We start from the raw sequence: 139,862 nt of genomic DNA, 5'->3' as shown, positions 1-139,862 counted from the left end.
GAAGGGAGCGGTACAACGCCCTCTTTGGAAGGATGCTACGTCATCAATCCTGGTACCCTCCACTGCGAAGAGGCTGTGTCCTTTCCGGAAGGAGTAATGCAAGGCTCAGAGGAGCTAGGTGACTGAGAAAGTCACACAGCTAGGGGTAACAGTCGAGTCCCCAGGTCGAGGCCCTTCAGAGCCTTGAAGGGTGCTGTCTGTCAGTGAGGCGGTGGCTCCTGAGGGGCCCTTAGCTGGAGCGCCTGTGTCCTTGCCCTTGGGACTCTGCCCTCTGGCTGGTGGTAACAGCGCACTGCTGGGCTTTCGGACAGGATGCCGGCACGCAGCAGGTGCATCCAGCTCTCTGTGAGCCCACTGTGTCTCGGTGGGCGAGCCTCCCTACCTCCCTGTAAAGCAGGCACCAGAACACCTGTCACTCACCCAGCGCAGTGAGGGGGCAGCCCAAAGCCTCGGCGCCTGAAGCCCACGGTCTCTCCGTGGATTCCACAGCTCCTGTCCCCTACCACCACCGGGGTCTGTGTCACTTCCAGCGGCTGGCAGCTCCCAGGGAGAAGACCCTCTCTTCCTGTTCAGGGCTAATTCCGCTTAGGGTGGGGCTATCCCAGAGAGCACGACTCCAGCTGGAGTAACATGGCCTGGAAGGTTATGGACCACTCAGGTTGAGCCACGCTGAGGGTCTGCCGGCAGCGGATGTTAGCTGGGCTTGGGTTTCTGTCTCCTGCCATCAGTACAGGCCCACCTGCTGACGGACTGGCCCACCAAAATCCACGACAAAAGCCATGAAACACTACAGTTCTGGACCAATCAACCGTCCTAGCTTTCTTCAAGCTGGGCAGCCCTAAAGTAGGGGAGGAGAACTCTACAGATATAGACGTGCCCCCCGTCCTGCCCTCAGAAGAGACTGGAGTTGTTGGCTCTGCTCCCCCTGCTTTACAGAGGGTCTCATTCTCTGCATGTGTGTGCTGCGTGTGTGCTGCATGTGTACGCTACGTGTGTCTGCGTGTGTGCTGCATTGCTGTGCGTGTGCTGCATTACTGCGTTATTGATGTGTGCGCTGCATGTGCGCTGCATGTGCGCTGCATGTGCGCTGCATGTGCGCTGCGGGTGTGCTGCGGGTGTGCTGCGGGTGTGCTGCATGTGTGCTGCATGGTGTCTGCATGGGTGTCTGCATGTGTCTGCTGCGGGTGTGCTGCATGTGTGTGCTGCATGGTGTCTGCATGTGTATGTCTGCATGTGTGTGCTGCATGTGTGTGCATGTCTCCTTGCCCCCCAACAGCCTTTCTTCCTCTGCTAAGTCTGTCTGCGGAGCATGAAATTTCTCTGGCTACTTGTCACACTTCATATTTTTTCCTGCCTTTTAATCTGGTTTTTTTTTTTTTTTTTTTTTGGTTTTTTGAGACAGGGTTTCCCTGTGGCTTTGGAGGCTGTCCTGGAACTCGCTCGGTAGACCAGGCTGGTCTCGAACTCACAGTGATCCGCCTGCCTCTGCCTCCCGAGTGCTGGGATTAAAGGCGTGCGCCACCAACGCCCGGCGCCTTTTAATCTGTTAACTGGCAGAGAAAATGAACCCAATCGAGACCCCTAGAATGAATCTTTTGGGGGGATCTCATCTCGGATTTCTTCTGAAGACCACATCATTTATAACCCAGCCCAGCCTGGCTCACACCCGGCAATGGCCAGAAGCGATCTTTGACCAAGATGTTCCGTGGCTCTTTTGTGAGGAGGACAGGGGGGTTAAACAGGGTCTTATGGTATAACCTGGGCTCTCCTGGAACTCACTCTGTAGACCAGGCTGGCCTGGAATTCAGAGATCCACCTGCCTCTGCCTCCTGACTGGGATTAAAGGCGTGGGCCAGTGTTGGCTTGTTACACAGATACCATATGTCACCTTAAAATTGTTTTCAAGAAAAAAGTAAAAACAAACAAGATCTTGTAAATTACCTGGCCCAGTTAAGATCACAGACCGCAAGTCATTTTAAACAAAACCAGGGACTAAGGTCACCAGGGGGAGTGAGTTCCTGTCTTTGCTTGGCACCAAGACACAAACTTTGTTTTGGTTGATTCTTCAAAGACAAGTCCCAGGTAGCCCAGGCTGGCCTCAAAGTCTCAGTAGCCAAGGAGACCCCCAAACTCTGGTCCTCCGGCCTCCACCTGCTGAGTACTAAACTTCAGACGCACACCACCGCCGACAAGGGGGACCTTAACGGGGTGCCAGAGTTCCCCCTCTGGAAACCCTAAAAATTCTGGACTCTGTTCTCTGTGGCCAAGCCAGAGGAAGAGAAAACCAGGTCACAGCGTTCAATTCACTTAGAAACTGAGGCGGTTTAGATGGCAAATGTCCCCCAGAGGCTCAGCTCTTTGAACACAAGTGGTCCGCATTTGGTGGAGCTGTCTGGGGAAGGGGCGTAGCCAGGCTGGAGGGAGCGTGCCCCAGGACAGGCTTTGCGGATGTTCCAGGCAAGCGCACTATCAACTTTCCAGAGGTGTGTGAGAGGCTGTGTCACACCCTGTGACCTCACGACCCTCACCACCGGGGCAAAGGCAGGGCATAGGTCCCTCTCTGCAGCCTCTCAGGAGTCCCTTCAGCCCCGCTACGGAGGCAGCTGTGGGTCACAGTGGGGCTGGGCTCAGACAGCCTGGTCTGGGTCCTAATCCCTTCCTGCTGGCCGGGGACAGACAATGACCTGTGTGCGCTGGGTCACTTAGACAACCTTTGCCCGTCTGCTATCCCTGCTACTGGAGCAAGCGCCAGGAGACGCACGCCTCTGCCGAGCAAAGCTGCAGGCGACAACTCTGGGGTCCCTGCTCGGCACACCGATCTGTGCAGTGCTCCCCGAGGCTGCTCCTGGAGGTCTGAAAAGCCCACCAGAAGGAAATAATCTTCTGACTGAGCAAACGAATTTTATAGATGGAGAAGCCACCACAAGGAGTACAGTTGCCCACGGTCACCAGGCTGACAGAACTTTTCTGGCTGAAGGGACAACTCCAGTGGGCAGGCTTCCTCCTCAATCCCTGAGGTCGAGTCCCAGGGGTTTGGGGACGTGTTTCAGTTTCCAGATCCGTGCCACGAAGGTTATAGGATCTGTCGAACAGAGGATTCCGGGAGCGGGGCCTCACAGAGCTGTCCATTGTCAGAATTCTCCAACGTTACGGAGGATGGTCGTGTGCGTAGTGACCTTAAAGCTAGGGACTGAAATGAACGAGAAAATACCAGAAGCAGGGCTGGAGATGGTTCAGCAGTTAAGAGCACTCAGCTTCTCTGGCAGAAGATGGGATTCAGTTCCCAGCATCCGCTTGGCGGCTCACAACCATCTGTAACTTCCAGTTCTGGGTGATCTAAAGTCTGCCGTCCACCTCTGAGAAGGCAGGCATACCAGACGCAAACATTCATGAGGATGAAATATCCACACACACAAAATGCATAAATATTGCTTCCTAAGATGACATTGTAAATAAATACCAGGTACACAGTAGGTGTTTTGTTAGTGGTCTGATCGACGGAGAGCAAGCTGTGTGGCCTTAGACTTGAGAATTTGCCTCTAAGAGGAACTTGGGGAACTAGGCAATCTTTGTCTTCTGAAAGTGAACTCAATTTCAGAAAGCAGCTAAATTCATGTGGAACTGAGTCTGGTGACTAAGACCAGGGATCCAGTTGAGAAATGTTCCTTTGAGTTCAAAACAATGTGCAATTATAGAGCCCAGGCCTGCTTGTCCTGCAGCCTACAGTCTAGGAGGCAGGCAGATCAAAGCGCCTGGTACTCATCTGTGTACAGACCTGTTTCTCCCCCCTGTGCTGGACTCTCAAAACCCTAAAGTCACCTCTGACCCAGACATGAGTCCCCTTCCCATGCCTCAGGCCACCACCCCTCAGGTGTCACGCTGGGGTTGCCCCTGGGAATTAAAGGGTTGCTGTCAAAGGGAGGGAATTTGAATGCATGTGTGCGTGCATGTGTGCATGCATGTGTGCATGTGCGTGCGTGCGTGTGCGTGCGTGCATGTGTGTGCGTGTGTGTGTGTGTGCGTGCGTGCGTGTGCATGCTCGCACGTGTGGAGGCCAGGAAGACAGCTTGCTGGAGTTGTCACTGCTCACGCCATGTGGATTCTGGAGATGGAGCAAAAGTCTTCAAGCTCAGCAGCAAGCGTTTTTACCCACTTTTTGTTTTGTTTTGTTATTTATTTATTAGGCTTTTTGAGGGGCTGGAGAGACGGCTCAGCAGTTAAGAATACTGGCTGCTCTTGCAGAGGACCTAGGTTCAATTACCAGCACCTACATGGTAACTCAGATCATCTGTAACTCCAGCCCCTAGGGATCTGACACCCTCTTCTGGCCTCTGTGGGCTCTAACATACATTCAGGTAAACATATACATAATAAATAAATACAAAAAAAAGCTTTAAAAATCTGAAACATAAAAACAAAAAACAAAAAAATCTGAAACATTAAAACATTTTTTTCTTTTGTAAAATTGTGTATGTAGCAGGGCATTGGTGGCGCACGCCTTTAATCCCAGCACTCGGGAGGCAGAGGCAGATGGATCTCTGTGAGTTCGACGCCAGCCTGGTCTACAGAGTGAGTTCCAGGACAATCTCAAAGCTACACAGAGAAACCCTGTCTCAGAAAACCCACCACCAAAAAAAAAAAGAAAAAGAAAAAGAAAAAAGAAAATTGTGTGTGTGTGTGTGTGTGTCTTTATGCGCGAGCGTGCGTGTGAACATGAATACAGGTGCCAAAGATGCCAGCGATACCAGATCCCCTGGAGCTGGGTTACAGGTGCTTGTGAGCTGCCCGCAAGGGTGCTGGGAATGGAACTCAGGCCTCCACAGCAGCACCAAGTCCTCTTGGGCACTGAGCCTTGTCTCCAGCTGCCTCATTTGGAGGCGGGGTTTTCTAAGCAGCCCTGGCTGATTTGCAACACCCAGCCAGGCCTTTGCTTCCTGAGTGCTGGAATTAGAAGTGTGAACCACCATACCAGGCTTTTTGTCTTATTTTTTAAGATGGGAGGAGTGGTCTCAAATTTGTGATCCTCCTAGCTCAGCCTTCCAAGTATTGAAATTACAGGCATATGCTCCCAAGCCCAGCAATTACTTATCATTTAAAATTTCCAAAATTGTCTGTTAAACCCCGGGCGGTGGGGCACGCCTTTAACCCCAGCACTCGGGAGGCAGAGGCAGAGGCAGGTGGGTCTCTTTGAGGCGGAGGCCAGCCTGGTCTACAGAGCAAGTTCCAGGCCAAGCTCCAAGGTTATACAGAGAGATCCTGTTTCGAAAAACAAAACAAAACAAACAAAAAGCTGTCAAAATAACTCAGACAGGGCTCTTGCTAATACCCACAGAGTAACTGATTGTCCCTCAGACCTCTGTACACACCAACCATGGCATGTGCACCACTCACGCACGCGATAAATAAACGCAGAATTTTAAAAATAAGCATATCTCAGGCTGAGTATAGTGTCACATGCTGGAAATCCCAGCACTCAGGAGACTGGAGAATCTTGGCTTCCGGGTCAGCCTGCACAGGGAGACCCAGGCTACACAGGGAGACCCTGGAGAGCCCGGTCTAGCCTTTTCTTCTCCCGCACCTGCCTCCACTGACAGGTTACACAGGGGAGTGCCTGCCTTGGGTGGAGGGTGGCACCCTGTCCTTCAGGCTGCAGGGCTGAGGAGGGCTGGGGATCCAGACCTCCCCTGGGTGGCTAAGTCCGCAGGCTGCAGTGTCCTCAGAGGTGGGGAGAAGCTGAGCTGAGATTAGCGAGGGAGGAGGACGGGCTGTGAGCTGCCAGGCGCAGGACAGGAGGGGCTGGTGGCCAGTGACGGGGACAGGCACACAGGAGTACCATGCCGCTCCAGGAGGAGACGCTGCGGGAAGTGTGGGCCTCAGACAGGTGGGAGCCCCCGCATCCCCGGTCCCATCTGAAGCCAGGCCTCAGTGGCTGGGTCACAGTGGTGTGTGTGTGTGCGGGGGGGGGGGTAAAAACGCCAGAAGGGGACAGCCTGGTTCCTTTGTACCCCCCAGTGGCCATGAAGAGGACTGGCTGAGCCCGGAGCCCCAGCTGCGCCCCAAGCAGGTGAGTCACCAGGTTTGGGGGCTGGAAAAAGACACGAAGGTGCCTTTCGGTGCGCACAGGAAGGGGGCTGTAGGGGACCTGTCCTCTAGGCCACCATCTGCAATTCTTTACCAGGAGAGCCTAGGACAAGAAAGGGCGTTTAAGACGTGGGGTACTCAGGAGGAGTTGGGGGCTTTGGATCTTGGAAGTGACTGTCATGCGTGAACGGGTCAGTCACACTGAGAAGGGGCTGCCCCACTCCTTGGGATAATCCGAGGCTATTTCTGGCGGCTCCAAGGGATTAGAGGGGGATGGGAGCCCAGAGTCCCCTTCTCTCCTCGTGACCCCTGTTCCATAGCGACCCACCCAGGGACAGAAGTTGAGGAAGAAGAAGTCTGAGACCCCCGAGTCTCCTGGATCCAAGCCCCGAAGAGCTGGAGGTGAGTCCTAGGGGTGTGCGGGATGGTGTGGGACGGGGAGGCTGAAGTGGGGACCCCCGCCCCGGGGGCCAGGACCCTGCTCAGCCTGACATCTGGCCCAGCTGGGCGCAAGAAGCTCGAGGAGCCACCGGCAGACCCCACCGAGGAGCACGCTGCGCCCACAGTCTACGCCAAGTTCCTTCGGGACCCCGAAGCCAAGAAGCGGGATCCCCGGGAAACCTTCCTGGTTGCCCGCGCCCCAGATATGCGAGGCGGTGAGTTGAGGCAGAGGGATCAGAGGGATCCTGTGAGCCGCCCGGGGAAGCAGGCATCACCGCCTGGGCACGCAGCCCAGCGTTGGGTTTCCCTGCTCTTTCCCTGTTACACATATGGGGAAACTGAGGCATCAGAGGTCCAAGCTTTTGCCTTGAGCTACAGCTAGTAGCTGGAATACCCCAGATGGGGACAGCGGTGGGAAAGAAGGTCAGGGGGGAGGTGACAGGGAGCCAGCTCACTGCACAAAGGTGCTTGAAGCCGGCAGCTCGCTGCAGGGACTGGACCTCTGGAGCCTGTGTTACGAGAGTATTCTTTCCATAGAGGAAGATTCTGAGGATTCGGATGATGAGGAGGAGGAGGAGGAGGGCCAGGAGGGAAAAGAAGAGAAAAGCTCTCTGCCCCCCAGGAAAGCACCCAAGGAGAGAGAGAAGAAAGCCAAGGCCCTAGCCCCGCGGGGTAGGTGCAGGGAGCACCCAGGAACCCATGGGCAGGCAGAAAGAGTCCCGGGGGGGGCAGGTGAGTCCCCAAAGTTCCCCAGCACCTCGTGCAAAGGCTGTGCCTCCCCTAAGGTTCCTAAGAAGATCAGAAGGTGCCCCGGCAGCAGAATTCTGTTTTCTTTGTGGGCTTTTTGCCTCCATGTGGGTTAACAATCTGTTTTTTCTGGTTTTCGAGACAGGGTTTCTCTGTGCAGTCCAGGCTGTCCTGGAACTCGCTCTGTAGCCAAGGCTGGTCTCGAACTCAGAGATCTGTCCGTCTGCCTCTGCCTTCCTGGTGCTGGGATTAAAGGTGTAAGCCACTAACACCACCCAGCTAGTGTTGTAATTTTTATTAAGTGGATGAAAATAAAAAGAAATCTGTGGCTAAAGACACAGGCTCCGGGTCCAGAGTGTCTGGTCAGGAACGTGTGGGAGGCTGAGACCTGGGCTCTGTGGAGAGGCAGAGGCAGAGGCTGGGGCTGGGGAGGGTCCCTGAAGGAGAGGCTGGAGAAGAGATGACCCAGCATCCGGTCCCCCACTCGCTCACTCCTAAGCTGGCCCCTAGCGATGGTTCTTACACTCAGAAGAAAATAACACCAGACCCACAGGCCACAGCGTCCCCTGCCCGACTTTCAGCACCCAGGGACTGGAGGACTGGATGAGGGGGCTTAGAAGGGGTTTCCTTCCGTCTCAGTCCCCCCCGAACCTCCTACTCCCAGGGGACCTCGGAAGCCCTGAAGCCCCCCGGAAACCGCTCCACCCCAAGAAGAAGGAGGCAGGGGAGGGGACCAAGCTGAAGAGGGCGAAGAAGAAAGGTAAGGAAAGGAGCCAGGAGGGACTGACAGAGGACAGGAGGCGCGGGCGTGTTGAGGCGGTGACCCCTTCCTGCATCCTCCCTGCAGGGGCTGGGGAGACCGACCAGGACCCCTCCAGGAGCCCAGCAGCCCTGAGGAAGAAAGTCCCAGCAGCCATGTTCCTGGTTGGGGAAGGCGGCCCGGCCGAGAAGGGTGGGAAGATGAAAGGTGGGTGGCGGGAGGGCATCGGGACCTGGGACAGTGTGTATGCGGCGTGAGGGAGAGCGCTGACCGTGGGGGGGCATCTTGACACTCCTGCTCCGACAGCCCAGCCGTGTGGCCCCAAGCAGGTGGCCTTTCTGAGGCCAGAGCCTTCGTATGGCTGTGGAGAGGATTAAAGGGGAACATGGTACTGGGAACACCTGGCCAGCCAGGGTGAGGGGTCTACAGCTTCCCCTGCTCCGTTCTCAGCGCCTCCCAAAGGCTCGGAGGACAAGAAGAAGGAGGACGAGGAGGAGGAGGGGGCAGAGGAGGGATCGGCAGCGACGAGGAACAGCAACCAGAAGGGCAAGGCGAAAGGCAAAGGCAGAAAGGTGTGGGGGGGGGCCCTGAGGGGGAGGGCTGGGCTCCCCATTCCTGTCTGGGCATGAGGCCCGGGGACACTGGGCGCCTGGGGACGGTAGGGGCATGGCTCAGGCCACCCACGGGCCTCCCTCCGCAGCACAACTATCAGACCGTCCCCAGTGGGGAGACACCTGTTAAAACAGGGGAGGGCACAGGGCAGTTTTGGGAGATGGAGTGGGGGGGGGGATGGGAATGGAATGTGATAAGGTCTTGCGAGGTAGCCCAGGCTAGCCTGGAACTCCAGATCTTTCTATCCCCAGTGGAACTGGGATTACAGGTGTGAGTCTTTGTCTGGCTTCTGGGAGGCAGATCTTACACACCTGTGGGGACACTGAGCAGCTGGGAGTTGGCCAGCGGGACCAGTTGTTAAATGTTTCCATTCTGCTGCTCTGAGTTCACCCCTCGGGACCTCTGTCCTCCCAGCCAGCAAACAGCCCTAGTGCCGCCCCCCCCCCCCCCTGCACACGACCCCAGCACATGGGAGGCGGAGGCAGCAGGATCAGGTGTTCCGAGCTGACCTCAGCTACACGATGAGGATGAGGTCAGCCTGGCCTACATGAGACCCTGTCTCCAAAACTAAAACTGGGCTGGAGAGATGGCTCAGCAGTTGAGAGCATTGGGTGCTCTCGCAGAGGGACCAGGTTTGATCCCCAGGACCCACATGGCGCCTCAACTCTAACCCCAGCTGCAGGGGATCTAATGTCCTCTTCTGACCTCTGAAGGCACACACCAGGTACACAGACACACACGTAGGCAAAGCTCGTATGAAGAAGAAATAAATGGTTAAATAAAATAACCAACCACTCCCTGGCTGCCAACAGCTCCAGAGTCTTCCCTGAAGCTTGGAGTCTGTTCTGATTTGACCGTCAAGACTTTGAATGACAACGTGTTGTACACACTGGTTCCAAGACAAGCAGCCCTGGTTGAGAGTGTTAAAACTCCTCTAAAGCTGGACAGTGGGGGTGGTGGCGAATACCTTTAATCCCAGCACTGGGGAGGCAGAGGCAGGCGGATCTCTGTGAGTTCGAGGCCAGTCTCGTCTGCAGAACGAGTTCCAGGACAGGTTCCAAAGCTACACAAAGAAATCTAGTCTCGAAAGTCAACAAACAAAACAACAGTCACAACAAAAACCCACTCTGTACAAGAGTCAGCCCTGGTCCAAGCTTCGTGGGTTTAATAGTTTGTGTAGGAGAGTCAGGTCTTCAGCGATGGGTTTGCATTAACCAAGATCACAAAAACCCACTCTGTACAAGAGCCAGCCCTGGTCCAAGCTTCGTGGGTTTAATAGTTTGTGTAGGAGAGTCAGGTCTTCAGCGATGGGTTTGCATTAACCAAGATCACCACTGACTCTGATGTCCAGGGTATTTTATCCCAGGTGGAAACTGCCCTCCACACTGCAGGCCTTTGAAATTCACAGGTGTAGAAATGTTTAAGTAAGTGTCAACTTTTCTCACCTCGCATTCCCGACATAGTCTCGTGTTTCCCAAGTTTCTTCTGGAGCAGGCTGGCGTACAGTCAAGATGGTCATTTGCCCCTTGGCCGAGGGCCCCAGGCTGTGCTTCTACCACACACAGGGTAGGGCTGCCTCCAGCAGAAGGCTCCTGGGTGCTGCCTGTGAAACCTCAGGTGCTGAAGCCCCCAGCCTGATAGGTCAGTCGCTCCCCTGAGGGACTGGAATCCCAGCTCCCCTCACAGAGCAGCAGGAGAAAGGGCACTGGGTCTCACCCTGCCTCCTCCTGTAACCAAAGTGTTACGAGGAAATTCTCCAAGAGCGAAGTAAGCTGACAGGTTCATGAGTCAGCTGTGTCTTGCTGTGTAACAAATGGTCTCCAAGTTTTAGTGTCTTCAGATAAGAAGCCAGCTTCCAGCCTCGTTGCTAAGGGTCATAAATCTAGGGACAGCTTCGCAGAACCATGTGGGCTCAGGGTGTCACACGGGACTGGCCAGGAATGGGCAGTTCATTTCTGAAGTGGTTCAGTCATGGTTGTCGGTTGGAGGCCTCTCTTCCTCCCCACATAGACTCTCCTGTAGCATTGGCTTGACCCCAGTTTCTAAGGGACAGCTACCCAGTGTGTTCATGAGGATGCAGAGTCACTATTTGGAGACCTAGGCATGGGGTTGCACAACTCTACTCCAAGTACTGGGAGGCTAAGGAGGATTGCAGTCGGGCCAGCCTGGGCTACAGAGTGAGTCTTGGCCTTAGAGTGAAACCCTGTATCGAATAAACAAAATAGGGGCTGAAGAGATGGTTCAGCAGTTTAAAGAATTTCCTGCTCTCACACAGGACCCGGGTTCAATTCCCAGTACCCACATGATGGCTTACAACAATTTATAGCTCCAGTTCCAGGGGATCCTGCACCTTCTTCTGGCCTCTAAAGATACCAGGCACAAAAGTGTAGTGCAGAGACAGACAATGCAGACAACACACTCACACATGGTACAAACAAAACACCACCACCACCACCACAGGCCAGTTGTGGTAGGTAGCTCATAGTTATCCCAGTTGTGGGAGGTAGCTCATAGTTATCCCAGCACTTGGGAGGTGGGGGCAGGAGGATCAGGAGTTCGAGCTCAGACTCCACAACACAGTGAGTTCAAGGCCATCCTGGGATATATGAGACCCTATCTTAAAAAATGAAAATGGAGCTGGAGCCGGGCGTTGGTGGTGCACGCCTTTAATCCCAGCACTCGGGAGGCAGAGACAGGTGGATCACTGTGAATTCGAGGTCAGCCTGGTCTACAGAGCAAGTTCCAGGACAGCCTCCAAAACAATGCAGAGAAACCCTGTCTCAAAAAAACAAAAAACAAAACAAAAGAAAAAGAAAGAAAAGAAAAAAGAAAAAAATGGAGCTGGAGAGATGACTTAGAAGCAAAGAGCCCTGGCTGTTCTTCCAGAGGACCAGGGTTCGATTCCCAGCACCCACATGGTGGATCACAACTTCTGCCAACTCCAGTTCCAAGTGATCTGACACTGTCACACAGACGTGCATGCAGGCAAAACACCAATGCACACAAAATAAAAAGCAAGAGAGACAGTTGTATTCAGCTACCAGACCCTTAGTGGTGGAGCCTGAACTCAAGCAGCGACTGTCTGGGCTCAAGCTGAATAGTTACAATAAATCACAGAATTCCAGAACCTTCTATCACGTGGTTGGGCTGCTGGGGCTGTGGAGGATGGAGGTGCCTCTGCACCCAGGTCCGGATGCTAAACTTATCTCTTTTCTCCTTCCAGAAGGTGGTGAGTGGTGGCTTGTCCTGCCTGAGGTGTGGAAGGGGACCTGTGGAGTGGGTTGCCCTGGGTGACCACCATCTGCCTACACAGAAGGAGGAGAGGGCCCCGTCTCCCCCTGTGGAAGTGGGTGAACCCCGAGAGTTTGTGCTACAGCCAGCGCCCCAGGGCAAGGCCGTGCGCTGCCGGCTGACTCGGGACAAGAAGGGCATGGACCGCGGCATGTACCCATCGTACTTCCTGCACCTGGACGCGGAGAAGAAGGTCCTGAGGAGGGGCTGGGGGTGTCTAGGGCTGGGGGTGTCTAGGCCTGGGGTGTCTAGGGCTGGGGGTGTCTAGGCCTGGGGTGTCTAGGGCTGGGGGCCAGCATCTAGGTCTAGGGCTGGGGGTGTCTAGGGTTGGGGGCAATGTCTAGGACCTCCCAGGTCCCCAGCTCTGTCGGCCTCACCCTGTCACCTCTCTGTCCCCTTCTCCGAAGGTGTTCCTCTTGGCCGGCAGGAAACGCAAGCGCAGCAAGACAGCCAACTACCTCATCTCCAGAGACCCCACCAACTTGTCCAGGGGAGGGGAGGATTTCGTTGGAAAGCTGAGGTGCGGCTGCCACTGCGTCACTGGCTGTCACCGCTGTCCCACTGTGGCTGGCAGGGTGCCACCACGTGAGGTGCTCCAGGGACGCCCCTCAGCCAAGGGTGTCTCACACTCTGACACACATGGGTCTCTGGGCACCTACCTGATCTAGATGGATTTGTGGGCATAGCAACATCTCCCGCAAGGGCTAGGGACCATGCAGGCCTGACCAAAGATCTCACAGAGGTGGACTCTAGCTCCATGAGGGCAGGGTCAGCCAGGCCTCTGACCCTTGTCACTGAGTGCCACCTGCTCCAGCGTCGTCTTCTCTAAGGAGGTATACTACTGGTGTGGGATACACGCCTGTAATCCCAGATCACGGTCAGTAGAGAAAGAAGTATCAAGAGTTCAAGGTCATCCTTAGCTGTTTAAGGAATTTGGAGTCAGTCCCTGGGCTATATTAACTCCTTTCCCCACCCCCCAAAAAGGAGGAGGGAGAGAGAGAGGAGAGAGGAGAGAGAGAGAGAGAAAGAGAGAGAGAGGGGGGGGTTATAGCTGAATTGGTAGAATATTTGCTTAATCAGATTTGGTCCTAGTCCCACATAAACCAGGTGTCTCGGAACACGTCTGTGAAACCAGCACCAGGAGGCAGAGGCAGGAGGATCACAGTTAGTTTGAGGCCGGCCTGGTCCACTTCACGAGACTGTTACTCAGCGAACGAACAAGCGACAGGAGACTCAGTGTGACAGGCAGGCTTCCCGTACGGCGGTGGCGCGGCTACCACCAGTCAGAAAGGGCTTGTTCGTTTTATTAGTGCATTTAAGTAAAGGGAGTCTGCCTGTGCCTCAGGCAGACTTCTAAGGACATTCCAAATATAAACCAGATATCTCATCCTCTTATCAACCAAACCAGAGGAGGGATTCTAGCTGTGTCCTGAGGGCCAGCGAGATGTCTCAGGGGGTAGGGGTCCCTGCCTGAGCTCAATCCCCGGGGACCCGTGCGATAGAAGGAGAGGGCTGACTCCTGAACATTGTCCCCTGGCCTCCGCTGTGTGCACAGTCACGGTGTATACAAGGCCACAGGGTGCACATTCAGTAAGTCAGCTGACACAAAAATCAACTCAAGTGGGACAGCTGAGACTTTGCTACTTCCTAGGGCCACACAGATGGAGCCAAAACTTGACGGACTTTTTTATTTAATTTTAGTTTTAGCTTTTTTTTTTTTTTTGAGACAGGGTTTCTCTGTGTGTAACAGTCCTGGCAGTCCTGGAACCCAACCCAACTGTAGGCCAGGCTGGCCTCCAACTCACAGAGATCCACCTGCCTCTGCCTCCCGAATGCTGGGATTAAAGGTGTGCGCCACCATGGCCCGGCTTGAAGGATTTGTTTTATTCTTTTTTAATTTTGTTAGTCTGAGTGTGGTGTTTGCAGGCACTCCCATGTGGTGTGTTTGTGTGGAGGTCGGAGGGCAACTCTGTGGGGGTGGGGTCAGCTCTCTATCTTTCCAGGGATCAAACTAGGTTTCCTCGGCCTTGTGCTAGCTACAGAGTAGCACTGAGCCATCTGGCCAGCCTTAACCAGATTTTTTTTTTTTTGAGGCAGGGTCTCACGTAGCCAGGCTAGTTTAGACCTCACTGTGTGGTGGCAGATGGGTGTCCTTGGATTCCCAGCCTTCGGCCTCCCAAAACGCAGCAGTCACACACCTGGCTCTGTTTTTCTTGCTGCTGGGGATTGAACCAAGGCCTCAGGCATGCGAAGCAGTGCTCCTCCACTGAGCCCCACAGCCTGACTGTTTCACAATAACAGTGATGGCAATAATCTTAAAAAACTCTCCCTTCAAGGGAAAGCCTGGATCAGGGCACATGGCCGGCCTACTCCCAAGGCAAACGCTGCCCCTTGCTCTTGAACTGGGGGGTTTGGGGGAGGGATTCAGAGTGAGAGGTGATGGGTACCCTCTCGCCTTGGCCCAATCCTTCTCCCGCCCTCAGGTCCAATCTCCTGGGCAACCGCTTCACAGTCTTTGACAACGGGCAGAACCCACAGCGCGGCGGCGGAGGCGTGGACCTGGGGAGCCTGCGCCAGGAACTGGCAGCTGTGGTCTATGTGAGAAGCCGCTGCCCCCCCCCCCCATGCCGGGCTCTCCTCAGGTAGGATGCGGCCTGACGTCCGTCTCTTGCTTTCAGGAAACCAATGTCTTGGGGTTCCGAGGACCCCGTCGCATGACTGTCATCATCCCTGGAATGAACTCAGACAACGAGAGGGTCCCTATCCGGCCCCGAAATGTGAGCCTCTACCTTCTTAGCCCCTGTCCCCGAGGGCCTTGCTCTGTACTGACCCACTCGGGCTGATCAGGGCCAGGAACTCAGCTTGCACAAGTGGGGCCTCTTGTCACAGCTTCCTTCTGGCCGCTTGTAGAACGAACTCAGGTTCTCTGTTGCTGAATTCATGCCAAGCATGGTGGCACACTCCTGTGGTCCCAGAACTTGGCAGGTGAAGGCAGGTGGATCAGTGATTGAGGGTCATCTCTAGCTACACATGGAGGGTTCTAGGCCAGCCTGAGCTACTTGAAATGCCGTCTCACAGAAATAAACAGCGCTGGAGAGACGACTCAGCAGTTAGGAGCACATACTACCCTTTCAGAGGACTGGAGTTTGGGTTTTTTTGGGGGGGTGGGGGGTTGTTGTTTCTGAGGCAGGATCTCACTGTGTAGATCTGCCTGTCTCTGCCTCCAGAGCACTGGGTGAAAGGTGTCAGTCACCGTGAAGCAATGCGATCCCCATGAAGCTGTGATTCCCATGAAGAAGATAGACAGCAGACAGGGATTGTGACAAATGAGGAAAGGGGGGAGGCGGCAAGGGCTACGGGAAGCCATGAGGATCAGAGGGGGGCAGCCGAGGCACACGCCCGTCACACAGGCTGCAGTGACACAGGGTAAGCTGTCCCCTCGGTGACTAGGGTGAGCCGTCTTCTGCAGCTGGCATCTAGGTTTAGGAGAAGGACAGCCTGTGCAAAGGGCCTGGGGTAGCGGACCGGCTGTGGGTCAGTAAGGTGACCCTCATGTATAAACGGCTTGTGGTCAGGGGTGATTCTGAGGGGCAGAGGGTGCCTGTTCAACTGGCTTCCGTTCTGAGAGAACTGGGAAGCCACAGCAGGGTTCTATGCCAAGGCATGACACCTTAACGAGGCAAAGTTGGTGTGTGTGCAGTGTGGAATAAGAGGAAACACTATCCTCAGCTCTGTCACTCTTGCAGGCTGGATGAGCCCAGGATTTCAGAGACCGATGACTGGCATGTCCCATGCTTCTGGGTGACTGATGTCACTTATTTACAATGAAAAGTAATACCACTGTCACCCGCCTGTTCATTCTCCCAAGCTGGGAGGTCCGGCTGGCCAGGAAGCTGGGCCTTGCTTCTTCTGAGTCCAGTCAGTAAGAGCCAAGGTCCAAATGTGACCCAGAAGTGGGCTTAGGGTGGGCTACCTGTCAGGCACCCATCCCCAGTGCCACAAAGACCAGGCATTGAGGTTCATGCCTATAATCCCGGCACTCAGGAGGCAGGATATCCTTAGCTACACAGGGAGCTGAGGCCAGCCTGGCTGTATGGAACCCTGACAGCACACACGCACTCACACACACGTGCACACACACATACACATGCACACACGCGTGTACACACACATGCATACACACACGCATGCACACGATGATGACGATAAAGGATGGCTTGAAGATATCTCTGTCAATAGAGCACCTGCTGTACAAGCATGAGAGCCGAGTGCAGAGCATTGATCACCCAGCCCAGCTCGGCCAATGAACTCCGGGTTCAGTGGGACACGAGAACATGAAGAGTGGCGCCCAACTCCTCCTGGGCACCAGCTGTGCCTTTCCACTCCCTGCCAGAGCACCACCCCCAGCAAGGCTCGCCAGAACGCCCCCTCCCCTCCAACAAGACACACTGTTCTCCCTGCCTCTGCTCATATCCAGTGTGGACATGGCAGCCCAGGCTGAACAGCTGCTGCGCGAGCTTCCTGCCCCCCCCCCCCCCCGAGCAAGCCTAGCCACCTCTAACCATCCTCTCTGTTACCACCCCTTGGGTACCCCAGTCCAGCGACGGGCTGCTGGTGCGCTGGCAGAACAAGACTCTGGAGAGCCTCATCGAACTACACAACAAACCACCCATCTGGAACGAAGACAGTGGCTCCTACACCCTCAACTTCCAGGGCCGGGTCACCCAGGCCTCGGTCAAGAACTTTCAGATTGTGCACGCTGACGACCGTGAGTATTTGAGGTGCCCCCTCTCCCTCTCCCTCTTGACTCTGGGCTGGGAGGAGGCTCAGATAGTCCCAGCAGAAGTCTTGGGGTTCACTAGTACAATTTATTGACCAGGACCCTTGGGTAGATGCAGGAACATTCCCAATGGTGTCATGATGAGGGGGAGGGGTTAGCAGCTGGAAGCCGGAAAACACCCAGAATCTAAGCCCTTTCTTTACGTGGAGTGGGTGGCGGGGCCCAATGCCACACAGAGGAGACGAGAGAGTTAAAACTTACTGTTTTCAAGATAATTGTCTTAAGACAACGTCTCACTATATAGCCCTGGCTGCCCTAAAACTATCTATGAGGACCAGGCTGGCCTCAAACTCACAGACATCCCCCTGCTTCTGCTTCTCCAGTGTTGGGATTAGAGGCGTGTGCCACCACCTGCTAAAATAGAGGAGTGTCTTCTTTGGTGGTGGAGGGATGGTTTTTTGAGACAGGGTTTCTCTGTTGACATGTCCTGGAAATCTTTATAGACCAACTGGCCTGGAACTTTCAGAGATCTGCCTGCCTCTGTCTCCTGACTGCTGGTCGTGTGCCACCATCTCGCAGCTAAAGATTTACTATGTTTATGTGTGTGCCCCTGCATAAATGATGTGCACCTTGTGTGTGGGGGTGGCCACAGAGACCGGAGGGTGTCAGATCCCCTGGAACTAGAACCCCAGGCCGTTGTACGGGTGCTGGGTCCCCTGCAAGAGCCATGAGTGCTCTTAACTGCTGAGCCATCTCTCCAGGCCACCAGTCTTCTCACAGACTGCCCCTGGGGACTTAGGGAAAGGAGGTCTCCAGAGCACAAATGTCCCTGTTGCAAGCTTGGGCAAGAGTACTACACAAAGGCCCCCAGGACTAGAGGGTTTGGCCAGGACCATGCAATCCCCCACCCCCATTCTGTCCTAGAGCTGCTCCCACTGCTTGCCAGGCCAGTTACTGTGGGAGCCTGACCAGGGTGGAGGGGTTTGTATGGTGATTTTTTTTTGGGGGGGGGTTTTGAAACAGGGTTTCTCTGTGGCTTTGGAGGCTGTCCTGGAACTAACTCTTGTAGACCACAATGGTCCCGAACTCACAGAGATCTGCCTGCCTCTGCCTCCAGAGTGCTGGGACTAAAGGCGTGTGGAGGGGTTTGTCTGAAAGCAGTTTCCTATACGGAAGCATGCTGGGAGAGGGGTACTGAGGTCCAGGCTGAGAAGCCTGTTCGGTGGTCCTGCCTGTTATCCGGGGTGACCAGCCTGGTCCTCACACACACATTCAGGGCAGCCAGGGCATTTGGGAGGGAGATAGCAGGAGGATTAGGAGTTCAAGGCCAGCCTTGGCTACACAAAGAGAGAGAAGGGAGAGAGGGAGGGAAGGGAGGGGAAGAGATAGTTGATTGAGCGTGATTGGAACAGGTAGCTCTCAGGTTAGGAGAGGCCCGAGTCTCCTGGTTACAGAAGGACCTGAACCCGCGTCAGATGTGGGCCTTATGGACTGGGGGTCGGACAGAGGAATGAGGCCAAAAGACAACAGAAAGAGGAGAGGGAGGGGTTCTGGTTTGTCAGGGTCCCGTGCTGCTAGATTGCAGGTTTGCTGTAGCCCTGGGCAGCAGCTGATAAGGTTGGGCTCCTGACCTGCGGACTTGGTATGACAGACCCTATACAGGCGGGGCTCTGTTGAGCGACACAGAAAAGGGAAGGTGGCCCGAGGCTGCTTGGGGGCTGTGACTCCAAATCAAGGAGAAAGACTCCCCCCTGCCGCTCCGTCTTAAGGGGTTGCCTGCCGAGATGGGCCCTGAGGTCACCCCACTGTCTGTTCACAGCCGACTATATAGTGCTGCAGTTCGGCCGAGTGGCTGAGGACGCCTTTACTCTGGACTACCGGTACCCGCTGTGCGCCCTGCAAGCCTTCGCCATCGCCCTCTCCAGCTTCGACGGGAAGCTGGCCTGCGAGTGACCCCCACAACCCCTCAGCGCTGGGAAAGCACTCAGCTGGAGGTGGCAGGGTCCCTCCCGCAAGACCTCACAGAAGGGCTCACCCACCCCTCTGCCTCTCCGGGACCCCGCGCACCCCCCAGCCTGGCAGCGGCCAGGCGGAGCAGCTCTGGCGGGCTGGGATGGAGATACTGCTCATCTGGTCGCACAGCAATGCCTGCCTCGCTCGCCCCCCCTCCCTAGTCCTTCCTGCCCCGGAGTCCGAGTCAGACACTCGAGGCCCCCCTGGGCTCTCGCTGGGGCGGGGGGGGCACGGAGAAACAGGTCAGGGACCCACACCCCCAATAAAGTCAGTTCCCGAACTGAACGCTGCTGCAATTCCTGGATGCGTGCTCTGAGCTCCCTTGTCCCCGTCTCCTGACGTCGCGGGTCCCATCGAACCTCGGCGGGAGCTCAGGGTCCCGCAGCAGGGCGGAGAGGGAGGGGCCCCAGAGGTCCAGGAAGAGGGAGAAAGGGAGAAATACGAGAAACAGGCCACTCGGGGAGAACCAGACAAACCGGGTCCCGGCAGGGCGGAGCCGGGTCTGGGGCCCGGGAGTGTGGGGGGCGGGCTCTCAGTGGGAGGGGCGCGGCGGAGGCCTCGGCTGCGGCGGTCCCGAGTGGAAGGGTGGGGAGTCCCGGGACCCGGTGCGTGCTCCGTCCCGGGACGCGGCTCCCCGGGACCCCCGACACCTCCGGGAGGCCGGCCCAGGGGGCAGAGCTCCACTCTTGGCTCCGCCCCAGGTCTGAACCCCAAGCTTCAGCGGGGTCCCCGAAGGAGGTAGCGTAGGGGAGGTGGCGACTCTGAGATGGCGAGCGGGAACTGGGGTGCGCGGGAGGGTGAATCCGCACCGATGGGCCTTCTGGGGGCTGGGTGGTCGGAGAGAGCGCCGGCCGGGGCCCGCCCTAGACCACGCCCCCAACGATCACCGCCCACAGACGGACACGCCCACACCTAGCCCCTCCCACAGGCCCCGCCCCTCCAGCCCGCAGCCCCCACCCCCCCGCCCGGCTCCTCAACACAAACTTTCCGTCCCGCTCTCTCCCTCCTCCGCGCCCAGCACCTCCCGCTCCGGCCCGGCTCATTCCGTGCATTCCGGCCATCCCCCTGCCCACGACCCCCCTTCTCGGCCCCCCTCGCTACTCCCTCGGGCCCGGCGGAGCGGCCCGGCGGAGCGCCCCCCGGAGCTCGGAGCAGGTAAGCCCAGGGGACGCAACTCGGAGGCCCGGCGCGCAGAGGTGACTGCCCGGGTGGCTTCTGGATGGCGGGGACCCGGGACACTCTGGGGGCTCTGAGCCATTGTCCAGCCTGCGCCCGAGCCCAGGACCTGGGTGCCGGGAAGTTTGGAGGGAAGGGGGGAGACGCTCTCCGGGAAGCCCCGCCCACCCCACCACCTCCCCCCCGCGACCCGGAGGCTGGGAAGCCCGAGTGTCCCGGGTGCCCGGGCCTGGCCCCGCCGTGCGCCGGGGTGTGAGCCCGGGGCGGCGGGCTTGGAGGGCCTGCCGCCGGGACTCGTATCCGGGGCGCCCTTTGGACTCCGCGAGCCGGCGGGCCCCGGCTCCACGCAGGCCTTGGCCAGGGCGCGTCGGTGCGAGCGCTGCTCGCCGCTGCGCTGGGACCCGGCCGGGCGTCGGGAAGCCACACTGCGAGCCCGGAGCGTGCGTGTGCGCACCCAAGGGGACGCCTGTCCCCCTCCAGTTCTGGGGCCCGCGTCGGGGCCGAGGGCTTCAGAGTCCCAGGTCCGAGCTCCAGGAGCCGCGCTCGGGACGCGGCTTGGTTTGGGGCCTTCTCCGCACTTCTCCGGAGAACTTGTTAAGGCGATTGCGGGCGCCCGGTCTTCCCTTCCCACTCGGGTCCTCTCCATTGTCCGTCACGTCTTTATTCCTTCTTGGGAAGGGAGGCCGGAGCGCCGGTGTGGATCTGTTTTCTAGCCCAACAGGCCCCGGGGCAGTGTCACTGAAGCCCCTGCTCTACCCCCACCCCCAATAGGGGCCCAGATTGAGGGCTTAGATTCTTAAAGAGCCAGGGGGAACCAGGCCCCGGCCCGGGCTTCTCAGGGCCTGTGTCCCGAGCTCTCCAGGTAGGGGCAGAACCAAGTCAGGCCTGAACTTGTAGCCCAGCCGGGTGGATGGGGGTGGGGGCTGGACACAGCTCTGAGGGGCTGGTGTCCATGGTGGCTCCGTGTATTTGCGCCTCCGTGGCCTGGTTCTGGGCACACACGGTTCCGCCTCAGTGCTGGGGTCTGGGACACTCCCTGGCTGGGGGCTGCTGTTGCCTGGGGCCCGGAGGGAAAGCAGGTTTAGGGAGACTGGCTGTGTGCCCTTCCCAGACCCCCCGGACCTCCCTCGGAGACTCCCTTCTCCACACTTCTGATCACTCATTAGAGCAACTGAGGACGGCTGGTCTTCTCGACCCACTCGGGTCTTCCCTATTGTCCGTCACGCTTTTTATTCTTTCATGGAAAGGATTGGGCTCTGCTCACGGTGTGGCCAGAGATTAGACGAGATGACTGGATACCCCCTCCTCAGGGAGGGGCTGGAAGCCAGGCCTTCCCCACCCCCAGGGAGGGAACTGTAATTAATGCTAATTAGCACTTTGGGGCTGGGGATGGTGGAACAGAATGGTCAGTGGTTGGCAGGAGGCAGGCACACACACACACACACACACACTCACACACTCACACTCACACACAAACTCACACACACACACTCACACACACACTCACACACACTCACACACACACACATACACACACATACACACACATACACACACACTCACACATACACACACGCACACTCACACACACACTCACACACACACACTCACACACACACACACGTAGGTGAGTGTCTATCCAGAGCCCTCCTGCACCCAGCATCCCTGAATTCTTACACCCTAACCTGTTAAGCTGTCAGGAGGAGAGACAGGTCTGCTCCCCTGTTGGGCCAGCTGTATTGATGGCTTCTCAGGTGCCTAATCCCCGAGCCACGACGGCCTTCAGTCTCCTCTCATCCTGGAAGCTGAACCTGGGGAGGGGTCTGGAGAGGTGGGTGGGTATCCCCAGATGGTGCAAACAAGGGGGGGGGGTAAAATCTTGGGGGGAACGTATAGTTAAAACATGGATGAGGTAGCCTAAACAGGGGTAAAAGGACAGGGAGGCTCTGTGGAGTTGGGGGTGCTTGCCCTTGTAAGCGGGGTCCAGAGACCCCGCTTAGCTCCAGCCTCAGACCCAAAACCTTTCAGGGCCCCCTAGGGCTCCATGTAGGGGCTTGCTGGAACAGAAGCCACAGTCCTGTCCTTAGTGGTGCTGAGGGTTGGAGGGTGGACTCCTGCTTGAGAAACCAGGAGCTGTGGGGGCCTGACTGCCATGGTATTCTGAGACTCCCAGGAGGTCCCAGCCTGTCCCCCGTGGGTCAGGGGAGCTGTCAGCAGCCCTGGGACCCCAGCCTGAGCCTGTCTGTTTAGAGCTGGAATCACCAGGTTGCTGCGGTCCCTGTCTGTGAGCACTGCTGCCGGAGCAGACGAGCAGGAGCTACCTGTCTGCAGACCCTGAATCCAGACCCAGGTCTCCCGAAGCCTCAGCCCTTGGGGTTTCCTCGAATGCTGATTGTTTCCTGGACTCCCTGCCAGGCCTGAAAGGACAGGAAGTGATTGAGGGAAATGAGAGCACAGCTGTGTGTGACTGGATTTGAGAGGAGAGGGGTCATCTGTGTGGGGACACTGTGCAGTAGGTACGTGTGGGAAAGGGCCCGGGTACAGAGAGACAGTGTCTGTGGCGACGTGCGGGGTGAGCTGGCGTGTGATGCTCTCCATCCCTGTGGTCAGGAGCGAAACTGAGAGCTTGGGCTGGCGAGATGGCTCTGAGGGAAAAAGACAGCTTGTAGTCAAGCTTTCTGGCTGCCCTGAGTTCAGTGTCCAGGGCCCACACAGTGGGAAGAGAGCCCATGAGAATCTGGTGTGTAGGTTGGTTGGGGAGTGGGGATCTGTGTGTGTGTGTGTGTGTGTGTGTGTGTGTGTGTGTGTGTGTGTGTGTGTGTGAGCCCATGAGAATCTGGTGTGTAAGTTGGTTGGGGAGTGGGGATCTCTATGTGTGTGTGTATGAGTGCGTGCATTCGTGTGTGTGCGTGTGTGTGCGTGCGCGTGTGTATCAGAGAAGCTGCCCTGGCGACTCTCTGTGGTTGGGCATCACACTGGGATAATCATGAAGAAAACCGTGTGTCTGTGGTGAAGCTGAGGGACAGAGATGCTATGACTCTATGTGAGGGGCATTCCATGGGACCTGTCATGCCATGGTGTGGCCACTTCTGTTGCCAGTAGTTGCGAAATGATGCGTGAGGTGGCTTAGGGTTTGTCTGTGTGACTGTTTATTTACGGCACCATACGTGAGCACAGTGTCCACTGCCACCGATGTTTGAGGGCGCAGTGTGTGATGAGGAGCTGAGCACAATATTTTCACCCTGTATGTGTGTGTGTGTCAGAGAGAGAGAGGGAGCGAGAGAGACAGGGAGGGAGGGAGAGAGAGAGAGAGAGGGAGGGCGAGAGAGGGGGGGAGAGACAGACAGACAGACAGACAGACAGACAGAGACACGGCCAGAGTGCGCGGCTCCCTGTGTGAGAAACTGGGGTGTGACTCTGACTGACACCGTGGGTGGTCACTGTCTCAGCTTGTGTGGGTGACATCCTCGGGGCTATGCCACACAGGGTGTGGGGGCCTGTGACCCCAATGCATGTGGCACCCATCTGGAAGACCTTGAAAAAGATACTGCGAAGCTGGGTGTGGTGGTGCACGCTTTCTGAGGCAGAGGCAAGCAGATCTCGGTGAGTTCGAGGACGTCCTGGCCTACGGAGTGAGTTATAGGACAGCCAGGGCTGCATAGAAAGACTCTGCCTCAAGGAAAAAGAAAAATACTGTGAAGGAGAAGGCGCGTATGCCTAGTGGGGTCCAGCACTGGTGAGGCTGAGGTGTGGGTGTAGGGCTAGCCAGGGCTCCACAGAGAGACGGAGGCTCCAATAGAGGGACGTGAAAAGGCCTAACGTGGTGATGTCATGATATGTGTGTATTTATTTGTGCTCACCCTTGCAATCCCCAGCACTTGGGAGGTTGAGGTGTGAGGATGGTGAGTTCAGGGGCCAGCCAGAGCTATAATAAGACCCTGTATCAAAACCCAATAAGGAAAAACCAAAAGCTAAGATGGTAAGTTTGCATTCTAACACACAAAACCCCAATTTGAATTTTCCCTCACACTGGGGGTGCCACAGGCTTGAGGGTGACCTAAGTCACAGGAGGGAAGACCTGCTTTCAAAAAAGGCGCGGTGGGGTAAGTGAGATGGCTCGGTGGGGAGAGGTGCTTGCTGCCAAGCCTTAATGGCCTGAGGTTGATCTCGGGGCAGATGTGGTGGAAGGACTCTGACCTCCACACGTGCACTGTGGCGGAAGACGCTCACACACAGCGCGCGCACGCACACACACACACGATAAATAACGCTATGAATATGTGTGAATCTGAATATATATTTGAAACACAGGAGCTGCTGCCCCCTGTGCTGGAGGAAGGGCGAGGTGGAACCCTCTGTGCTCACAGAGGACGCTGAGACTTCAGATGACATCGCCGACGGCTGGCAGCCCGGTGGGCGGGGCCGGGGTGGATCGCCACATGTTAACTGAGCTTGGTGGGACCCCAGGTCCCCCAGGTTGTCCCTTCCTCGGCCTGACCCCCCCCCCACTGGATCTCTCAGGTTCCCTATACAAAGAGGCCCTGGAGAGCGGCAGGGAGCGGTTGGGAGGCATTCTGGGACCCGTCAGCTCTGTCTGCTGGAGGCTTGGGGCGTTGAGGAGGGGGCCGTTCCTGGCTGGGCTCCTAGGGGTGGCGGAGAGGGGCGGGACGGTGCTTCTCAAATTGGAAGCACACTAGTTGCGCGGGAGAGGGGAGGCACCGCCTCCTTCAGGGGCCTGTAAATTACTCCCTCCTGTGGAGAAGGGGAGCGGGTCCTCCCTCCCCAGCCTGGCAGGGTGTGGCTACTTGGCCGTACCCTCCTGGGTCCTTAGACTGGAGGTGGGGGAGGTATAGAGCATCCCTGCCCCCCTCCCCCGGCCCATTCTGGTCCCATCCAGAGCTCGGCCACTGGTAGGGTGGGAGCCTCTCTGGCAGCTGGAGAACAGCTGGCTGCTGTGGGGGTGGGGTGGAGGGAGGGAAGGCTAGGGGGTGGGGAGGCCCAGCAGGCCCTTCCCAGCTTCGCCTCCTCGCCAGCCCAGTCTGGGGTGGCGCGCAGGGGACCCTCGCTTTGCCCGCCTTGGGTTGTGTCTCCTGTAAGTGAGCACCTGGGGGAAGGGGCCTCTGCAGGGCAGGTGGCAGCCAGCCCGGGTCTGCGCCCCTGGGAAACGGCGCAGGGCCACCTGACCGCGTGCCTTGGCCCCGCCGTGCCCGAACCAGGGCCGCAGCGCTCGCGGAGCCGGCGCCCCAGGCTCGGCCCTACCCCTGCGGAGGGAGCCGCGGGGCCTTTGCAGCCGCCCAACTCTGGCCTCCATTCAGAGCTGTCTGGCCAGTTCTGCCCGTAGATCTGGCCCCAGGGCTGGGAGTGGGCAGCCAGGGCCCCTTATCAGCTTGGGCCTCCTGGCCCCTTCCTCGTCACCGGCCCGAGGCACCTTCTGACCCCCAGGCCGAGGGTCTGGGCGAGGGGGGGAGGAGGCAGGTGTGACTGTTCTGCAGGCTAAGGGTGAGGTGCCGAAGCCTCGGGAAGGCTGAAGCCAGCCGGAGAAGTCCGGCTTCAGGGAGAGGGTCTGGGGGAGGGGCCGAGCCAGGCCCCGCTCCGCCCTCCTCCCTCCTCCCCGGGCTCCAGGCCCCTGACTTCCTCCTGCGGTGCTCCTGCGGGTCCCACCTCCTTCCTCTTCACCTGGGTGCCGCGGACCCATCCCTGGGTCTTCTCCCTCCTCCCCTGATGAGAGTCCGCCAGCCTGGCTGCCCGGGGAGCGGGGTGCCCGGCACGAGCTGGTCTCCGCGCTCCCTCTCCACGCTTCTCTCCCGCCTGCGCCTGCTGGGGGATGCTTCTGGGACCCTCCTGCCCTTTCCATCCATCTGGGCGCGTCTCACCCTCCATTTCCTGCCCCTCTGTTCCTCCCCGAGCGCAGCCTGCAGAGGGAGGCTGTGTCTAGGGGGCTGCCCTGCTCCCACCCGCCTGCCCTTGAGGCTCGGCCTCCTGGCTCCCAGCGTTTGGGGGTGAGCACCGGTGCTCCAGACACTGTCTTCTTCATCCATCATAGCGACCCGGGAGGGCCGCAGTGGTCAGCCTGGTAGCCTCCCGTGCCTCCTGAGGGGTGTCTTCTGTGATGGCGGCAGAGGAGACCCCTGCCCGCAGCATCTGCCCATGCTGGGCGGTGGAGGGCCTTTTGCTCCAGTTGTTTCTGCGGGAGGCTGTTTTTTGGGTGCCACCTATGCCACTCGTGGGTACTGTGCCCTCCAGGGGTGTGTCCTTAGAACCGCGTCAGTCCTGCAGGTGCCCGGGAGTACCTTGACACCCCTACTCCTTGACACCCCATCACCCCCGGTGCCCTTCCCCCCTCCCCAGCTGCCGTGATCCCCGCCAGGGGCTGCCCCGCCCCCCTGTCGGTCCCAGCTCTCCGGCAGCTCTGTTCGCCATATTTGGCCACATGCTCCCGCGGGGGCGGGGCAGGACTGACATCACCCAGGAGGGGGGCATGGCCTGGATGAGGGGGAGACAGCCAGAGACTTGGGGGAGGCCAGCAAGTTTCTTCACAAGTCGGGCTGCCAGGTCCCCGGAGCACTGGGCCTGGCTGTTCCATCGGAGGCTGAGGGCCCAGGGGTCTTATCTCAGGAAGGGACCTGTGACCCTTCAGCTGATCTGACAGCTCCATGGCAATGCCAGACCCGTACCTGGGGAGGCTAAGACCACCAGCTGCCCCTCCCCCAGCTAGCTCGGCACCTCGCCCCATGCCTACTGTAAACGGAATGGAAGGGTTGCAGACCTAGACCGGTCCTGGGGCCAGGGACAGGCTGCCCACTGTCACGTGCGGGGGTGTGAGGCCCTTGAAGTTGTTTTTTCTTTTTTGGGGGGGTTGGTTTTTCCGAGACAGGGTTTCTTTGTAGTGTTTTGGAGCCTGTCCTGGAAATCACTCTGTAGACCAGGCTGGTCTCGAACTCACAGAGATCCACCTGCCTCTGCCTCCCGAGGGCTGGGATTAAGGGCGTGCGCCACCCCTGCCCGGCTGGCCCTTGAAGTTGTTATGGCCACTTGAACTTAGGGGGCTCAGTGGCCTGAACCTTGCTTTCTCCCCAGGTGGTGGGCTTCCCTGCCTTTTTCCTGTCCTCATGGTCAGGGAGTGGGCAGCCAGGGTCTCTCTTCTCCCATGTACCCTCCCCCATCCCCGCCACTAACCAGTAACTGTTCAAAACCCTGTTCTGTGACTGACTTGCTGTGTGTCCTTGGGGAAGTTGTTTAACGTCCCTGTTCCTTGGTTTTTCTCATGTAATTAAGTAGGACTAATAATAGTACCCCAGGGGCTGGAGAGACGGCTCAGCGGTTGAGAGGGCTGGCTGCTTTTCAGAAGGACCCAGGTTCAAGTCCCAGCACCCACGTGGTAGCTCAAAACTGTAACTCCAGCAAGATCCAGGATCCTTGTTCTGACACTCAGGCAGGCAAAAAACCAATGCGCATGAAGAGAAATAAATAATTTTAAAAAGTAGTACCCCAAAGGGTTACTGTAAAGATTGGATGAGTCATTGCTTAAAATTCCCAAACCACACCTGGCATACAGCAGGTGCCACTGTTAGAAATATTAAGTCTAACCCTGAGGTCTAGAGCTGTGTGCAGTTACATAGATATTTCTGTTATCCTGCCACCTGGGAGGCTGAGGGTGGCCAGCTTGGGCAATCTAGTGAGACCTGCCTCAAACACAGATGAGTAAAATGAGCTCCAAGACAGTGCCGTGTGTGTGTGTGTGTGTGTGTGTGTGTGTGTGTGTGTGTGTGTCTGTCTGTCTGTCTGTCTGTCTGTCTGTCTGTCTGTCTGTCTGTCTGTCCAGTCAGTGCAGCGCCTCCTGGGTGCTGGCATTCAAGGCGTGCACCACCACACCGACAGACAGTCTGCATTTTTGCTTACCCACAGCAAAGTGTACCGAGGGTCAGATTCTGGTGTTCTGGGGTGGTGTTCCTGCGGACAGGAAGTGTGGTGAAGCACAGGTGCCCATCTGACAGGCCTGCCTGTGGTGATGAGGTGTGGAGCAGGGAGTGGATGGAGTAGGCTGGACAGGCTGGCCCCTGCTGCTCCGTGCTGGCCACTCTTAGGGCAGCTGCTGGCCTGTGCTAAGCTCCTCCGTGGAGTTCTCTTCAGTGACCTGTGGGGAAGGTGAGAACAGTCTTCTCTCACACACAGCAGGGGCTTCAGCAGGCCTGCACTGGTGTTGGGAGGAGTTGGCAGTGAAGGCCTTGGCCAGACCTCTCACCTGCCTGTCTGCCCCAAGAGGGCCGTAGACACAGCAGTGCTTGCTGGACACGCAGCTTCAGAGCTCCCCTGGCCGTCATGTGCCTGGGAAGCCTCAGCTGTCTTGCTCCTCCCTGCCTGCCTATGTAGAGACTGAACAGACATGCATGTGTGCCAGAGGCTCTCACAGAGTCCAGGCTGGCCTCTGTTGCTGAGTGTAGAGGCTCTCACAGAGTCCAGGCTGGCCTCTGTTGCTGAGTGTGTCTGCCCTAGCCTTGCAGTGTTGGTTACTGGCTTATGCCACCATGCCCAGGTTTTTGTGTTTTGAGTCAGGGTCTGTGTAGTCCAGACTGACCTTTGAGATTTCTGGTTTGCCTGCCTTAGCCTCCTGCATGCTGGGATTACAGGCAAACACTATGCCTGGCTCAAACCAGCAATCCTCCTGCCTCGGCCTCCCAAGTGCGAGTGATTACAGGTGTGCAGCACCTGATGATATATGTACTGTTGTAGGTGGTGACAGGGAGACCGCAGTCCTCCTACCTTTATTAGTTATTCTGTGTGTGTGTGTGTGTGCGCGCGCGCGAGCGTGTGTGAACGAGCCGTGCCTGCAGAGGTCAGAGGACACTGTTCGGGAGTCCATCTATCCTGCCACCATGCAGGTCCCAGGAACCAAGCTCAGGTCATCAGACTTGACAGATTCTCTTGGGAGCATTTGAAGAAGGACAGGAAGAGCCGAGGTATCGCGCAGCCCAGGCTGACCCTGGCCCCAGAACTCCTGTGTCGTGGAGGAGGCTGGACTCCTGATCCTCCTGCCTCAGCCTTTGCAAATGCTGGGATTACACCACCATACCCAGCTACTATTGCTTTTTCAGGGTTTGCGGCCTGGCATTTTTCACCCTCATAACTCAAGGGGCGACAGGCAGTTGTTAGCACGGGTGCTGGGGATGGGTCCATCTCCTCCAGGGACCATTTTGACTTTTTATAGGACCCATGTTCAGAGAGCTAAAGTAACTAGTCCAAGGTCACACCAGCTCTGAACAGGCTAAACTGCCGCCGTCATCCAGCCTGGAGCACCTGCCCCTGGCGTGGGGAGCACCGGAGTTGTGGCCGCTGGGATGGGAAAACCCTGCCCTGACCCCTCCTCGTCTCCTTGTCCAGGCTCAAGCCGTCAGGGGGCTCAGGCCCAGAGCCCAGAGCAACCAGCACAATAGCGTCCAACAGCTGGACCGCCAACAGCAGCCCCGGGGAGGCCCGGGAGGATGGGTCCGAAGGCCTGGACAAGGGGCTGGACAACGATGCCGAGGGAGTGTGGAGCCCGGACATCGAGCAGAGCTTCCAGGAGGCCCTGGCCATCTACCCGCCCTGCGGCCGACGCAAGATCATCTTGTCGGATGAGGGCAAGATGTACGGTGAGTGCGTGGGGCGGGCAGAGGTGGGCGTGGCCCCGCCCGCTGGCCCCGCCCCCTGCTCTCTGTCCCCTGCCAGACCGGTTGGTTGGGGGAGCCCTGGCCGCCTGCCCGGCGGGCGAGTCCGGGCGGGCTCGAGCTGCGTGTGTCTGGGGCCTCCTCCAGCTGTACCTCGCAAACAGGCCGGCCGCAGCCCACACGCGCCCCGCCTCTCCCCGGCCCTGCCGGCTGGAGGTTTCGGGGTGACTCAGGGGCCCAGGAAAACTGGGTCAGCCCAGTGAGCCTCTGAGAGCCGATGGCCTAGTGAGGCAGCACCAGACTCCCCTGACTCCCAGCACCCAGGACTGAGGGGACACCATAGGGAGAAGTAGAGAGAGGGCCTCACCCTCTGCCCAGGACGGTCCTTAATGCCTGAACCCCACTCTCGGGACAGGAGGGTGTTCTGGGGTGCCTCCACCGGGCGGGGCTGCCTGCCCACACTGCACCCTCACCAATGGCAGGCAGGGCAGCCCCACGGGGTATTTTTAGACAAGGGGTTGGCGGGCGGGCGGGGAGGAGCAGTGGGGCCTGTTCTGTCATCAAGGAGGAATTTGGGGAATGTGGCAGTTCTGGGGAGGACAGGAGGTTGGGGGGCTGAGTGCACACCCTGGAAGCTGACAGGCACACCCTATGGTATGTAGAGACAGCCCCCACCTTGCATAGGCTGCTCCCCAAGAGGGTCCCTGATGCTGAACAGAGCCCCTACCCCAGGACCAAGTCCACCGGGTAACACCGTGTGGGTCATTGGCGTAAGGACCCCGGGACGCACCTTGACCCAAGCTACTAGATAAGAGACATCCTAGAGGTCCTTCACCAGAGGAGGGACACAGCTTGTGCAGGGTCCCCATGGCAGGGTGAAGCCACACAGACCCGCTCACAGACCCACCCACACCCCAGCCTCTGAACCCTGCTGAGCGTCACGGGTGATGGCCGTGCTGTCTGGGAAGCCTGTCCAGGTCCTCCGTTTGCTGTGGGCATTCCCCTCCCCGGGTCCTGGAGACAGTGTGCAGGGGGTCCCAGAGCGAAGAGTGGCGAGGGTGGGGTGCCCAGCCTGCGGTTGGACCCTTCTTCTGCTCAGTTCTCATTGAAGACTGTCTCTCTCTCTGACAAGGTCGAAATGAGCTGATTGCCCGCTACATCAAGCTGAGGACAGGAAAGACCAGGACGAGAAAACAGGTAAAGAGCTGGCCCTGGCGCCCTGCCGCTCCACCCATGGGTGTCTTGGGCTTAGGACCACGGATTAGCCCCAGGGTCTGCTCACCAGTCAGGAAGATGACCGTGTAGGCTTACTGGGGTAGGCCTGGAGGAGAGACACCAGGTCTGTCTGCCTTTGAAGGATGTGGGCGTTACCCAGGGAAGGGACCCTGCCATAGCTGGGGTTGAGCACACCAGACATGATAGCAACTAAACCCACCTGCGTCAGCGCACGCCATTGAGGCTGACTGAGGCCATACAGATGGATCTGGGTACCTAGGAGCGAGGCCAGCTCAGAGCCCGCTCTGTTGCCGTGATGAGGACCATGACCAAAAGCAACTTGAGAAGGGAGGCCCGCTTCTCCACACGCTTCCCAATGACAGCCCATCACCGAGGGAAGGCAGGGCAGGACCTGGAAGAGTGCTGCCCGCTGCTTTCTTAAAACTACCCAGAGCCGGGCGGTAGTGGTGCACGCCTTTAATCCCAGCACTCGGGAGGCAGAGGCAGGTGGATCTCTGTGAGTTCGAGGCCAGGCTGGACTGACAGCCTCCAAAACAATAGAGAAACCCTGTCTCGTAAAAAAAAAAAAAACTACCCAGGACGGCTTCCCAGGGATGGCGCTGTCCAAAGTGGGCGATGTCCAGAGTGGTCTGGGCCCTCCCACGCCAACCAACAAAGTGTGCCACAGGCTTGTCCGCAAGCCAGTCTTGTGGGGGCACCTTCTCAACTGAGGTTCCCTCTCTCTTCCCAAATGGCTAGCTTGTGTCAAGATGGCATAAAGCTAAAACTGGGGAGGGGAGTCACTGAGCTGGGAGGAGGTGGGGTCAGGATTGGCCCCTGACCCAACAGAGTGAACCAGGACTGGGGAGAGGAGGGGGGAAGGGAGCCCTGTTGGGGCATTCAAGAGCGAGGGTTGTGGCCCCATAGCTGCCAGGGCAGTGGATCTGTGAGGCCGGCCAGGAGGTGGAGGCAGAGACAGCATCCACATGGTAGGGATGGGGGGGTGGCCACAGCTGGGGGTGACCAGGCAGAGGGGAGTGAGTTGGATCTGGGGTACCTAGGAGCGAGGTCAACTCAACCCCCAGCCCTTCCCAGGGGTCGGGATTTAAACTGTGTACCCACTTACGCAGAGAGCTGGGTGTGCCCTAACCCCATCCTGGGAAGAGGCTGGAAGCCCTAGGTCCCTTGCCTGTCAATCATTTCCGGGCCCCCAGTCCAGCTGGGGTGGCCACGCTGGTCCCTGACCTCAGGCTCCTGCTCTTGGAGGGCTGATAAGAGCACGCCCTCCACTATGGAGCGGTGCATGCCCGCAATCTCAGTCTGAGGCTCAGCCCCCACCCCCAGACAACAGACTCTGAGGTTAAGCCCTCAGTTCCCACAGGCTGTCCTGCCTGGGTTAAGTTTGCTTCCCAGCCCTGGCTCCTTGGCAATTGATCTGATTGGCACATGGACACCTATAGCCATTGAGTGCATCTGCTGCCATTATGTCCGCTGTGGTAGGCCACACCCATGTTCTCGGGAACCTCTGGTCAGTCCTGGGAAGGGGCTGAGGGGTCTGAAAGTTCAGACTCTGAGGTAAACCCAACCGGGCCCCACGTTCAAAGGTATGTGCCACCATGCCCGGCACAAGGCCTCCATGGTAACCAGAAAGCTCAATGCCAAGTTGGGCGTAAGCTCCCTGTGGCTTCCAGCTGTCAGAGCTGGCTCTGCCTGGGGAGGTGGTCCCCACTTACGGGTCTGAAGGAATCCTGTGAGAATAGCATGCTGGCGAAGCCAAAAGTGCCTCGAGAGCCACACAGCCCTGCATCCATCCGGCTATGATCCAGTCATCTGTAAATCAGAGTTGCCACAGAGACCTATGAAGTTGCTGGGCCTCTTACTGGGCTTCAAGTTTGGAGTGAAAACTTAAAAAAAAAAAAAAGGCAACTGTGGCTTCAATGCACATCTAATGCTAGGAGGAGCCAAGGAGCCATGGCTAGCCGATTTGGGGGCTCCCGTGAGGTCAGGTGCAGCCCTCACCTGCCTCAGCGAGGGGCATGTCATGGACTGGCGTTCCGTTCTGTCAACAGCCTGCACCATGGTGCATAGTGGCATAGTGGTCCTTGAGGCCAATATAGACTCTTGACTCAAGGCCAAGAAGAAGCTCTCCCATTGGACCCTGGTCCCCAGGAGATGAGGCCTGGGGTGCTTGTGCCTCCTCACCATCTGTGTTTTCCTTTGTGTTGGGGCGCACCCCCCTAGGTGTCCAGCCACATACAGGTTCTAGCTCGGAAGAAGGTTCGGGAATACCAGGTTGGCATCAAGGTATGTCGGGTGCCTAGCAGGGCCTCCGGCCTTTGCCGGGCCTCTTCTGCACACCGCAGGCCTCTCTGCCTTGGCCGACTGCAGCGCACGGTGCCTCTCTGGCCTCCGCTCTCTCTTGCCCCCTTCTCTTCTGTCCTTCCCTCTCTCTCTCTCCCACAGGTCTCTAGTCACTTGCAGGTTCTAGCCAGGAGGAAGTCTCAGGAGATTCAGTCCAGGCTGAAGGTACGGCCCCTGCCGCTTGGCCTAGCTCTGCCTAGAACAGGGCTGGGGAACCGAGAGGATTTGAGACACACCAGTGACAGCAGGAAAACCCAAAACCCTGGAGGGGTCTGGGCTGGTGACGCTGTAACCCCAGCGTCAGGCAGAAGCAGGCAGATCTGAGTTCCAGGACAGCCAGGGCTACACAGTGAGAAAGACTTGTCTCAACAAAACCAAAACCAGGCTGACAGCGTTCCGGGGCCACAGCTCCTGGTGACCAACAGCAGGTGGCCAGTGTCTGAGAGCTACTCCAGCCTGCCTCTCCTCTGTCCCCCTTGCTCTTTCCTCCTGACTGCTGCTTGCTAATGGCTTGGGGACTTGAGGGAGGATATGAGGGCGTGGGCTGGCAGCTCAGTAGAGATGGGATAAGAGAGTCCCTGACTGAGCTTCGGTCTGCGCTTCCGGATCTGCCCTGTTTTCCCTGCCTCTGAGTCTCCCGAGCCTAAGGCTGAGTTCTAGCAGGGACAGACAGACCCGTGATCCTAACTTTTCTTCATCCTCACCTTGCCAGGGCACCCCCGGCGGGCAAGCACTCCCTCTTGTGGTGGGGAGGGCACCCAGCTGCCTCTTGGCTTCCTTGGGAGCTGACAGCCAGGGCACGGGGTGGGGGTGGGTTGCAGCAATCCATGTTCCTTCCCCCTCAGAGCCCTCAGTATCTAACCCTCTGTCCCTTTCTCCTTCACAGGCCATGAACTTGGTAAGTGGCCCAGCGCCCCTGAGGAGGGGCTGGAGAGACCGGGGTGACAGAGCATCGGGGTGGCATAGTGAGTGGCAGAGTGCCCACCAGGCACGCTCAGCGTTGAAACCAAACCAAAGCCTAAAATGTGAATTGTAACGTGAGTTTGGTTTCAGAGAGCTCACAGATGATTTGAGTATCCGGGAGGAGCATGCAGGGTCTCCGCAGATGCTGTGTGTGTGACAGATCTGGGCACTCTGCATTTCAGTTCGTGAGGGAGGGCCCAGAACTGGTTCCCTCAGGGATTGCAAGGGACCGCCGCACTGGGGTATAGAATGAAGTGGTATTTCATTCTGTGGGCTGTGCCCAGAAAGGACACAGACACCAGGATACCGGGGCTCAGAGGGTAGACTGTGCTGAATCCATCGCAGAGCTGGCCTAGAATTCCTGCCTGAAGGGCGTGGTCCAGACCTCATGTGAACACTGTCCCCCAGGACCAGGTCTCCAAGGACAAAGCACTCCAAAGCATGGCCTCCATGTCGTCTGCACAGATCGTCTCCGCGAGCGTCCTGCAGAACAAGTTCAGCCCGCCCTCCCCTTTACCCCAGGCTGTCTTCTCCACCTCCTCAAGGGTATGGGGGGGCCGGGCTGGGGGCTGATCTGGGGTGTGGCTAGGGTTCCCGGACACTGAGGCCCTGGTTTTGTCCACAGTTCTGGAGTGGTCCCCCTCTGCTGGGACAACAGCCTGGGCCGTCTCAGGAGTGAGTATTGCCTGTGTCTCCTGTGTGTCTTTCCCCTCTTCCTGAGCCGAATCTCACCGTCACCGTCCTTGTATTTGTCTCTTACCTGGGGAACCTAAGTTCATCCCCGGTTACTGCCAGGCAGTGGACAAAGCCCGGGGCTCTCAGTTCTGAGAATACACTGACAGCCACAGTGAACAGCTCTTTAAGGACGGAAGGGGGGGCATGTAACGCCAGCTGTGGGATGCAGCTGGATGCCATCATGGAGGAAGCAGAGAGGTGGGCTAGCCTGCGAGCATCTGCTGAGGGGACGCAGGGGAGGGACTGGGCAGGTGAAAGTTGCCTCTAACCCACCATATTCCTGTCCACAGCATCAAGCCCTTTGCCCAGCCTGCCTACCCCATCCAGCCTCCCCTGCCACCAACGCTCAACAGTAAGTGTCCCGCCAGGCCATGTGGCACCTGGTGCCTCTGGCATCTGCCCTTATGTTAGGGACCCGTGTGCATTTGTGCTGGGGTGGGTGGCAGCCATAAGGGTTTGGTTAAGTTTCTCACCCCTGTAAAGAAAGACACCAAAATCTTAACAGCATCCCACCCTCGGTGGTGGCATTTTCGTTTTCTGTGAAAACACACATTAATAGTGGTACACGGAAACACCCTGTGACTTAGGACCACCCCTTTGGTACAATGTGGGCTGTGCATGGCACATCACCACCCCCTGGAGTAAAGCCCGACCCTGCTGTCCACTGAGCTATGTCACTTTGGTTTTTGTTTTTTTGGTTTTTTTTTCGAGACAGGGTTTCTCTGTGTAGCTTTGGAGGCTGTCCTGGAACTCGCTCTATAGACCAGGCTGGTCTCGAACTCACTGAGATCCACCTGCCTCTGCCTCCCGATGCTGGGATTAAGAGCTGTCTCTTACCGGTTCAGGTTATGAGTCCCTGGCCCCGCTGCCCCCTGCTGCCGCCTCCTCTGCCTCTGCGCCTGCGTGGCAGGACCGCACCATCGCCTCCTCCCGGCTCCGCCTCCTGGAGTACTCTGCCTTCATGGAGGTGCAGCGGGACCCCGACACGGTACTGTGGGGAGGGTGGGGAAACTAGCCTGTGACGGAGCACCACATCGGGGTCCTTGGGCCTGCAGGTCAACCCCTGCAGGCTGACCCTGGCTCTGCCCTCCCCACAGTACAGCAAACACCTGTTTGTACACATCGGCCAGACAAACCCCGCCTTCTCAGACCCACCCCTGGAGGCCGTGGACGTGCGGCAGATCTACGACAAGTTCCCCGAGAAGAAGGGGGGGCTGAAGGAACTCTACGAGAAGGGGCCCCCAAACGCCTTCTTCCTTGTCAAGTTCTGGGTGAGGCTTCTCCCAACCCGAGATGGGCAGCTCGCCCAGCTCCCTGCCTCTGCTCTCCTCTGTGACCAGCGGGCCCCTGGGCGGGACCTGCAGACCCCGGGTAGGTGGGACTGGAGGCAGGTGACCTGTGACCTCTGCAGCACTTGGTGCCCCCTCCCCCAGGCTGACCTCAACAGCACAGTTCAAGAGGGCCCTGGAGCCTTCTACGGGGTCAGCTCACAGTACAGCTCGGCCGACAGCATGACCATCAGCGTGTCCACCAAGGTGTGCTCCTTCGGCAAGCAGGTGGTAGAGAAAGTGGAGGTGAGCCGGGGCCTGGGGGCGGGGCGGGGGCGGGGCCTGGGGGCGGGGACACGCAGTGACGCTCCTGCCCCACCCCGCAGACCGAGTACGCGCGCCTGGAGAACGGGCGCTTCGTGTACCGCATCCACCGCTCACCCATGTGCGAGTACATGATCAACTTCATCCACAAGCTCAAGCACCTCCCCGAGAAGTACATGATGAACAGCGTGCTGGAGAACTTCACCATCCTGCAGGTGCGCGGCTGTCCCGGGGCCAGGCTCACCCGCCACCAGGCTAGCTTGGAGAGGCGCGCATGGGCGCAGCCGCTGCTCTGCTGAGTCCTGTTCGCTCTCTTCCTCCCTGCCCCCCACCCCCGTAGGTGGTCACAAGTCGGGACTCGCAGGAGACCCTGCTCGTCATTGCGTTTGTCTTCGAAGTCTCTGCCAGCGAGCACGGGGCGCAGCACCATGTCTACAAGCTTGTCAAAGACTAGCACACCTTTGACGTGTCCACAAGGGTGCAAGGCGGACTTTCTACACACCTGCCTGCCCGGTCTCCCCGGGTGTGGGTTGGGGCGCTCGCCCACCCATGGGTTTCAAGGCTGGGACCCAGGCTGCCTCCCCTGGCCCCAGCACACACGCTCCCTGCCACTGTTCTGCGCTTCCGGAGAGAAATGGGTTCCATGGTGGATGTGGCCTTCCTCGGCATTGGCCCACAGATGACCGGCTCCACCTGGCCTCAAGTGACATCAGAGCTGGGGGGTGGGGGGCACCTGCAGGCATGGCCTCTGGCCCCTAAGGGAATGTGATGAGCAGGTGAGGGTAGGATGGATGCCAGAGACAGGCAGCTTGCCAGGCTGCCTTGGTACAAGGTGTCAAACTGGGATCTGGGCTAAGGGTCCACACTGCTGGGTACCAGCCTGCTCCCAGGCCTCCTGCACTGCAAGCCTGGGCTCCCGCATCAGACAGTGCCAAGACAGCCCACAGCGGCGGGCGGAGCTAGAGCCTAGGGTCAGCTACCTCCCTAGGACAGGGCAGGCTCCAGGAGAGGGCTGGAGGCAGACATGGTGCTGCCCTGTCCTCCACAGCATATCAGCTAGCAGGCACCCCTCCAATGTCCTCAAGACGGAGGACAGGGAGGCTCCCTGCTCTGCTGTAGCCACATCAAGGCCCCTGAGTGTCAACTGTCCTGTCCCCAGGTCAACCTGGTATTTATGAGTGTCAAATGAAGTACTGTGCCCTCCTCATGCCGCCCGAGCTTTCCTGAAGGTCTTCACCATTCACATACTGCTCAGGCCACCTCCAAACAAACCCCACCTAGGTTTTATAACATGTATTATATGTATTTTTGTGTATTTTTAAATCCAGCTGTGATGGGCTATATCATAAATGGCTCAAGAAGGCAGGGGCCTCTCAAGGCCTGACTTCTGCTAAAGAAAAAAAAATTAAAGGCTGTTTCTGGGTCAGGACACAGTTGTGTGTCAAGTGCAACCTCCCACCCTGGCACTGGGACGCCACTGGTCAGCCACCACCTCATGCACACCCGCACACCCTGTACCTGGTGCCCAGTAGCAGCTGGCACTCACCTTAGTGCCTTCTGGGCAGTCGCTGCTTAGTCAAGCCAGCAGGATTCAGAGGCCCTGGGACTTGTGAGCAGATGCCCAGGCTGGACCATGCATGGAAGGTCCTGGAGATGCCCAGGCTTGAGCAGGCACACTAGTAACATCTGAGCCTCCCTCATGGGTGAGGCAGAATGAGGCCACTACACCCCCCTGCAGTTTGTTAGTCTTATAGGTAGGGCACCAGCCCTGTTACACCAGTGCAATGGACCCTGACTTCACTGGCCACACAGGCAAGCCTGTTTCAGACCACTCTGGTGCACCCTTGAGGCTCACAGGTGAGGGTAGTATACTCCCCCCTCAGCTATGGGGCTGGGTTTGATCCTCAAGAGGGGCCAGCCCAGAATCAACCTGAAGGCTGTTTGCCCAGAGGCTCCAATAGGCAGAATAGTGTTCATTATCTTTGGTCCTGGCCCTAAGCACCTTTAAGCTTGGCTTTGCCTGTCACTATCATAGACCCTATCATAAGATCTGAAAACCATAGCAGGGTGTTGGTGGCACACACCTTTAATCCCAGCACTCAGGAGGCAGAGGCAGGCAGATCTGAGTTGGAAGCTAGCCTGGTCTACATAGTGAGATCCAGGACAGCCTCCACAATACAGAGAAACCCTGTCTTGAAAAACAACAAAAAAACCCCACACCTCACCTGTAACCAAACTCAATTAGCTTTGAGTTGTCCTTCCTGGGTCAGAAGCAAGGCAAGGCCACCCCGCTGATTGGCGCAAGCAAGCCCTACCCACTGAATCTGACTGCTCACACAACCTCCCGACTGCTCACACCCCCAACCTCCCGACTGCTCACACCCCCAGCCTCACAGCTCTAAAGTCAGCTCACACCAAGCAGGCAGACGAGGGCTGGTAGCACTGAGGTTTATTGGGGCATCCTAGTACAGACGCTGGGGCTTGCCCATGGTGCTCTTGATGTACAGAGCTCGGACATTCTGCCAGTTCTTCTTCAGCAAGGACACCAGGAAGTTGACAGCCAGGTGGATGTTGTAAACCAGCTCATCGTCCGTCATCTTCACATGACCCACAGCCACGGCCAGACACAGCACCTGCAGGGAGGCCGGGCTGGTCAACGTCCTCCCCAGTGACCAGGCCCACTCAGTGCTGATGGTCCCTGAGCTCAGCGCTGAGACCCCTCCCCCCAGCCGCAGCGCAGACCCACCTTCTTCATCTGGAACTTGATAGTAGATTTCACCTCGTCGACTTTGGCCACCATGTTCTCATTGTGTGTCAGCAGGGAAGGGAACTTGCCAGCCTTGTTTAGGCCTGGGCCCAGGATACGTGGGATCTGCTTGATCAGGGACTCGGAAGCCAAAAAGGCATCGTACTTCTTGGCTGTAAGGATAAGTCACAGGCCGCTCACATCCAGGCCAGAAAAAGCAGGAGCAACTCTTTAAAGACCCGAAGCAGGACTGCCAGTGTGTAGCCTGGGGAACTCAGCGAGGCCTGCGAATACCTCAGTAGTAGACCCGAGCCCAGGCACTTCAAGGCGCGTGCGTGCGTGCGGGCGTGTGCATGTGTTACCCCCGAGTGTGTAAGCACTAACAAGGGGAGGGTGTTTCCGTCTGTAAACGCAGCTCTAACTACAGCGTGATGGCACCCGGGGAGAGGGGATCTGACAGGACCCCGGGCACCCACTCACTAGCCTCACTCACGCGCTAATTGCCTGACAGCGCTGCAGACCCAACGCCGGAGAGCACGAGGCCGCCTCCCGCGGAGGGCTAAACCACCAGACCCAGGTCGTTAGCATCAACACGGAGGCCCAACAGCTGCGTAGGGGCCGCCTGACACCCCTGGGAAGGGCCTCCCCGGGCCAGCCGCACCCACCCAGCTTCTTGACCAGCTTCTTGTTCTTGTTCAACTTCTTGAGTGCCTCGATGTCCATGTGGGGGATGTCCACGGCCTTGGCTTCGTCGCAGTGCTGCTGGTCCCCCAGGACGCACACCGAGAACTTGGGCCGAGGAGTGGACTTCAGCCTGCGTTTGGGGGAGGGGGCGCGGCGGGTCACGGCCAAGTCCCCCAGGGCCCCAGGAGGCGGCTGCGACGCCAGCAGGCCCCGCCCGACCGTGTCTTACCCGGAGGTGTCGACACTAGCCTGGCTTCTCAGGCTAGCCGGCGGGCTCGGCCGAGGCCTCCCCACGCCTCCCCTCTTGTTTTAAGACCCAGGGTGGGGGTCCGTCCAGCCAGCCTGCCCGGAGCAGGACGCCTGAACTACCCTGGCGCGTCAGTGTCCTCGCGCTCGCCTCGGGAGTCGGCCGGGGCGGCACGGGTGGGAGGGACAACACGGGGACACTGAGGGGCTGGGTGGGGTCAGAGCGGTGCCAACCTGACGGTGCCCGAGAAACGTTTGTCCTTCTGGGGGTCATAGTTCTTCAGGCTGATCTGCAACTCCACCGTCTCCAGAAACCTAAAGCGACAGGGGCGACGTCAGCCGGGATGCTCGCCCGCCCCCTGCCCGGATGCTACCGGGGTGCTCGCCTGACTCCTGCCCACGGTGCTCGCCCACCCGCCTGCCCAGGGCGCTACCGGGGTGCTCGCCCGACCCCCCGCCCAGGGTGCTGCCGGGGATGCTCGCCCGCCCCCCCCCCACCCCCGCCCAGCGTGCTCGCCCGGGGCGGCCCGCGCTTACTTGCGGCGCTTGCGCTGGTTGCCGTGCAGGACTTCCCGCACCGCCTCGTACAGGGTGTCGCGGGACACTTTGCTGCTGCAGGGGAGAAACGAGGGCGCTCAGGGCCCGCCATGACGGATCCCGCGCCCCGCGCCGGCGGGCCAGGCCCACAGGGACGGGTTGCTCGCGCCGAGGCCAGCCGCGGGGAGAGCCTCCGAGCCGGGCGTCAGGGGGCCCCGCGGGACAGCCGGGTGCGCGGATGGCCGCGGATCGCGCCCCGAGAGCTACCTACCTCATGGCTGCGGAGGTCGCGGGAACCGGAAAAGAGAAGTGTGCGCTCTGCGCTTGCGCTCAAATAAGCGCTCCTGTTCTCGCGGGAACTGCTCGTTCCGCGGCCCGGCCCGCGCTGAGCCTGGCGGGAGCCGCGCTGCTGTTCGCGGCCGCTGGGGGCGCTACACCGCGAGCAGAGCGCGCCCGGCACCGGCAGCGTCGGGACCGTGCTGGTTCTCGGCTGCTATCCGACTCCTAGCTCAGGGCTTGGGGCCGACTTCTGCCGACCCCGTGTCGTCGGCCTAACCCGTGTCTTCCGCGGTCGCCGGAAGAACCGTCTTCCTTCAGCGCCGGAGCTGGCGATGAGCCCCGGAGAGCCACTGGGCAGCTGCCCCCGCCAGCCCGTGCTTGTGCAAGAGTCCAGCCACCACTTGTGGGCAGAGGCACCGGAATAGCTCGAGGAAATGAGCCCTGTTGAGATCCGCAGAACTGAGAAGGTCTTGTGACTAGATTAGGATCAGATGTGGTTCATTTAAGCGCAAGCCTCCACCTGGGAGAGGGCGCCCACCGGTCTGCCGCGGCCAGCTGCGTAAACCGCGCCTGGTTCAGCCCCTAGGCAGTTTGGACTTCGGACAAATGCCCCCGTCTTTTCTCAATTAGTTGGCATTTCAGACAAAGCCGTCCTTCTTGCCTGACCCCGGCCTTTGCAAGCTGAAAGAGAGGAGTGGCGTCAAGGGTCCGTGCAGGGAGCCTCCACATCTGGGGTGACTCACCGGGATCTTGAGGAGTGAGACAAGCTCCCTTAAGGGCCACCCCTCTCTGGCCAGCACCCCCCGTTGTCAGGGGCAGGTGTATGATCGGCTCATCTTGCCCCAGAACTTTCCCAGCACGCATCAGGCACAGTAAGGAAAGTTCGCATAGGGCCAGAGTGGACTTCAGCGACAGGTCTGAGCTTCCGGGGCTGACCAAGTGCGGAGGCCACCAACGTGGTGCCCTGTGTTATCTACAGCCTTCCTCCCCTGGCTCCTCTACACCAGCTTGTTCTCAGACCCAGGCTTCACCCCTACACTGACTTCCCACCTCCCTGAAACAGGGACTCAGGTCTTCGGAGGAAGCTGCGGTCTGAGACCAACTCAGAAAGTTGCTCCCCGCCAACCGCAGGGCTAGGATGGGAGGGTGCTGCCACAAACTATTCCTAATTCAGGAACATCCGTGTGCTAAATTTCTTTTTCAGACAGGATTTCTCTGTGTAGCCCTGGCTGTCCTGGAACTCGCTATTTACAGCCGACTGGCCTCAAACTCAGAGATCGCCTGCCTTGACCTCCTCAGTGCCGGGGTTAAAGGCGTAGGACCACCAGACCCTGTGGGAACACAGGTGTCAGACAGGCCTGGAGCACTCTGCATTCTCTGCCCACGGTAGCCCAGGCTACCTTCAAATCCCTCAGCTCCCAGCTCGAATGTTAGCTCTGGCTGAAGGTGTAGCTCGGTGACAGAACATTATTAGCCTAGCAGGTTTCCATGCCAGCATTAAAGCAGAACTTGCCAGCCCCAAGCCCTCCCTCAGCAGAAAGTAGTCACCCAGGCCGCCGCCGCTGCTGCAGGCCTTGATACTCAGGAGGCCTGCTGTGGGGGAGGGTAACGGGTGCCCTGACTGACCCTAACTAACTTCCTGGTAACAGACTCCCTCTGGTCCTTTCTCAGTGAGCAGGGGTGGGTGTGGGTGCGGGAATGAAGGGGGCTCCTGAGCTAATGGGGAAGCAGGCGCATCGTCTAAGAATGCAGATGCCTGTTCAGCCGTTTCTTCGTATCTGACAGGTGCACGTTTGTGTACGTCTGTGCTGTGCATGCATAAGTACTCTGGGATGCAAACAGGCCACTGCACAAGGGAGGTCAGAGGTCAACCTCGGATGACAGTCCTTGCCTTCCTTGTTGGCTCAGGCTAGGCTGGCCCCCGCTTTGGGGGGTTGATCCTCCTGCACCCACCTCCCATGACAGACACCCAGCTTCACATGGGTTCTGGGGACTCAAAATCCTAACACATTCAGCCAACGATTTACCATCCAGCGTCTCCCAGCCACACCCACTGACATTTCCTGTGGCACTTAGGCCAGTTTTACCCTGTGTGGCTCAGTTTTACCCTGAGCTCCCGATCCTCCCCAGTGCTGAGATTACAGGGGTGAGCCACCAAGACACCAAGACTGGATGAACTTTTTTCTTTTTATTAAAAACTATTGCAAAATCATTCAGTTCAGAAACCAAAAAAAAGGAGGTTCACAACCCCTGAGCACAAGTCACCCCGAGTACACCGGAACCCCGGCTCTCCCGGTAGACTGCCCATGGACCACTGGTCCTCAAGGTGCCTTTACTGTGATCAGGAATGGCAGCCAGAGTGGCCTAGGACCTCCTCTCTGAGGTCAAGATGGCCTCTGAACAGCCAGGAGTATTGGGCAAGAGGCAGCTGACTCCTGAGCTGGCTGTACTCAGTGTGTTCCCAGGCAAGGGGTCAGGGAGTCACGTCTTTGTGGGTGGTCAGTGGGCCAGACGTCTCAGCGCTGCCTGCAGGGACTTCTTCAGGAAGGTGGCGTTGGGCTCCAGGGCTACAGCCAGGTCCAGGCTCTGCTGCTCTGTGATCTGGAGAGGGAGTCAGGCTAGGACTGCAGCAGCCGGTCTCCCGTCTCCTTGCCACCCCACAGGCCCTGCCGAGGACGGAGAATGGAGGCCAAGGGCGGGCTCCTGAGCGACAGGACCTTACTACTTCTTGAGATGAGGCGAGCCCCAGGGAGACCTGGATTGTAGCAGCTGTAGAGCTCAGAGCAGACCCTGGTGCAGGTCTGTTCAGCTGTATCTCACGGAGCCCTCCTGACCCTCCCAGGCTTCAGATGAGAGACAGGTTCAGGGACACTCCCCCAAGGCCACCACACCCCTCTGACGATGCTTTCTCTGTCTTCTCTTGGGGTTCAGGCTCCTCATCTCCACTCTCCAACCCCCATACCTCAGCAGACAGAGGCAAAGTCCCTCCCTAGCTGAAGGTCCCTGCAGGCTCCTTACTCCTCTGGAGGGAGGCCCTTCCTCTGTGATCTAGAGAAGTCTCTGAAGGAGACCCCCAAACGCACAGCACACACAGACTGAGATCCCCACTTTCTGGGATCACGGGATCAACAGATGCGCCTGTGTGATAGCCGACCGTGGCTGTCACCAGGTACTGATGGGTGAAGAGGGAGCCTGTGGGGGTTTCTGTAGTTAGCTAGATGACACAGAAGGGTCAGCCTACGTGGGCAGTGCTACCCCTGGCCAGGTGGCCCTAGACCGTATATAAAAGCAGGCTGAGCCCAGCATAGGGGCCCAGGAGGCAGAGGTAGGAGGGTCTCTGTGAGTTTGACGCCAGCCTGGTCAACATAGGGGGTTCAGGCTAGCTAGAAGTACAAAGCACAGGAAGCAGGAAGTCCTGTGTTCCATCCCTAACACTACATAGACCAGGCCTTAGTAGTGTCCCCTATGATCCTAGCACTCGGAGCACAGCAAATCCTGAGCTTATCTTAAAAACAAATCACAAGCTGGGCGTTGGTGGCAGGCGGATCTCTATGAGTTCAAGGCCAGCCTGGTCTACAGAGCAGAGTTCCAGGACAGACTCCAAAGCCACAGGGAAACCCTGTCTCAAACCGGGGAAAAAAAAAAAGCAAAACCAACAAAAAGGAGCTAACAGTGTGTGAGAGCTGATGCGTAGCACAGGCTAGCAAGTTCACAGCCTCAGCTACCACAGGCTCTCACACATAGCCTAGGCTGGCCTCCAACTCCGAGACCCACCTGCGTCTGCCTCCTTAGTGCTGGGATTAGAACAGGCGTACAGCGCCGCTGCCGCCGGCTGTCTCCCTCAGTGGCAGCCCGAGCAATGAGCTACTTGCAGATCCCTGGGTAGGGCAGTCTTGGCTCACGGCAGTGTCCCTTCCAGGAACATCCTCCTACCATTCCAGCCACCATTGCTTTTTAGTTTTGGGACGGGAGTGAACGCTCACATAGCTTGGGCTGGCCTTGAACTTCAGACCTCCCTACCTCCACCTCCCAGGTGCTGAGATTATATGACCTGCCACGCCCAGTCTACAAAGTATTAGGAATTGACCCAAAGGTTTTGTGGATGGTGGGCCCTCTACCAACTGAGCGACACTCCAGACCTCTCCTTTTTAAAAATTATTTTTTTGGGGGGGCACAGGGTCTTTGCTCTGGAACTCACTATGTAGACCAGGTTGGCCTCAAACTCAGAGATCCACCTGCCTGTACCTCCTGAGTGCTGGGACTAAAGCTGTGAACCACTATGCACATCTTTGTTTTTGTATTTGTCGCATTATGCAGCCCAGACTGGCCTTGAACTTACAGCAGTCCTCCTGCTTCGGCCTGCCCCACATATTCACTACCCCCAGTCCCAATCCCCTATAGTAAGGCTTAGCTGCCCTCCTCCTCTGCTCCAAATGCCTGCATGGATCCTCACAAGCATGGCAGCTGAGGGAGGGGGTCAGCTCGAGGGGAAGACAGCATGATGCTGTTCTAACTTCCCGGTGCCCCACATACACGACCCTCAGAGATGCTGGCCCGACGAATGAGCCCGTGGACACTCACACTGGCCTGGCACTTGGTCATCACTGTCAGCATCAGCTTGGCGTAGGCGATGGAGGTGGTGGCTGCCGGCCCCTCTCTGCAGAGCCTCTGCACCAAGACACTAAACACCTCAGGGGTCATCTCCACCTGCATGCACAGGGACATGGGACGCATCATAAGGCCAGCCCTGGGTTCAATCCCAGGCTCTCCATCTCCCAGCAGGTAGCTGAACAGAGAGCTCTCAAATGGGTCTAGAAATTCCTCCACAGACCCATGTGTTGAAGGCTCTGTCCCAGGGTGAAGGTGCTGGGAGTTGGCAGAGCTTCTAGGCCACTGGGGTTTGTCTAAAGGGGACAGTGGTAGTCTGACCTGTTCTCTCTGCTTTGCAGATGCCGTGACTTGAGCAGCCCACCCACCACACACTCCGTCCACCCTAACGGGCCTCATACAGGCCCAGGAGCAACGGAGCCAAGCGCGGATGGAAACTGTGAACCCAAGCCAACCTTTTCCCCTACTGCCTACCTCGGGTGTTTCATCCCAGTAAGGAAAAGCTAACACACCAAGTTAAGGCCCAGTCCCCACAACTGGACAAAAAGGCTCAAAGTCACCGAAGACTGTGATAAATGAAATAGCAGAGACACGGTCTCACAGAATGCAACTGCCCTTGCGAAGGCTCAGGTCAGTACTATGGGGGAGCCAGTGACTCTAGCCTGCCTCAGTTTTAAACCTTAATGACAGAGCATGGTGAGGTCCTGAGGAACACTGCCAACTCTTCATAATAAGAAATGACCACTAGCAGCTGGGCAGTGGTGGCGCACGCCTTTCATCCCAGCACTCGGGAGGCAGAGGCAGACGGATCTCTGTTGAGTTCGAGGCAAGCCTGGTCAACAAGAGCCAGTTCCAAGACAGCCTCCAAAACAATACCCTGTCTCAGCCGGGCGTTGGTGACGCATGCCTTTAATCCCAGCACTAGGGAGGCAGAGACAGGCGGATCTCTGTGAGTTCGAGGTTGGGCTGGACCGACAGCCTCTAAAACAAAACAGAGAAACCCTGTCTTGAAAAACCAAAAAAAAAAAAAAAAAAAAAAAAAACCAAAGAGAAAGAAAAGAAATGGCGACTGGCATTGGATGGCACTCAGCACTTCCCACCCATCGTCTAGAAATCCCACCCAGCTCATGTGGTCTCCTGTTGCGGGATATTTGTACCCTGTGTGAGGATGTACTGTTGTGATTGGTGTAGTAAGAAGTTGAACCGTCATCCCAGCACTCGGGAGGCAGAGGCAGGCGGATCTCTGTGAGTTCGAGACCAGCCTGGACTACCAAGTGAGTTCCAGGACAGCCTCCAAAGCCACAGAGAAACCCTGTCTCGAAAAACCAAAAAAAAAAAAAAAAAAAAAAAAAAAAAAGAAGTTGAACCGTCTATAGCTAGTCAGGAGCATACAGGCAGGACTTCTGGGCAGAGAGGGAACTCTTGGAGGAAGAAGGGCAGAGTCCCCACCCCAACATGGAGGAAGCAGCATGGGTAGTATGGAGGAGAGGTAACCACGTGGGTTAGTTTAAGTCATTAAGAGCTAGATGGAAACAAGCCTGAGCTGAGGCCGAGCTTGCTTAACTAGTAAGTCTCCGTGACGTTATTTGCGGGATGCGGTCCAATGAGAAAGCACCGCACAGTCTCCACTCTCACACAAGGAGGACTGGGCATAAACAGCGAGGTTAATCACTGTGAGGGCCGACTTGATGGGCTTAGCATCACCGTGGACGCACACTTCTGGGCGTGTCTGTGAGGGTGTCTCCCAGCACTGGAGATCCTCCATGAACACAGCAGCCACCACTATCCCATGGGCTGAGGTCCCCTAGCAGAGTGAACCCAGGATTCGTGTCTTTGCTTTCTGAATGTGGACACAGTCCCCAGGCCCCTGCCCAAGCCTCTCCCAATGAGACAGGCTGTATCCTTAAACTGTGAGTCAAAGCCATAGCAAGAAAAGTAATCACCTAAAATGCAAAAAAGAGAATAGTCAGGAATGGTGTGCACCAATAATCCGAGGACTCAGGGCAAGACGGGTAGGAGTCCAAGGTCACCTTTCTATATAGAGAGCTCAAGGCCAGGCTGGACTGCATGAGACCCTGTCTCAAAACATAGTGTGGTAGTTTGAATATAACTGGCTCCCATAAGCTCATAGGGAATGGCACTATTAGGATGTGTGGCTTTGTTGGAGTACATATGGCCTTGGTGGACTAAGTGTGTCTCTACAGAGATGCTCAAGCCACACCCAGTATCTCAGTTCACTTCCTGTTGCCTACGCAAGATATAGAACTCCCAGCTCTTTCTCCAGCATCAGATCTGCCTGCATGTCTGCTGCCATGTCCCGCCATGATGATAATGGACTAAGCCCTTGTCTGGCATGCATGAAGTCCTGGGTTCAATCCCTGGCATCATTTAAAATAGGGCAAGGTTGCCAGACGGTGATGGCGTACGCCTTCAATCCCAGCACTCGGGAGGCAGAGGCAGGCGGATCTCTGTGGGTTCGAGACCCGCCTGGTCTACAAGAGCTAGTTCCAGGACAGCCTCCAAAGCCACAGAGAAACCATGTCTCGAAAAAAACAAACAAACAAAATAAATAAATAATAAAATAAAATGGGGCAAGGTGATGCCCACCTGTGACTCCAGGTGGAGGCAGGAAGATTGGGAGTTCAAGGCCACTTTGAGCTATAAGAGCTCTTATCTCAAAAAAGAAAAGATAAAAGCAACATACAACCAACCACCTATGGTGTGGCTCAGGCCTATAATCCCAGTACTTGGGAGACTGGGGCAAGATCATAAATTCCAGGATAGCCTGGGCTACACAGTTGACCCTACAACTGAGAGGCAGCTGTCTGGGTCCCACACAGCCCTCTGGCGGCAGGCCACTCACCTGCTGCTCCAGGAGCGCCTGCAACACCAGGAACGTCTCCTCCCTCCAGGCTAGCTCCAGGACCTGCCTGCGGGGAGGACACACAGTGAGTAAGGGCTGTCCTCCACCAACGGGCATGCATTAGGGTGGGCAGCAGCCCACGTGCGGCAGCTGTAGACCCCAGGCTCCAGTACCTTCCTGGGTTTGATCACCCACTCTCCAGGAGGCTTTTTGTCTTTTGAGACAGGGTTTCTCTGTGGCTTTGGAGCTTGTCCTGGAACTCTCTGTAGACCAGGCTGGCCTCGAACTCACAGAGATCCGCCTGCCTCTGCCTCCCGAGTGCCGGGATTAAAGGCGTGTGCCACCAAAGCCCGGCTCAGTCTTTTTTTTATACCCATCTTTTTTTTTTTAATTTTACACACCAATCCCAGTCCCCCTCCCTCTTTTTTTTTTTTTTTTTTTGGTTTTTCGAGACAGGGTTTCCCTGTGGCTTTGGAGGCTGTCCTGGAACTCGCTCGGTAGACCAGGCTGGTCTCGAACTCACAGTGATCCGCCTGCCTCTGCCTCCCGAGTGCTGGGATTAAAGGCGTGCGCCACCAACGCCCGGCTCCTCTTTTTTTTTTAAAAGAAAGATTCACAATGCCTGGTGGTGGTGCACGCTAGTTCCAGGACAGGCTCCAAAGCTACACAGAGAAACCCTGTCTTGAAAAACCAAATAAATAAGTAAATTAACTAAATAAATACTTGAACTTGAGTCCATCCATCTAAGTCAATAAACAAGGTGGAGACAGGACTCAGGTCTGACTCTGGAGTCAATGCTCTTAGCCATGGTGATGTGTCCCAGCTGAGCCCCTTCTGAGAGGGACCCAGCCTTCTGTGTGTACTCTGCCAGGTCCCCAGTAAAACTGAGGAAGATGTCCACTTGGCACTCAACATGGGCCCAGAGGAAAGGGCACCAGGTGAGTTTAGACTCCAGGGGCAGCAGCGTGTGCTATGCCATTGTGTGTGCATGAGTGGGTGCATGTGTGTGTATGCATGTGCCTGTGCAGCGCTGGGAATGAAACCCAAGGCCTCATGAAGGCCTGGCCTGGGGGGTGTAGGTGTGTGTGTGTGTGTGTGAGAGAGAGCATCAAAGTCTGCACACTCACCCCAGAATCAGGACCTGCATGTCTGGCTCCAGGGCCTCATCCTTTATGAGGGAGCACAGCACCTCGGTCTGCATGGGACCTGGGTCAAGGACAGGAGAGGAGACAGGGCTGGAGGAGGGCAGGAGGCTGAGAGGGACAGAATGCTCGCTGTCTGGGAACAGGCTCCCACTTTTGCTCACTGAGCCCAGCTCAGCAGGGCCCGAAGGGTGAGGTGTGCTGGGCAGGAGGGTAGGCCTGGGACTGGGGCTGCAGTTACCCACGCCTGGGTCCTGGAGAAGGGGAACGAGGATGGCCTTGCAGACGGGGTAGGTGTACTTCACACAGAAGGAGCTGAGGGCAACTCTGAGCAGCCTGGAGGCGGAGGACGGCAGGGAGAGGATCTAGTAGTCACCAGGGAGAGGACAAAGTCATTTCTTCCCTTCAGGGAGTGCTTATCTCACATGTTTCAGATGGCAACCCATGCTACTGAGGAAAAGCCAAGGGTATGTATCCAGCTCCCAAACCCAGAAGCCACATCTGGGGCCCAGGTGGGAAGAAGCTACATGCTGTAGGGATATACACTATATATATGCTGTAGGGATATACACTATATATATGCTGTAGGGATATACACTATATATATGTGTGTATGTGTGTTGTGTGTATATGTATATGTACAAGCTGTAGGGATATACACTATATATATGCTGTAGGGATATACACTATATATATATGCTGTAAGGATATACACTATATATATGCTGTAGGGATATACATTATATATATGCTGTAGGGATAGACACTATATATATGCTGTAAGGATATACACTATATATATGCTGTAGGGATATACACTATATATATGCTGTAAGGATATACACTATATATATGCTGTAGGGATATATACTATATATATACTGTAAGGATATACACTATATATATATATGCTGTAAGGATATATACTACATATATACTGTAAGGATATACACTATATATATGCTGTAAGGATATACACTATATATATGCTGTAAGGATATACACTATATATACGCTGTAGGGATATACACTATATTTTTGCTGCAGGGATATATACTACATATATACTGTAAGGATATACACTATATATTTGCTGTAAGGATATACACTCTATATATGCTGTAGGGATATACACTATATATATGCTGTAGGGATATACACTATATATATATGCTGTAGGGATATACACTATATACATGCTGTAAGGATATACACTCTATATATGCTGTAAGGATATACACCCCAGGGCCACCCCTCAGTCCCTCCCAAAACCCCCTTCCTGAGCACTCAGAGGGTCCCCACTACCCCTGGCCTCCTGGCGCCACCTGTACCCACCCGGTCAAGAAAGAGGCTCCTGGCTAACACACAGGCGCTGCCAATGCTGAGGGCTGGCACGAGACTCAGCAGGCAGCTGCAGAGCTGCAGGAGGCCTCCATCAGGGAGCTGGGGCAGAGGGAGCCGGCTGCATAGCAACTCCATCTGGGGGAAACCAGGACACTCAGCGGGCTCTGCTGGAACACACGCCCCGCGGGCAACAGAAAGGGCAGGAGAGGGAACAGGGTAGAGCAGGCAGAGCCAAGAAACAACCCAGGGTAACCCTGAGCCCCGGGGGAGGTGGGGAAGCAGGCAGGGGCACAGGGGGTCGATCTCGGGGCCAGGCCTGTCTCACCTGGCTGGGACTACATTCGTGGAGAAACTTCAGGTCCACTGGAGGCTCAGGCTCCATCCCCTCCAGACCCTGGGGAGGCAAATCCCGAGTAAGGGTGGCAGAATGCTTGCGACAGGCCGCAGAGGCCACTCTTAGAAGGCACCACCAGAGAAGGCCTTCCTGGGGGATGATGGCACTTCCAAACTTGGCCCTGTGGGACTGTCCGCACATCTCCCTCCTGCTCAGCCCCATACCAAACTCCATGATGGGGGCTTCCCTGGGCACAGCTAGGGTAGAGAGAAGCCAGAGGAAAGGCTGTGGCGAACAGGGAGGGCCAGTCACCTCCTGGAAGGCCTTCAGCAGCTGCTGCAGCCGGGGCACCTGGTCCTGTGGAGGAGAGAACAGTCACTATTTCTGTAGTGCAGCAGGACCTGCCCTCTGCAGAAAACAAGAGCTGGGAAAACGGCTCAACAGTTAGACACTTCCCTTCCTCCCAGAGGAACTGGGCTCAGACCCCAGCACCCACGATGGGCTGCTCACAATCACCTGTAACTAGGTCAGGGAGACCCTACGCCCTCTTCTGGCTCCCATGTGCACCACACACGGGTGCAGGCACACACATACAATAAAAAAACCTTGGGCTGGAGAGATGGCTCAGAGGTTAAGAGCACTGGCTGTTTTTCTAGAGGTCCTGAGTTCAATTCCCAGCACCCACATGGTGGCTCACAACCATCCATAATGAGATCTGGTGCCCTCTTCTGGTGTGCAGGCAAACATGCAGGTAGAATATTATATACGTAATAAATAAATACATCTTTAAAAAATTAAAAAACCTTTAAGGAGGGGGCACAGGGAACTGATGGGCAAAGGCAAGGCAGGAGAAGCAGGAATGTGGCGCCTCCATCTTAGAAGGCTTGTGAGACACCCAGCCCACTGCTCTGTCTTTTCTCCATCCAACCTCAATGGGGCACACAGGCCCAGTATGGGCAGGCGGGCTGCGGGCATGACTCACGCCGGCAGGTGCAGCAGCCGGATCCTTCAACCCCACACCCTGGGTCACTGGGCCAGGTCCTTCTAGCTCATAGTAACTCCCTCCCCATCGCCATCAGTCTGGGGAGGGGAGGGCGCCCTCCTTCCACCCTCCACAACCCACCCCTCATCCCTGCTCTATGGACTATGGAGGTCCCCGCTGGGAGAAGGGTCTCACACAGCTTCCACCATTTTCCAGGACCATTCTGAAAGCAGCCTCCAGCCACAGTACCTGGACAACTTGGGGCAACTCCACACTCTGAGCCGGACCCTTGGCCTCCTCCACACCCGGGCCAGGCTCAGGAGTCTGCTTTGGATCAGGTGACACGCCTCCTGCGTCCGATGGGGACTGTGCCGACTCCAGTTTGGGTTTCTCTTCCTGGTCCTTACCCTCCTCCTCCTCCAAACCCCGGAACCTCTTAGGGGGTCTCTCTGACTCAGGGCTGGCAGGGTCTTCCTCTGGCTCCTTCCTGCGGCTCCCACACAGCTGTGAGGAGTGCTGGTCCTCCTGGTCAGGGTCTAGAGCCAGAGTCAATTTCAACCCCCGACCCCCCGGGCCCAGCTGCCCACACAGGTGTCGGAGCTGTGCCTGACAGCTGGTGGACAGTGGAGAGGCTCCTTCCGCAGAGACTCCCGTCCCCACATCCCTTCTTAGCAGCTCCCAGAGGGCATGGAGCCAGGCATCAGGCGTAGACGCTGTATCTCGCCGGGCAAGCTGCAGTACGGAATGGAGGCCGCTTTCAGGTAGCGAGGGTCGAACAGACATCAGCAGGGACATCAGGTTCTTCCGGCACACTCCAGGCAGCCGTAGCAACAGTGGGGTCCTGCGGACGATCAGAGCTTTTGTTTTGTTTTCTGAGTTGGGGGTCTCCTTATGTAACCCACACTGGCCTTGACTCTCGGTCCTCCTGCCTTAGCTCCCGGGTGCTCTGGTTACACGCATGTGTCACACCGGGTGGGGCAGACTGTGGCAGGGATTGGGAGGTGATGCCCGCTGAGGAGCGGGGGCCAGGTATGGTGGCACACACCTTAAATCCCAGCACTTGCGACACTGAGGCTGATAGATCTCTATTAGCTTGAGGCCAGGCAGGGCCCTGTCTCCAAAACAAGACAACCAGAGAGGTGCTGAGGACAGAAAGGGGACAGAGGAGGGACACCTGACACGCACGAGGCAGCTGAAAGCTGTGCTACAATCCAGGATTCACACAGCAAGTGGACGCTGAGGAGAAGGAACAGGGTAACAGCCCTCACCCCTCCCCTCACAGCTCCTCGGGGGGCCAGCTCCTGCAAGCAACCGGCAGTCTCATTCAGCCTGTCCTCCAGGGCTCCCCAGGGCCCCATGCATTCTAGAATTCTGCTGAGGAAGCGGCTGCCCAGAGCACCGGTGTGACCAGAGGAAAATGACCAGGCCCCGAGCCCTTGCTGTGTGTCAGGGCTATTTACTCATCACACAGAGGTGCCCGGCATGCGAGACTGAGAGAAAATATGCTTCTGAATTTGTGGGGGACAGATCCTGTCAGAAAGAAAAAGCTAGTGTCAGAGTGAGGGAAAAAGAAAGACGAACTTGTGGTCTAAGGGAACCGACTCCAGCAACTCCTGACTTCCATGTGTGTACGTCTTAACATGCACATGCACGCACACGCACGCACGCGCGGGCGCGCACACACACACACACACACACACACACACACACACACACACACACACGAGACAAAGACATTTCGACTGAAAGGGAGAGAAAGTGGCAGCATGACACTCACGCTCCAGTCACCAAAAGAAGTTACAATTCACAGTCACTCAGAATTTATCAGGAACACTTAAATGGGGGGATGTGTGTGCCGGTGTTACCCATACTACCCTCAGGGAAGTGAGCCTGCCTTAAGGTCAACATTGTTTTGAGAAATTGACCACCAGCAGGCCTTACTATTCCAAGACCTAGCACATCGGTTTTAAATAACATATATATATATATATATATATATATATATATACATATATATATATATATATATATATACTAAAATCATCGTATGACTTGTATTTTAACACAGGTGTCAACTTGACATAAGTACACCTGTATTGGAGGGTTTTTTTTTCTGTTGTTTCTACGGAGGGTTTTTTTTTTCTGTTGTTTCTACGTAATCCTGGCCGGCCTTGAACTTGAAGGGATCCTCCTGCCTCTGCCTCCCAAGTGCTGGGATTAAAGGCGTGCGCCACTAACGCCAGGCTAACTTTGACTTTTTAAAAAGAGAGATAAAGTACGCAAACAAAATCAATTTGCCTGCACTTAAAATTATTCCTGACAAGGTGTGTCTCAGCCCAGTGTCGGGGCGCACGCCTGTAATCCCAGCACTCAGGAGACGGCTGCAGGAGTTCGAGGCTAGCCTGGGCTAGATGGAACCCTGACTCAACTACACAAATAAGCAGGTGTGAGGCGGGGGGGGGGGCACGGGCGGGGACTCACAGCTCTAGGCGGCCGTCGGGGCCCCGCACCTCGGGCTCAGCGCGGCCCAGCGCCTCGAGGAAGCCGCCCCAAGGGAAGTGCTCCGCGCGGCGGCCCAGCGCACGCAGAACCCCCAGCCCGCGCCCCGCGCCCTCGGGCCCCGCCTGCAGTGCCTGCAACAGGAGGCGGGCGGGGGCTTCCAGGGTCGCCCAGGGCTCCGCCCCGGCCGGGGCCACGGTGTCCGACACCGACCGCTCCAGCGCGAGGCGACGCGGGGCGACGGCTGGAACGCACGAGGGCCGAGAGCTGAGCGCTAGCGGATGTTCCCGCGCTCCCGGGAAGACCCTGGGAGGGCGGGGCCTGGCGCTTGGGGAGGCGCCGGAAGGGGCGTGGCCAGCAAAGCATCCCCGGTTGGTGGAGAAGGGGCGGGGCCAAGGGGCGGGGCGATGGCGTCAGGAAACGGCGAACCGCCTGCTACACAGACGGGATAGTAAGAGGAGCCCACCGAGGGGGCGGAGCCCTGGGGACTGGAGTTACAGGTGGCTGTGGGTGCTGGGGATGAATGAAACCTGGTCCTCTGCAAGAGCCATCTCTCCAGTCCCATTTCCAGTTTCCTTCTTTCTGTGCATGCGTGTGCTTGTGTACATGGGGGTGCAGCAGCCCTCGGAGGTCAGAAGAGAAAATCAGACTCTTTGGAGCCTGAGTGACGCGCTGTTGACTGCACGCGTGTGCTGGCAAACAAACCGCAGTCCTCTATGAGAACACTCTTAACCGCTGAGTTCTCTCTCCAGCTCCTGTCCCTTTTTAAGTTTTATTTTTAATCATGTGTAGAGGGGAGGTGTGTGCATGTTTATTTGGTTTGTATGTGCCCTCAGAAGCCAGAAGGACTTTGATTCCCTGGATCTGGACTTCCGGGCCCGGGTCCTCTTGTAAGAGAGCAATATGGGCTCTTAACTGGTGAGCCATCTCTCCAGCCGCAAATTACCAAATACTTTGTGATAATAAAGCGAGATATCTTCTAATGAACCCGATAAAGATGGGGGTCGGTGAGCCTGTAGAGAGGTCTCTGCAGGCACGGAAGAAACAGTGCAATGGCCTTGGGACTGCAGGGTGGCTGGAGAGGGGATCAGAGAGGTCACCAGGCTTGGGGTCACACAGAGAACATTGGCTTTCTGCTCCGAGTATCACGGGAAGCCATGGTAGTATTTTGAACTGATTTTCATTTTGAGCCCCAACTATCTATCTATATTTATTTCAAGGAAATGAGTTTGAGGAGCCACTTTGATACAGGAACCTTCTCTCTCTGGTAAGGAGACGGGAGCAGATTTCTGGTGTTCCAACGAGGAGCTGTGGGGATATGGACCCTGAGAAGTACAGCCAGGGCCATGGGAGCCCAAGAACTTGCCACACCCCCAAGCCTCAGCTACGCCCCATTCCCTGAGGTTCTGCATTTGAACCAGCTGGGCAGGCGCAGGACCGCATTCTAAGCCTGGTTCCAGGACCCTGGAAATTCCCGGTTTAGAGAGCTCCATGACGGTACATCCCCATTCTCTGAGGAGTGTGCAGGGAAGTCTTCCAGAGGCCAAGCACAACAGACGGCCCCTGAGGACAGGCAGGGCCAGAAGTAAACAACAGTCTTCACATAGCACTGGGATAGCTCAGGTATATCTTACTGGTTTCCTTCCAAAACCCTTCTACGAAACAGTAAAATTAAAAAAAACAAGGCACGAACCTGTAGAGCAAGTGAGAACCCTCCCTCTCGGTGGGACTCTCCCCATCTCAAAACCCGTGACCCCCAGATGGGAAAATGGAGCTCACAGGGGTGGAGGTGGAGGGTTTGTCACCAAAGCCCCAAAGTGAGTATCACCCCGCACTAAGATTTCCCACCCAGCAGGTCCCTCCCCTTCCCCTTGCTCTCTGGCTGCAGAAGGCCAAGGTCCCCCCCCCACACACACACACACAGGCCCAAGGCCGGGGCACAGTCTGGGAAGAGCACATCTTTCTCTAGGTTGGTGGTTTCTAGGAATGATGCTGGCCCCAACACCATAAAGTAGATTTTAAAAAAAGAACGTTCAGAAGCCTTTGGTTTTGATCACAGACAGCAGCCTTGGGGACAGACTCAGAGGTGAGGTTGGGCAGGCTGAACCCAGCCCAACAGTGTCATGTTAGGGTTTGCGATCATCTGCATTGCTCTTGCAATACATTATATTTCATGTTTTTTTTGTTGTTGTTGTTGTTTCTTTTTTTTTTTTTTTTTTTTTTTTTTTGGTTTTTCGAGACAGGGTTTCTCTGTGGCTTTGGAGGTTGTCCTGGAACTCGCTTGGTAGTCCAGGCTGGTCTCGAACTCACAGAGATCCGCCTGCCTCTGCCTCCCAAGTGCTGTGATTAAAAGTGTGTGCCACCAACGCCTGGCTATCATGGATACATGGATATTAAAAAAAAACGTTCTCATGTAGCCCAGGCTGCCTGCCAACTTGGTGTGTCACTGAGGACACTCAGTAACTCCTAAGCCTCCTGCCTCCGTCTCCCAATTACTGGGATTACAGGTGTGTACCCATACTCCACTCCCATGGGGAGCAAACCGAGGGCCTTGTGCCTGCTGGGCAAGCATTCAATGAACGGGTATTGTATCAGTTACTTTTGTGTTGCTGTGATTAGACACCATGACTAAGGCAGCCTGTATAAGAGAGTTGATTTGGGCTTATGGAGTCCATGGAGGCTGACTGAAGGCTTGAGGGCTGGAGTAGGAACAGCTCAGCTTAAGCTTCAAGCGCAAGCAGAGAGCAAACTGGGAATGCTACATGGCTGTGACACCTCAGCGCTGGTCCCCGGTGACACACTTCTTCCAGTAAGGCTTCCTAACACTTCCTTAGCTATCTAAATAGTGACACCGATGGGGACCAGTGGCTAGTGGCCAGTGGTCAGAGCCTCAGGCAGGAACTGGTGTATTCCGTCAGACTTGAAAGCCCGTGGCCTTTTCCCCAAATGGAGACCTGGAACCAGGGAGGCAGTAAAAGAGAGACAGAGCACCACCTTCACGCCATGTTCCTTCCAGGAGGAAGGGGCGCTCAAGTCTGACCCATAAGGTTCTCCATGCACAATACATCCTGGTGTGGTTGATGGTCATGCTACTCTCTTCCAGCAGGTGGCAGTGATGTGCCTTAAGGGGATACCCTTCTAGAATTATGTTTCCAGGCAGCCAATTGGGGAACCTCTTTCTTTCTTTCTTTCTTTCTTTCTTTCTTTCTTTCTTTCTTTCTTTCTTTCTTTCTTTCTTTCTTCCTTCCTTCCTTCCTTCCTTCCTTTCTTTCTTTCTTTTTTTGGTTTTTTTTTTACAAGACAGGGTTTCTCTGTATTGTTTTGGAGGATGTCGGTCCAGCCTGGCCTCGAACTCACAGAGATCCGCCTGCCTCTGCCTCCCGAGCGCTGGGATTAAAGGCGTGCGCCACCACCACCCGGCCCTTTCTTTTTTTTTAATGAAATTTTACTAGTAACATACAAGGAGGGGAGGTCACAGATAACCCTCACATGTGCCTCTGTAACCAAGTTAGAACAGTGTATTGGGCTATGAATAGGTTTAGCTGGGACGCTGTGGACTAAGAAATGTTCCCCAATCAGGCCAGAGGGGCCATGGACACTTGTGGTCAGCTTCAGGGAGGCCAGCCAGGGTAGTAAGTGCACGGAGGAGGGGAAGAGTTTTTTTTTTTGTCACATAAGCCTTGTCTCCTAAAATCCAGGACATATACCACTTACAGACACAGGACCCTCAGCGCACCTAGGTGCAGCAAAAAAAAAAAAAAAAAAAAAAAAAGCCCTCAGAACAACGAGTTTCCTCTTCCAAAAACTACCGCCAGGATGGCTCCATGAGGTGGCCCCATGGGAACCCTCCAGCTTCCCTTTCCTGGCCCCTACGTGACACCAGTCATGTCAGCACCTGCGCTGGAATCTTCCGGTGACTTGTTTGTTTGTTTGTTTTGAGACAGGCTGAAACATTATATAGCTCTGGCTGGAACTTGCTTTGCAGATCAGGCTGGCCTCAAACTCTGCCTGCTTCTGTCCTCTGCTTGCTCACTGCTGGGGTTAAAGGTATACCCCCATATGTCTCTCTTCTTTTTTCTAATGTTGTGGTTTAATCTTTTGAGACAGGGTTTCATGTAGCTCAGGCTGACCTCGAACTTGCTATGTAGCAAAAGATGACATGGAACTTCCTGCTGTTCCTGCCTCCTCCACCCAAATGCTGGGATTACAGCTACGCTGCGCCACGCTGGATGGATGTGGTCATGGGGCTGGAACCCAGAGCCTGGTGCAAGCTAGGCAGGTACTCTGCCAGCCTTGTCGCGTCTCCAGCCTGGAAGCACGCCTTTGTTGGTTTCGCTCGTTTGAAGATCCACTTTTTATTTCATGTGTTTTGCCTGCATGTGTGTCTGTGTAACCCTTGTTCGCCTGGTGCCTGCAGAGGCCAGGAGAGGGTGTTGGAACCCCTGGTATACAGTTACAGACCGTTGGGAGCCACCATGTGGTTGTTGGGAATTGAACCCAGGTCCTCTGGAAGAGCAGCCAGCGCTCTTAACCTCTGAGCCAGATAGGTTATTTTTCTTTCTTTTCCTTCCTTTCTTTCTTTTTTTCAGAGATAGGGTTTCTCTCTGTAACAGTCCTGGCTCTCCTGGAACTCGCTCCGTAGGCCAGGCTGGCACAGAGAGCCACCTGGCTCTGCCTGCCAAGTTAGTGACTAACGGCTCGCACCACCACTGCCTGGCTGCCACACAGGTTTCTTTCTTCTTCTTCTTTTTTTTTTTTTTTGTTACCATACAGGTTTTTTTGTTTTTTGTTTTTTTGGTTTTTCGAGACAGGGTTTCTCTGTGGCTTTGGAGGCTGTCCTGGAACTCGCTTGGTAGTCCAGGCTGGTCTCGAACTCACAGAGATCCTCCTGCCTCTGCCTCCCGAGTGCTGGGATTAAAGGCGTGCACCACCAACGCCTGGTACCATACAGGTTTCTTAACTGTTCCTTTACCTCAGTCATTTGGTTTCCCAGGTCTCCTCTTGCTGATTTTTTCCTCCCTGTCCCTCCTGGTGGCAGTTCCTACCTGAATACTGCGGATCATGTCCCACCCGCTCCCTAAAGTTGCACTGACCATACTTCAGCTTCCGTAGCTTGAGAGAAGAAGGCTCCTCCCCTCCCACAGCGATGACAGACAAAAGCCCTGCTCGCTGCACCGGCTCTCATCATGCCAGTCCTCCGGCCCGGTCTCCACAGATCCTCCAGAGTCTTCTTTCCAGCTGGGGCACCGGTGGCTGGTGACACCCCTCTTTACCCTCCCTCTGCCTGTAGCACCCTTATTTCCTCCTCCCAGAACACCCGGCTCTTTCTTAAGTGCTCCCCAGGAGCACCCCCCACCCACCCCATCTCCACTTGCTTCCTTCAGTCACTGACCATGTGTCATTGCGCACGCCCAGGGCTGCAGATGAGCCTCACGTCGCCTTGGGGACAATCCTGGGCCTGCAGGCCAGCATCCTGCATGTCTCTGGCCTCCCCCTGCCAGTTGCCAGCCCTGGCGCCCTGGTGACTTGAGGACATCCAGGGGCAATGCTACTATTCTTCTGCACATGTGCACAGATACCTCAGGTAGTGGGCGTGGCTGTGCTTGGGCAAGACGCCAGAAGGCCACTTTTTTTTGTTTGTTGTTTGTTTTGTTTTACGAGACAGGGTTTCTCTGTATTGTTTTGGAGGCTGTCGGTCCAGCCTGGCCTCGAACTCACAGAGATCTGCCTGTCTCTGCCTCCCGAGTGCTGGGATTAAAGGAGTGCGCCACCACCGCCCGGCCAAAAGGCCACGTTTTATCCACACAGATGCCAGATCCCGAATCCTGAGTGTCCTCCTTCCACGGTGGCCACAGGGTGGCTCAGCCACCCTCCCAATACAGCCCCAGGCGGCACTAAATGTCTCTGAGCTCCCCATCCTCCAGGTCTTAGCATCCCTGAGGCCAGTGTACCCATCTGCCCCCCCATCGCCTGCCCTCACTACTGCTCCTCGAGTCCGGCCGGGCTCTGCTGTGGGGCTGTGAGCTCCAGGGTGAGCTCTGACTCAGCCTGAGGCTGCAGGGAGTGGCTCTGGTTCCTGTCAGCAGTTGTCAGGAAGTGGTCTGCTCACTCACACGGCATCTACCGAGAGCCAGCTGCACACAAGGCTTTGCTGTGGCCCAGGCCCTGCCCCGGGAGGGCTCAGGGGTCTCACATAACCACCATGCACCTCCAGTATGGTACCCGACACGCACCTGTAATGGTCCAACATAGGTGTTCTGAGTGTAAAATACACTTAGCACAGACTAAACATGTTGAGTGAAGTAATTGTTAATATTGGACATGCAATTTTGATATATTAGGCTACATTAAAAAAACTTTTTTTCTGCTGGGCAGTGGTGGCACAACGCCTTTAATCCCAGCACTCGGGAGGCAGAGGCAGACAAATTTCTGTGAGTTCAAGACCAGCCTAGTCTACAAAAGCTAGTTCCAGGACAGCCTCCAAAGCCACAGAGAAACCCGGTCTCGAAAAACCAAACCCAAAACCAAACAAAACTAAAAAAAGTCCACCTTTTTCCCTTTTTTTTTTTTTTTTTTGGTTTTTCAACACAAGGTTTCTCTGTGTAACCCTTGATGTTCTTGAACTCACTCTGAAGACTTAGCCTAGAACTCACAAAATCCTCCTGCCTCTGCCTCCCAAGTGCTGGGATTAAAGGTATGCACCACCGCTGCCTGGCTCATAAAATACTTTTGTGGGTGGTTAAGATAGGGTTCTGTATAGCCCAGTTGGGCCCAAACTCACAGTAATCTCCTGAGTCCTGGGGTCACAGATGTGGGCCTCCATGCCCAACTACTGTGAGTTATTTTTTAGTTATTAAGAAGGTATCATTGGGGCTGGAGAGATGGCTCAGTGGTTAGGAGCACTAGCTGCTCTACAGAGGACCCGGGTTCAGTCCCAGCACCCAGACAGCGGTTCACAGCCATCCATAAGCCCAGTTCCAGGGGATCCAAAGCCCCTTTTGGTTCCATGTGCACCTGCATGCATGTGATATGCATGAACGCATGCAGACACAAATAGAGATAAATGCATTCACCCCCCAACCCCCAAAAGCCCACCCTTCGCAGGGTTTGGTGGTGGAAGCCTCAGGAGGATGAGGCAGAAGGAGTGTTTGGGGCCAGCCTGGGCTACGATAGCAAGGTCTCAGAAATGCAAAGCAAGGGCTAGATCACCGGCTGCTCTCGCAGAGGCCTGGGGTTTGATTCGCAGCCCCCACATAGAGGTTCACAGTGTGACTCCAGTTCCAGGGGGTCCAGTCCCCTTTTCTGGCCTCTGAAGGCACCAAGCATGCAAGTGGTGCACAGGCAAACACCGTCCACGTCAGTAAATAAACAAAAAAGTGTGAATAAAAGTGATGATCTGGAGGAGAACAGCCCCCAGAGGCTCATATATTTGAGTGCTTGGTGAGAGGTCCAGGCATTACGCTGGCCCACCCTGTTACCTGGCAGGATGCACTCGGGCAGCGCTCTGGCCAGTTCAGGTTTCCGTGAGATCCACGCAGGTGCAAAGGACCCTTTAAAGGCCTGACCCCTGCCCGCTTACGCTCTCCTCCTCTCTCTTCCTCTCCCATTCCCATCTCCTCTCTCTCTGCCTCTCCCTCTCCCTCCCTCCCTCTCTCTCGTCTCTCTCTCGTCTCCCTCTCTCTCTCTCTCTCTCCCTCTCTCCCTCTCTCTCTCTCTCTCTCTCTCTCCCTCTCTCTCTCTCTCTGTCTGTCTCTCTCTCTGTCTGTCTCTCTCTCTCTCTCTCTCTCTGTATCTCTCTCTGTATCTCTCTCTCTGTCTGTGTCTCTCTCTCTCTCTCTCTCTCTCTCTCTCTCTCAGCTCTGCACGGGCTGGTTACCTCTCACCCCCTTTCCTTCCCTGTCCACCAATAAGACTCCACATGGGATCATTGAGTCACGGTTTGTGTCTCGTTACTGGGTAAACCTAGACATTTTAACAACACTTGGTCACCAACTGATGGAACTGTTTCTGAAGGACAGGAGGCGTGGCCAGTTGGAGGAGGTACACCACTGAGGGTGGGCTCTGAGGTTTCAAAAGCCCACACCACACCCAATTAGCTCTCTCTCTGCCTCCTGCTTGTGGCTGGGATGCAAGCTCTCAGCTACAGCCCCAACGCCATGCCTGCCGCCATGCTCCCCACCATGATGGTCATGGACTCTAACCCTCCGGGTTTGTAAGCCCCCAACAAACTCCTTGTTTTACGAGGTCCTGGGTCATGGCCCCCACCCCTCACCAAGTCAACGCTCCCCACAAGACTCTGGGCAGAGCTGGTACTGTAACCTTGTCCCCAGCCAGACCACTAATTCTCTCATTGACCAGATTAGCTGGTGGAGGTTGGGGGTGGGGTGCTGATAGGTCAAAATCTACCCATATCCTCCCTGCCAGCTGGAGACCAGACCCAGGGCCTCGCACTTAGGCAAACACTCTGCTCTATGACTAAGCTCAACCCCAAATTCTAAAGCTAAAGGTTGGAACTGAGGAGTCACGGGGTCACAGGTGACCTGGGCCTGGGAAGGCAGCAGTGAAGGAAGGAGATGGAGGAGTTGGGGAGTCATCAGGACGGGGTGTGCAGTGGGGAGGGCCAGGGAGAACGGCAAAAGAGCTCCCAGTTTTTACCCTGGAAAGCCCAAACTGAGTCTGCACTGCAGGAGGCGAGCACCAGGAATCGCTGACAGCAAACATCCTTGAGTGTGTGGCCTTACTCCCCCCACCCCGTCTGCTCTTACTCCCTCCGTCTGCTCTTACTCCCCCCACCCCGTCTGCTCTTACTTCCTGTCTGCTTTCCTTCCAGCTTGGAGAACCCACAAATCTCAGTCTGTGGTCATCTGTCCTCTGCGCAAACCTCAGTTCTCCTGGGAGGACTGATGACTTCCGGGTATTGGCAAACGGATTTGTGCTAAAATGTGAATTTCTGATACAAAGCCTGATGCACTAGCAGTGCCCTGCTGTGAAAATGGAGAGAGAGAGGGTGTAGGGGTGAGCCCCACAAAGCTATCCGCCCTAAGGGGGGGATAAGGAAATGTAGGACAGGTGGATAAAAGGAAGTGAAAGAGAACCGTATCTCTCTTCTCCTCTCTTCCCTGGAAGCCTGCCACGCTTCTGACCCCCCAGCTTTCTGTGTGTAAGTTCTTATTCTGGTAAATAAACATATTATATTCCCTAGTGCATTGACCTTCCACATCAAGAGGACAAGCGGAGTAGACTCTGAGCTGGGCCCTGATCAGGCTTGTTCCCGCCCCCTCCGGGCTGGGTCTCCTCCGGGTCACGAAGTCCTTCTTGCACAGACACATCAAATTCTTTTTTTTTTTTTTTTTTTTGGTTTTTCGAGACAGGGTTTCTTTGTGGCTTTGGAGGCTGTCCTGGAACTCGCTCTGTAGACCAGGCTGGTCTCGAACTCACAGTGATCCACCTGCCTCTGCCTCCCGAGTGCTGGGACTAAAGGCGTGCGCCACCACGCCCGGCTGACACATCAAATTCTTAAGTTACGTGGCTTTCAATAGACAGATTGGACCCAAAATAATGTCACCCCTTTCTAGCGCTTCCCGGAGACCCAGACCTATATAGCTGCTGGGGACAGGGGTCATCCTACAGCTGCTGCCCACAGGGTAGCGTCCGTTCCAGCTGCAGTCCCCGTGTGGTGCGGGCAGGAACGTCCAGGTGGGGCCTTCATCCCACACGACCTGAAAAGGGAAGGAGCCCTAGTCAGCCGCCGCTCCATCTCAGGCCGGAAGGACTTGCGTGAGGCTCCAGGGATGTGTGGCAGGAGGCCTTTGGGGAGCACTGGAAGACTCCAAGGATACTGGAAAGCAAGGTGACCTAGGTCATGAGGACCCAGGGCTGAGGGCATGTAAACCAAGGCCTGGTGGGAGCCTCCACCGAAGGGGGTGTGGACAGCACCGTAGAGCTAAGCGTTCATGCTGGGCCACTCCAGGAAGTGCCGGGGACCTGGCCTCCATGAAGTCAGTTTTCCAAACAGATCACAAGTAATTAGAATATTCTTGGTGTCCCAGTGCCGAGGCCACAGTCAGAGGTGGATGGGGTGGGGGTGGGGGCGCCTGTCTGAGGCTCCACTCAACCCGGACAACTCTGGGTTGGATAGCTAGGGTTGTCGTCAGTAGAGCCCGAAAGGTCACTTGATCTGGGCTGAATGAGGAGTGACCCCTGTTGAAACATCCATGGCATGGGAGTCCCTGAGAGCCCGGGTCTCTGTGGCCCTGGAGAGGGACCTCAGGATACACGCTGCTCCTCCAGCGACAGGTATGGCACCCCTAGAGCCACACCAGGAAGCAACAGGCAAGCAAAGGACAGGGTGACCCTGACAGGTCCTGAAAACAAGCGTCCTGGGTGGGGTCCTGCTTGGTGGTTTGTCGGACTTAAGGTGCCTGCTCCTTCCCCTGGGGGAGGTGCTAAGCAGCCTAGCTGGGTGCAGGGACACGGGTCTCTGTGATGATCCTCCTCCATGGGGGCCCTGGAGACTGGGAGGCGGTCAGGGACTTCCCTCGGAGGCAAACAGTCTGTTGTGTGAGTTGTTTTCATCTGGGACGCTGGAGCGGATGCAGTGAGGTCATGACCAAGGATACCTGGCAGGGGCAGCTCAATGTGAGCTCCCAGTCAGGGAAGAGCCGAGGCCTGGGGCCAGGAGACCCGATGTGACCTAGGTCAAGGTGCTTCTGGGCGCTTGGTCTCGGCTCTTCTCTGTGCCGTGTGCCAAGCCGGATGGGGAAGGAAGGGCCAGGCCTCTAAGATGACTCTGATGGGCGGGGCCTCTAAGCTGACTTGTACTACTTTATTCCCACTCCGATGGGCGGGGCTGGACCACTGCAAGGTATTTGGTTACGCTGTGTAACGATAAGCCACTGTGATTGGATTAATAAAAAGCTGAAGGCCAATAGCTGGGCAGGAGGTACAGGCGGGACTTCCAGACAGAGAGAGATCTGGGAGAAGAATGGGGAGAGACGCCAGAGCATGCAGGAAATAGGAGGTGCAAGCCACGAGGCAAAACACAGATTAACACAAATGGGTTAATTTAAGTTATAAGAGATAGAGCCGGGCATTGGTGGTGCACACCTTGAATCCCAGAACTCGGGAGGCAGAGGCAGGTGGGTCTCTGTGAGTTCAAGGTCAGCCTGGTCTACAGAGCGAGTTCCAGGACAGCCTCCAAACCAATACAAAGAAACCCTGTTTTGGAAAACCAAACCAAAAAAAAAAAAAAAAAAAGTTATAAGAGCTAGTGGGATAAGCCTAAGCTATAGGCCAAGCTTTCATAATTAATAATAAGTCTCCGTGTAGTTTTTAGTGAGCTGGCACAAAGTCTGGGGGATGAGCAGATCCAACACGCACTCAGTCAGGTAAAAGCAGAAGTTTTAAAAATTATCGTTATTGTTGAGAAAAGGTCTCACTATACAGGCCCGTCTTGCCTAGAGCTCTATGTAGACCTGGCTGGCCTTAAAGTCACTGCTCCCTGAGTGCTGGGATTAAAGGCTGCACCACTTCATCCAGCAACAGGAAGATTTTAAATTGAATTCTAACAAGTGTCCATTCCTCCCAGTAGTTAAAACACTTGACTGGGGGGCTGGAGAGATGGCTCAGAGGTTAAGAGCACTGACTGCTCTTCCAGAGGTCCTGAGTTCAATTCCCAGCAACCACATGGTGGCTCACAACCATCTATAATGAGATCTGGTGCCCTCTTCTGGCATGCAGGCATATATGCAGTCAGAACAAAGTATGCATAATAAATAGACTTTAAAAAACAACAACAACAAAAAACCTAAAACACTTGACTGAGAAGTCCTGGGCACTTTTGATACATATTTTACTTTTATTGGATCAAAATTATTTATTTTTTAACATTAAAACAATTTTTGAAGCAGAGTTGGGAGTTTGAGAGATTTGAATATAGACATTACTTATGTATGTTTTACCTGCACGTACGTGTATCATGTGTGTGTAGGAGTCTATAGAAGCTGGAAGAGGGCACAGGACCCTCTAGAACTGGAGTTAGAGGCAATTATGAGCCTTAATGTGATGGGCTTGGAACTGAACCCAGGTCTTCTACAAAAGCAGTAAGCTTCTCTCCATCGCTCTTTTGTTCTGAGAGTCTCATGTAGAACAGGCTGGACCCTTAAAACACGGTGCAGCCCAGGCTGAACTTGAACTGACCTTCCTTCCTCTTATCTGCTGGCATTGCAGACATAATCGCCATGCTTGTCCGTCCATTTCTAGGGGCTGGAGCCAGGGCTGCGGTTACGATTGAGGCTCCTTTCCTTCCTCTTCCTCTTGATGGGGTCTATGTATCCCGGGCTGTCTGGAACGCTCTATGAGGCCCACCTGGCTCTGCCTCCTTAAAGGAATGTGCCACTACACCTGGCTCTGGCGAGTTGGGCTCCGAACTGTTTGTAACTCCAGGTCCAGGGGATCTGACGCCCCCTGCTGGCCTCCAAGGGCACCAGGCTCACAGATGGTGAGTGGGCTCCCAGGCAGACAAAGCACCCAGATGCTGTGGTGAATAGGCGTGGCCCCCACAGACTCCTGTGTTTGAATGCTTGCACATAGGGAGCAGCACTATTAGGAGGTGTGGCCTTTTTGGAGTGGATGTGGCTTTGTTGGAGTGTCACTAAGGGGTGGGCTTTGAGGTTTCAGAAGCTCAAGCCATGCCCAGTGTGGTAGCCACTTCCTGCTGCCTGCAGATCCAAAACTCAGCTACCTCTCCAGCACCATGTCTGCCTGCATGAACTAACCTTCTGAACTGTAAACCAGCTCTAATGAAATGTTTTCCTTTATAAGAGTTGTCACGGTCATGGTGTCTCTTCATAGCAATAAAACCCTAAGACATACACATAAAATAAGGATTAAAAATAATTATTTTTAAAAAGGGGGCCAGCAAGACGGCTCAGTGGGAAAGGGAATTTGCCACCAGGCCTGACTACTTAAGTTTAATCCTTAGGACCCGCATGGTAGGAGGAGAGAGCAGACTCCAGCAAGCTGTCCTGTGACACAGACCCTGACCACGCCTCACACGGTAGAACTCGATGGCCTCCTTGCTCCATAGGAAATGAAGGAGAGAAAAGTCCTGGTCTCTTGGGACACAATCACCTGATGTTAAGCTCCACATGATACTCATGGCCCAGGCCTCACAGCCTCTACAGTCCTCCTTCCTCAGGAACGCCAACGTTACTGCTCCTTCAGAACACGTAGCCTCCTCTCCCTCAACCCGACTCTTGGCAGGTGACCCAGGGAGAGCAGGGATGAGCAGAACAGATCCCAGGCCAGGACCAGGGGCCTCCTTTGGTCTCCATGCTGCCAGCCCTGGCTATGGCACAGGAGGTGTCCCTTAGTCCTCAGAATAACATGAAGAACTCAGCTGGCTTCAAGTCAACTCTTAAATACTTAATTCTCATTTATTTAAAGTTCTGTCAGTCTGTATACACTATTTATATTAAAAACACAGGAAGCTGGGCTCCTAGCAAAAATATACATTTCAGTTTTGGAGACTTCAGACCCTGAGAGGAGCTGCACCCTCAGCACCAGACCTGGGCGGGGTCACAGGGACAGGGTGGGTCAGGGAATGCAGCTCCGTTCACAGCCTGGGCCCCGCAGGGAACACCCCAAGACCTGATCAGTGGAGGTGGGGGCAGGGAGCGTGCTAGCAGGGATAATGTGGCAACAGAAGTCACCGCCTTTGCATGAGTGCTCACAGGGCTGTCCCCGCTCCAAGCCACTTCCCTCCAGAGCTGTGGTCTAACAGTTTAAGGCCCTGGGGACAAAACCCAGACGGGATCCAGGACATCAGGGCTTAAAGCCCAGGGTTCCAGTACTTTTCTCTGAGAGCCTGATGGTAGCTCCCTGTGGGCCTGTAGGGGGGTGAGCCTGGGCTCTGCTCTTGGTCTCAGGAGAGCCAGGAGGGGGCTGGGCAGAGGATTCGAGCATCCAGCAAGCTTCATGCTGGGTGCAGCTGGGCGCTGGTGACCAGCCATGGGGCTGCCAAGATGTGTGAAGGAGAAAGGGACCAGGGACCAGTCAGAGAAGCCCTGGCAACTCTGTGAGCTGACGGGGTGACCTGGCAGGACACCCCTGCCTACTCACGGATTGCTAGCCCTAGGAACAGCTGTCCCCCAGCCCTGTGGTGACCAAGAGGTGAGCCAGTGCCATGGTTACACCGAGGCACCCCAGGGGCCAGGTGTACCAGTGCCTCCTGGGTAGAGGAAGGAGCAGTTACTGTCCAGTTCCTCACACTGGGTTCTGCCGGTCGGAATGCTGCTACAGGGTAGGGCCAGTGGGGTACCGATGGAGAGCCCGCCCCACGTGCTGTCTGCTCTCTAACCCTGGAACCCAAACCCGAGTCCTGGCATCAGAACTTAGTGTGCTGTTCCTTCTGGCGAATTTCTACCCTCCTCTTCCAAGGGGGCATGGAGGGGTACCCCCAGGGCAGCACAAGGGCAAGAAGAATGGAGGGTGTCAGAGTTGGGGTGGGGCGCCTTGGGTTGAGGAAACAGCTTGGGAGAGAAATCTGGCTCTCAGCCCACTCTCTTCAGCCCGAGGAACCCCGTGATGGTGACCATGGGCTGGGACAGCAGTCAGTCCAGGCCAAGCTTCTTGGAAAGCTGGGCCCATAGCTTAGTGTTTCTTTGGATGGCTCAAGTCTTTGAAGAGGGAGACAGTGAGGTGAGGCAGGACCAGGCCAGGGTGGCCCCACTGCTCCCGGGAAGACAGGCAAAGGCAGAGGCGCTACTCTGGGCTGGTGGTGAGCATACCAACTGCCTCACTGACACGAAGCAGACAGACATGGGGACAGGCTGGGAGAAGAGCAGGGAAACGGTGGGAACAGGAAGTGCTGGGGGAAGTGGGCAGAAGGCGGGGAGGTGGGAGTCTGGGCCACGTGTCTAGAGTGTTGTGAATGGGCTCCAGCTGCTTGGCTGTGCCCAGTGCTCGTGGGCTGGTCCTCAGGACAGTCAGTCCCACCCGAGGCTGGGCCCAGCTGGAGCCTGCAGGGAGGCCTGGACTGCGGCCTCAGTACATGTCCTTGTAGATTTCCTGGAGCAGGGGGTGCAGCAAGGTCTCGCTCTCCGTCTTCTTCAGCCACTGCATCATCTGGGCATGCTCAGTGACCAGCTGCCGCAGGTCGGCCATCTTCTGCAGCAGCTTGGGGAAGAGGTACGGGCTGTCGGGGTGGTTGACTTGCAGGTGGACCTCCAGAGCCCGCAGTATGGTGTCCTGGATGGCCTCCACCTGCGGCACGTTCATGAGGCCTGGACGGTCTGTGGGGACACGGGGTATGAGGAGTCTCAGGGCAGGGCGAGGGACCGCCCAGCCCACTCAGGGGTCTCTCTGCCCAGGATGGACCCCAGCTTCGCGCTCACGCCCGGGTGCTGCACTCCCTGCCCCCACTCTCCACCCATCTTCTGTTTCTGACCAATTGTTCTTCCTCATCTGGCTAGGACACCGGGTACCCAGACTCAGATCCTGTCTCTATAGCTCTGGGCGTGCAGGTTGCTGTGAGGACCGAGTAAGTTATAAACAAGGAAGGCATTGGCCTGAAATGAGCTCTGTGCCCCTGTGGGTGGGCAGGTTATATTAGACTAGAAAAATGCAAAAGTAATACAGAAAGTTCTCCACCACACACAAATAACAGCCTTTAACACAATGGAGTATTTCTCCCTTTCCCCCAGTACTGGGGGTTGAACTCCGGGCTTCCCGCCTGCTAGACAAGCTATATCCCCAGCGGGGCCAACGCAGTTCTTTATGCCTCTAGCCTCTGTCTGCTCACACGCTGCAGCTGGTTCTGCACACGTGACCTGGGCTAAACTGAGGTCGGGCTTGGTCCCGTGCAGTGAGAGCCATGGCCTTACCTCCACACAGAATGATGGCTGCGATGAAAAGCGCCAGGTCACTGTCATCGAGCTCCAGGGCATTGAACTTGACAGCAAACTCAAACTTGGGCTCGATGATGTCACTGAAGGGCTTGCGGAGGCTGCGCAAGAACTCGTGGGTGACGAAGCCACTGCCATTGGCCACCAGCAGCCCGTCTTTGTTGACGATGGAGGCCAGCATGGCAAAGATGGCCTCGTGCACGCCGTACTTGAGCAGGGTCACCTGGTCGTTGAGGAAGAGGCTGCTGAAGTTGGGGATGCTCTTGGCGAACTCCGTGAGCTCCCGTACCGTCTCCACTGTGGTACACTGGCAGCGGTAGAACACATGCACGCTGATCTCCTTGTAGGGCGGCAGCCCGTTCACCAGCTGCTTCCACACCAGGCCCTTCTCAGCCTGCCACAGCGTCTCGATGTCGTGGATGACAAAGGGCTGAAAACCGGCCCCGTCAGAAGCCAGGCCTGGGGAAGGGGAGGGGCCCCGCCCTCGTGTCCCCTGAACCCCACCTCAGAGCCCAGGCTGGCCAGTGACACTCACTGCGTTGTGGCTGGCCTTGCCGGTGAGGATACTACGGGCCTTCTTTTTGGTCATGTTGAAGTTTTTCAGGTAGGCGTTGTAGATGTGCTTGGAGAAGGCCTTCAGGTCGGCCAGCTGCGGGTTGTGCTGGCACCCCTCACTGGCCGTCAGGCCCGCCACCAGCTTCCTCTTCTCGGCCTCCGGCATCCGTCCGAAGCGGATGGCTGTACAGGGGTTGAGGGCTAGTCATGGAGGAGCCACAGGCAGGGCCAGCATCTCTCCCTCCCCTGCTCCTCTCAGGGGAAGAGGAGTTGTCCTTTGGAGGCCCGGGGCCCTCAGGGGCCCCATCGTCAGCAGGCGAGCAGTGCTGAGGCAGTCCAGGGGCCCAACTCCCTGAGAACCTTTGCTGACTTGGCCGGGGGCTGGCAAGGCAGCCAGAAAGAGCCTTTGGTGACCAGGGTCGCATCCGAGCCCCAGTCCATGCCCACTCAACCATGTGACTTTGTCCTTTCGCCTTCTTTGGGGGTCAGGAAAAGTGGATCCTTAAAACTCACTAGAATAACGAGAACCCAGAGCCACGGGCTGCAGTGACAGCCGGAGCGGTAAAGTGCTTCTGTGGTTGCAAGCCTGAGGACCCGAGGCCATAGGTCTCAAGTGAAAAAGGGCTGGGTGTTGAGTGCCCAACAGAGATGGATCCCGGGAGCTCCCAGCCAATGAGAGACTGGCTCAAAAATAGAGGTGGATGTTATCTGAGTTGTCCTCTGGCCTCTACACAGGCACGCGCGCGCACGCACACACACACACACACACACACACACACACACACACACACACACACACACACACACACAATTACAGTCCAAAAAATGAAGCAGGCCCTGGCTTTTAGTAGACAGAGCATGAAGGAAGGGTCTGGTTTGCCCTGAGGCTTCCTAGGGCTCCTTGTGACCCCTGCAATGGAACAGCACCGGTAAAAACGCAGATGAGCCTCAGACCCACCAGAATCCACACTTAGGAGAAGCCAGGGATGGCCTGAAGATGCCCTGTGTGTGAGTTAGTGTGTGTGAGCGAGTGTGTGTGAATTAGTGTGTGAGTGTGTGTGTGTGAGTGAGTGTGTGTTCCAGTGGCTAGACCAGCATAGGGTGTAAGCAGGAAGCTTCGCTGTTCTTTGGAAGGCCGAGGCATGAATGTCTCAGTCTCCTGGAGGATCCGACCACCAGGAAATTCCCACCTGGACCGAGGAAACCCTGCAAGCTCTGTCAGGCTGCTGTGCGGGAGGCAGCTGAACCGCAGGCACAGGGGACAGCTTGGGCGCTCTCTGACCCCTCCGGGAGCCCCGAGCTGGGCTGTACGTCGCGCTCACCGTTGTGGGACATGCCGAGCGCCAGGCACTTCTGGAAGCGGCAGTACTGGCACTTGTTACGGCTCTTCTTCTGGACCTTGCAGCTCCGGTCACACTTCTCGTACTCAAGCTTCATGCGGATCGTCCGGCGGAAGAAACCCTGGGGAGCGGCGGGAGTTCATTAATTACTTTTATTTGTATGTATGGTGTTCTGCCTGCACGTGTGTCTATGTACCACATGTGTTTGGTAGCTGTGGAGGCCGGAGAGGCGGCTGTCAGATCTCCCGAGACTGGAGTCACAGATGCTTACTGCGTGGGTGCTCTAACCACTAAGGTAGCTTTCCAGCCCTGGGGGCTTTTTCTTTTTTTTTTTTTTTGAAAAAAGGAAGGAAAAGATTCCCCCCCAAAAATTTTAAGGGCTGGGTATAGTGACACACACCTTTAATCCCAGCACTGAGGAGGCAGAGGCAGGCGGATCTCTGTGAGTTTGAGGTCAGCCTGGTTACACAGTGAGTTCCAGGACAGCCAAGGCTACACAGAGAAACCTTGTCTCTGAAAAAGAAAAAGACACAAGGCACTGGAAACCAACTTCAAATACACAAGTAGACACTCAGCCCAAGGTCACTGTGTCCCACCTGCCTCTGGAGCCTAATCTCCAAGGGACGCCGGCCACCCACAGAGACGAGTGGGAAGCGGGGTCAGTGGGCAGGTGACTGTGGGGACACCTGGCATCTTTTCTCTTGGATGGCCCAGAGCTCAGGCCTCTAAGGAACCAAGAAGTTTTGCTAGGGGAATTTAAGGGCCCCACCCAAGGGAGGTAAAACCCCGCCCGTCAGTCCGTACCTTACACCCCTCACACGCATGGACTCCGTAGTGGAAGCCTGAGGCCTTGTCCCCGCACACACGGCACTCCATGTTGAGGCTGCCACCTGAGGCCCCATCACAGCCTATCTGCAGCTGGTCCAGCAGGGAGGAAGGAGAGGAATTCTGAGAGAGGTCTGTGGATACAGGACAGAGGGGCAGTAGAACAGTCAGCTACCAGGCCTAAGAGGCAGGCAGGGGGAGGAGCTGCAGCCCAGAGTCCAGCCCCTCCGAGGGCTGTGTGAGGTGGGGAGCAGCTCTGAGAAGCTGGTGGCTTCACTGGGAGGGAGCACAGGGTCCAGGGTGGCTTTTCTGGAGTGAGAGTGCAGGTCCCATCCTGAGGCCCCGTTACTAAGTGCAGAGGTTTGGGCTGTGGGTTTAAAGCCGGCAAGGAGAGAGGGAGGCTGTGACGGCGGCTTCAGGATGAACGGTCTGTCACACGACTGTCAGAAGCCACAGTCTCTAGGAATCTGCTTTGAGACTTAGGGCCTTGGGCCTCGGTCCCCTGGCTCCATAATTCTGCCCACTGTTATCTCTCCCCCTCCCCCAATGCTTGCTTTACGGTCTGGGGTCTCTCCTGGGACTTCAGACTCTTCAGAGACAGGTGCCGAACCCCAAGACCAGGGACAGACACTAAGCAAGAGAAAGAACCAAGCCACATGACCTACCCATACCAGCTCTCCGAGCCCCAACCTGCCTCTCACAGGCCTGCTCCCAGACCCCACTCTGGCCACAGCAGGGGAACTCAAGCAGAGACGCCATGGCCGGGAGGGCTGCTGAGGTTGGGGTGGTGGTGACATAAGATCATATGTGGCCCAGCACCCTCAATCCCAATGACTGTTATTCCAAACGTCTAAATGCCCTCTGGCCCCCAGGTGAGGAGAGTGGAGCCCGCATCTTCTCTGGCAGGCTTTGGGCTTCTTAGAAGCCTGTCACCATCTGATGGGGGGTCCTGTGTATTCATGTGTGGGCACCCCCCACCAGGCGTGAGGGCTGGGAGAGCAGGGCACACCAAAGTCCAGAGCCCAGAAGCTGTGGGTGCCAGACTCATGGAACCCCACAGCCCCCAGGGCTGCACTCGCCACACCAGTTCCTTGTCCCACGTGGGGCCAGGAGGGGCCCCTTTCCATCTGTCCTGCTGTGGTCTCTGGCTCAGGGGTTTCAAGACCTCCAGAACCCCGTAAGTAGCCAAGATGACCAGGTCCTACTAGCCACCTGAGGTACCTGAAGGTGAGGGTCTAGGGGAATCGCCACCAGAGAGAAGGCCCAGCTCAGCGGGTGGTGAATGGCTGGATGCCTTGACCTGGGTGAGGACCTACTTAGCAGAACCACAGGCTGTAACTGATACACAGGCCAGAGAAGCAGGATTGGGGGGAGGGACACACGGGGACGGCGTCATGTGAGTGCATGTGTATTCCGCAAACGGAATGGTGCATGGGTGGCTTTTCCAAAAACAGCTCTGTTTGTCCTGGGTGACCACTTGGCTTAAGGATTTGTCTTCCTATCACCACGACATCCCACCCAAAAGGATGACACCATCTCAGGCACCAGGTCCTGCACCTTCTCATGACCTCCTGCTCAGAGGTGCGGCAGGTGTGTGATGATTGGAATGGGTGGTGTGAGTCTCAGACCTTTCTTTCTGCACAAGGGACGTAGCTCAGGTCAAGGCTACAAAAGGCTGGGCTCCCTGTGTGGGCGCCACCTACCTGCTGGGATTTTTGTCTTGTTTTTTCTCTATTTTTCCTTCCTCTCTACACCCTCTCTTTTTGATGTTTTGAGATAGGGTTTCTCTGTGTTGCCCTGGCTGTCCTGGAACGCACTCTGTAGACCAGGCTGGCCTCGAACTCACAGAGATCCGCCTGCCTCTGCCTCCCGAGTGCTGGGATTAAAGGCATGCGCCACCAACGCCAGCTGTTTCTGTGTTTGAGACTGGGTCTAACTAAGTAGCCCAGACGAGTCTTGAACTCATGCTGCTCCTGCCACCATGCCTGGCTTGCTTCCTTTCACTGGTGCTGGGACAGACATGGGGGTACTCACACTAGGACAGAGAAGCCGGTGGAGGAGAAAGGTCACCCACCTGCCCTGTGCAGTTAGGGCTGGGACACACCTCAGAGTGTGCTTTGCACACTTACTGTGCTCCGGGACTCCACGAGGCACCTCATATCCCTTCATTTCACGGAAAACCTCAAAGTAAACTTCAAGTCGGGCTTTGTGCCCTGTGTTACAGGTAAGAAAACCGAGGCTGACATTGTTAAGGACAGCTGCTGGGACGGCGGTCCATACAGATCTGGCTCAGCCAGGCTTCTGTTCAAAGACCAGTCTAGATTGGAATCCCAGCACTTGGGAGGCAGAGGCAGGTGGGTCTCTGTGAGTTTGAAGCCAGTCTGGTTTACAGAGCGAGTTTCAGAATAGAGTGACTCTGTCTCAAAAAACAAACAAAAAAAATGGAAAGAAAGATAAACAGTGTTGCCAGGCATTGGTGGCGCACACCTTTAATCCCAGCACTCGGGAGGCAGAGGCAGGCGGATCTCTGTGAGTTTGAGGCCAGCCTGGTCTACAAGACCTAGTTCCAGGACAGCCTCCAAAGCCACAGAGAAACCCTACCTCGAAAAACCAAAAAAAAAAAAAAAAAAAAAAAGATAAACAGTGTTGACATTTACGCCAGGAGCTTTGAGTAAGGCGCTACTTTTCATGATGCGTGTGGCCCTCATCCTACAGGTGACGGCTTTAAGAGAGTGACTGGAAGACAGGGTCTACCCCACCTTCTCCACACGAGCTACTTCCTGGTGACACAGCCTGGCTTGCAGAATCAGGACTGGGGACCTAGGAACCAACTCTTGAGAGGGAGGGAGGGAGAGAGGGAGGGAGGGGGAGAGGGATAGGGAGAGAGAGAGAGAGGGGGGGGGAAAGAGAGGAGAGGGAGGGAGAGAGAGAGGAGAGGGAGTTGAGGGGAGAGACGGGGGGGGGGCAGGAAGAGAGAAAGAAACAACAACCAAGAAAACCACCTCTATTGGTTCTGTCTCTCTGGGGCCCCTGACTAAGGCGGCTGCAACGTGAGCATGGGAGTAGAACCATGCAGCTGCTGCAGCTGTGCACTCTGCTGCAACCCATGGGCATGCTCCTTGCGTCAAACAGTAGCATTATTATGAAAACAACACAGCGAGGTCACCAGGAGGATGACACACGGTCACTCCTCAGATGTCTGAACTCACTGTAAGCCCTGGCGGCGGCCCCCACGTGAGTACAAGCTCAGCGAGCACACACTACTGACTTGTCCCGGTGTTCTTATTTGGGTGAAGGCTCTCCTGCACATATCGCCTCGGGGCACACGGGCCAGCTTGGTTACTTAGTGTCGTTTTCTCTTTGAGACAGGGTTTCTCTGTGTAGCCCTGACTGTCCTGGAATTTGCTCTGTAGACCAGGCTGGCCTGGAACTCAGGGGTCTGTTTGCCTATCTCTTGTGGGATTAAAGGTGTGTGCCACCGCACCCAGCTACCTGTTTCATTTGCCTGGACTTTGGGCTCCTCTGGGCTGGTGTTCAGCCTTGTCTATCACTGCCTGGCCCACTCTGGCCCAATGCCTGGCCCTGAACACTCGCCAAGTAGTCCAGGAAAGGAAACACATGCAAGAGGGCAGCCGCCTTATCTACCTGCTCCTCTTGTGCATGGGCTGCCATGAAGCGGGAGGGGGCAGGGCGGGAGAGCGAGCACCAGCTTGGGGGGGTGGGCCCCTCGCCAGCAGGACCCTGGCCATGTCCTTCCTCGTTGCTGTGTGCCGGTGTGAGGCCTGTACTGCATGTCTCACGGGGACAGGATGGCCACAGGTGCTGGCTCAGAACAGGCGACCGGAGTGTGAGGCTGCAGTGGCCACCTGGGTCCCTGCTCTGCTGTAGGTGGTCTTTGTGCCTTCCCGACAGGGTCTCACTATGCAGACCAGGCTGGCCTGGGCTCACAGAGCTCTGTCTGCTTCTGCCTCCTGTGTACTAGAACTGAAGGCCTGCTCCTCCATGCCTGGTCAATTTATCCACTTTAACCTTGGGATGGGAACAGAACAAGAGCTTTTTAAGCTATGAAAGTCACACAAGGTTGCTGAGAGAGACACAGGGCAGGCTGGGTGGTAAAATGGACACTCCTCACCCATTCAGGGTTCTGAATCAGCTCCTGCGGCCCTTTGGTTTGCCCTGCCCAGCACTGTTGTTACACATACGGATTTCAGGCTTTGTGTTGGAACAGGCTGGCCTGGAACTTGTGATTGTTCTGCTCCAGCTCCCAAGTGATGGGATGACAGGTGTGAGCCACCTACAGCACTACCTTACCCTTAAAAACATCTTTTGTTTTTTTTGGGGGGCTGGGCAGTGGTGGTAGCACACACCTTTAAACCCAGCACCTGAAGGTAGAGACAGGAGGATCTCTGTGAGTTTGAGGCCAGCCTGGTCTACAGAGTGAGTTACAGGACAGCCAGGGCTACATAGAAGATCTGGTCTCAAAACAAAAACCTTTCTCACTTATTCCTAGTGCCTGTGGTCTGTGTGGTGGGGGTGGGGTGTGCCATGGTGTGCATATGGAGGGAAGGGGACAACTGTGCAGCTGGTTCCTTTCCTCCACAGGGCTCAAACCCAGGCCTTGGGCATCTCACTGGTCTTATCCTTAAAAAACTTCACTGTGTTTGTGTGTGTGTTGTTTGTTGTGTGTATATCTACGTGCGCATGTGTGTGTGCTGTGTATGTGTATCTGCATGTGCATGTGTGTGTTGTGTGTGTGTATCTGCGTGTGCATGTGTATGTGTATCTGTGTGTGCATGTGTGTGCACACGTGAGTCAGAAGACAATTTGCAGGAGTTGGTTCTCTACTTCCCCCATGCAGGTTCCAGGGAATTGAACCCAGACCGGCGGGCTTGGGAGCAAGTACTTTATCCACTTGCTGAACCATTTCACTGGCTCTTACTTCATCCAGTTTTGTTTGTTTAGCTTCTGCCTCCCTAATGCTGGGATTAAAGGCGAGCACACCACCTCCGGATTTACCTCATCCTTAGAGGACTGCAGTGTTCCCCCGAGGCTCTGGCAGGCCTTACCTAAGGGATTTCCCACAGGGGGTGACACCTGTTTCTGTTTCTATGAGCTGTGCTGTGGCACACAGACAGCTGGGCCACCTCTGTGCTCACAGAGCGAGCAGGCACACGGGACACATTGCCAGAACAGAACTGCAGGGCTCAAGGGACATAAACTGCACCATCCCGTCACCACTGGCACCTGGAAGGCTGCCTCCTCCTCAGGCCAACAGCCCCATCCACTAAGCGAATGGACGATGACATTTTGAGCTACTGTCTGGTTACTGCTCACCCTGGGAAGCACTGACATGTGCTTCACTTGCTCTGACTTCTCTGCTGGAGCTCGTCGCTTAGGCCAGGGCTTCAGACAGCTGTCATCAGTCCAGCTGCCTCAGCTCCATCCACTCATCAAAAACCAGGACCAGATATGGTGCCTGTGAGTCCCCACAGCCAATGCTGCTCCAGATGTCCCCACCACACCCGGGCCTGTCCTCACCCGACTCTGCTCCATCGTTGCACTTTGGCTGGCACGTGAACACTACAACCCTAGTCATGGCTTGTGGTGGAAATCCCAGGACAGGCCACTTCCTGCCTAGACCCAGATATGGGGGGCAAAGTTGCCAGGGCAGGCAACCAGGCCAGACCTCGTGCCCCTCTCCTCCCTGTTCAAAACTTGTCCTCAGCACCTTCCTGACACCTGGCACAGTGTCCCCAGTCCTCTGACGCATATACTCTCTTCTCTCTCCTCTCCTCCCCCTCCTCTCTCTCCCCCCTCTCTCTTTCCCGCTCCTCCTCTTAAGGGTCTCTCTATGTAGCTCTGGCTGGCCTGGAGCTCACTAGGTAGACCAAACTGGCCTTGAACTCACAAAGCCCCTCCTGTCTCTTCCTCCTAAGTGCTGGGATTAATAGCAACACTACCTCTGGTCCCTCTGGTCCTTTCTTGAGTTAAAAAGCGGCCTGAGACAGCGCTAAGTAAATCCTGACGCATGGAAGCCGTTCCTCTCTCCTGAGAATGCTTGGGTCCCTAGGGCCATCATAGCCATTCCCTCTAACACCCAAGAACACAGGCTACTCTGGTCCCCACACCACAGCACGACCAGTGGGGTTACTCTGAGGATGTGGGCAGATGTGCAGGACTACAGCGCCTTCCACGCCTCTGAGCCTGGCTTTGTATGTTTCAGGTGATACGGCTCACAGCTTTGATCCCTTCTTGGTTGCAAGCAGGCCGGTTCCACCCCACAGCTGTCCTGTTACTCAGGCACCGCTGTCATCTGTAGACACTGAAGGCCAGAGCGCCCTTCCCCACCCCCGGCTTGTCCAGCTGGTACCAGCAGCAAGCCATGTCTCAGAGAGCCCATTCCCCCAGACTAAGAGACTCTCTGACGGCAGGGCCCGGGATCACCCGAGGCCCCCGGAGGAGACACTGTGGGGCACAGTGGAGGGGCCTGAGGAGCAGGGGAAGCCAGGGCCCAGGGGCACACAAGCTGGACACGGTGTCATGAGGAGGAGATAGATGTCACGGCTGTGCTGGCCACCAGAGAGAAATGTCACCACTGCCACCAGACAGAGGGTCCATGAAGTGACCCAGCGAGTGAAAAGAGACAGCTGAGACCTGATGCTCAAAAGTGACCCAAGTCACAGTCACCCAATCAAACCACTTGGCGTTTGTGGTCAATCCTGGGGAGCTGTAGACTGAGTACCAGGTCTCCTGGGTTGGGTGGTCTGTCACAGCTGCAGGCATGCCCCACATTCCTGGTGCAGCCGGGCACCAGCTAGCATATACAAAGCTCTGGGGTGGGGGGATGGGGTCGGAGACACTCGACGGGTAGCAGTGACAAGATGATGACATGTCCTACACACACATGCTCCATCTCCTGTCTGTTTCCAGAAGGGCTGTGACTTCCCAGGGCCCCTTGGCTCACCAGTTGGTGATTGACAAGGTAGGACTCTGCCACTAGTCATTGTCACCCCACGGCAGGCTGTCCTGGACCTCTGCGCGCCCCCCTCAGCCTCCCTCGCACCTGTGCAGCTGCTGGAAGGAAGCGTGTGCTCTGGTCCCCCGTTGGGCTCTGGGGCTCCTTCGGTCGTGACCACTTCCTCTTTCTCCTCTTCCCGGGCCTCAGGGGCCTCCTCCTGTGGCTGCTCCATGACTGTCCCCCACTCGGCGTGGCGCCTGCAGGCCTGGTCATAGCTCTGGCACCATCTGGGTCTGAGCGCAGATGGACCGCCTAGGCAGGGGGAGACGGAAGAGGTTAGGGGAGAGACAGTGACCGAAGGGGACAGGGTGGTGGGCACAGTCCCACAGCTCAGTCCCTGCAGGCCTTTCTGATTGTTCTGAGACAGGGCTTTATGCAGCCAGAGATGACCTCTAACTCCTGGCCCTCTGCCTCTAAGCCCTGGGGTACAGGCATGAGCCACCGCCTCCAGAGGTCCACACTTCTCACACCACCAAGCCCTCTGCCCTCCCGCCAGTGCTCGCCTGGCTCCCAGCACAGGTTGGCAGGGCTGAGTCGGTTTCATTATCCAGATGTGGTGATACTCTGCTGTGCTGTCTTCACCTGCTTCCCTGCTCCATGAGCCTCCCTAAGTTGCCTGAGCAGCTGCAGAACGATCCCAGCTCTCCAGCGCCTCCTGGAGATCCCGCTACACATTGCGACCCCCACCACCCAGCACTCTGGGCCACTGTCTGAGGGGCATCCTCTCCTGTCTGCGCCACTGTGGGGGCAGCCTGGTTCGTTTGTCTTGTGAAATAGGTCTCTTTATGTAGCCCTGGCTGTCCTGGAATAGTCTCTTTGTAGACTAGGCTGGGTTAGAATTTAAAAAGATCCGCCTGCCTCTGCCCCCCCAGCATGGGATTAAAGGTGTGCTCCACCTCCAAGGTGGGGCTCTATTTTTAATCCCCTGTAGCTGTGAAGTTCGAGCAAGCTTGCTTGACAAGTAGTGCTGCCCAGCAAAGCCCCGCAGGGCACTGAGCTCCATCGGTCATCCCGAGGCCTCCCCTGCCTGACGACACAGTGGCCTCTCGGAGGCTGCACTCTGGGCAGCCGGATATGCGGCCCCGGAAGGAAGTCTAGATGGCAGAGAGCTGCAAGTTGGGAATCTGTGGATCTGGAAGATTCCCAGTAAATGACAGGGACAGGAAAGGTGTGAGCATCTCATCACAGCCCATGACAGTGTGCACACATGCACACACATGCAAACACACATGCACACACATGCAAACACACATGCACACACACATGCACACACATGCACACACACACACAAACACACACACACCTCAAATCAAGAGGAAACGTCCAGCCGGGCGTTGGTGGCCCACGCCTTTAATCCCAGCACTCGGGAGGCAGAGGCAGGCGGATCTCTGTGAGTTCGAGGCCAGCCTGGTCTACAGAGCGAGTTCTAGGACAGCCTCCAAAACAATACAGAGAAACCCTGTCTTGAAAAACCAAAAAAAAAAAAAAAAAAAAGAGGAAACGTCTAAGTTTTCGGTCTATATCAAGTCCAAACGCACCAGAGACTCAAAAGTAAAGCAAGGATATGCAGACCAGCACAGGGGATACAGCTAGGTAGGAACACACAACCCTTTGGGTTTGATCCTCAGCTCCATCAACCAGGTCTGGTGGTACACATCCGTGATCCCCACACTCAGCAGGTGGAGGCAGGAGGGTCAGAAGTTCAGGGTTATCCCCAGCTACACAGAGAGTTTGAGACCAGCCTGGGCTACAGGAAATCCTACCAAAACAACAAAAGCTCTCATAAAGTACAAGAAATGACGTGCTGACATGAGACTCATCTCAGTGAGTGAGATGTAGCCTCACAATAAACCCATAAAAGCCTTGTGGGTGACAAGATTACAGGTTAAAGATTAACAAATTTAATTACACGAAAGTATAAAAGTTCTATATAGCGAGAGGTAATTTAAGGAAAAGCTACTTAAAGGCAGAGCCAGGCTCTGTTGGTAGCTCGGCTGCCTCCTGATCCCTCAGGAGTCTTGGTTTGGTCCCCAGCACTGCAGAGCAGCTTGTGGTCTGCAGCAGAGGACAGAGGATCAAAAGTTCCAGGGTTTGGGGGTAGCCTAGGCAACATGAGACATTGCCGTAAAAAACAAAACCAACCAACTAACCAATCAATCATTCAATCAATCAGTCAACTAACCAATCAGACAATAAACAGAGAAAAATACTTTCAACATTCATCCAAGTGCTAAATTCCCTAAAACAGCTCATAAATTCCTGACTAGTAATTAAGCCAGGCGTGGTGGCCACACCTCTAACCACAACACAGGAGGCTAGCCTTGTCTACATGGAGAGTTCTAAGGCAACCAGAGCTACATAATCAAAGGCACGCACCCCCACACCTGACCCTGACACATGTTTTTCAAATAAAACGCACTAGTATGAGGGGATGTGGGTTCACGGTAGAGACTGGGCAGGCATATGTGACGTGCTGGGTGTAATCCTAGGTGCTGAGAAGTAACAGCACAACCCCCAGCCAGGAGGCGTCTGCAGCAGACACACTGTTGGATATGATTAGGCAAGGCCTCCGTGGAGGGCAACTGGGCCCATTGTTAATTCCACTGGGTGAGGATAAGACCTTTACCATAATTTTTGGAACCAAATTTGAAGCAAGTTTTATTAGATATTTATTGGCCAGGTCCAGGGATACTGGCCATGCCCATACCCAGTTCAGCCCTCCCCTTGCATAAGGACAATGCGTATACTTTGACCCAGAAGGTCCACTTGTAGGCGGTGTCTGTGGCTCTGCTTCCCCGTGAGAGGAGTGATGGAGCACTGGTACTGTCCTTCCAGGATGGTGGGGGCAGGTTAAGTCGGCTAAGGCCCGACACCAAAGCATCCACTGGTAAAACAATCCATGATCCACAGGACAGAGCCGGTGGGGATGGGATGGGGGGAGAAGGCTAGCCCAAAGTGTCCATCCTGACCCCCGTCCCCCCTTCCTCCTGACCACCGTGATGTGAACTGTGCCTCCCCACCACGAGGGAATGAGTCCCTTGAAACTGTGAGCCCAAATAAGGAATCCCCCCATTAACATGTTCTCTTGAATATTTTGGTCAGAAATACAGACAGAAAGCGAACAACATAGTTACCTTTTCTATAAATAAGAGTCAGGATAAAACAAAAAGGCACACACAGGGAGAGGAGGGGGAGGGGGAGGGAGAGGGAGAGGAGAGGGAGAGGAGAGGGAGAGGAGGGGGAGGGGAGGGGGAGGGGGAGTAACTATGTCAGGGTCACACAATGACTGCAGGTGCAGTCTGGGCAGGTTAGCTCACGGATTAGTCACTGTACCGTGTGACTTCCATGCATTGCTGGGGTAAGACCGCACCAGAAGCTACCATGTCCCTGGCCCAGGGCAGGATCTGAGTCAGGAGCCCTCACCCCTGACCCCTGTGTGCCTGCAAGCCCTTGGCTCATTCTGTCAGAAGAGCCTGCTGCAGCCCTCCTGGCTACTTCAGCCACAAAAGCGCCAAGGCATAGGTGAAGGCGGCCACAGCTCTGGTCCCTGCACCTCTCCCCTGCCCTGTCTTCCTGCTCTGTCTTCCTGCTCTGTCCTGGGTCTCCTGTGTGCCACCACTCAGGCCGCAGTGTTGGCTCTCTCTGGAGGATCTCTGGCTCTCACTGGCTGGCTGTCCTTCCAGACTGACCCACAGCTCCTTCCAGGAAGCCCTCCTGGGCTATGCGCTGGACCCCGCTAATCTCAATGGTGACTCCAGTCTGCAAGGCCCACTGGCTGTGCTGGGCTCTCCGCATCCTCCCGCCCCAGGGGTGTTCTCGGTTCTGCAGAGTGGGACCCAGGGCCTCTCGGTGAGTGTTCAACAGGCACTTGTGAGTGAGTAAGCTCCCCGACGGCCTTGGCCTGCAGGACTTGACAAGGGTCGGCTTCCTTGCGTCCCTGACATTCGTATCTGATGCCGGTGCCTTGTGGAAGTTGACTCCACCAGCTGCTGGGTCAGGCTGCCTCCCCCCCCATGGAGCAGGTGACAACCGACACCGACACCGAGGCAGATGTGCAGGGCTCCCGGGACTGTGGCTGCTGTCTGCATCGCTGCTGCTGATTCTAGGGAGACAGGGCAGGGCGAGGAGACCGGTTTTTAAAAGTGTGCAAGCACTGGGGTCCCAGGACCTCCACAGGTCTCCCCGCTTACCTCCCATCTGCAATAGGGGGCTCCCTGCTCTGCCCCTGAATGCCTTGAAGAGGCGCAAAGAGAAGACAGAAGGAAAGTGTCCGGGGCGGCTGTGTCCTGAGCCTTCCAATCAATCAGTGATCTGTGTGCTGACCCAGTGACCCGGTTTTCCGGGCCAGCAACTTCGCAGAATTCCCTGCTCCTCACTTGCCAATCCAGGTCACCCCACCTCTTCAGGGCACCCAGAGGCCAGGGTGGATTCACGCTGGTGGGTACCTGAGGTCAAATCCCTAAAAAAACGCCAGAGGGCAGGAAGCAGACAGGACAGTGGGCAGGGGCCACCCTTGTATTTCTCTAGACAGAAAGAAAAGGCACTGCTAACCAGACAATGTTCTGGAGAAGAGAGCAGAGGGAAGGGAGCTCGTGCCTGAGCTGTGAAACAGGACCCTTGGGCTATGCAGCTGCCAGGAGGAGGGAGAGGCCAGTCTGGCTCTCAGCAGGGACGGCAGGGGTAATGCAATGTCCACCCCTCCCCGCAACTGTAGCAAGATGGAGAGGGTTCCAAAACATTATTTCACAGATGAGGTGTGCTGAGTCCAAAAACAAAACAAGCCTGGTGTAGTTCAGATCTGTAATTCCAGCTGAGGCAGAGGCAGGGTTGCTGCAAGTTCAAGGCCAGACTAAGCTGCATAGTGAAACCTTGTCTTCCCCAAGGATGGGGTGCAGTAAGACAGTTGGTGTACAGAGGTTAGGATGGTTGGTTGGTGTACAGAGGTTAGGATGGTTGGTTGGTGTACAGAGGTTAGGATGGTTGGTGTACAGAGGTTAGGATGGTTGGTGTACAGAGGTTAAAATGGTTGGTGTACAGAGGTTAGGATGGTTGGTGTACAGAGGTTAGGATGGTTGGTGTACAGAGGTTAGGATGGTTGGTGTACAGAGGTTAGGATGGTTGGTTGGTGTACAGAGGTTAGGATGGTTGGTGTACAGAGGTTAGGATGGTTGGTGTACAGAGGTTAGGATGGTTGGTGTTCAGGTTAGGATGGTTGGTGTACAGAGGTTAGGATGGTTGGTGTTCAGGTTAGGATGGTTGGTGTACAGAGGTTAGGATGGTTGGTTGGTGTACAGAGGTTAGGATGGTTGGTGTACAGAGGTTAGGATGGTTGGTTGGTGTACAGAGGTTAGGATGGTTGGTGTACAGAGGTTAGGATGGTTGGTGTACAGAGGTTAGGATGGTTGGTTGGTGTACAGAGGTTAGGATGGTTGGTGTACAGAGGTTAGGATGGTTGGTGTACAGAGGTTAGGATGGTTGGTGTACAGAGGTTAGGATGGTTGGTGTACAGAGGTTAGGATGGTTGGTGTACAGAGGTTAGGATGGTTGGTGTACAGAGGTTAGGATGGTTGGTGTACAGAGGTTAGGATGGTTGGTGTACAGAGGTTAGGATGGTTGGTGTACAGAGGTTAGGATGGTTGGTGTACAGAGGTTAGGATGGTTGGTGTACAGAGGTTAGGATGGTTGGTGTACAGAGGTTAGGATGGTTGGTGTACAGAGGTTAGGATGGTTGGTGTACAGAGGTTAGGATGGTTGGTGTACAGAGGTTAGGATGGTTGGTGTACAGAGGTTAGGATGGTTGGTGTACAGAGGTTAGGATGGTTGGTGTACAGAGGTTAAGGTGGTTGGTGTACAGAGGTTAGGATGGTTGGTGTACAGAGGTTAGGATGGTTGGTTGGTGTACAGAGGTTAGAATGGTTGGTGTACAGAGGTTAGGATGGTTGGTGTACAGAGGTTAGGATGGTTGGTGTACAGAGGTTAGGATGGTTGGTGTACAGAGGTTAGGATGGTTGGTGTACAGAGGTTAGGATGGTTGGTGTACAGAGGTTAGGATGGTTGGTGTACAGAGGTTAGGATGGTTGGTGTACAGAGGTTAGGATGGTTGGTGTACAGAGGTTAGGATGGTTGGTGTACAGAGGTTAAGGTGGTTGGTGTACAGAGGTTAGGATGGTTGGTGTACAGAGGTTAGGATGGTTGGTTGGTGTACAGAGGTTAGAATGGTTGGTGTACAGAGGTTAGGATGGTTGGTGTACAGAGGTTAGGATGGTTGGTGTACAGAGGTTAGGATGGTTGGTGTACAGAGGTTAGGATGGTTGGTGTACAGAGGTTAGGATGGTTGGTGTACAGAGGTTAGGATGGTTGGTGTACAGAGGTTAGGATGGTTGGTGTACAGAGGTTAGGATGGTTGGTGTACAGAGGTTAGGATGGTTGGTGTACAGAGGTTAGGATGGTTGGTGTACAGAGGTTAGGATGGTTGGTGTACAGAGGTTAGGATGGTTGGTGTACAGAGGTTAGGATGGTTGGTGTACAGAGGTTAGGATGGTTGGTGTACAGAGGTTAAGGTGGTTGGTGTACAGAGGTTAGGATGGTTGGTGTACAGAGGTTAGGATGGTTGGTGTACAGAGGTTAGGATGGTTGGTGTACAGAGGTTAGGATGGTTGGTTGGTGTACAGAGGTTAGGATGGTTGGTGTACAGAGGTTAGGATGGTTGGTGTACAGAGGTTAGGATGGTTGGTGTACAGAGGTTAGGATGGTTGGTGTTCAGGTTAGGACAGTTGGTGTACAGAGGTATGTACCACCAAGCCTGATGATGCTCTGAACTCAATCTCTGGGACTCACAGGGTAGAAGGAAAAGACTTGGTTCCCATGGGCTAGCCCTTGACTTCCACATTAATGCTGCAGTAATGCCAAAGTAACTGCACACGCACACACTATATACACACACACACACACACACACACACACACACACACAAATAAATGAAACAAAAATGTAAGCCAGAGAGATAGCTTTAAAAATGCTCGCCAGTCTTTAATCCCAGCACTGAGAGGCAGAGGCAGGCTGGTCTCTGTCAGTTTGAGGCCAGCCTGGTCTACATACCAAGTTCGAGGACAGCCAGGGCTGCAAAGAGGAGCCCTGGAGCTTGCTGGCCACCACAGCCTGGCCTGCTTGCAAAATGCAGGTCAGTAAAAGACCCTGACTCAGATACCAAGGTAGATGGCATCTGAGAGACAACACCCAAGGATGACCTGTGGCCTCCACACACAAGGGACATGTGTGTGTGTCTGTGCACGCACATAGATAAACTAGAGATACAACCCACCCACAGTCTGTGGCCTCCACACACAAGTGGACATGTGTGTGTGTCTGTGCACACACACATACACTAGAGACACAACCCACCCACAGTCTGTGGCCTCCACACACAAGTGGACATGTGTGTGTGTCTGTGCACACACATACACTAGAGACACAACCCACCCACAGTCTGTGGCCTCCACACACAAGTGGACATGTGTGTGTATCTGTGCACACACACACATACACTAGAGACACAGCCCACCCACAGTCTGTGGCCTCCACACACAAGTGGACATGTGTATGTATCTGTGCACGCACACACATACACTAGAGACACAACCAGCCCACAGTGCTAATGAGTACTTCTGGTTTGTTTGTTTCTGAGACAGGGTCTCACTTTGTAGCCCTGGATAGTCTGAAACTCACTATGCAGACCAGGCTGGCCTTGAACTCACAGAGTGCGTGCCACCACACTTGTCTTATTTACTTAACTATATTCTTGTGTTTAAGTTTCTTTTGGGGAGCATGGGGTATTTTTTTGTGCTGTGGGAAGAGGAGAAGACATCTTTAAAGGTGTTTTGACTAAAGAATGTTGAGCTCCTTTTCTGGAAGGCGCCACTGAGCTTCGTAGAAGGCCTGCCCAGGCTTTGGAAAGACACAGGACTCTTCCAACAACGGTTCTAAGCAAAAGCCTTCAGCATTCAGGGGGCTCCTGACCAAGTGTCTCTGCTGCCAGGCAGGGGACCTCTCCAGAGCCCTTCTTACCAGGACCTTGGAGCTACATCTGCTAAGGCCCTCACTGCCCCTCTGCCTTCCTGCCAGTGGCTGCCATGTGCTGTCATTCACTTACTTGTTCAGCAAACATTTGCTAAGTACATTAGTCAAGGAGCTAACACAGATATTGAACTGTGACTGATGGTCACGGCGCTCGGAAGAATTGATGCCAAACACTTGGGGCATCTCGGAGCAGACTAGTCTAGGGCAGATGGGGGAGATTTCCTTCCATCAGTCTCTGATGAGTACACAGGACACACAGGGCTCCAGAGTGATGGCAGCAGAAGCAAAGAGAAGAGGGCGGGGCCAATGGGACAGAGAGGGGTCCTGTGGCTGCAGCTGGGATGGTTCCAGGTTCAGGGAGGTGAAGGGGGGGGGGCATCAACCTGGGCAAAGCAGGGAGCCCAGGAGGGCTCTGAAGGAACAGGGCAGCATTTGAAACCTCCCCACACTAGACAAGGAGACAGCAGGAGAAGAACTCACAGAGCCTGGCTGGTCAGGCAAGCGGCCGCCTGCCCATTCCTAGGAAGATCCAGGCTGGACTATCCAAAGGTGGCGACACACAGACCCAGGCTTTTTTTTTTTTTTTTTGGTTTTACGAGACAGGGTTTCTCTGTATTGTTTCGGAGGCTATCGATCCAGCCCGGCCTCGAACTCACAGAGATCCACCTGCCTCTGCCTCCCGAGTGCTGGGATTAAAGGCGTGCGCCACCACCGCCCGGCGGGACCCAGGCTTTTGATGCCCACTCTAAGACCCCACTGAGCAAAGTGACCATTTAGTAATCTCCTGGACCCCTCCCCATGCTATGACATGTTCTGGTGAGCATACGCAGCACACATATGCCTGTGACATGGACAGCCACAAGCCTGGGTCTGACAGTTCCATGTGAGGTGTCCAAGGGACTCCAGAGCTAAGGACCAGCATGTCTGTGGTGGGGCTCAATGGTCACCAGGTAGTCTAGACACCGTCCCTTTTCTTCCTAAGCCATTAGGACTAGGGAAGCCTTTCACGTTCCACAAGAGCCTTTCCCATCTGGTCTAACCCCACCAAGCCAGGCGGGCAGGACTCAGTGCTGAGCGCTGACAACCCAGTATTTCACTATGACCTCTCTGTGGATATCCTGCCTCTGTCAAGAGAAGGAGACAGAACTTGGCCAAGGGGCCAGCAGGAAAATGCCCCGAGGAGAGATGGGGCGGTGGGCAGAGGAGAGCCACAAGGAAATGTTGTGGTGTGGCCACCCACGTACATCTGTCCCAGGGACTACGGCTGCCAAATTAAACCGTTCCTGGAAATATTAACCCTGTGATGAATGCTTAGTTCTCTGTGCAAGAGAACACACAGGTGCCGGCTCCGTTTTCACAGTGCCGAGAATCAGCAAACAGCCAGTGCTAAGAGGGGTTGCCTGAATAAGCAAGGCACAGGCAGAAAAGTGGAATATTATCCACCCACGAAAAATGCTTTCTCGACATTCTTTATTTTAGTTTTTGGTTTTCTGAGACAGGGTTTCTCTGTATTGTTTTGGAGGCTGTCCTGGAACTCGCTCTGTAGACCAGGCTGGCCCCAAACTCACAGAGACCCGCCTGCCTCTGCCTCCCGAGTGCTGGGATTAAAGGCGTGGGCCACCACCGCCCGGCTTCTCAACATTCTTAAATGAAGATGTTTACCAGAATACAAACTGCACCAAGCACTGGATGCCCAGGAAAATGGCTAGAGGATACAAGCAAGCTCCCAGGTCCCCACAGGCAGGGCTAGGTAACCATACGGCTGTGCTTTTTAATTCTTTGTAAGGGGCACAGTATTGTCCCTGCGCAGCATGTGACACTTCCCTCAGCTCCTGGAGTCGTCACCGCTGTGACGCACACATGTGCCTCCTTGCTGGTCTAGACCACCCTTCCCAGGGCCTTGTCTCTCATCTCGCCTCCTTCAGGCCTTCCCTCAGAGGTCAGCAGTTCAGTGAGTCACCCACAAGGACTTGCACTCCTCCCCGCCGCGACCTCAGGCAGAGTTGCTCAGCCTTCTGGAATCTGCTCACCGCGACTCCACTCACCTGCCCGGTTCACACTCGTCTCTTCCCTGAAGACCGTGAATCCAGGGGCCGGACAGACAGACAGCCTAGCAGGCAGGAGCACGGGCTGCTCTGACGGAGGACCTGGGTTCAGATCCCAGCACCACACGGCTGCTCACAGCAGTCTGTGACTCCAGCTCCAGGGCAGCTGATGCTCTTTTCTGACCTCTGCGCGCGCACACACACACACACACACACACACACACACACACACACACACACACACAGGCAAGTCACTGGCTTGTAGAATAAGAAATAAGCAGCACACAGTAACTGCTCAATAAACACTGCTGATTAAAGCGGCACCTGCCAGTCAGGAAGGAAGGACACTGTCAGGGCTGGAGACGACACAGTGGTCGGCTTATTCCCAGTACTCATGCTGGGTGGCTCCCGATCTTTCTAACTTCAGCTCCATTGATGCGACGCCCTCGTCTGCTCCTGAGGGTTCTTGCACTTACACAGGCAGGCAGGAAGGGCGGGCGTGCACGTGCGCACGCGCACACACACACACACACACACACACACACACACACACACACACACACACGGTTCGCTTTCTCCCTGGGCCTGTTTTTCCAGCCCACTTGACTCTTCTCCCTGGGGCAGTGGTTGTCACCCTTCCGAACGCTGTAACCCTTTAGGAAGGTTCCTCATGCTGCAGTTCCTCCAACTATAGCGGCTTCGGAACTCTAGTTTCGCTACTGTGATACATCTCAATGTAAATAACTGCTATTCGACCCCAGTTTGAGAACTGCTGATCTAGACTAGTCTAGATGCTGAGGCTTCCTGGTGGCCTGGCTAAGAAACTGGTGTCCCCAGAAACTGAGGACACTGTTGCTACTGCCCCTTTGGGTCTGAATGCACTGGCTGAGCAGAAGTCCAGGTGCCACTCCACGGCCCACCCCCGCCCCTGACCCCACCCCCACCCAGGCGTCAGTGCCACACAGGGGAGGTTTGGCAAGTCCTCAGGTGCCTTGAAGCTTTGGGTTCCCAGGGTAGAGATAAAGCCAGCACCTGCTCATACAGTGAGGGAGGAGGGCAGGGCAGGCCCCAGGTCCTGCTGGAGCCCTCACAGAAGGTTCAAGGTCAAAGAGAGCTGGGCCATCCGGAATAATCCTGAGAGTGAATGTGCTCATTATAAAAAAGGGTTGAGTTCAGAGAAGAAAACAAAGCCATGAGTGAACCCACAGCCATGTGAGGGTGGTCCAGGAACACAGGGTCCCAGCATAGAAGAGGGAGGGGATCCAGACATGTGAGGGTGGTCCAGGAACACAGGGTCCCAGCGTAGAAGAGGGAGGGGAATCCAGACATGGAAATGCTGGGGGGACAGTCACAGACAGACGCAGGCACAGTCACAGACAGACGCGGGGACAGTCACAGACAGATGAGGGACAGTCACAGACAGATGAGGGACAGTCACAGACAGATGAGGGACAGTCACAGACAGATGAGGGACAGTCACAGACAGATGCAGGGACAGTCACAGACAGACGCGGGGACAGTCACAGACAGATGAGGGACAGTCACAGACAGATGCAGGGACAGTGACAGACAGATGCGGGGACAGTCACAGACAGACGCAGGGACAGTGACAGACAGATGCAGGGCTACTTTCTACAGTCTTACACAGAGCCCACCCAGCCTCTGCTGCACTCAGACCACGGGCAGTCAGCACAGAGGGTCAACGCGCCGACCACCATAGGAAGCCTGCGTTTTGGACTAGGCTCTCCCACCCTGCACCAAAAGATGAGACTAGACAACAAAATGGAGTCACTCACACTAAAGCTCCACCTCACCAAACCACCCAGGCCGCTACCTGGCCTTTCCAGCAATCAGGAGTGAGACAGTGGTCCAGCTTCCCAAATGACCCAGCCTCCACTGGCTTCATAGGACAGTTCTGGTTGTTTATTTAATTATTATTTTATTGCTGGAATTTGAATCCAGAACCTTGTACCTGATAAGCAATGCTCTGCCTCTTTGCTTGTTTTAATCTTTACAGCAGAGTGACCTGAAGTAATCCAGTGCTAAACTTGGTTTCTCTTTTTGAGATGGTCTCATGGACCTCAGGACGCCTTTAAACTCAGTCTGAAGTCAGGCATGATTTGGACCTCCTGCCAGGACCTGAAGCCACCAAGATTGCTGGTGTGCACCAGGTCCGCTTCTGTGCAGCGCCAGGGACCAACCCCAAGAGCTTCTGGCGTTCTCTGGGCAAGCACCCCATCAGCTGAGCACATGCCAGCCTCAACCGACTGCTCTAGTGCTCCTTCTCTCTGTCTTCTGAGGAGGTAACTTCGTTTGTTTTGGTTTTTTTGAGAAAAGGATTTGTTAAGACAAGGTCTGGCTGGCTCAAAAAAACTCTCTACAGACCAGGCTGGCCCCAAACACGCCGAGTCCCTGCCTTTGCCTCCTGCCTGCTGGGATTACAGGTGTGAGTCCTTCTCAGGAAGGAGCAGCTTCTGTGAACATCTCCCTAACCCAACTGTTAGAGTGCCCAGACTCCAGACTCATGAAGCCAACGCTTTTGAAAGGTAGGACTGGCTACCACTTCCCACTCACAGGTGAGGGAGCGAGGGCCCTGGAGAGAGACCTTGGGTGAGGCACAGACGGAGAATCAATCTACCGTGAAGACAGGAGCTTGTGGCCACACGGTGACTGCCTCTTCATTCCACTCCTGAGCTCTAAGACCACAAAGATACTTCTGTATCCTGACCAAATGGACTGTCTGCCATTCTTGGTCCTGCCCTGCTTGGCACCTGGGCACATAACGGAATTTGATTCGGTCATTATGAAGACATCTAGAAAATACTACACGGTATAACCCGGGCTCACAGACAAACGCTGTATTTTCTCCCTCAACGCAGCTCAGTGGCAGCACACTGTGGCCAGCATTCATGAGGCCTTGAGTTTGATTCCCAGGAACGAAATAATAAAATTCTACTCCACAATATCATCCTCACCAATTCTTAGGACTAGAAATTTATTTATTTACTTATTGGGTTTTTGTTTTTGTTTTTCGAGACAGGGTTTCTCTATGGCTTTGGAGCCTGACTTGGAACTCGCTCCATAGATCACGCTGCCTCATACTCACGGAGATTCCCCTGCCTCTGCCTTCAGAGTGTTGGGATTAAAGGCGTGCGCCACAGCCAGCTAGGATCTGGTGTGTATGCATGTGTGTTTACATGGAAGGCAGAGTAAGCAGAGGCCATGAAACTAGAAAGAGGCCTGTGGGGGAGGGGGCGGGAAGGAAACAGAACACACGAGACATGGAAGTGGAAAGGGGAGGACTGGGGGGAAACTGGGATACAGGAGGCAGCCAAAGCTAAGTGTGCATGAATACGTTACAAAGAAGCCCGTTACTTTGTGTGCTGATGAAAAAATAAAAGCAAATACATTTTAAAATGTGATTTTAAAAACAGGATTAAGAGAAAATTACTTATCTTTAAAAGGCTCTCAGCAGGAGATGGAAAACCATTAGACATGCTTGCAGCTCCTCCAGAGGGCCTGAGCTGGGGTCTCAGCACCCACTCAGCCAGGCCAGAACCACCTGTAACTCCAGATCCTGGAGCTCTGATGCCCTCTTCTGGGCTCCAAGGGTACTGCACCAACTCACAAAGTTCCCAGTAAGGGAGACAAAACCTGTATCCCATGGTAGCCCATGAGGACTCTGGGTGGACAGCAGGAAGTCAGCCCCCCTCCAGCCCTGTGCTGCATGATGGAAGATGGTTTTCCATAACCTGTTTCAGATGGTGTTCATACCGACGGCCTGCGGGCACAGCCCTTACGGGTCATTTAGGTCTGTGCATTGAGCCCTCAGCCTGCTGCGTGCTAAGCCTGCTCCCTGTGTGGAATATTACTTAACTGTGAAAAGGTGTGTTACATTTGCTTATGTCGTGGAATATTACTAACTGTGAAAAGGTGTGTTACATTTGCCTATGTTGCAGAGTATTACTTTAACTATCTAAAGATGGGTTACATTTGTTTAGCTATGTAAAGATGTGTTGCTTTTGTTTATGTTGCATTTGTGTATGAAAAAAGTGTTGCTGTTTCACTAAAGCACCTGATTGGCCTAATGAAAAGCTGACCAGTCGATAGCGAGGCAGGAGAGGGACAGGCGGGGCTGGCAGGCAGAGAGAAAAAGTAGTAAGAGGAATCTGGGCTTGAGAGACAATGAGAGAAGAGCGAACGAAGGAGAGAGAGGAAGAGAGATACCCAGGCCAGCCAGACACGGAAGAAAGTAGGACGCACAGAGTGAAGGAAAGGAAAAAGCCCTGAGGAAGACAGAGAAAGAGAAACAAAAGCCAGCTGGAAGCAAGCATAAGCTAAGGGTGAGCATTCATAACTAATACGTCGTCTCCGGATCATGATTTGGGGGCTGGGGGTCTAAGAAAGCCTGCTACACGCTGCTCACTAACCCAGACTGAGCTCAGGCAGTTTAACAACTTCATGCCCCATTCCCCTCTAGAGACAGCGGGACAGAGGAGAAAGCACGGGTGCCAGGCTCTGTAATAGGCTCACCCCAGCTCCCAGTTATCAAGCTTTGCACCCCTGGCCACTATCTAGCCTCTCTGTGGCTCAGGCTGCCCATCCGAAGGCCAGGACTAATATCCACCTAGCTTGGAATAGGTATTAGAAGGGAAAGACATTTAACAATTTTAAAGATGCATTTTTGTTATTTTTAACTATGTATGTGTGTGGGGGTATGTGCCCATGTGTGCAGGGGCCCACAGAGGCCAGAAGAAGTCATCAGATTCCCAGGAGCTACAGTAACATGTGAAGGTAACCATGTAATGTGGGTGAGAACTGGGGTCCTCTGCAAAATAACAGGTGATCTTTTTTTTTTTGTTTTGTTTTTTGTTTTGGAGGCTGTTGGTCCAGCCCGGCCTCGAACTCACAGAGATCCGCCTGCCTCTGCCTCCCGAGCGCTGGGATTAAAGGCGTGCGTCACCACCGCCCGGCAATAACAGGTGATCTTAATGGAGCCATCTTCCCATTCCTATTGAGAGTCTCACGTCGGCTGGTCATGGTGGTGCACACCTTTAATCCTGGGAGGCCGTGCACATAGATCTCTGTGAGTTTGAGGCCAGCCTAGTTACATAGAGTTCCAGTTCAGCCAGAGTTACATGGAGAGACCCCATCTCAAAAACCAAAATGAAAGTCTCATAGTCTTATGTAGCTCAACCTGGCTTTGAATTCACCAAGGACAACACTAAACTCCTGATCTCTGGCCTCTGCCTCCCAAGCTTTGGCATCACAGGGGCATGCTGACATCATAGGGACATCTGACATCATAGGGACATCTGACATCACAGGACGTGCTGACATCACAGGACGTGCTGGCATCATAGGGACATCTGACATCATAGGGACATCTGACATAGGGGCATGCTGACATCATAGGGACATGCTGGCATCATAGAGACATGCTGGCATCACAGGACATGCTGACATCACAGGACATGCTGACATCATAGGGCATGCTGACATCACAGGGGCATGCTGACATCATAGAGACATGCTGGCATCATAGAGACATGCTGGCATCAGGTGAGGAAATGAAACTGGAAGCTCTACCTATGAGGTGGCTGGGTAGGTAAGGGCACAGTCCTCGCCTGCAAGCCTGGTGACCTGAAATTGACCCCTTGGATCCAGAATGTAGAAGGAGACAGAGACTCCTGCCTACAGGCTCCTCTCTGGCCTCCACACGGGCACAGGCACACACAGGCTCCTCTCTGGCCTCCACACAGGGGCACAGGCACACGAGACACTGAGCAAACAAATGGAGGCAGCTCTTAGGAGGGCGCTGCAGGGTCGGAAGCCCCAGGACACACCAGTCCCTGCGTCTGCTTTCAGCACACACCTCCTGGAGCTTTCTAGTTCCAGATAAGGGCTGCCTAATATAGTCCTGGAAAGCAGGAAGTCCCCAAGGGCTTCCTGGTCCCCGAGGGAAGGAAGGAAGGAAGGGAGAAGTGAGTGAAAGGACACTGAGACAGATGGACTCTCGGTGACCTGCAAAAGCACCCTGGAGATCCAACAGTCACGTTCCCTCAAGATCCTCCCTCATCTGATGGTGGCCCCCAGATGCCCCGATGGCAGCCCTCAAGCCAGTGAAACCTTCAGTCTCACTGGGGGAGGGGCGTGGTCAAGCCAGGAGGTGTGGGGTCTGTGGGTGACAGAGAAATGCCAAAACCAAACACCAGGGAAAACCGCTGCACAGAACATTTACAGAAAGCATGCCTGACACCCCACACCCTCGGCCACGGCCCCTTCCCCACCCCCCAGGGAAGTGTGCTCTGTCCAGCAGATGTTACACTGGTAACACGGACACCTGTGACCACTGCTTCCCTCAGGAGCGCTGAAGCGTGCCGTGAAAGGTGGCCATGGGCCAGGCAAAGAAATCCCAGAGCGTTCTCACAGCGCAACCTGCCCCGGCCTGGTCTCTCCGGCCTTAGCCTCCAAGTTCTTCCCATCAAGGGTGGACAGCGCAGCAGAGGCGGCCGGATGCCTGACGAGCTGACTCTCGGTGCTGTGGCAACAGGAAGGCCATATCCTGATTCGGCCCTAACCACCCAACAATAAGCCGTCTGGAGAAGAATGCCGAGGAGTGTTAGGGACAGAGTCCTCTCTACTCACCTCAGGAGTGACTTCCTTGAGGGCTGCTGCTAACCGGGAAGAGACAGGTCTGTGGGCTGCCAGTGGATCACCAAGGCAGAGGCCAGGAGGAGGCCCAGCCCCGGGCTGCTCAGCACCCAGCCATCCCAGCTCTCCTTCCTGGCCACCTCCTCCACCCAAATCCTGGGCCACCGGTGGGTGGTGCCTCCCCACCCACCATAACCTGCTTGGCAAGGCCTTGCGCACCTTTCCCCACTAACACTTCCTGCTTCTGGGACTCCCAGGCACCGACTGTGCCATGGGTCACAGCATGGGTGTTCGAAGGTGCCTGCAGGACACGGCGGACACAGTCTCCCTTCCAAGAGTGGCTGGGAGCATTCACAAGCCCTCCAGCTAGCCCGAGGGAGGGTCTGCTTCCTACGTGGGAACCAGCCAGGTGCACAGGACACTCACTGGCAGATCTGCCCGCGCTCCTCTGCCTCACAAGGCTGGCCTTCTGTGAGCCCCGTGCCGGAGAGACCCTGGAGGAAGGGCTGGCACAAGGATAAGGCAAGACTGTCCCCAGCCAGGATCAAATGGCTTTGGCTCACCAACAGAGCGGCCTGGGAAGCTGCTCCACTTTTCTAACTCAGGGAGGAAGTACTGTGAGAATCATAGGAAGAGGCCGTTGGGAGGCTTGATCCCAAGCGCGGGCATGCCGGTTCTGAAGGTTCTTCTGACTGCACAGATTGTTTAGCTGCAGTTACTAATGACACGGGAGTGACAGTTGCTTCCTAAAGGCATGGCCACCACCCCCGGCTCTACTTGATTTTTACTTGGCATTTTCACCCTACATACAGTCCTGGCTAGCCTGGAACTCATGACCCTCTTTCCTCAGCCATGAGACTGCAGGTGACAGGCTCCTAAGGAATGCAGTCTACTGCTTGTGAGACAGGTTTCTCACTGGCTGGAGGTTGCCAAGTAGACTAGGCTGGCCAGCAAGATGCAAAGACCCAACTCTCTCCACCTTCCAGGGCTGGGATACAGGCACACATCTGGCTTTTCAACGTGGCTTCTGGAAACTGACCTTATCACAGACAAATAATTTGAGTGTGGTGTCCCATGCCTGTAATCCCATCGTTAGGATGGAGATACAGGGAGATGTGGGCTTGGGACTTTCCTTGTGTCAAATATCCAAAAAGAAGGAAGTGTTGGAGAGAACAGAGGGAGGGAAAGTCGTCTTAAAGCCCCTCTTTCAAACTCCCAGGGTCGGGAAAGACACAGAGGAGCCTGGGGTTTGAGGGGCGCCTGCCAGTGCCGGGAACCTGCAGCCGGTCTCCGCCCCTCCAGCCATCGCTGTGCTCCCAGGCATCGTGCTCCTAGCTGCGGCCAGAGTCCTCCCTGGGTGAGGTGTCACTTCCTGACTCAGCAGGCAGGAGATGTGTGAAAGCACTGACCCAGGCCTGGGAGAGTTCTGCAACAGCCTGCGCTTGAGGGTGGAGGGACAAATGTCTGTGTGAGGAAGCACGATCTGCTGGGAAGGGTATCTGCAAGCTGGGAAGGGCCAAGGCAGGGTAGGCAGGTCTGGCCAGACCCAAAGCACGGCGGGGAATGGTGAGCTGCACCTCCCACAGGCATGCAGTTCTCTGAAGGACAGATAGGGGGCAGGGCGTGGCCCTGGAGCCCCAACTATAAAAGTGAACCTAATTTTGAGGCTGGGCCTGGTGCTCTAAGAGAGATGGCCCAGTGGGTGAGAGCATTGACTTCTCTCTTGCAGAGGACCTGGGTTTGATTCCCAGCACTGGCATGGCAGCTCACAACTGTCCGTAAGTGCAGTTTCAAGGGATCCGGCGCCCTCTTCTGGCCTCCATGGGCACTACATGCATTTGACGCAGGTACACATGCAGGCAAAACACCCATACACATTAAGATACATTTTCATTTAATCAAGGGAGAGGAGAGGAGAGAGGCAGAAAGACCACCAGGGGTGTGAAATGTCAGCAGGAGGTGATGGCCTGACATCCTACCTCACCAGTAGGCTCTCCCTACCCTGAGGCCTCAACACAGATAGCTCCCTCCATCTAGGACAACTCAGACCCCATTTAATCTGACTACGTCTCCTCATCCCGCAAGCATCAGCTTAAACATCACTCCCTAGATAAGCTCCTGCTCCCCAGCCAGAGCTCTGCCCATGCTGGCTTGCTAATGCGGTTGACATCCACTTGGCTGCCTGGGGCGAGCACACAGGCACACCTGTGTTCACCGTAGTGTCTGCTGTCAAGATGTGGAGCCCTTCCAGAGCCCTGGAGAGTCCCTGAACCTCTCCACACCCCATACCCTAACCCAGTGCCCCAGGAAAAGGCGGCAGCTCTCCTGACCGGCACCATCAGCAAGCTTTGTCTGCTGCTGCGCATTGTGTGGCCCTTGGAGGACAGGTACCGGGTACCCCTGCTTCCTCGTAGCCCCCAAACGGCTGGTCACAGAGCAAGCAAGTCAGAGTTTGCTGACTGTAAGACCAGCTCAAGACAGTGGACGGAGAGCCAAAGCATGGACGCCCGGCTGTGAGGCCTTCCTGCCCTTCCTTATCTGGCTTATGTGCCCACAGGCCACATAAAAGAGCTGGGTGTGGTAGAGGCATGTGTAAGCCCAGCAATGGGGAGGCAGTGACACACGGGCCCCTGGGCTCACTGGCCAGCCGGCTTAGCCCTGGCAAGCTCTGAGGCTCCAAGTCCCAAGAACAAGGCGTTGGGTTCCTGAGGAACCACACCTGAAGCTGTCCTCTGACCGCACACATGTGGGCACTGCCCCCCACACACACATACAAAAGGAGTCGGCGCACAATACGTCCTTCTGGGAGTTATTCATTTCCATAACTCTGTGGTGCCCGCCGCTCGTCTCTTGAGCTACGATACATTTGGAGCCTCTAGAAGGCCATTTTCATGTTCTGGAAGCTTGTCACTGGTTCAGAGAATCCTTCTGGCTTGTCCACACCGAGCTGGGAAGAGCATCCATTTATAAGACCCAATTCACAGTTCACCCAAGTCTATGGCTTTAAACATTTTGTGTGTGTGTGTGAGATTTTATTTATTTTTACATGTATGAGTGTTTGCCTGAATGCATCTTGTACCACGTGTGTGTACAGCCACAGAGGTCACATGAGGGACAGAGTTAAGGACAGTTGTGGGCTGACATGGTAACTGAGCCCACCCTCTGGAAGAGCGGCTGCTGCCCTGAACTGCTGAGCCGTCTCTCTAGCCTCAAGTTTAGGGCTTTTTAGTGTTCAGTTTCCAGAAATGTTTGCCTAAGGACCACTGGTTACGGCACACACACAGCACACGGACATCCAAAGGGTTCTGAAGGGACTGCAGTGGCTGATAATGTACGAAAGAGTCCCCACCACAGTGAGACAATCTAGGTGTCAACTTAGGCTCCTCAGCCTCAGGGTTTGGGAGCAGGAAGGGAGTAAGATGTGAGAGTGTGCATGCGCGTATGCAGGGAGGAGCTAGTCACACTCCCCTTTGCTCTGGGGGTGGGGCTGCAAGTTCAGAGACAATCTGTCCCTTCGGCCAGACACTTTCTGGTCTGTGTGCATACTACTTTTATATCAATAAATATGCTAGCTTTAAGACGAGCAAGCAGGCGATCCTTCTCCCCACCTGCCCAGAAGTCCTCTGAGGACACACTGAAGGATGCCTGGGAACCGAGGTTCAGGCCCCAGACGCCACGCAGACCCTGCCACAGGCCTGCAGAGCAAACTGCAGGAGCAGCAGGGCGTGGGCCAGCCCGAGACCCCGGCACTTGGGAGACAGAGGTGGGAATTCAAAGTCAGCCTTACTACATAGTGTGCCTGAGGTCAGCATGGACAACGGGAGACCTGACTAAAAAATGTACTTAAGTAATTTTTTCCCCGCTGTGCAGCCCTGGCTGTCCTGGAACTCGCTCTGTAGACCAGGCTGGCCTCGAACTCAGAGATCCGCCTGCCTCTGCCTCCCGAGTGCTGGGACTAAAGGCGTGCACCACCGCTGATGCTGCCACCACCTGGCTTAATTTCTTTTTAAGGTACAGACGAGGGTGTCCTGGGGCCCAGTGAGGACCAACAGCGGGTATACCCCATCTTCTGTTCCACAGCCGAAAGCTAGGTGCTCTGGGCCCAAAACGAAGGGGAGTGCGGAGCCCAATGGCTCTCTGGACCAATGATGCCCACCCTCCTGTGTGGCTCAGCTCATCTCTGTTCTGGAAAGGGGTTTCCCCACCTTGAGGATATGCAAACCCCAAGGGGAAGGTACGAGGGCCCAGCCTTCCATCTGGGAGCTGTGCAGAGCACCAGGAACTTCCAGTGAGCAGAGCATCTAGCCCCCAGGGGGCAGGAAAGGCTGCAGCACCCTCCTGCAAGGCTGTGTCTACCCACAGGGTACCCCAGTCTGAAGCCCCATCCCATAGCCAGGCGGATCAAGAGGAGGGTTCTTACTGCCTTGGTGGTTTGTGTCTGCATCCGCTCCTGGCTCCATCTTGACCTTGACTCTGAGAAGTAATTCCCTCCTCCCAAGGTCCAAACCATCCCAGGGTCACATGAACCAAGCACAGCGGCCTGAGTCGTCTGAGGTCCAGCAACCACCTCTAAGCCACACCCACTGCCCTGCCCCAGCCTGTAGCCAGACTGAAGCTTCTAGAATATGTGTTTGGCCTTACTTCTTCTCTGTTAGAACAGTCCACACTCCTGAGGGACCAACCCAGGGTGGTCTCAGTCCTAGTCCCTGCCTCTCTCCTTGCTTCCTCAGTGCGGAGGTTTGAAAGACAATGGCCCCCAAAGGGAATGGCATTATTTGGAGGTGTGGCCTTGGGGAGGAAGTATGTCACTGTGGGGGCAGGCTCTGAGGTCTTTTTCGCTCAAGTTTCCCTCAGTGGGACAGTCAATCAACTTACTTGCCTGTAAGATGTAGGCCACTCAGTTAACCGTTTCTCCAGTACCGCGTCTGCCTGCACATCGCCATGCTCCCCGCCGTGACAATGGGCTGAACCTCTGAAGTTGTCGTCACCTCAATTAAATATTTTCTTTACAAGAGCGACCATGGTCATGGTGTCTCTTCACAGCAATAGAAAACCCTAACTAAGATACCCGGGTCAAGTCCAGGGCTCTGGGCTGGACCTCAGACTTGGCCATACCCTGCCTGCTAGCCTCCTCCCTCCCCCTGAAGCAAGGCTGTACACAGGACTGGGTAGGCTAGCCAGGCTCTATTCCAGCTTCTGAGGTGAGAAGCGGGGCAGCCTTCCTCCTGCCCAACAGGCTGCTGTGAGGCCGAGGGTTCAGAAGTGTCACCAACTGCACAGTCGCCCAGCAGAATGCCGCCTTCTCCCCCGCGTGGGCAGGTCTCCTGGCTCTTTCGTCTTCCACCAAGATGGGGACCTCCTTGCTCCTGTCACCCTGTGCCTGGCTACTTTTCTATGCTGGGCAAAACCATCCCCAGCCACATTTCCACCCTGGTCCAGAACCATCTCCTGCCGACTGTCTCAACACCACACAGAGCCTTGCTCGGAGAGCTCAGGGTGTCCAGTAGCTGTCTCGTACCAGCCACAGCTGGCTCTGCTGCCGGCACAGTGCCTGGTGGGCAGCATACGCTAATGTCTGACGGCCTCGCCTCATGGGCCTCTTTCCTCTCTTGTCCTTCTCTGGGAGCTCCTGCAGTCAGGGGACACCAGCCCAGGCACACAGGCCCGCCCGCTGGTGTCCTCAGTCACACACACACACACACACACACACCCGCTGGTGTCCTCAGTCACACACACACACACACACCCGCTGGTGTCCTCAGTCACACACACACACACACACACACACACACACACCCGCTGGTGTCCTCAGTCACACACACACACACACCCGCTGGTGTCCACACACACACACACACACACACACACATACACACCCGCTGGTGTCCTCAGTCACACACACACACACACACACACTGGTGTCCACACACACACACACACACACACACACCCGCTGGTGTCCTCAGTCACACACACACACACACACACACCCGCTGGTGTCCTCAGTCACACACACACACCCCCGCTGGTGTCCACACACACACACACACACACACACACACACACCCGCTGGTGTCCTCAGTCACACACACACACACACACCCGCTGGTGTCCTCAGTCACACACACACACACACACACACACCCACTGGTGTCCTCAGTCACACACACACACACACCCGCTGGTGTCCACACACACACACACACACACATACACACCCGCTGGTGTCCTCAGTCACACACACACACACACACACACTGGTGTCCACACACACACACACACACACACACACCCGCTGGTGTCCTCAGTCACACACACACACACACACACACACACCCGCTGGTGTCCTCAGTCACACACACACACACCCGCTGGTGTCCACACACACACACACACACACACACCCGCTGGTGTCCTCAGTCACACACACACACACACACACACACACCCGCTGGTGTCCTCAGTCACACACACACACACACACACACTGGTGTCCACACACACACACACACACACACACACACACACCCGCTGGTGTCCTCAGTCACACACACACACACACACACACACACACCCGCTGGTGTCCTCAGTCACACACACACACACACACTGGTGTCCACACACACACACACACACACACACACCCGCTGGTGTCCTCAGTCACACACACACACACACACCCGCTGGTGTCCACACACACACACACACACACACACACATACACACCCGCTGGTGTCCTCAGTCACACACACACACACACACACACTGGTGTCCACACACACACACACACACACACACACACCCGCTGGTGTCCTCAGTCACACACACACACACACACACACACCCACTGGTGTCCTCAGTCACACACACACACACACCCGCTGGTGTCCACACACACACACACACACACACATACACACCCGCTGGTGTCCTCAGTCACACACACACACACACACACACACTGGTGTCCACACACACACACACACACACACACTGGTGTCCACACACACACACACACACACACACACCCGCTGGTGTCCTCAGTCACACACACACACACACACACACACCCGCTGGTGTCCTCAGTCACACACACACACACCCGCTGGTGTCCACACACACACACACACACACACACACCCGCTGGTGTCCTCAGTCACACACACACACACACACACACACACCCGCTGGTGTCCTCAGTCACACACACACACACACACACACTGGTGTCCACACACACACACACACACACACACACACACACCCGCTGGTGTCCTCAGTCACACACACACACACACACACACACCCACTGGTGTCCTCAGTCACACACACACACACACCCGCTGGTGTCCACACACACACACACACACACACATACACACCCGCTGGTGTCCTCAGTCACACACACACACACACACACACTGGTGTCCACACACACACACACACACACACACACCCGCTGGTGTCCTCAGTCACACACACACACACACACACACACACCCGCTGGTGTCCTCAGTCACACACACACACACCCGCTGGTGTCCACACACACACACACACACACACCCGCTGGTGTCCTCAGTCACACACACACACACACACACACACACCCGCTGGTGTCCTCAGTCACACACACACACACACACACACTGGTGTCCACACACACACACACACACACACACACACACACCCGCTGGTGTCCTCAGTCACACACACACACACACACACACACACACACACCCGCTGGTGTCCTCAGTCACACACACACACACACACTGGTGTCCACACACACACACACACACACACACACCCGCTGGTGTCCTCAGTCACACACACACACACACACCCACTGGTGTCCACACACACACACACACACACACACACACACACACACACACACACGTACGTCCTGGCTCAGGACCTGTCCACCCTGAGCTGAGCTGCTTCCCGTTCCTCTGTCTGGTCCAGCCGCTCCACACATCTGCCACATCTCCGCCCACAAAATCCCATGTTTTATCATGGCATCCCACACAGGCCTCTGCGTGTGGTGCAACCACTACCTACTAACATTAATGACACACTTCCCAAATCTTTGAAATAAGTCTGCGAGGGAGGAACTGCCAGGATCAGAAGGTGACAGATGAGGAAGCCGAGCAGAGCTCTCAGAGTCACGGTCCGCGTTCCTGAGGATCGCACCAGAACTAACTGCCCTTCCCACCACAGCGCCCCAGACACACTCCAAACCCTGCAGCAAGTGAGGCCAGGAACGGAGTCTTTACATGAGGAGACGGACGAAGAAAGAAGGAAAAGGAAAGGAAGGGAGGAGGGAGGGAGAAGAAGAAAGAAGAGGCTGATGAGGGGGCTGGAGAGGGGGCTGGTGTAACTCTGCTCTTCCAGAGGACGTGGGTTCAGTTCCCAGCACCCACATGGTGGCTCACAGCTGTCTAACTCCATTTCCAGGGGATCTGACACCCACCCTCACACAGACACACATGCTGATAAAACACCAATGCACGTAAAATAAAAATAAATAAATCATAAAATAACAAGAGGAAGGCAGAGAAAGGAGAGAAAGAGAAAGGGGAGGAGAAGGGGTGGAAAGGAGGGGGAAGGGGAGGAGGGGAGGTCCTTGCAGGGCACAGCTCAGAGGAGTGTAGGGCGAGCACGGGGGGGGGGGCTGATTAACCCTTTGCCCCACAAAAGCATCCACTGCAACAGGCTCCCCCTGCCCGACTTCTCCGGACAGTACTGGATGGACCTGGGATGCGGATGGGAAACCGACACCAGGCAGGGGCTGGGGGTGTGGCTCAGTCAGGACAGTGCCTCATGTGCACATTCCCAACACCACATAACTGCCTGTATCCCAGCACCAGGGAGGGCAGGGCAGGAGAACTGTTCCAGTAGCTTTTGGGACTAAAAAGCAGTTGATTGGGGGAAGATCCTGAGTTCAAGGCCAGCCTGGGCTACATTGGCAGACTCTATCTCAAAACAACAGGAGAGAGAGAGAGAGAGAGAGAGAGAGAGAGAGAGAGAGAGAGAGAGAGAGAGAGAGAGAATGAGAATGAATGAATCTGGGAGCCCAAAATGACTCCTAAAACATCATCTGACTCCAGGAAGAAGTATCAGCCCACACCCACCGGTTGGGTTGGGCCTGGAACAGGAGCTCACAGGTATCAGGACTAGTGTCCCCCTAGTGTCTCCCTCTTGGTACCCCATCCCTTGAGCCAGTCTCCTGGCTTCCAGCCGCTGACCTCTGAGTGTCTAAGGCTGGAGTGTGGCTCATTTCCAGGGCTCCCACTAAGCTGGTGGCTTCCTCCGGTGCCAGGTGGTGGTGCTGATGTCAGAACTGGAGGGACAAAAGCCACCCCCAGCGACAAGGACAAGGAGGAGAAAAGGGAGAGGCCACGGGAGAGCACGAGGGACGCTGGCAACGAGCTTGGAGGCTGCTCTAGGTCCCCTGGCCACACCTCGCCTTGCCTGCTGGCTTGTTCCTGCCTGTCCTCTGGAACGAGGACACTCTGGCTGTTGTAGCCGACAGGAGACACTGAATGCTGCGTGAATGATGGCTGACTCTGCCAACAGCCACTCTCATCCTGCTCAGTGACAGACTGCCAATTCTATTCCAGGCAGCCTCATGCCTCAGTGAAGAACTTCCCACCCTCCTTTGCAACCAAGAACAGCAGCCAATAACAGGATCCTAAAGCTGAAGGAGTGCATGCTGGGAAACTCTTAGACACGAGGCGTGGGATGGCTTTGTGTATTTCCTCCTGTCAGACCACCTGCCCCTGCCAGGTCCATGAGGCAACCCTGGGGCAATGGGGATTGGAGGAGTGCAGAGCAGAGACCAGACCTAAACTATCCACTAAACTTCTTCCCCCCACATGATGAATGCCCACTGGTTAAAGCCACTGCCATTTCCGGTGAAGTTACTAATTCCCAGTTGGTTTACAAATTACTTGAGCTGGAGTGTTTGCCCTTAACTAACCCACTGGAGACAGAGGCAAATGGATTGCCGTGTTGTAGAGGCTAGCCTGGTGTAATCAGCAAGTTCCAGGACAGCCAGGACTACATGGAGAGACCCTGTATCAATAAACACACAAACCCCAAATTGTTTTCTCACCCCCTCACTGATCTGCGGAGCTTCTCATCTGTGTTGGAAGGCTGCAGCTGGTCCCCCACTTCCTGGGAACTGAGGAGGATTGAGGCCAGAAAGGAAAGGGCGGAAACAGTGAGAGGGAGGAGAGGGGAGGGGCGGCAGGAAATTGAGAAAAGAAAGAGGGGAGGCTGGAAGGCAGGAGAGGGCAAAACACTAAAGCCAGGGAGAGCAGAGGCCAGCGAGCACCCCTCCCCCGGGGGTCAGGGAGAGATGGGACAGGAAATGCAGCCACCACAGACATCAGCATCAACAGCAGATGCCAGGATAGCACGCTACTTTACACACAAGTAGACATAGTTCAGTACCTGGTCCTCAGTCATTGCGGGAGGCGGCGGGAGATGGGTTTCCTCAATGAGAGGTCATTCCCCTCCTTCCTTCCTTCCTTCCTTCCTTCCTTCCTTCCTTCCTTCCTTCCTTCCTCCCTCCCTCCCTCCCTCTCTCCCTGTGCCTCTGGGGTGATAGCTGGAACCATGGCAACCATTTTGGATCACGAGAAACACAGCTACAGGGTACAGCAGGGTGTGCATGACTTAGGGGCGCTCACTCCGCTGCCTGGGTTCACAGAGCACCCCACTTGCTTCCATCCCATCCGTGGATTCAGGATGTTTCGTCTTTTCTATCTTCAGCAGCAGAGTCTGAGCCAGCGTCTCCCACCCACCCCGGGGTCCTGACCCAGCAAGTGCTGTGAGCTGCTCTCCTACAGAAAGGGAGGTTGAACTTGGAAGACCGAGGAACCAATGGTGACCCACTTAAGAGATGGAGAAGGAGAGGCTAACAGGACTGGGGAGAGAGATCCCGATGGGCTATCATCTCAGTCTGCCGCCCAAGGGAACAGCACCTCAGAGACAACAGCTTGCGACAGATACCCACCCGGGCTGCCATGGCGAAGGCACACAGAGGCATCCCGCACAACGGCCGACCTGCACCACAGCTGAGGCCTCGGAGGGCTCAGAGTTCTCTCCCTGGAGACAATCAGCTCTGCTCGGGGAGGGAGGGCACTGTGCTGTGAGCACTTCGGGACCTACGACAGTGATACTTAGGGCAGCCCTGTACACACAGGTGCTTAATTCAGGGCCAAAAACAGAGCTGTCAGGGGAAGCAATGGGTCTCCACATAGGATAAGGCCACACCCATGCCATCTTGGCGCTCCAGCAACGCCCGACATTCCAGCCCAGGGATAGCACCCTGCCACCTGGGACCATCGCTCCATGGTGGTGCTGCCAGACAGGCCCTCTCTAAGGATCTTTTAAAGACTGAACCCTCTCCTGACAACACTGCAGGGGATTCAGGAAGACAAGGGGGGGGCTGCTCAGCCCCGCCGAGGCCTGTCCACAAGGCCCTTTTGCAGTTGTCTGGGTAAGAAGGGAGGAAAGGCACCAACCGTAGCCTCTGCACGCCAAGCAACAGTCATGGAGGGTAACGCAGCCCACCAAAAGCAAACAATCTGCTCTTGAGGGACACTTTCCCAACCCAGCACCCAAGACTCCTTCCTAAAGATGAGCTCAGAAGCCAGGGTGAAGACCACCAATGCACACACACTCACACACACACACACACACACACACACACACACACACACACACACACACACGGCAGGCAGGCAGAGCCCAACACCGGCACCCTAAGACTCAGAACTCTGACAGGAGAAGGAGGTTGAGATGGCGCAGGCACTGACTCGGGACAGACACACGTACAGGGATGTGGGGACACGGCCAATGCCTGGGACCAGTGCTACCGGCCAGGGCTGTAGCTCAGTGGTAGGGCGCATTCCGGCCGCCAGTTTCCACGCCCACCACAAGAAGGAAAGAAGAGCTTCCTGAGTGGGAAGCGGCTCACCCAGTCTGGAGCCCGACGCTAGAAAACAAAGAGGCCGGCATGTAAAGCGGGTGACGAGACGTCACTGTGCCATTTTCACGCTCCTCTAAATGTGCCATTTTCACGCTTCTCCAAGTGTGTCATTTTCACACTTCCTCCAAGTGTGTCATTTTCACGCTCCTCTAAGTGTCATTTTCACGCTCCTCTAAGTGTGCCATTTTCACACTTCCTCTAAGTGTGTCATTTTCACACTTCCTCTAAGTGTGTCGTTTTCACGCTCCTCTAAGTGTGCCATTTTCACGCTCCTCCAAGTGTGTCTTTTTCACGCTCCCCCAAGTGTGTCTTTTTCACGCTCCTCTAAGTGTGCCATTTTCACGCTCCTCTAAGTGTGTCATTTTCACACTTCCTCTAAGTGTGTCGTTTTCACGCTCCTCTAAGTGTGCCATTTTCACGCTCCTCCAAGTGTGTCTTTTTCACGCTCCTCTAAGTGTCATTTTCACGCTCCTCTAAGTGTGCCATTTTCACGCTCCTCCAAGTGTGTCTTTTTCACGCTCCCCCAAGTGTGTCTTTTTCACGCTCCTCTAAGTGTGCCATTTTCACGCTCCTCCAAGTGTGTCATTTTCACACTTCCTCTAAGTGTGTCGTTTTCACGCTCCTCTAAGTGTGCCATTTTCACGCTCCTCCAAGTGTGTCTTTTTCACGCTCCTCTAAGTGTGTCATTTTCACACTTCCTCCAAGTGTGTCATTTTCATGCTCCTCCAAGTGTGTCTTTTTCACGCTCCTCTAAGTGTGTCTTTTTCACGCTCCTCTAAGTGTGTCATTTTCACGCTCCTCCAAGTGTGTCTTTTTCACGCTCCTCCAAGTGTGTCATTTTCACGCTCCTCTAAGTGTGTCATTTTCACGCTCCTCTAAGTGTGTCATTTTCACGCTCCTCTAAGTGTGTCATTTTCACACTTCCTCCAAGTGTGTCATTTTCACACTTCCTCCAAGTGTGTCATTTTCACGCTTCCTCTAAGCTTTCTTTCCCTTTTGACACAGGGTCTCACTCAGGTGGGCCAGGCTGCCCTCAAGCCTGCCACGGAGCTGAGAGTAGCCCTGAACTGATTCTCCCTCTGCCTCCCAAGTGCTCTGGTTACCCCCACACACGAGTCTCGTTAGCGTTAGCTGTCCACCTGACACAGCCTAGCGCCACCCGAGAGGACAGACTTGATGGAGGAACAGTCTAGATCAGATGGACATCCCTGTGAGAGCCTGTCCCGACTGATGACTGATGTGGGACCCTCCCGCCCACTGTGGGCAGCACTATCCCTAGGCCTGTGGGCCTGGGCTGTGTAACAAAGCAGCTGATTATGAGCCCGGACCCGGCAAGCTGTGTTCTCTACGGTTCCTGCCCCTCCCCTCGATGACAGGCTGTGACCTGGGAGTGTAAACCAAATGGGCCCTCACCCCTTAAGTTGCTTTAGTCATGGCAACAGAAATCAAACTAGGACACCAAGCCTGGCTTGACAATTTCCAAAGTAAAAGGATCACAGTATAGATAAGAATCCAAAGACTTTCTTTCAAACCAAAATGCAGGCACACCCCAAACCCCGGCCCCAGGACTAACCAGGACACAGCCGTCAATTGTATTTCATGCACCTGCCTTGCCCTAAGCCTGCCCCTGCCAGGAGCCGCTATGGAGAGTGCTCTGGAAACGGGAGAAGGTCTGCACCTGCGCTGATTGGGGGGGGGTAGACTCAGCAGCGGTACAGGCCCGCCACTGCCAGCTGGCCGTTTTCGCTGGCAGGCTCAAGCTCCAATATAAATAACCAGCACCTGACCTCGGCACAGTAACTCCAATGGTGACATACACAGAGAGGCTCAGGCAAGCCCCCCGGGAGTAAGTACCACAGGCCACAGAGGCCAAGGAACAGAACGGCCCCTGTAGGATTTGGGGTAGGGTCACGGTGTCACAGCAAAGGAAACAGAGGGAAGGAAATGTACTTCGCCAGAGTCCCCTGAACATAATTCCTGGGCACCATGCACCCTGCCCTGCAGCTGTGGGTGCCTAGGGCTGGGTAGCCATGCGTCTCTATAGCTGATCATTCCCGAGGCCTCACGCACAGCTCTTTCCACAGCTGGGAGCAGGTGGGTGTTCTACGGATACCCTTCCGCTTCACTCTCCCAACCATCCTGGAAGCTGCTGCCAGGGTCCGAGTGTTGTTCATAGGGAATGTAATCACCGAGGCAACAGCATCAGGAAGTATGGTCCCCGGGAGGTGGCAAGGTCAGGAGACCTTATGAATGGCTGCCCCTTCAAACGAGTTAGAAGGACCAGGCAACGCATCCCTGTGATCCTGGAACTCAGTGCTGAGGCAGGAGGAGTGTAGGTTATAGACTAGTCTGGGTAACACAGAGTTTAAAAACCTGGGCATGGCAGCCGGGCATTGGTGTCGCACACCTTTAATCCCAGCACTCGGGAGGCAGAGGCAGGCGGGATCTCTGTGAGTTCAAGGCCAGCCTGGTCTACACAGGGAGTTCCTGGACAGCCTCCAAAACAATACAGACAAATCCTGTCTGCAAAAACAGAGACAGGGTGGGAGTGGGGAATCTAGAGAAGGATCAAGAAATGCCTGTGACTTTAGAAAAACGGGAGCAGGCGGCAGAGGTGCAGGCTTGAAGGAGAGCAATGGGCAGGCGGATGTAGGGGCGGGACACTCAGGAGAGTGAGAAGTCTGGTCTAGAGAGAAGGGGAGGTCCCGGCCATGGGGAGCAGAGGTGCAAACAGCAGAGAGAGGGCAGAGTGAGGGATGGTCACAGTCAGCAGAGGAAAAGGGGAACCAGGCACACCCGTGAGGAAGGGACACCGAGGGCCCAGGAGAAGAGCGCTGTTTGCCCTCCGGGAGGGGGAGTTTACAGAGTCACAAGGTTCCAGGCACCAGGCAGCTGCTGAAATGACAGGGCTCTTTTGAGGGACACCAAACACAGGGGAGACTCTGAGATGCCAAGAAGAGCTAGGTAGGATAGCAGGGTGTGGTGGTGTTGCAAGTCTCTAATTCTAGCACAGGGAGGCAGATGCAAGAGATCTCTGTGAGTTCAAGGCCAGCCTGGTCTGCAGAGTGAGTGCCAGGACAGCCAGGACTATTACACAGAAAGATCCTGTCTCAAAACAAAACAAAACAAAACAAGGAAGGAAGGGAGGGAGGGAGGGAGGAAGGGAGGGAGGGAGGGGAGGCAAAGCTAGGGGCATCCCTGATGCAGGCATCTGGGATGTTCTGGGGACAGTATCTTCAGAGTGGCTGGAGCTAGTGCAGGAGGGTTACAGCAAACCACCAAGGAACTGAGACAGAAAACGAAGATGACAAGACGACCTGACAGCTGCCCAGGGAGGCTCTAGGACCTTAGCTGACTCTCCGAGAGCAGGTCCCAAGAGCAGCCACAGCCCTGGACTCCTCAGTGCCCCAGCACACCCACACATGTGTGAAAGACCCCTGTGTTGTGAGCATGTATGGAGAGGCTGCTGAGACCCAAGCTCTCTGGGACTCTTGGTAGCTACCCAGGAAGTTTTCCTAGACAGGAAGTGTGTGGAGAAAAGCTGGGCCCCCCGCTGGGGTGACTCAGGCAGCTGTGTTTGGGGCCCACCTCCCTGACAGACAGTCGTGCAGATTGCATCAGACTTCCTGGAAGCAGTCCTCATCGCTATTTCTGAAGGCACACAACTTCAGAGTGACATCTCTCGGGATGACCTCACAGCGTTTCAACAGCCACATCCGGAACCAACATCTTTTAGGCACACATTACCCACCAATGCCACTCCCTCGTCAGAGCATGCCCATGTGTGACACTGGACACGGAACCAGGGCAACAGGAAGTGGTGTAATCCCCGGGGACCAGACAGACCTCATGTGGTCCACGGGGGAAGAACTCGAGCATCAACTTCTAAATGAACAAATGGCAGGTCGAAAGGTGTCACAACCCAGAAGACCACAGGACTTCTTATGAACTCATCCAAACGCAGGGCGGGCGAGCTAGGAGCTCTGACACTGCAGTGACGTAAGTCAGTGTAACACCCTAGAATCTGGCAAAGCTTACCAAAGTGAGAGCTGGCAAGACGGTTCCTGTTTGACCCCCAAGATCCACATGGTAGAAGGAGGAACTAATTCCTGTAGGTTATTCTCTGACCCCCACATGTGTGCTGTGACATGCATGTGTGAGTACACACACACATCACACGCACACGCACACACACTAAATAAAAATAATTAAAGAAAAACTTGTCAGCTGGGTGTTGGTGGTGCCCAGCACTTGGTGCCCAGCAGAGGCAGGCGGATCTCTGTGAGTTCGAGACCAGCCTGGTCTACAAGAGCTAGTTCTAGGACAGCCTCCAAGGCCACAGAGAAACCCTGTCTCGAAAACAAAACAAAACAAAACAAACAAACAAAAAACCAAAAACCAAACAAACAAAAACATTGTCACTGTCAGTCAGGTATGGTGGTGCACACGTTTAATCCCAGCACTCAACAGGTCTCTGTGAGGTCTACAGAGCAAGTTCCAGGACAGGCTCCAAGGCCACACAGAAAAACCCTGACTCAAAACAAATACTGGGCGTTGGTGGCACACGCCTTTAATCCCCGCACTCGGGAGGCAGCGGCAGGTAGATCTCTGTGAGTTCGAGGCCAGCCTGGTCTACAGATCGAGTTCCAGGACAGCCAGGGCTACACAGTGAGACACTATCTCAAAGCAAAAACAAATAAACAAAAACATAATAATATTAAAATCTCTCTTCTACACCCTCCCCAAAGTTGCAGCCCTCCTCAGGCACGCTGGCACACATCTGCCATCCCAGAACTCAGGAAGTGGAGACACAAGCATCAGAAAGTCACCCGCAGCTACAAAGCAAGTTTGAGGCCAGCCTGGGACACATGAGAACCCCATAAAAAAAATCTAAGCTGCACACCTGCCAAAAACAAGCCAACAAGGTGAGGATAAGGATAAGGAGCTAAGCTGGGGGCGGGGCCGGGGCGGGGCGGGAAGGCCACGAGGAGCTAGGCAGGCAGAGGGCTATCTTCCCAGGAACTCCTGAGCTGGAACACATGACTCCAGGCAGCCCCCTGCCCACAGGTGAGCGGCCCGCCACACGTGAGCAGTACAGCACAGCCCTGACCCCGCCTTGCTCTCAGCTATGTGGGACCCAAGGGCAGCGAGGTCACTGCTTCAGTTCTCGGTGGGCACACCCCACACTCTGTGTCAAAGACAGGTGTGCGCGAGCTCGGAGGGGCTGCTGCGACCCTGGAACCCTGTCCCACATCCCCAGCAAGCTCTCTGGTGGCTTTTGATGAGCTCGTGGAGGGATTTCCCAGACAAACAGTGAGGAATTTTCCTCCAAGACATAAAAGGCCATGATACAGTTTCATTTACAAAGTGGGCACAGAGTATACCCTCTTGGGTGGCACAGACCCTAAGCTCTGAACAGTAAGAAGATGAGTTTGGGTTCCTGCACAGGGCAGCAGGCAAATTCACAAAGGGTTCCAGGTTTTCATGGATTTGGGGCAGTCAGAAAGAAAAATGATGAAATCATGACATTTGCAGACAAATGGACAAGACTGGAAATCATTCTGTTAAGTGGATTAGCCAGACTGAGACCGGCGATAGGGAGCCAGGTGTGGTGAGAACAGGGCAGTCGGGAGTTCAACGCCATCCTCCGCTGCAGTGAGTTTACTTCTGTCTCGTAAAAGCAAAAGCAGGTAAACAGACAAAACCTGCAAGTTTTCTCTAGTGTGAAGAGTCCAGATTTGTGTGTCTGTCTGTCTGTCCATCCGTGATCTAAAGGGGAGGAGAGGGAGACACGAGAGCAGAAAGAAGGACTCTGTGGGGAGGACGAGGCGAAGCAGCAGGGAGGGTGGAGAGGTAGGGAGGAGTTGAATAAGAACAGACTAGATCGCCCTGAACTTACAAAGATGTCATAATTAAGTCCATTACTTTCTCCACTTACTTGAACAATGCGTCAGGCACAGAGGGTGACTGACAAAGGTAATTAATGATGAAATGGCATAGTCAGCACAATGATGCAGTAAGATAACTTTTAGTCCACTCCATTCTTCTGTAGCATAGAGAATGAAACGTAGGTGGAGGAGCCCGCTAAAGCAGAAGGCGAGAAAGAGCTTGAGCGTGTGTCAGCAGGACCGCCAGGGGAAGAACTCTCCTGAAGATGGGCACTGCTCTGCGGTTACAACCCATTGATTCTTGGGGCTGTTGAGACGTCCTCCAAGGACCCCAGTTCAGTTCCTAGCACGCACATCAGGCGGCTCGCAAACTACCTGAAACTCCAGCCCCAGGAGATCCAGAGCCGTCTTCCGGCCTCTGAGGGCACACACGCATACATTTTAACCATTTTTTGGGGGGGGGGCTCATGTAGCCCAGGCTGACCTTCAACTCATGATTCTCCTGCCTCTACCTTCCAGTGCTGGGATTACAGGCATTACCACCACACCAGTAGTGTATGAAAAACAAAATAATACAACCTGACACAGTCTTTGATAGAGAGTGGTTCAGAGCGTGTACAGCTCTTGCAGAGGACCCAAGTGTGGTTCCCAGCACCCACATGGGAGTGGGGTGTGGGGGGCTCAAGAATTTCTAACTCCAGCTCCATGAAATCCAGTGCCCTCTTCTGGCTTGTGAGGGTACTGCACTTAGAAAAGTTTTTTTTTTTTTTAACATTTTTAACTATGCTCACGTTGCTGGTAATATAACCATTCTATGAAGTTTTCAAAAACAGAATCCCATTTATGTGCAGTGAAAGGAGCCTGGCTTTTATGAAAGATCATGTACTGTAATTCCATTTACAGGAAATATCCAGAACTCGCAAATCCCAGGGGTTGGGAGCAGCTTGGCAGCTGCCTGGGCTGGGACGGGAAAGACCCAGTGGAGTGCAGACTGACTTCTGTTTGGAGCAATGAGTGTTCTCAGGGCGGTGACCAGCTGTGTCAATACAAAGCCGCTAAGCTACACACTGCGCCCCATGACCTCTGTGAATTACATCTCACAAGCTGAGCAGGTGAGGCCGAACACACCTGACATCAAGGCCACACAACAAGACTGCCTCAAAAAACAATCCAAAACAAAACCCAGCATCGCAATGCAGCTTCAAGATGCTTTTCAAACGGTGTGTGGGGGGGGTCTTCATGTGAGTAGTTAGGGTGGTGACCCATGGCAGGAAAGCCAGCACTGGGAGGCAGAGGCAGGGCTTGGAAGCTAGCCTGAGCTACACAGTGAGTTAGAGGCTAGCTAGGGCTCCGTAGCAATATTTTTTCTCAAAAAGAATGACAGCGGGATAAAAGTATATGAGTGTGTTCGTACAGGGGCAGAGAGAGGTTATCAGTGAGACAGACACTGAAGTAGTAAACCAGGGTGAGCTTTGAGAAGGTTCTAGATAATTTAAGTTTTTCCTTTACATTTCCTGGTGTGTTCCCTCCGAGGGAATTAGGTCACTTCCGGAGGGAGTAGGGCCTCTTTTCGAGATGCCTGGGACTGCGGGAAGAGTCACTAACCACAAGCCAGCGTGCCCACAAATCAATGAGGGGTTTCACAACGTGCCGCAGTCATGCAAGCTCTAACTCTGTGGGCCGAGGAAAGAGAGGCTCAGGGAGTTAGCTTTTCTAAAACTCCCTGCAAAGTAAGCCAGCCGGGCCACGTGTGGGAACACTCGTCCAGGCATCATCTGGCACAGTTGCTGGCGGGCCGGCCTGCCCATCTGCCGTCGATGTAGTATGGTGTCGAGGGGCCCACCCGGCCAGCGCCGCAGAAGGGGATCTCCGCAGGGAAATTCCATGGTGTGGGGTGCCTGGGGGCAGCTGGCAGACCCTGAGGGCACAACCTATTGGGAAGGATCTTGGCTGCTGACATGCGAATGGGGATTGGCACAATTCCCACTCGAGAGGGCGAGAGGGAAAACCGGCAACGCGGGAGCCAACACATTCTGCAGCTCCCTGAGGGTGAGAAAGGGACCCGGCAAAGCACGGAGCGATGTGGCAGTCTCCAGGCTCTGGGTTCAAATCCCAGCTCTGCGGCTGGTTCCTGGGGATGGAAGACCATGTGCCCTTTGCCACTCCTCTCTGACAGAAGAGCCTGTTCCCATCCTTGAACAGGGACTAGGATGGTGATGGCCGCTCCACAGCAGGCTGCTGAGGTAAAGGCTCTAGAGCTGAGCCCAGGCCTCTCACGTGGCACCCAGCTGTCAGCGTGGCCACCAGAAAGGAGGGGAAATCACACAGAGAGACCCCTTGGTCATTACACTCCAGCTGGACAAGCTCAGGGGGCAGAGCCAGTAGCCAGGCCCAGGCAAACCTCAGCATCAGGAGACAAGATAAACGGCTCGGAAAGAATGTGGCCACTGAGCTGTAATAGGTAGCGGACGGAGCCCAGGAGTCCTGACTTTGTCCTCATCATGTGGGGACACTAACTTTGATGGGCATCCGTGGAACTTGTCAGGCTAACTTTGTCTGTGGAAGCTAGGCTTCTTCTATCCACAGGACAGAAACTAGTTACACCCCTGCCCTGGGGTGGGCTCTACAAACAAGCACCCCTGTTCCCGACGACTCGCCATCCCCGCCACACCAGTGTTCAGCCGGCCTCTTTTCACTTCTAGGGTCGTCTGTGGTGTAGGTACCTTTAAGTCAGTCTCCCCCATCTGCCTCCAGCACCCAGAGATGGACCAGGACCTGTCACCCCCAACTTCTCCACCTTTCCACACCCCTCGACACCAAAAGAGATGGCCTTCAAAGTCAGGCAGACCTCAGCACTGTCAGCAACCTAACGGCCGTGCAAGACACACCGGTGAGGCTGTCTGTGGGCTGCACACTGGCAGTCGGTGATGCCTCTGTGGTTGTCAAGAGGAGGACGCGGAGCCGGTCAGTTCTGGGAGGAACTCTACAGCCCATGCTGGCCAGAAACTCCTCAGCCGAGCTGCTACAGAGTTCCCTCAGCTAGAGCTTTTGCTGTAATTCTCCACCTCGATATCCCAGCACGAAGTCATCGAGTTCTAGCCCCAGGTGACATCGTATCCGTTTCCAACAATGGCTCCATCCTGCGGCACAGAGCAGCTCTGGCCCATGCCATCCATGCAGAAACCCAATCATGGTGCCAATTAAAAAAAAATGGCTGGTGGGGACTAGAGAGATGGCTCGGCTGAGACAGGGGTGGTCGGGCTGGGATACAGCTCAGCTGGCAGAGCTCTTGACCTGGGGCGTGTGTAGTCCTGGGTTGGATCCCAGCACTATAAAAATGGTGGTGCAGGTCTGTGATCTATGTGCTCAGACAGTAGAGGCACGAAAACGTGAGTTAACTGAGTCTGAGGCCTGCCTGGAATAAGTGAGACTTTGTCCCCTCCACCCACCCTAAAGGGGGTGGTGGCGGCTAAGGTGGCTCAGAGGGTAAAGATGATGCCACCAAGTGTGACAAACTAAATTTGATCTTGATCCCTGGGACCACTCCCACACATGGTGCTGTGGTATGTTTGTGTGTGTGTGCACCAAACACATACAAATAAACATAATGAAAAAGTCTAAGGAGTAGACATCAGATTGGAGGGATTGCTCAGGAATGAACAGCACTGGCTGCTCTTCCAGAGGACCTGGGTTTGGTTCCCAGCACCCTCATGGCGGCTCACAACAGTTCCAGGGGATGCAACATCCACCCTCTTCTGCCCTCCATGGATACCAGGCACAGCAGGCACACAGACAGGCAAACCCTCACAGACAAAAGGATTCCCGCACATCCACACAGACAGACAAAGCAGGGACAGGGCACTTACAGAGGGTAAGTGAGGTTGCTGTGCAAGAAAGGGTGACGAGATGCTGTCCGGTCTGCAAGGACGGCTGAGACACTCTTAAGCGGCAGCAGGCCAGGAAGCACAGCAGCAGCCGGCCACCCCCAAAGCACTAATGTCAGAGCAGGGTTAGACAGGAGTGTACACTTTAATCCTAGCACTAGGAGGGCAGAGGCAGGTAGATCTCTGTGAGTGTGAGGCCAGCCTGGTCTCCCCAGTGAGTTCTGGCTAGAAGGGGCTACATAATGAGACCCTGTGCCAAAAATAACTAATAAGTAAAATTTTAAAAGGGAAACTCGGGGCTGGAGAGACAGCTCAGCAGTTAAGAGCACTAGTTGCTCTTGTAGAGGACCCAAGCTCAGTTTCCAGCACCACACGGTGGCTCTCAAACATCATAATTCCAGTTCTGGGGGATCTAATGCCTTCTGTTGGCACCCGCGGGCACCGGGGACATGTGGTACACATGTAGTCAAAACATTCATACACACAGAATAAACATAAACAATTCTACAGGAAGTTCAGATGCATGCTACACACAACACAGATGAACCTTGAAGACATTGTACAAAATGAAACAAGCCACTCAGAAAAAGATGTCTGGGTGTGGTGGGCACTTGTGACTTCAGTACCGGGAGGCAGAGGCAGGCACGAAACAGCCTCTAGACACATAGTAAGACCCTGTTTCAAACAGGACTGAATAGATGGGACTGGGGGGGGGGTGGATCAGTAGTTAATAGCAAGTACTGCTCTTCCAGAAGACCCAAGTTCGATTCCCAGCACCTGCACCAGGTTGCTCACAACCTCCCGGGGGAATTTTGACTCCTCTGGACTCTTGGGTGCCTACATGCATGTCCATATATCTACATACTATCTACATACAGATTCACACACACACAGATAGAGTGAGAGAGAGGGAGGGAGGGAGGGAGGAGGGCTAAAAATAATACTACTACTAAAGGTGAGAAGGAACTATTCCCTAATTCCATTCCTGTGCAGCACTGAGACTCAGTTACAGAGACCGGGGGTAGAATGGCAAACCATGGAGCAGACGGGGCTCGGGGAGGGGGAGATGGGAGTCAACATTTAATGTGCAGGATTTCATTTTTGGAACTATGAAAGAGCTCTGGAGATGGAAGGTGGTGATGATGGCAGAAACCAAGTGCGGTTAAAGCTACTTAAAATGATTAGGATGGTAAATTGTAGGGTGTATACGTATCCACAACAGCCCACACAGGAAGCCTCACAGCAGTAAAGGGGGAGGAGAATGACAAGAGGACCGAGGGAGAAAACGTCCCAAACGCCCGTCACCGGATGACTGCATGAACAAGCGTGCTGTATACACACGAGGGGGTGTTCATTGACCGTAGAAGAGAGTGAGGTCGGGGAGGGGCGTGTGGCTCCGACAGCAGTGCTCCTGGCCCAGCGTGTGCAAAGTCCTGGGTTTGCTCCCAGCGCCCCACAGAACAAAGCTTAGTGCAGCAGGGCCTCGAAACCCCGTCCTGGACGCAGAGACAAGAACATCCGAAGCTCAGCGCCACTCCTGGCCTCACGAAGAGTTTGAAACCACCCTGGGCTACACGAGGACCTATTTTCAAAACCAGGAGGGGTGGGTGTGGGGGAGGGGCGCCAACACAGAGTAGGACGGCCTGGCTCAATGGAAAATACGATGCTGGGGGATGGCTGGATGGCTAAAAGCAGTTGCGAGCCTGAAGAGTAGCATCTTGGAACCTATGAGATGGGAGGCAGACACAGGAGAACAGGCTGGAAGCGCCTGGGCCAGCTAGCCCAGGACACATCGTGTGGTGACAGGAACAAGGAGAGAACCTGCCTCAAACAAGGAGAGAGGACACAGCCAAGCCCTGCAAAGCTGACCCCCGGCTCCACACTCGCGTGTGTCCACACTCCTATGTAAATAGTGCTTCCAAAGAAGCCAGACCTAAGTGGCCACATACTGTACGGTTCTCACGTGAATACACAAAAACAGAGGCCCACGAGGGAGGGAGAGAGCAGTGCCTGCTGGGGTGGGGGAGGGGCCTGGGTCTAACTGCTCAGAGGTCCGGGTCTAACTGCTCAGAGGCCCGGGTCTAACTGCTCAGAGGTCCGGGTCTAACTGCTCAGAGGCCCGGGTCTAACTGCTCAGAGGTCCGGGTCTAACTGCTCAGAGGCCCGGGTCTAACTGCTCAGAGGTCCGGGTCTAAGTGCTCAGAGGTCCGGGTCTAAGTGCTCAGAGGTCCGGGTCTAACTGCTCAGAGGTCCGGGCCTAACTGCTCAGAGGTCCGGGTCTAAGTGCTCAGAGGTCCGGGTCTAACTGCTCAGAGGCCCGGGTCTAACTGCTCAGAGGTCCGGGTCTAACTGCTCAGAGGTCCGGGTCTAACTGCTCAGAGGCCCGGGTCTAAGTGCTCAGAGATCCGGGTCTAACTGCTCAGAGGCCCGGGTCTAACTGCTCAGAGGCCCGGGTCTAACTGCTCAGAGGTCCGGGTCTAACTGCTCAGAGGTCCGGGTCTAACTGCTCAGAGGTCCGGGTCTAACTGCTCAGAGGTCCGGGTCTAACTGCTCAGAGGCCCGGGTCTAACTGCTCAGAGGTCCGGGTCTAACTGCTCAGAGGTCCGGGTCTAACTGCTCAGAGGCCCGGGTCTAACTGCTCAGAGGTCTGGGTCTGTTTGGGGTGAGGCAGATATTGCACAATTAGAGCTTTATGGTATTCTGAATACTGACATTCTCAATTCTAAATGCTAAAAAAAAACACAAACAGAATAGGGTGGGTGTGGAGGCAGTGCGGAGATAGAATGGGCAGAATCAGGAGTTCCAGGTCGTGGTCGGTTACTGTCAGTTGTAGACTAGCCTGGGCTACCTGGGACTATCATATAAAACGCTCACGGCGTGCCCTGTGGTGGCTGTGGTGAGGTGTCCCAGAACGTGCTCCTGTCAGTGCCCCTAAGCCTGCCTGCTGGTCTCCGCTATCTGCGTCCCCTGGCCCTTTCTAGATGCCCCTCTACCCTCCTCCTCCTTCCCTTTGGCCCAGCCTTGGGCAAAACCAGATCCACCTTTTCCTGGCAGAGCGACACCTACTCAGACCTGCCAGGGACCATTTGGAAGCCAAGATGCCGGTCCCCAGTGTCACCCCAGACGGGCTGCCCAATGACTAGGGCTGCGGTTACAACCATGTGTCATGAGGGATACGGTCACATGGGAACTTAATTATAGCTCTGGAGTGGAGGAAGGGAGAGCGATGGTGTGGGCTTGGAGGGGACGGGGACAGGAAGTCATTGCACTGGGCCTGGGACACATATGCAGGCTCATGGGAACACACAGCTTATGCTAAGTGGAATCCTGGCACAAACTGTACACAGGCCAGCATGGCATACAGGAAACCCGACACAGTTTTCGTTCACTCCCCTACATCCGGTAGGCACGGATGCTCCCCAGCAAACGACATCCCCAGCTTTCTCCCTGGCTTGGGGCTCTTCGTGGGGTGGCTCTAAGGAGCTGACCGTCCCCACAGCTGACTACACTCAGATCCTTGCCTGCTGCTCAGGGGCTGCTACGCTGCTACCACACAGGAGTCAGCTGCTGTCCTGGACTTGATCGCGTCACGGGCCTGGGCACTGCCAGGTGGGCAAAGTAAAGGTGGATGAGGGGGAACCTCCAAGGAGGACAGCAACAGAGGTGAGGCCCATGGCTACCTCTCCCAGAGACATCTCCCTGTCTCTGGGGTCCCTGCTCTCCAGGCCTCTTCCCAGTCACCTGCTTACCGGCTCAGCAAGAAGTCACTGCCCCAACCTGCTGCTCAGTGCCCCCTGCCCCCTGCCTCAGTGAGCCAGGGACCAGGCTCTATTCTGTCACTCTGTTCCTGTGAGCCTGCATACATGCCCCAGGCCCAGAGAAATGGCTTCAGTTTGGCCTGGCTAGCTTTTGGGTGGTTTCACTGTGATCTTCTTCCCTGCTGCATTAAATTTTTCCTGAGGAGAGAGGAACAAATGTTTGTCTGCTCTGGACCAGAAATGGAAAGAGCGACAGGAAAGAGTCTCTAAAGTAGGCCAGGACTGGTGTGGACGGCTCAGCAGGTAAAGGCATCCAGATCCGGCCACCAAGCCTGACAGTCTGAGTGTCATCCCCAGGACCACAGAGCAGGAGAGGATCAACTCCCGCAGGCTGCCCTCTGACATCCACAAGGGTGCTGTGGCATGAGCCCCTGCCCTAGTAGATAATAAATAAAAGCTTTAAAAGTTTTAGAAGGAATAGGAAAGGGTATCTAAAATCAGCTGGAGGGAGGGGCGTTTGCAGCCAAGCCTGGCGTCCCAAGTTAGATCCCGGCTCCACAAGTGGACGCTGAGAACCCGTTCCCACAAGCTGTCCTCTGACCTCCACACGGTAAGCTGGGGTGGGCACGAGGGGCAAGCAAGAAAACGTGACACTGTGGCCTGTGTGACACTGTGGCCTGTGTGACACTGTGGCCTGTGTGAGCTGTGGCCTGTGTGAGCTGTGGCCTGTGTGAGCTGTGGCCTGTGTGAGCTGTGGCCTGTGTGAGCTGTGGCCTGTGTGAGCTGTGGCCTGTGTGAGCTGTGACCTGTGTGAGCTGTGACCTGTGTGAGCTGTGGCCTGTGTGAGCTGTGGCCTGTGTGACACTGTGGCCTGTGTGACACTGTGTCCTGTGTGACACTGTGGCCTGTGTGACACTGTGGCCTGTGTGAGCTGTGGCCTGTGTGAGCTGTGACCTGTGTGACACTGTGACCTGTGTGAGCTGTGGCCTGTGTGAGCTGTGGCCTGTGTGACACTGTGGCCTGTGTGAGCTGTGGCCTGTGTGAGCTGTGGCCTGTGTGACACTGTGGCCTGTGTGACACTGTGGTCTGTGTGACACTGTGGCCTGTGTGACACTGTGGCCTGTGTGAACTGTAGTCTGTGTGAAGAGTCAGGCTGCAACTCTAGGGAGAGTCCATGTCTTGGAGCAGGACAGGTCCCAGGGCCATGACTGCTTCCGGCCTCTGCTCACAAGCCTGAGGAGATGTAGCATGGTAGCCACATACCCAAGGAGCCTGGCTGTGGGGACACCATCAGGATAGGCAGTCAGTGAACTAAGAACAGAGACCTTAAAAGGTTCACACTGCAGCTCGGCCTCCCTGATCTTAGACCTCATCTATAAAACAGGATTATCGTGTGTGTGTGTGTGTGTGTGTGTGTGTGTGTGTGTGTGTGCGCGCGTGTGTGCGCGTGCGCGTGCTCGCATGTGCCTAGAGCAGAGACTGAGTCTTGCCCCCCGTCCCCCACAAGGCTCGCCTCACCCACAGTTTGGCTGGACAGTTACTTGTGTTTCCCTGGGACTGTGTTGGACTGGGTCCAGGGAGCCACTGATCACTGTTCACTGAGCTTCCTCTGCCTGCTGACTTGGAATGAGACCCTGCAGGAGGCCTGCCAAAACGCTGCTCCTGCTCGCTGACCAACAAGGGACTACTGTTCTCTGAAACCAACGCCAGTCTAGTGAGTCAAGCAGGTGATTTCCAACTGGACCAATCAGATTCAGCTATCCGTGGCTCCTAAGAAACAGTCACTTTCATCACGTGGGACCTTCAGTGACATCCAGCATCTTCTCATCTGTGAAAGACGATGCAAGCACATACTCATGTACACCCGTACACTCACAGAGCACACACATGCACACTCACACACATTCACATACAACATATACACGTGTGCGTTCTCTCTCTCTCTCTCACTCACACACACACCTCACACACACTCCCAGGCAGAATGTGAACAAACAGGTGAAGCGTGTAAGTGTAAGTGCTTAGCTCACCATGGACAGGAACTCAACACCCAGCTACAGAAGCCACCAACAGCTCTGGGGACTCAAAACCAGGGGACTCCTGAAGTCACCATCTAACACCAAATCCACCATTACACACCACGGCAGGTGAGGGGGGCGACGGGAAGGCCTCGCCAAAGCCAGTCTGGCCTCTCCTCCTGCGGATGACTGCTGTGTTGTGAAACTACCTTTCTCTACCTTCTGATTGGTTTAATAAAGAGCTGGCCGGCCAATAGCTAGCAAGAGGTGAGGCGTAGGCGGGACTTCCAGGCGCAGAGAGGCAGACAAGCCAGCCAGAGACAGGAGAGGTGCCAGATGGAAAAAGAGGTCACACCACGCGACAGACACAGATTAACATAAATGGGTTAATATACGTTAAAGAGCTAGCTGGGAACAAGCCTAAGGTGTAGGCTGAGCTTTCCCAATTACTAAGAAGTCTCTGTGTCGTTATTTGGGAGCTGGTTGGTGAGACAGAAAAAGGCGTGTTGCACTCCCCTGAATGTTCCCAGAGAGGGGACCACCTGGAAGGGGCCACGCTGGGTGGTGACACTTAGCCACCTTCCACCTGACCAGGGTCTGCTGGACAGCTCTGTGGGGAGGCACTGGAGGGCTCCGTCAGGGAGCTGGTTTCTGGGGAGGTGTCACTCCAGGGCTGAGAGCTGGCTGCAGACCTTCCACTCTTGGAGCTCATCAGGGGGACAGAGCCGTGGGGTCAGCCACACGGTGGGAGCAGAAAGGGGAAAAGACGGCAGGTGCCACTGCCGTCCCAGGGGAAGCTGCTGCTGTCCCAGGGGAAGCCGCTCAGGGAAAGCACAGCTTGTCCACCCTTGCCTGGGCAACCAGAGTGAGTGAGGAGAAGGTGACTGACAAAATAGCTCAGCGGGTAGGACACCCGCCACCAACCCTGACAGCCTGACGGATACCCTCTGATCTCCACGAACATGCTATGCGAGTGCATAGCCATATAAACACACACACACACACACACACACACAAATCAATCAGTCAATAACTAATTTTTTTAATTGAAGAAAATAAAAAGCCGGGCGTTGGTGGCCCACGCCTTTAATCCCAGCACTCGGGAGGTAGAGGCAGGCAGATCACTGTGAGTTCGAGGCCAGCCTGGTCTACAGAGTGAGTTCCAGGACAGCCACCAAAACAATACAGAGAAACCCTGTCTTGAAAAAACCAAAAAAAAAAAAAAAAAAAAAACCAAAAAAAAAAAAAAAAAAAAAAAAGAAAAGAAAGGAATGAGTGGCTCTCACAGTGTTGGGGTCACGCTGGCAACCCTACTCCATGTTTGCAGGAGACAGGTGAGCCCTGGCTTGGGTATACACAGGCCTGCAGGTCAGGCGATTAACCAGACAACAGAGAAAACTTCCACAGCTGACCACAGTATTAAGACAGGACAAATTATTCTACACGCTACAAACATGCTCAGCACAGGGATGACGCCTCCTCCAGCTCACAATTCATTCACTTAGCGACTTTCACTTGAACAATAAAAATTGTTATTGGTGCCACACTCAGGAGTCAGGGGCAGGTGGATCTCTGAGTTCGAGGCCAGCCTGGTCTACAGAGTGAGTTCCAGGACAGCCTCCAAAACAATACAGAGAAACCCTGTCTCGAAAGAAAATTGTTATCAATCAATTTATTGACTATCAATGGTTTCCCCCATAAGCCCCCCCCCCAGTATGCCCACCCAGAGGAGACCAACCCAGGGCCTTGCCACTGGTAAGCCGTGCTCTCAGCCCGGCCACTGAGGACTTCTATTTTCTGATAAGAATCAACTTGGGGTCACTACCTGAAAATATGGAGTCAGGGACAAGCAGGAGGATTGAATACATGTAGACAATTGTACTCTGGCCCCCAGATGATAGTGCAGGTTACTGCAGACTACTGACACACGGGCATTTTGGAAAGTGGCCAGGGAAGTAGAGGTGGCGGTCACCATCTGGGGGGAGGGTGACCAAGGACCAGAGGCAGGAAGCAGGCTACTACGGGTGTGGGGGCGAGGTTCTGTTTACTTCTGGAGCCAGGGAAGAAGGCCAGGCATGAAAGGGGGACCTTCGCTGTGCTGAAACTGAGTCGGGGAACTGCACAGCTGTTGAAGGAGGCCCAGGTGACAGCCACACATACCCCCTGGCTGCCAGGCTCAGGGAAGACAGCTGTTTGGCCAGGAGGGAAGGACCAGGAGCTGAGACAGTATCTCAGGTGGGCATCTGTGGAAGAGTGGAAAGAGAGGGCCTTTTTTGTGCCGAGTTTCCCTCATAGGTTTCTAGTCGAAGGAGGTAAAGACCCCAGAAGCCCTGCTTTGAGTTGGGATCCACGTTAGGCACATGCCCCATACTAACACTGAGGGTAGAACGGCCCTCGTAGCCTAGGAAGGGGAGGCTACCTATTTCCCCAGTTATGAATACCTGGGGACAGGGACACTCCCGGGTACAAAGCAGCAAATACTCTACATGAAGAAAGGAGGCAGCCGCACAGGGGAACGACACTGAGCTCTGGAGATCTGGAGGTCGGGAGGTCAGGACTGGTCTCCTTGGACCAGAACCAGGGTGCTGGCAGCGCCACGCTTCCCAAAGGTCTTGGAGAGCCCGTTTCATTGCCTTTTCCCAGACAGAGCTGCATTCCTCACATTTCCTGGCCTCATCTTCTGCCCTCAAAGCCAGAAGTATAGCATCTTGCATAGAGGTCCCACGCCTGCCCTGCACCCAATCTCTCTGCTTCTGGTGACATGGTGAACCCATGAGGAATACAGAAAAATTTCTCAGGCTCAAGAGCTTAGGCTGGGGCAGTGGTGGCACATGGCTTTAATCCCAGCACTCGGGAGGCAGAGGCAGGAGGATCTCTGTGAGTTTGAGGCTAGCCTGGTCTACAAAGCGAGTTCCAGGACAGTCCCTGCTACACAGAGAAACCCTGTCTTGAAAAACCAAAACCAAACAAGCAAACAATAGGTCCCTAGCTTAGTCACACCTGAAAACTTGATGTGGTTGTCAGACAGCAGCTACGGGATTATGGCCTCTTCGGGGGACTTTATTCAGCTCACAATGACAGAAGCGACCCAAGGACACTTAAGGAGCACAGGTCCCTGCCCAGCCTGGGAGCCTGGCTGCCCCAGATGGCTTCCTCCTTTGGCTCCTCCGGCTTACTATTTAGATGGGTGGGGGAAAGGGAGCTGTGTGAGCCTAAACATCTACGTCTTGGGATCTTCTTTGGAAGGTAAGGGGGTTTTCGCCAACCTCCCCAAGGGCTCCTGAGGACTGCACTGCAGGATATGTGCTGACATCAAGGGGCTCTCCCTACAGACAGTGAGCTGTAAGAGTGCTCTTGGCCACCAGGCGGTGGTGGCGCATGCTTTAACCCCAGCACTCGGGAGGCAGAGGCAGGTGGATCTCTGTGAATTCAAGGCCAGCCTGGTCTACAGAGTGAGTGAGATCCAGGACACCAGGGCTACAGAGAGAAACCCTGTCTCAAATTAATAATAATGATGATGATGTTAATGGTGATACTCTGGGGGCTGGAGAGATGGCTCAGAGGTTAAGAGCACTGACTGCTCTTCCAGAGGTCCTGAGTTCAATTCCCAGCAACCACATGGTGGCTCACAACCATCTATAGTGACATCTGGTGTCCTCTTCTGACCTGCAGACATACATGCAGGCAGAATACTGTATGCATAATAAAGAAATGAATCTTAAAAAAAATGGTGATGCTCTGGGCCCATCAACCCCACTGTGGGTCAGGATGATGGGGATGTTTTCTCTCAGTGCCTAGGACAGACGGCAGCGAGAGGTGAGCCGCCATGGTCAGAGAGCTGGGTCCTTGACCACGAAGATACCAGAGACGGGTCAGTGCATGGCAATGAGCACAGCAAATGCCACCACCTGTCCCAGGAACGTGGCGTCTGCAGACGTTGAACTGTCTGGGGCAGCACGGCCAGAGATGCCTGTGTCTTGATCCTCTGTTGTGTGGCCAGCACTGTGGCACGCTGCTCTTTGTAAACCACTTCCTGCCTTCCCAAAGCCACCTAGCACCTGGCCAGGTGACAGGAAGGGTCGATTTCCCATGCAAGGACTAGCCGCCCCCATAACCAGTGCCCAGCTGGCCAGAGATACTTAGTAGGCCTACTGTGACCCTAAGGGCACACTGGGCCGTGTCTGGAGACCCTAAGGGCACGCTGGGCCGTGTCTGGAGACCCTAAGGGCACGCTGGGCCGTGTCTGGAGACCCTAAGGGCACGCTGGGCCGTGTCTGGAGACCCTAAGGGCACGCTGGGCCGTGTCTGGAGACCCTAAGGGCACGCTGGGCCGTGTCTGGAGACCCTAAGGGCACGCTGGGCCGTGTCTGGAGACCCTAAGGGCACGCTGGGCCGTGTCTGGAGACCTTCTTGGGTTTCCATAGCTGGGGAGCAGCAGTGCCACCAGCTACTAGTAGACAGAAACCAGGTGTTGCTGCCCCGCCCCCAGGAAAGGGGCACTAACTCCTCCAATGCACTCAGAAGGCTGAGGGGCCAGCCTGTACTCAGGGGTGATGAAGCAGAGGCAGAGGGAAAAACAATTAGTCACAAGTCCAGAAATGCATTAGGCATTTAGGGAAACTGAGGAAGAGCAAATCTCACTTGCTTGGAAGTGGAGATGAGTGGTGTTCTGGGTTCCAGAAAATCCCAGCATATTGTTTGTGAGGTGAGAGAAGCCTAGTCAACTATGCTACCAGTTGGGAGAGCGGCCTATGCAGCCGCTCAGAGGAGGCCGAGTTCTCTGAGCCTCGAAGGCCACAGACTTCTGAACACAGAAAGTGCCAGGGCTGTGCCAAGGATACAGGAAAGCGGTGGCAGTCTCTCAGAGGTCAGAGGCGAGAGCTCAGTGCCAGGCAGCGCCCCTGATGCTGTGCGCTTCCCCCTAAGGTACCCTCCAAGGGCAGCAGCTCTTGAAGCTGCCTGTGTCCACATGAGCTGTAGAGAACTCCGTATCGGTCCCAGGAGAGCGGCTCAGAGACCCCAGGGCTGGGCGGACGCGAGGTACAGAAGATGTGAGGAAGGGAGAAAGGGGCGGAGTTGTGTACAGTGCTGGCCCCCACGTGACAGGTGGTAGAGACACTGTTCAAAAGTCGGCTCCTGACCGGGGAGAGCGGCCGCCTCAGAAATTCCCTCCCGCAACATTCAGAACCCAGATCACAAAATGGGACACACTAGGCTTGTGGTCCCTTCCCACCTTCCAGAGAAGCTGATGAACACCAGGGACACTAAACAGTAAGCCACGGTTAACCCGGCCGCTCAGAGCAGCTCCCGGTCAGCCTGCACCAAACCCACGCAGGTCTCTTCAGACAAATGACAGGCTTGGAACAGGGTTGCTGACTGTCAGGGATGAGCCCGGGAGAGCCTCTCCTTCTTCAGTCCCTCCTACAGTCTGCTTCCTGACCCTTGACCCTTGTTGCCACTCCCCAGCATGGCCTCATTCTTGTCTCTTCTCCTTCCTTCTGCTTTTGAGGCTTAGTCCCATGAAGCCCAGGCCAACCTTAAACTCCCTGAACTCCTGATCCTCCTGTCTTGGGTTACAGGCCGGTGTCCCCATCCATGCCTATGCTGTTCAGGCCTGTCCTCCAGCCCACACGGCTGCTGTCTCTTCAGCAGTCTGCCAGGGCCTTGCTTGCCAGGGATCACCACAGGAGACTATCCAGTTCCCTCTTGGGAGGAGGGAGGGGAGGGCCATGCGACCCTCTCCTGAGGAGGCAGACACAGCCAGATGTAGGCAATCCTTCCCTAACGCCCTGGTCTCAAGGTCCCTGGGGACAGCTAGAGGACACAGGTGGTGAAGGACTGGGGGAGGGGACAGCCACGGAGGAGCCATCGTCCACACGGTGCAGACCTGCTGCAGTGCTTTAAGGTCCCCCACACGCAGTCAGTAAGGCTGACAGATTCATTGCTTCCTAGAACGAAGCCGGTGAAACCACACATTGGTTTGTCAGCGGGACCAAGGTGGGAGTACCCCGGTCTCTCAAGGAAATTTTAGCAACACCTGGCTCTGTCCCTACTTTTTAAAAGATTCATTTATTTTATGCCTATGAATGTTATGAGTGTTCTGCTTACATTTAGGTCTGTCTGGAACTTCCATACCTGGTGCCTTCAAAGATTAGACACTGGGTTCCCTGGAACTGGAGTTATGCACACTCACAAACAGTTGTGAGCTACCACGTGGGTTCTGGGATCGAACCCAGGAAGAACAAGTGTCCTAACCACTGAGCCACCTCCAGTCCCCATCCTTGACTTCTGATGGTCCCAAAAACTGAAGTGCACTTGCAACAATTACTGGGGTTAACGATTACTTTGTCTGTCTGGTTTTCCATCTGTTTTTAATAAAATGCTTAGCTTTCTATGTGCTTTTGCCTTGACAATAAAGCTTCAATTTAGCTGCCTTCTAACATGTATAAACCCTTTAGTTAATTTCTCCCGTGCATCAACGATCCTGAGTGGGGCTGGAGGTCCCCTGGTGCTCTGAGCAGCTATCTGACTGGAGGGTAGAACAGAGCCAGCGCAGGTCGCTGCGCCCACAGGAATGGGGATGAATCAGGAAGGACTTCCCTCCTCCACCGAGACCCTGTACTGGTCCTTCATCCTCCACCTCCATTCGCCCCCCTTTCTAGCCACCGTCTGCAAGATGAGTACCCCTCCAAAACTCCCAGTCGCTCCCCACTGCCCAGACACGGCGGAAACACCTCCCCTTGTGACTCCGTGTTCTCGATGGACTGACCAGTGAGTTCCTAACGGTCTGTTCCGGAATGGAAACGATGAGAAAGGACTTTCCGTCTCTAGCTGACTCAGGTGCAGGCCAGGTGACCGCCCCACAGCAGTGGCTGAGCTCTGCAGGGCACACCTTGGTCTGGCTTGGTCCTGAGACCGGGTCACGAGAAGACCGGCCATGTCTGCACGGCTCTCGTTCTAGGATGTCTGTGCTCGGAGCCCAGCCGTCATGCTGTGAGCGTCACTGTCCTCTGACTTCCACGGACACGCACAGTGTGCCCTGCACACATGCACACAGACAGATAAACAAACAACGAATAATGGAATTTTACAAAGTAAAGGTGCCTGGTTGTTACCGTGCATGCCTTTAATCCCAGAGCCCTGGAGGCAGAGGCAGGTGGATCTCTGTGAGTTCAAGGCCAGCCTGGACTACATAGGGTCAAAAAAGAGGTGTTGCTGGGGTGGGGTGGGTATTTGGGTCAAAAGTTTTAAAACTACCACTTTGCATGGTGACTTCAAAACCCAGCAGCCTTGTTTGGCTCTCGGGATGCCGTCTAAAGATAAACCCACTGACCGCCACACTCTGGGCATGCGCCGGCTCCCTAAAACCTGCAATCTTATCCCCAGCTATGCTCCTCACACCTGGAAGGGGGGTGGTGACCGAGGACTGTGTCTGAGTCGCCTGTCACAGCACCTGGCCCAAGGAAGCAGCAAGGAGGCGTAAGAGGCAACGGCTGCAGAGTCTTGAGCTGTGCACAGAAGCTGGAGCTGAGCCTCCGTGGGAGGAGATGAAGGCTCAGGCTGAGCTGCAGCCATTGTTGCTGCCCCCTGACAGAAGTCAGTGCAGGCCAGCAGTTCTCCCAGCCCGGAAGACTTCCTCCTCATTCCATGTGGGGCCTTCAGAGGCCTCTACCCCCTTCTTCCTCCCTCACGCTCCCTTCGGAGGAAAGCCGCCGGATGTGGGTCTGAGAACTGCAGGGGCTCTTGCCCTAGACCTTCCAGAAGGATCCACAAACAACCCCAACCCTAGGACGGACAGACAGACCCAGGCTGGTCGCCCTGTTTGGTAACAGGAAAATCCGCTGGGTGTAAAAGGCAGAGAAAGGGAAGCAGAGCTCCTGGACCCCTGCACATCAGAGATTAAAACAGAGCCAGGTTTCCCCTAACCCCCAGCAGGGACCCGCCGTAACCCAGCATGCCAAACAGTCAAGACAATGACCACCAAACTCCCTGGTGTGCCCCTTCTGAGGGTTTCGAGATCATGCCAGGCATCCTGAGAACAGAGACACTGCACGGGAAGCCCAAAGCATTGTTAGGCTCTGCTGAGGGAGCTGCCGCCCAGCAGAGAAGGAAGAGCCCCTGTTTCTGCCCCATAGACCTGGGGGCAGGGACTAAAGGTCTCTGTCATGTCCCTGAGCAGATGTGACGGCACGCACCTCCAGTTCCAACACTTGGGAAGAGGAAAGGGGATCTGGAGTTCCAGACCAGCCTGGCTGTCTCTAAGAAACCAAACAGCAACACATTTATGGTGGAAATGGAAGCCGGCTTCTTGGTGGCCCATTGCACCCACACGGCAGAGAAGAAAGAATGTTCACTTACTCGACAAACACTGACTACCCTCTGTAGCACGTGGTCCCTCAGACACAAGAGGAGCCAGAGCAAGCCCTTGTTCTTGTGGGGTTTATTTTTCAGTGGGCACAAAGACGAGAATCTCCTAAAGACCTACATACGACACACACATTCGATGATATCGTAATGAGTGTCCACTGTGGATTAAGTGACGGGTGCAGATGCTACTATGTCAGGCACCCTGCCATCAGGGACTCAGCCTGCGGAACCCGGCAAGGCCAGGCTCCTACGTGGAGCCTGTGGCCGTCGGCCAGAGCCCGGGGACGTGGTCTTTACCTTTACCGCGTGTTCGTCTTCATCTGTCGGTGAGCAGGAGCCACTGAATGAGTGCCACGCGCATACCCGAGCCACTGCACAGAGCTGCGGGACAGAAAGGAACCAAGGACGTGACTGAGTGGGGCCAGGGTCCGAAGACAGCACTAGGAAGTTTTACCTGAACACTGGGACTCAAAAACCAGGGGTCCATGTGACCTCACACAGACACACGCAGACACACACAGGCAGACAGGCAGGCAGGCAGGCAGACAGACAGACACACAGACACACACACAGACACAGACACACACAGACACAGACACACACACACACACACACACACCCTGGGAGGCTGTCACACTCAGCCTGAGTCAGCAAATATTTCCCAATCCTGGAAGGAGTCCGCACTTCCAAGCAGGCAGACACCAGCCCTCCCTGCTGATCTTACCTGGGTGGGGCGGAAGGAGATGGTAAGGTAAGGAAGAGGTGCCCAACACCCCACTAGCTCGTAAAAGGAGAGGCCCTGAGTCACAGAGAGACTGGAGTCACACCCCAGTCACCAGCCCCAAGGTATGAAGGCCACGGGAGAAGAGCCGCATGCCTGAAACCTGATGCTGAAGGCCCTGCCAGGCTCCGGCTAAGTACCCAGCTCTCCTCTGGACACCCTGGAACCCCGCTGCTCCAGCAAGCCACTCCTCCCCTGGCTCTAGTGGCACACAAACATGCTCAGTGACATCAAACCACCTCCAAGAAACAGCCCCAGGGCAATCTGGGACGACAAGGCACAGGCAAGGGCACTGGGCACAGGCTTTGGACGTAACACAAGCCAGAGCCTGGCAGGACAGACAAGCCTGTGTAAGCGCTCCATAGGGAGGAGTGCTGCCAATGTGGACAGTACCACGGGGTTAGTCCTGGCATTGCCAGGCCCCCAGAGGCGGAGAGGAGGGCACCACACCCCCAGACATGCAGAGAGCAGCACCCTGTGGAGCTGGGCCTCAGCCGAAGCTGATGGAAGCCACGGATCTCACACCTCCTGGAGAGACGAGCCTCATCGTACCAGGACATGCCAGGCTCAAGCCCTGGGGACAGCTTGCACAACAGCCGGGCAGTTGTGTTCCTTCCAAAATAGAGGCCTACCAGCTTCTCAGGCTAGTCTCCACACTGGCTATCCTGCCAGGCCTTTAGGGAGGAGAGTAAGGGACCCCAGTTGGGACGGGGAGGAAGAATTCGGCTGCGTTCCCTGGGTGGCTTGAAGCACACCCAAGTGTAGCAGAGAAAAGACAAGAGGAGCGGGGGTCAGTCCAGTCACTATGGAAGTGACTGGTGATGCCACTGGCCAGGGCCTGTTCACCCGTACCTTCAAAACAGGTATTGGCCCACAATCTGCAAAAATCGCCAAATGGAAAACAACTGTTCCCTTGAAGGCTGCAGAGCGGACGCGTCCCAGGAGACTATCTGGCCAGCTCTACCAGGACTGGCTGGCCCTGGACTGTGCTCAAGATTCCCAAGGCCCGCCTCATCACAGAGCACCGCTGACAGGACAGCGGCAGACCGCTTTTGCAGAAGATCCAGGTTCGATTCCCAGCACCCACACAGTGGTCCATAAGCCCAGGCCCAGCAGACCCAATGCCCTCTTCTGACCTCTGAGGCACACAGCACCAAGTACACAGACATGAGCACCCAGAGTGTCAGGCAGAGTGCCGAGCACTCAGCCGTGCCCCTCAAAACTGAGGCCAGGTGGGGTGTGGCGTCCCAGTAATACCAGCAGGAAGACAGAAGCAGGGAGACTGCCGCCAGTTAGGAGGCTAACCTGACCTACAGCGTGAGCTCAAGGCCAGCCTGGGTTAAGAGTGACACTGCCCCAAATTTAAGGAGGGGGTGGGGAACAGGCACTCGTCACCCAGCCTGATGACCTGAGCTCAATACCCGGGACCCAAACAACTGAGAAAACGGACTCCAAGAATTTGTCCTACACGCTCACACAAAAATAAATAAATGTAAAAGATATTTAAAAAACAAAACCTTGAGGGACGTTTTTCATAGAAAGAAGAGATTTCTCCTCATCTACTCTCCACTCCCCGAATCCAGGGCTGCATAGAGGAGACTGGCCCGACCGCAGGCCAGCCACAACCCTACTGCTTTCATGGAAAAGGGTCAGTGTTCACCAAGATTACAAAACTGTAAGGTCTGGTCGAGCTGGTTTAGTTGGCTCCCAGCTGCGGCTCCAGAAGGCTGCTGTTCTGTGACCAATTCTGGCTCACAGAAAATGCGATCCTCAAAAGTGGGCACCAGCGTAACCATGGGCTCCCTGTTCTAATGTGAAAATGGGTCACACTTCCAGATCCACCAAGATCAGGTGAGGTAAAACGGGGTACACATTCTTTCCCGAGAAAGTCTCCAAGGGTCCAGAGCCAAATAAAGGAGCCCAACCCCAGACGTCTGAGACATCGGATGACCCATGCGCCTGGAAGCAGACAGCTCAAGCTCCTTGCGAGGCCTCCCTGGTGCAACCCCGCAGCCTGCCCAGGCGCATACCAAGGCAATACACCCCAGACCGCACCTGGGTGGCAACAGGAACGCCAGCTACCTCTCCCAGCCACAGGAAATGAAGCTGTCCAGGAAAAGGAAGGAGAAAAGGCACCAAGAGACCACGTCCAGGGACCAACATTCAAGGCACATTCCATCAGTGAAAGACAGGACAGAAACTCAGTGGCCTTTATTCAAGACATCATGACTAAAGGCTACAGATGCCCAACAGCCCCAGGGCTAACAGGCCAATTATCCATTTAAAAACTCAAACGGGGAGAGGGGAAATGGACTCTGGGGCTGGTGAAGGGGCTCAGCAAAGCGTCACCGGCCTCCATGTCCCAAGTCTATTTCCAGGGCCCACCGGAGAGAATGAGACAACCAACTCCCAAGCCCAGTAAGCTGTTCTCTGACCCCCACACACCCCACCCCACCCCACACCTCACATAAACAGATAAATGTAACGTTTAGACAAAAAAAGCGTTCTACAGCCAGTACAGGGAAGAAAAACCAAGATGAGGACCACGGTCATCCCTGGGCACGGCTTCTGGAGACTTCTCTAAGTTCTCTGAGATAGGGCAGTGAGTGGAAGGGAGGAGTGAGGCCACAGATAGCTCCAAGTATCAAGGTTTAAATGAGCTCCACAATAAACCCAAAGGAATCCTATTTCCTGGAAGGGGAAAAAGGAGTTATACGAGGCCTCCAGCTACCGCTGGCGCACACCCAACTCGGAGCCGTCTCTCCCCAAGGGTTCCTGGAAGTCAACAGACCCATAAAGGGGAAGTATTGTGAAGCTGGGATTCGAAGGCCTAACACTGGACATCCCTCCCAGCGCAACCCCCAGTAAACCCTCCCACCCGAACAAACCTAGTCAAGAATGGTCAACAACCCCATTCAAGCCTTCCCCCTCTCAACCGAAGGTGAAAGCGAAGCCTATCATGTTCCCCTGGGTTCTCCCCGAAGCTGAGGCGAAGAACCTAGAAGAGAAGCGGTCGGGTGACAAGAGGTGAAAAGGACGGAACTGCTACCAAGGAAATCAGAGCCGGCAAAAGCAGGGCCTCTGCCGGCAGCCAGGATAGAAGAGGCTTGCATAAACCGGACGGGCTCACAACCTCCTAGGGAAGTCGGGGAGGGATCCAGCAATCGAAGAAGCAGGGGACGGAGACGGGGAGGGAGAGCAATGACCGACCGGGCAAGGATGGGAGGCTGTCGAGGGAGGCGGGAGGGATCTCCAAAGAGAGGGCTGGGTAGAGGGGGCGCCGGAGAGGGCACTCGGGGAGAGGTCAGAAGGGAGGTGGAGACGGGGATCTCGTGGAATCGGGAGGAGAAGAAGCCGCGGGGCCCCAGAGGGGGGTCAGGGTGGGTGGGAGGAGGCAGGGATGCGAGCTTGGAGCAGCCACAGAGGTCTCCGTCCAGGGGACCCCGGCGGTGACGCCTCAGAGCACAGGCCGAGCGTGGAAGAGCCGCAGCCGCGCGGAACGCAGCCTCCGGAGCCCCGACCCCACCGCCCACCTCGGCCCGGGCCGCGCTGGCCTCTCCCGACCCGCACGGACCTGTCCCGGCCGCCTCCCGCGACGCCTCCACAGCCGTCCCGCAGGCTCCGCAGAATCCCCCAGCTCCTGCCAAAACTTTTCCCATTAATCCCCGGCTCCGCCGCGGCCTGCGGCGTCACACGCTCCGAGCCCCGGCCCCGCCCCCGGCCCCGACGTCACCGCGCCGCTCGTCCCCGCCCCCCACCGCCAGGCACTCGCCACGCCCTCTTCCTCCAGGGCAGCCACCAATCGCCGCGCCGCCGGAGCCATCGCTCCGCCCACCGAGCCGCTGCCCCTCCTGGCGGGTCAGCAGCGCCCTCTGGAGCCAGATGTGGGAGCAGCACCTGAGGAAGGCGCAGGGGAGAAGCTAGGGCTGGTAAAACGAGTCCAGCGAGTCACACACACACAAGGAAATTTAAAGCGAGGCAAGAAGGTGGAGGTCATCTAGTACAGCCTCCTCGCTTGTGGCTTGAAAGAAGCAGCTAAGGGTGGCCGGGGCAAGGAGTAGACACAAACTGTAATTTTCAAAAGAGCTCGAGGGTGGCGCATGGGGGAAGCCCTGGGGGTGAAAATACACACACAGACACATTTTTAAAGGTCTATTTTTATATGTCCGAGTGTTTTGTCCGCCTGTCTGTGCACTACGTGCGTGCAGTGCCAGCTGAAGCCAGAAGAAGGCGTTGGATTCCCTGGAAGTGGAGTTACCGCCAATGGAGAGCTTCCGTGTACCCATGAAGATGCTGGGAACTGAACAGCGGCCCTCTGTAAAGCAGCAAGGGCGCTTCACCACTGAAACATCTCTCCAGCCCTCCAGTTTTGTTTTGTTTTGTTTTCATTTGAGAAGAAAACGGGTGGCTACTTCGATGACTTAGCGGGTCACCATGCTTTGCCTTCAAGCCTGATGACTTAGTTCCGTCGCTGGGACCCGCATAATGGAAAAAGAGAACAGCCTCCTGAAAGTTAGCCTCTGACCTCTACACACCCACGGGTGCACTCGCGGGCGCGGGCACACACACACACTGCACACATATGCCGGGCTGGACCAACATCCTCCAAAACAATACAGAGAAACCCTGTCTTGTAAAACAAAACAAAACAAAACAAAACAAAAGATGTTGGACAGGCTAGAGGACATATTTTATTTATTTGTTTATTTATTTATTTAGTTTTTTTTTCAAGGCAGGGTTTCTCTGTGTAGCCCTGGCAATCCTGGGACTCACTCTGTAGACCAGGCTGGCCTGGAACTCAGAGATCCACCTGCCTCTGCCTCCCGAGTGCTGGGATTAAAGGCGTGAACCACCACTACCACCCAGCAGGAGTTATTTCTAACCTTTGGACAAAAACCTAGGAAATATCTTCTATTCCCCAAGATGACAGCTTCCCATGCTGCTCAAAATCAGAGCACATTGAGACATCGTACATCAACCTAAATCAGAGCACATTGAGACATCTTACGATCACCTTGTCACATCGTACCTCAACTGTCAGTGTTTCCCCATGCCTTGCCATAGGACACTGGAGAGCCCAGAATGGACTTATCACTGAGGACACTGAGGCACACGTGATAGTTGGTGATCTTGAGTCTAAATTCTACATAGGGCAGGGAAAGTAGGGAGGCCCCATTTGGTCAAAGCATAGCAAGAACACAGACTCCCCTTAGCCACGCACAATGGTATGCACACACACAACCCAACACTTGGGAGGTAGGGGCAGAAGGAGTAGGAGTTCAAGGGCAGCCTCAGCTACACAGTGAGTTCTAGGCCAGTTTGGGTTATATGAGACCCTGGCTCAACAAACAACCCCAAAACAACAGACTTTATCTGACTTAATGGTTGATGATTTGCCAGTCATGATGGTTGGTGTGTGCCTGTAATCGCAGCTCTGGGAAGGCTGGGGCAGATTGAGATCTCAGGTTCCTCACAAGCCTGGGCTATAGATCTTAAGAATAAGAATAAGAATAATAAAGATTTAGAAATCAATCAACTCTGTCTGGTTTTGAAGAATCTCTTGATCAGGCCTTTCTTCTTTCTTTCTTTCCTCCCCCCCCGTGTGTGTGGATGGGTAAGGGGCAGGGGGTGTCTTACTATGTTTCTGGCTTTCCTAAAATTCACTCTGCAGACCAGGATGCTTTGGAACTCACAGAGATCTGCCTGCCTCTGCCTGAACTAAAGGCGTGCACCACCTTGCCCATAAGTTATTTGATTTTTATCATCTTTTTTTCCCCTATTATTCTGGTTTTGTTTGTTTTGTTGTCCCATTATTGTTTTGAGACCAACAGGGTTTCACATATTCCAGGATGGTCTCAAACTTCCTCTGTATGTAGATCCCCTTGCCTCTACCAGTTTGTGTGTGTGTGAGTGTGTGTGTGTGTTTACGCGCACACGCGCGTGAGTGTGCATACGTGCAAATGTACACGCACCATAGAGAGCACGAGGACAGCTTCCAGGGACTTTGAACTCCTGATTCTCCTGGGCAGTCCACTCTTGAAAGACAAAGGCTGGAGGAAGGGCCGACCT

At 55.3% G+C, this 139,862-nt stretch overlaps 5 protein-coding genes across 9 annotated transcripts; 2 read left to right on the top strand and 3 right to left on the bottom strand.

The window, feature by feature from the left end:
* The first annotated feature begins 5,834 nt into the window (after positions 1-5,834).
* On the top strand, positions 5,835-19,010 carry Tulp1 (TUB like protein 1). Its single transcript, XM_021235826.2, has 15 exons — positions 5,835-5,881; positions 6,013-6,064; positions 6,402-6,483; positions 6,585-6,769; positions 7,074-7,194; positions 7,934-8,029; positions 8,117-8,236; positions 8,480-8,601; positions 11,865-11,870; positions 11,955-12,125; positions 12,340-12,452; positions 14,416-14,530; positions 14,611-14,709; positions 16,529-16,700; positions 18,532-19,010. Exons 1-15 carry the CDS (start codon positions 5,835-5,837, stop codon positions 18,663-18,665), a joined length of 1,635 nt encoding a protein of 544 aa, XP_021091485.1. The 3' UTR covers positions 18,666-19,010.
* Tead3 (TEA domain transcription factor 3) lies at positions 18,826-37,840 on the top strand. Its single transcript, XM_040732554.1, has 15 exons — positions 18,826-18,858; positions 19,215-19,463; positions 19,744-19,880; positions 29,280-29,530; positions 30,678-30,742; positions 33,002-33,064; positions 34,008-34,019; positions 34,493-34,630; positions 34,710-34,759; positions 35,110-35,171; positions 35,665-35,807; positions 35,917-36,090; positions 36,253-36,393; positions 36,474-36,626; positions 36,752-37,840. The coding sequence occupies exons 1-15, from the start codon at positions 18,826-18,828 to the stop codon at positions 36,863-36,865; spliced, it is 1,785 nt and encodes a 594-aa protein (XP_040588488.1). The 3' UTR covers positions 36,866-37,840.
* Positions 37,841-38,845: 1,005 nt separating this feature from the next.
* Positions 38,846-41,025, bottom strand: Rpl10a (ribosomal protein L10a). 2 transcript variants are annotated; one of them, XM_005084892.4, is made up of 6 exons: positions 40,896-41,025; positions 40,625-40,699; positions 40,322-40,402; positions 39,823-39,971; positions 39,158-39,330; positions 38,846-39,044 (listed from the first exon to the last, which is right to left on the bottom strand). In XM_005084892.4, exons 1-6 carry the CDS (start codon positions 40,898-40,900, stop codon positions 38,874-38,876), a joined length of 654 nt encoding a protein of 217 aa, XP_005084949.1. In that variant the 5' UTR covers positions 40,901-41,025; the 3' UTR covers positions 38,846-38,873. The 2 variants fall into 2 exon arrangements, with proteins under 2 accessions (XP_005084949.1, XP_040588027.1); XM_040732093.1 differs by lacking the exons at positions 40,322-40,402; positions 40,625-40,699; positions 40,896-41,025 and adding an exon at positions 40,071-40,266.
* Positions 41,026-43,076: 2,051 nt separating this feature from the next.
* Fance (FA complementation group E) lies at positions 43,077-57,763 on the bottom strand. Its single transcript, XM_013124311.2, has 11 exons — positions 57,741-57,763; positions 54,658-54,981; positions 52,426-53,017; positions 51,507-51,551; positions 51,186-51,254; positions 50,852-50,995; positions 49,758-49,881; positions 49,502-49,580; positions 48,375-48,441; positions 45,485-45,610; positions 43,077-43,504 (listed from the first exon to the last, which is right to left on the bottom strand). Exons 1-11 carry the CDS (start codon positions 57,761-57,763, stop codon positions 43,403-43,405), a joined length of 1,695 nt encoding a protein of 564 aa, XP_012979765.1. The 3' UTR covers positions 43,077-43,402.
* Positions 57,764-68,092: 10,329 nt separating this feature from the next.
* On the bottom strand, positions 68,093-137,495 carry Ppard (peroxisome proliferator activated receptor delta). Of its 4 annotated transcripts, none has more exons than XM_005084890.4 (8): positions 137,368-137,495; positions 133,310-133,393; positions 80,364-80,570; positions 73,280-73,434; positions 72,458-72,596; positions 71,116-71,318; positions 70,560-71,010; positions 68,093-69,968 (listed from the first exon to the last, which is right to left on the bottom strand). In XM_005084890.4, exons 3-8 carry the CDS (start codon positions 80,488-80,490, stop codon positions 69,721-69,723), a joined length of 1,323 nt encoding a protein of 440 aa, XP_005084947.1. In that variant the 5' UTR covers positions 80,491-80,570; positions 133,310-133,393; positions 137,368-137,495; the 3' UTR covers positions 68,093-69,720. The 4 variants fall into 4 exon arrangements, with proteins under 4 accessions (XP_005084947.1, XP_012979820.1, XP_040588016.1 ...); XM_013124366.3 differs by having other exon boundaries at positions 70,560-70,887; XM_040732082.1 differs by lacking the exon at positions 137,368-137,495 and adding an exon at positions 133,737-133,755.
* Positions 137,496-139,862: the final 2,367 nt, after the last annotated feature.

This window comes from Mesocricetus auratus, unplaced genomic scaffold, assembly GCF_017639785.1.
Source record: "Mesocricetus auratus isolate SY011 unplaced genomic scaffold, BCM_Maur_2.0 Super-Scaffold_100027, whole genome shotgun sequence".
Lineage (NCBI taxonomy): Eukaryota > Metazoa > Chordata > Mammalia > Rodentia > Cricetidae > Mesocricetus > Mesocricetus auratus.
Note: the sequence above shows the minus strand (reverse complement) of the source record. Positions and strands in the feature narration are given on the sequence as shown.

Coding starts and splice junctions, on each gene's coding strand:
- Tulp1 (XM_021235826.2), top strand. CDS start 5,835: ATGCCGCTCCAGGAGGAGACGCTGCGGGAAGTGTGGGCCTCAGACAG. Junction 12,126..12,339: donor ACCTGGACGCGGAGAAGAAG/GTCCTGAGGAGG, acceptor CCTTCTCCGAAG/GTGTTCCTCTTGGCCGGCAG. Junction 14,710..16,528: donor TCCCTATCCGGCCCCGAAAT/GTGAGCCTCTAC, acceptor TGGGTACCCCAG/TCCAGCGACGGGCTGCTGGT.
- Tead3 (XM_040732554.1), top strand. CDS start 18,826: ATGGAGATACTGCTCATCTGGTCGCACAGCAAT. Junction 35,808..35,916: donor TGCAGCGGGACCCCGACACG/GTACTGTGGGGA, acceptor CCCTCCCCACAG/TACAGCAAACACCTGTTTGT. Junction 36,091..36,252: donor TCTTCCTTGTCAAGTTCTGG/GTGAGGCTTCTC, acceptor CCCCTCCCCCAG/GCTGACCTCAACAGCACAGT.
- Rpl10a (XM_005084892.4), bottom strand. Junction 40,403..40,624: donor AACCAGCGCAAGCGCCGCAA/GTAAGCGCGGGC, acceptor CTGTCGCTTTAG/GTTTCTGGAGACGGTGGAGT. Junction 39,331..39,822: donor GAAGCTGGTCAAGAAGCTGG/GTGGGTGCGGCT, acceptor TTATCCTTACAG/CCAAGAAGTACGATGCCTTT.
- Fance (XM_013124311.2), bottom strand. CDS start 57,763: ATGACCATCAACCACACCAGGAT. Junction 51,552..52,425: donor AGTTGCCCCAAGTTGTCCAG/GTACTGTGGCTG, acceptor TCTCCTCCACAG/GACCAGGTGCCCCGGCTGCA. Junction 51,255..51,506: donor TGCTGAAGGCCTTCCAGGAG/GTGACTGGCCCT, acceptor TTGCCTCCCCAG/GGTCTGGAGGGGATGGAGCC.
- Ppard (XM_005084890.4), bottom strand. CDS start 80,490: ATGGAGCAGCCACAGGAGGAGGCCCCTGAGGCCCGGGAAGAGGAGAAA. Junction 71,319..72,457: donor GCTCGGCATGTCCCACAACG/GTGAGCGCGACG, acceptor ACCCCTGTACAG/CCATCCGCTTCGGACGGATG. Junction 69,969..70,559: donor AGCCATCATTCTGTGTGGAG/GTAAGGCCATGG, acceptor GTGTCCCCACAG/ACCGTCCAGGCCTCATGAAC.